The 136491-nt window shown below is 57.4% G+C and overlaps 7 protein-coding genes across 7 annotated transcripts; 5 read left to right on the top strand and 2 right to left on the bottom strand.

Annotated features, from left to right (window-relative positions):
• The first annotated feature begins 13585 nt into the window (after positions 1–13585).
• KCNG4 (potassium voltage-gated channel modifier subfamily G member 4) lies at positions 13586–25658 on the top strand. The gene is made up of 2 exons (XM_075536747.1): positions 13586–14311; positions 24882–25658. Exons 1-2 carry the CDS (start codon positions 13586–13588, stop codon positions 25656–25658), a joined length of 1503 nt encoding a protein of 500 aa, XP_075392862.1.
• Positions 25659–36424: 10766 nt separating this feature from the next.
• On the bottom strand, positions 36425–42205 carry ADAD2 (adenosine deaminase domain containing 2). The gene is made up of 11 exons (XM_075536746.1): positions 41953–42205; positions 41728–41871; positions 38850–38990; positions 38486–38533; positions 38278–38403; positions 38025–38175; positions 37698–37865; positions 37306–37535; positions 36971–37214; positions 36609–36729; positions 36425–36529 (listed from the first exon to the last, which is right to left on the bottom strand). The coding sequence occupies exons 1-11, from the start codon at positions 42203–42205 to the stop codon at positions 36425–36427; spliced, it is 1731 nt and encodes a 576-aa protein (XP_075392861.1).
• A 2012-nt stretch (positions 42206–44217) lies between these two features.
• TAF1C (TATA-box binding protein associated factor, RNA polymerase I subunit C) lies at positions 44218–52273 on the top strand. The gene is made up of 15 exons (XM_075537253.1): positions 44218–44368; positions 46153–46294; positions 47582–47666; positions 47816–47913; positions 48004–48093; positions 48179–48252; positions 48745–48983; positions 49093–49209; positions 49291–49408; positions 49490–49561; positions 49658–49793; positions 49948–50091; positions 50516–50690; positions 50778–50915; positions 50999–52273. Exons 2-15 carry the CDS (start codon positions 46154–46156, stop codon positions 51832–51834), a joined length of 2463 nt encoding a protein of 820 aa, XP_075393368.1. The 5' UTR covers positions 44218–44368; position 46153; the 3' UTR covers positions 51835–52273.
• DNAAF1 (dynein axonemal assembly factor 1) lies at positions 52273–65580 on the bottom strand. Its single transcript, XM_075536745.1, has 12 exons — positions 65393–65580; positions 62965–63106; positions 62411–62502; positions 61439–61660; positions 61131–61297; positions 60284–60405; positions 57407–57576; positions 56718–56960; positions 55037–55122; positions 53470–53665; positions 52820–53185; positions 52273–52549 (listed from the first exon to the last, which is right to left on the bottom strand). The coding sequence occupies exons 1-12, from the start codon at positions 65508–65510 to the stop codon at positions 52467–52469; spliced, it is 2007 nt and encodes a 668-aa protein (XP_075392860.1). The 5' UTR covers positions 65511–65580; the 3' UTR covers positions 52273–52466.
• Positions 65581–65736: 156 nt separating this feature from the next.
• On the top strand, positions 65737–78654 carry HSDL1 (hydroxysteroid dehydrogenase like 1). Its single transcript, XM_075536562.1, has 5 exons — positions 65737–65827; positions 71265–71496; positions 73534–73979; positions 74102–74329; positions 75153–78654. The coding sequence occupies exons 2-5, from the start codon at positions 71277–71279 to the stop codon at positions 75234–75236; spliced, it is 978 nt and encodes a 325-aa protein (XP_075392677.1). The 5' UTR covers positions 65737–65827; positions 71265–71276; the 3' UTR covers positions 75237–78654.
• Positions 78655–80721: 2067 nt separating this feature from the next.
• On the top strand, positions 80722–111405 carry MBTPS1 (membrane bound transcription factor peptidase, site 1). The gene is made up of 23 exons (XM_075537984.1): positions 80722–80890; positions 84125–84596; positions 84834–85091; positions 88827–89030; positions 90785–90895; positions 91066–91175; positions 91574–91690; positions 93036–93103; positions 94011–94113; positions 95765–95916; positions 97781–97942; positions 98351–98495; positions 100932–101120; positions 101611–101783; positions 102093–102208; positions 102663–102819; positions 103870–103994; positions 105835–105912; positions 106548–106688; positions 108056–108187; positions 108651–108777; positions 110507–110637; positions 110725–111405. The coding sequence occupies exons 2-23, from the start codon at positions 84431–84433 to the stop codon at positions 110919–110921; spliced, it is 3162 nt and encodes a 1053-aa protein (XP_075394099.1). The 5' UTR covers positions 80722–80890; positions 84125–84430; the 3' UTR covers positions 110922–111405.
• Positions 111406–115528: 4123 nt separating this feature from the next.
• On the top strand, positions 115529–132104 carry SLC38A8 (solute carrier family 38 member 8). Its single transcript, XM_075536744.1, has 10 exons — positions 115529–115732; positions 118572–118770; positions 122853–122994; positions 124180–124281; positions 124879–124936; positions 127639–127753; positions 128223–128370; positions 129686–129876; positions 130261–130312; positions 132011–132104. Exons 1-10 carry the CDS (start codon positions 115529–115531, stop codon positions 132102–132104), a joined length of 1305 nt encoding a protein of 434 aa, XP_075392859.1.
• Positions 132105–136491: the final 4387 nt, after the last annotated feature.

The following is a 136491-nucleotide window of genomic DNA, read 5'->3' as shown; positions in this document are numbered from 1 at the left end:
GCTGGGAGTTGCTCAACACCATAGCAATCTGCAGGCTGCCCTTGACAGGTGGGTGGTGGCTTCTCAGGGGGGCATACTGGTTGGAGATTGAACCTCTCAGAAGGTGAGAACTCTGCTGTGAAAACCCCCAGCCAGAAACGAAACCCACTGCCTTCACGCCAATCCTATGCACGGCTTCCCAGACAGCCTCCACTTTCTCCCATCAAGTCCCTGGTGGGTTTGACCCACCAGCCTTGCAATCACCAATCCAACTCCTGATCTACAGAGCCACCGGGGCCCCACTGCCCCATGTATCTTCAGGGTGACTTGACTCACTTGTTCGTCGGGGGAGAGCAGCTCAGTGGAGCAGGTGAGGACATGGACCGCAGAGTCCGAATCCAAGAGAGACTCACTACCATCAAGGGGATTCTGGCTCACAGCCGCCCTTCAGGACGGGGTGGAGCTGCCCTGCTGGGTTTCTGAAGCTGGAACGCTGTATGGGAGTAGAAAACCTCATTTTTTCAACTCTCTCTCTCAGGTGGCTGGTGGCTTCAAACAGCTGACCTTGAGATTAGCTTCCCAACACCACTGAGAGAGAGACTCACCGGATTCGTTATGCAGAACGAAGCGTCTGAGAGATGGGCGAAACAAAGCGTGCTCACTGCAGAAGATTTAGAAAGATGGCAAATTATGTGGCGCATGATACATCTTATTCTCTGTCACCTCGCCAGCACCATCTCCCCATGGGAAAAGCACACGTCATGCCTACATCGTCTTATGATTGGCCAGGCAAGCCCGACTTGGTATCCAGCACACTAAAATAAGATGAGAAAAAAAACTTCATAAATATTCCACCTGGGCCCTCCTCCTTTCAAGGCACCTACACCTACTAAGACTCTGGCCAGGTAGTGATCTTCCTTACTGCAGAAAGCGATCAACACAGGGTGCTTGGTTTCCATCCAAAGCTCATTACCTCAGTATTTGTGGAGAGCTGTCGTTTAGATGAAACCTGGGGGTCTGGTAGTCACACGCTGGGCTGCCCTCTGCATGGCTGGCAGGCATTCTGACTCCTAGACCCTGGCCGTGCTAGTTCAAAACCATTAGCATCTCCAGGGGAGAAAGACTGGGCTCTCCACGCCTCTGAACAGTTACAGCCCCAGAACCCGCAGAGAGTCACTGTGAGTCAGCATTGGTCTGTTAGATACACCCATCCATGTCTACATGCTTTCAACCGAAATGAGATCCACGATTGTACTGTATGCTCCGTCTAGGACTGCTGCCTTCTCATTGCAGTGGGGTATCCTCTCATCTAATCCCTCGGTCACATTCAAGTTACCCCAGTGGGCTCCCAAATGTCTCATCCCTGGTCTGTCTACCCTCAACTGACACCTGAGCAAATCTGGGAAGGCTCCTGACCACGTCACCAGCAGATCCAAGACTCCAGAGCCCCAGGCAATGTGGCATGGAAGGAAAGAAGACGGGATCCTCCGATGTATCTTCTGACTGTCTACCTGTTTTTGGATTGGTCCCCTAAAGAAGCAAAGCCAGTGACATATAATTATATATTGTATATCAAGAAAGTAGTTTATGTCAAGCAAATGGCTCACACAGCTGCAGAAGAGGACAAGCCTGGGTAAGTTCCAAGTCCGTAGGTCAAACATTAGGCTGAAGGCTTCTCCTGGCTTGGGTAGGGGTGAGGGCTGATGAACCCCAGATCAGGAGCAAGACCACAGCAGTGGAGGAACCCAAGGTCAACTGGCCAGGCTTATGTCTGTGGATGAGTGTCAGGACTGGCAGGCAACATGGCAGGTCATTAGCTCATGTCCAAAGAACCAAAGGCCAAAGAGTCAGATGCAGGATCCAGACCGAGCAAAAAGCAAGCAAGATTTTCCTCAGCATCCACTCTTATTGGAAGCAGACCACACTCCTGAGGAGAACACATCATGGTAGATCACTAGGTTTTAACTGTCAAAGCCCTGAGAATCCTGATCCAACAAAGTTGACACAAAACCTTAACTATGTCATACATTCATACATACATACATACATACATACATACATACATACATACATACATATACACATACAGCTATCCATCACTCATCCATGCCACCATCTATCCATCTGTCTATTCACCATCTACTCAATATCCATCCACAGTTCTATTCACCCATCTATCACCTAATATTCATTGTTCCATCCATCCCACCACCTAACCATTCATCTTCCCATTTATGCATTCACCCCTCTAGCCAATATCCATCTAGTGTTCTTTCCAACCATTTCCCCTTCCATTTGATGTTTTTGCTTGTTCGTTCCATGCCAGCCCATAGGCCAGGAGCATCAATGGTAAATGTCTAGTTCTGGTCCAAGTTTACCTTAGGAGTACAACCAGGTAGAGCCCAACCCTGCTTCAAAACACACCACCACCCAAGAGTCTCAGTTTTCCATTAAAAAGTTTAAGAAAAACATTTCAATGTAACTGGGCTACACCCCGCCTTCACCCCACTTCCCAGCTGTGGTGTGTTCATCCTGCTTTTCTCCCGGTACCTATGCAGTAGTCCTCTCTGCCCTTCCCAGTTCTTTCACAAGGGAGGGTGCTGGGTGCAAATGCCAAAAGTTCTGCTGACAGCAAAGTCAAGTCAAACAAAATATTTCCTCTTAGGATGAAAAACGGTGTGTGCCAGCGGGGAACAAAGCTTCCACATTAAAAAAAAAAAATCAGGTCAATTTCTTCTATTGCTTTTAGCTTCTCAGACCTGCCTGATGAAATGCTTGCTGTAGAGTAGTTGGGATCCAGAAGCAAATCATTCAGCACACTGTCCTGGTGACCATCTCTCTCCACTCTCAGGAAGACTGCCACCCAAGATCTTTAAAACCTTCACGAAGACAAACAGCTCTGCTGGAGCAAACAGCTCTTCAAGGGCTGAAGGGATGATGCAATTGTCCGTCAATAAATCTTCTTCTAATAAAACACACACCCACAGGTGCTGTTGTCAGAGCATTCGAAATTTCGACCCAGTGACATGTAAAATATGTCCTTAGCCTTTTATTTAAATTGTGAATGGGGTGAAGGTTTGGGGAACAGGTCACTTTTCAGCGGTTGAGACACGTTTCCGTTTGGTCTCATTGGCTTCGATTCCCACGATGCACCCTCACCACCCAGCTTCCTTCTCCCGGTGTCTCCTGTTTCCCTCCCTACTCCTTTCCCACCCCTTCTGAACTCTGTCCAAGGTTAAAGACTACCCTCATGGTCTCCAACACTTGACTGTTCCGAAGTGCACGTAGCAACCCAGGCCTCCCTTACAGGCCTCTCTGGCTTTAGGCTGAGACCCAGTTACCGACATGAAAGGTGACTGAGGAACCCCCATCCTCCTGGCGGTTCCACCAAGCTCTATCCAACCAGTCACCCTGGTCTTTTTTAAGCTTTTGAATTTGGTTCCACAATAAACTATCGTACCTCCCATTCTATGCAGAACCTTCTCATGGGACCCCTCTCAGGGCAGACAGCGGTGGTAGCCGGGCACTATCTAGTTGTTCTGGCCTCAGGGTCCTGGAGACTGAAGTCTGAGTGGTCCATTCTCAAACCCGCTGCCATGAAGTCAGTTCTAACTGCTTCTGTGGGCTTCCCAGACCGCACCTCTGTACAGGAGCAGGAGCTTCCTGTTTTTCTCCAAGGAGCAGTTGGCGCTCTCAAACTGCTGTCCTGGCAGTTAGCAGCCCAGTGAGTAACCCGCTGTCCCCCCGGCTCCTCTTGTGGCCCCTTGTGACTAGGCACTATCCAGTCAGCTCCATGCACAGCAGCCTCCTGTGCCACAGAACCAAGCATCACCCCGTGCTGAGCCGCCTGACCACCGCTGGCACTCTTGCAGCCACTGTGTCAGTCCATCTCCCCGAGGTCTTTGCTCTTTCCCCCGCCCTTCCAGAGGAATTCCTTTAAAAAGAGCAACGCCTCTCCTACACACGGAGAAGGAACACGTGTCGAAAATCCATCAGGCTCGCTGATGAGGGCGCCCGGTAGATGGTCCATCAGGCTGACCAGGAAGCACTGTGGACCCAGGCATAAGCAGGCCCCCCGAGCAGAACGTCCGGGTCAGACCACACATGGTAAATCCATGTGCTTCCGTGGAAACTGCATGTGCCAGACTTTCAGCAGCCAGGATCCTACACAAGTAGGTTGCCAGTCCTTTCTCCCGAGGTTAGATTCAAACCACTAACCTTGTGCTTCGTGGCTGAGAACAACACCGCCGGCACCAGGGGGCGGGCGGGAAATAACTATGCCTTTGGTGGGGGCGGGGTGGGGAGGGGGGTGGTTCCTTTCTAAGGGACAGGAGTCATTTTCATCTCTTCCAGACAAAAAACGTGTGGCTTCGCACGCACCTCCCAAGTCTGGGTGTCATCCACAGTGGACAAAGAGAAGCAGGTGTGACGCTAGAGCCTCAAACCCCAGTGCTCGTGGAAGAGGCTGTCCAGGGACCAGATGATTCGTTGCACTGGGCAATCGGCTGCACAAGACTCATTAAGGAATTGAAGAGTAAGGATGTCCACTTTGAGGACTCAGGGGCACCTGCCCCCAGCCACGGCCTGGTCAACAGCCTCATACTCCTGTGCAAGCTGACCGATGCACGAGGAAGAGACGGAAGGGGAATCGGTGTCTGTGAATCATGCTGTTGGCCACGAATATTGAAAGTACCACAGGCCATCAACAGAACAGACGGATCTGGTCGTCTCGGCAGGAGTGCAGCCAGAACACTCCCTGAAAGTGAGGATGGTGAGTGTCTGTCCAGTGTGACGGGTGGGGGTGGTGAACGAGCTCACCCGACACTGGAAATGAAACATCATTTGCAACTTGGTCTGATGAGAGTCACTTTGTTCCTACAGAATATTTTTATTTCGAATGCCAGAAGTGTCCTGTCTTGGCATGGCTCCAACAGCAGCCGCAGTAGCCCGCGGCCTGGCCTGTGAGCCAATGCCACAGTGGAACAGGAAAAGGACGTGTGGTCATTCATTGACGTCACCGCCAAATGATTCACGAGTCCTGGCAGCAGACGCTCTGACTGGGCTCTCTCTGGAGCTGAATGGGCCTGGGCCCTAACTGCTCTACTTCTAACACCCAATGCTTGGAAACTCCGGCCTTGACCATGGACATCTGCCTTCTACTCCCAGAAAGCGTTTCGGTCTCAGAAACCCATGGGAGAAGTTAAACCCTGACCCATGGTGTCTTCTGTGGCGGAATCGACTTGATGGCAGCATGTTTGTTTTTTTTTCCTTTCATGAAGGGGTCCTGGTGGTATTGCAGCTTGCATGTGGGGCTGCCAACCGCAAGGTCAAGGTCAGCAGTTCAAACAAACCAGCTTCTCCGGGGAGAAAGATGAGTTCTTCCACTCCTGCAAACAGTCACACTCTTGGAAACCCACAGGGACCGCTCCACTCTGCCCGACAGGGTCGCTGTGAGTCAGAACTGACTCGGCGCAAGAGTCCGGATTGCAGTTTGGCTGTTGACCAGCACGACAGGAGAGAGGGGGCTGGGGCCACGCTGGGAGAATTCTCATCTAGGGCGCCAGACAAGATCGTGGTTTCATGGTTAGGTAGAAAGCGATCTTGATTTTTCTCCGGCTGTCTGTGCCAAAGAATTTAGGGATGAGTGATCAGGGTCCTGAATTGTACTTGAAGATGCTGCAGAAAACAAGTTATATCTGTAGATCGTTTTTGTGAAACGAAAATATATAAATCTTTTGAAACATGTTTCATATATCTATAAATTACATATTTTGTTTAAATATATGCATATATGTCTATAACTATATATGTATATATATATATATAAATCCGGAGAAACTCAATGAGTGTTCATTGACTCGATGGCCTTAGTGGCGGAGTGGGTCACATGGGCTGCTAACCCCAAGGTCAGCGGTTTGAAGCCACCAGCTGCTTCATGGGAAAAGATGAGGCTTTCTGCTCCCATAGGAGTTAACAGCCTCGAGGGGCATGGGTCTTTGCTGTGACTTGTTTGCTCGTTGGAGTTATGGGCTTCACAGAGTCGGTATGGGGACTCCACAAGCTTTTCTCATTTAGATCCACAGACGTCTTGAGGCCACGTGACTGACTCAGTGCGTCTGGAGTTCAGAGTCAGGTGGATGGACAGGGATAGTCCATCTGTTCTGCTGGTTGGGCCTCCACCTGGGTGGGAGGAGTGGGAACAGGAGCGGATATGCCAGCCCAGCTCCACCCAGCGGGCCATTCCTCACTCTGAATAGAAGGAACTGGATGCCTGGCCCCAAGAGAAGGGACACTGGCTGTGAGAGCCTTTGTCCCTAGGAAGCTCAGGGACATGTCCCTTTGTGGCAGAGTCTGGGCCCACAAGGCAAATTACATCCAGAGTCAGATTTCCAGAGAGAAAGCTTGGCCAACTGCACACGACTCTGTCAGCCGGGTCGACCCCCTGCGGAGAATTTGCATCCCTCTCCCACCCCCCACCCCCCACCTCAAACCAAACGCACTGTCATCCAGTCCATTCTGACTCACTGCAACCCCTGTGCGTTTCCCAGGCGGTGCTCTCAGGAGAGGAGCCCTGGTGGGGAGTGATCCATGTGGTTGGGAGTAGGAAACTTCCAGCAACTCTGAGGGCGGGAGACTGGGCTTTCCCCTCCCGTCAGCAGTGTCAGTCTGGGAAACCCACAGGGAGTTGCTAGGAGTCAGCATTGATGGGATGGCAGTGAGGTGTTGTTGTTGTTGTTTGTTTGTTTTTAACTTAGATGAATAGAAAGCCTCATCTTTCTCCCTCAGAGAGGCTGGTGGTTTCGAACTGCCGACCAAACCCATGACTGACCGTGACACCACAGGGCTTCCTGGTCTCTTCCTAAGATGTTCTAAATCAGTTTCACAGGATGCCCTGGGTGATTCTTGAGCACATAGGCAATCTTGATGAGTCTCGAAGCATCCGCTGGGATCATACTGCAGGTTTCCCAAGACTGGTTCGTTGGAGGTTGATCACCAGGCCTTTCTGCTGAGGTCCTCCAATGAGTTATAATAACCGTGTGTGATGCACGGGTGTGTTTGTGTTTTAAACCAAGCATGGATATAGAGGACCACATACAATCCCTCCCTGTGGGTGGGGAATGGAGGAGGAAGGCGCTGGGCCACCTAAGCTGTCCCTTCGGCACAGTTCCACAGTTCCACTGTGACACGCAGGGAGTGACCTCGAGGGGCGGTCCACATAACAGTGACGTACTGAAAGTGCACAGGTCATTCAGAGCAAAAGCAAGCGCACTTCCACGTGCTGATCCTGACTCATGTCGTCGTTATAGTTGTCTGTTGTCGGGTGGGTTCCGACCCATAGCCACCCCGTGCACAACAGAAGGAGACACTGCCTGGTCCTGCGCCATCCTCACCATCACTCCTGTGCCTGAGCCCATCGCGGCAGCCCCCGTGTCAGTCTGTCTCCTTGAAAACCTCGTGCATAGCTTCTGACTCACGGCAACCCAGGAGGATGTAAAAGAAATGTCCCTGTGGCTTTCTGAGGCTGTCGGTCTTTACGGGCACAGAGAGCCTCATCTATCCCCCGTGGAGCAGCAGGTGGTTTCGAACCGCTGACCTTGCAGTGAACAGCCCAACACGTGATCCACAACACCACCAGGGCCCCTTACAAGTCACACAGCAGGTGAATTTTCTCACAAGTTGAGCATGCCGTGAAACCAGACCCAGATTTTAAAAAATAATGATGGCCCCCCACCCTCCAGAAGCCTTGGTGGCCCCTCCCAGTAACTATACCCCCCACCTCCCAGGGATATGTGTCACCGAGGTCTGGGGTCCACAGGCGTGGAACCACGCCGGATGAACCCTCCTGCCTGTCTTCACGCATTAGACCTAACGGCTGGGAGGCAAATGCATTAGTGTGGGTAGACAAATGAAACAAATTCATAGAGACACTCAGGTGTATAAGAAAGAGCTTTATATACAAGAACAATTGAACATTGAGAAAACATCCCAGCCCAGTCCAGATCAAGTCCATAAGTCCAACATTAGCCCATATGTCAGATACCAATCTGTAAAGTCCTCTTTAGACTCATGGAACACATGCAATGACACTGAGTGCAGGAAGACCACAGGCCAGTGGGTGGGAAGTCTTGTGGATCCAGTGGCATTGTAAGCATCTCAGCACTGGCAGAGGTCTCCATGTGGCTCCTCCAGCTCCCAGGACTCTGGCTGCATCAGGGTAGCTCCATGGGGCTTCTCATCAGGAATGTCTAGCAGGAAGTGAGCGTCCCTGTGTCCCACCTCCAGCAAGCTATTTATCTCGTAGCGTCTCCAAGTGAGGTCATCACGTTGCAACCTGATTGACAGGCTAAACTCCACCCCTTTACTCCTAAGTCTCAAACTGACAACAGATGGTGTCACTACCACAGGCTACCTCTTGTCAATTTGACCCTTCCTCCCCACTCTTTAGCTGTGTATGATTTTCAAGCAAACAATAATAGAATCATATTTGTACCTACCAGGTTAAAACTAAGATGCATACAATTCAGTGTGTGCCAGCCACAGTGTTGCTGACACTGGGGCTTCGCTCCTTCTGGCTGCTGGTATTCCATCGTGAAGGGGTCCCTTCGTGCTTACCCCATCTCCTGTATCACATACCTACCTGCGGGTATTCATGTGTGGGGCCTTACAGACAGTGCCATGACCACCCTCCCAGTCCACTCCTGTTGGTGAGCCTCTGTGCCTGTCTGACGAGCATCTGCCTGAGAGCATTCTAGCTCATTCTAGAAGACACATGGGACCCTTGTGGAGAACCGGGTTATGCATTGAGCACTAAGGCGGTCAGCCTGACCCACCCCTGAGACCATAACTAGACGGTGCCTGACTGTGCCGCCAACAGCTCTGAACAGGATCCCAACAGGAAGTCCTGGATAGAGCGGGAGAAAACTGTGGGGCAAAATGCAAACCTGTTCAGAAAGCCAGGCTTAGTGGTCTGAGAGAACCTGGCAGAACATCCAAGACTATGTCTTCTCAACACCCTTTAGGCCTGGAAAGGAACTCACCCCCCATTTGCAGGCCTGTCAGATTATCAATCACTCTCAGTGAAGTGGAGGGAGAGTGAAAAAGAGGAAGGCTTTCGAAGAGATGGGTGGACTGCATGGTCGCATCGATGGGCTCCAATGTGCCAGCAATCGTGAGGAGGGTGCAGGACTGGGCAGTTTTGTTTATGCCTACTGTGTTAGACCAGGTTCTCTAGAGAGATAAAACCGGTTCTCTAGAGAGATAATTATATATATATATATAAAGATAGATATATAACACAAGAAATGAACAGTTATTAATAGATTGATATACAAGAAATGAACAGTTACATTATAAAGCAGTACAAATGGCTCAGTGCAACTCACTCCCATGAGAGAGTTGTGAGACACTAGCATTCCTTCAAGTCTTGAGGGCCATCCGGTAGTCCTCTGTAGAGAGAGCTAGGCTATCCCAGCACAGGCAGCAAACAACAAGGCAGGTCACCAACTGTCAGTCCTCAGCTCCAGAGATGTAAATTTCATTTGTGTGGTCTTAAAGGGACCTCAAGTTACAGCAACACAGTCTACAGGCTAGGCGTCCCACAGGTAGTGTGCCCTTTAAATTGAGGCACAGAACAAGCAAGGCAGCTGCACACTGGTCTGATGATTAAAGAGCGAGAGACAAGAAAGGCGAGGCTTGCCGAGCCACTTATCTCTCTGCCCTTCAATTAATCCCACTTGTGTTTATCGGCCAGGCTGGCACAATAAACTATCTCACCCACCAAGTACATCGATGAACAACAGCACCAGGCAGGTATACACCCCTGAGAACAATAAACATATGAGATCAAGCGAGCAGCCCTTGCCCCTGCAGAAAGCTCAGGGGGCAGGAAGGCCAGCCTTCTCTGCCCAACTCTGTCGTGGGCCTGCGAAACCACCAAAGTTTCTCCTGCAGCTTCAAAGCCCAGTCCCACACTAGCTCTCATGAACAGACCCCTCCCAGGAGCCTCCCAGGTGCCTGGGGGATGGGTCCCAGGTTGTCCTCAGGCCACATCCAAGTCAGACTCCTCCGTGGAGGGGGGGGAAGGAGGAGTACTCCCTGTGCCTCCCAGGCAGTTGGCAGGGTGGCTGCAGCTCCCGCCTGCTGCTGCTGCTGCAGCTGGCTGATGGAGAGATTATTTCTAAGCCCTTCCCTTCTCTCCACCCCGCCCCTCCTCCCTTGCAGGACCTCATTGACTGACTGGCCCTGTGGGACAGAGGAGCGAGGACACTGCCTGCTGCTGAAACAGGGACAGACTCCCAGCTCGCCCCAGAGGCTGGCTCCTTTTAGCAAGGGACACCCCAGACCCTGCCCCGGTGGCTCTCTGCAGCTGCTGGAGGGAGGGAGACACAGGATAAATGAACTTGGTCTTCCAGGAGGAGGCACGATAAGGAGGCTTGCAGAAGAACTCATTCAGAGACTGCTGGGGGGGCAGGGAGGGTTCTCTTGCCCTCCAGCTCCACTGGGAAGGGGAACCTCCTTCCAGGACCTCCTGAGCCATGGGCTCCCCCTGCCCGGCCAAGGAACGGCTGGAACCGAGTGCCCTGAGACTAGAGGGTGAGTTAAACTTTGGGGAAGTTGGTGTTTGCTGCAGGGGGCTCAGGTGTGCAGGAAAAGAGCCCTGTGTGGTGAAACACCCTTCTCCAGCGAGGGAGAGGATGGGTCTCTTTTACAGGCTCTGAGAGGAGTTTGGCTGGCTGCTGTTTAGGGGGGAGGGGAGGAGGGTCAAGGAGAGGGCAGGTGCTTGCTTGCAAAGGGGAGTATGCACCCCCATACAGAAAAGCATAGCCACGATAGCACCTGGGGGGAGGCATTCCGGTGGGTTGGGTTGGGGCTCACTATGTGACCTTGGACAAGTCACTGGCACTCTCCAGCCTTGGTTTTTGCACTGGGCAAATGAGAAGACTTGTGTGTGTGTTGGGGGCGGGGGCCAGGGCTCCCCAGATTTCAGAAGGCTCTGGCCTCTGGAGGGTACTCACCTTCTCTGGGCACCACGTGATGCCCAGGACAGTGCACGCCGGGTTCCAAAAGGTACATACAGACGCTGGCCAAACTCTTCCCTGGCTTCGGCGCCCTGTGAGACAGACAGGAGGGAACTTTTCTTTCCGTCAGCTGCCTGAGGTCTCCTGGAGATGCAGTTTTTCAGAAGCTCATATGGCTCCCTGGCTGGGAAGACTGACTCGCTGGGGGAGCGGTCGCCGGCTGAGCTCACCGGCTAAAAAGGTGTCACTTCCGAGCACCCAGGCTGAACCCGACGTCCTGGTAAGTCTGGAGGAAGAAGGTCCATTTAAAGGTGGCCTTCCTATTGCAGATCAAGGGAGTGAGGCCCAGAGAGGGAGAGTGACTGGTTCAAGGTCACACAGCAGGGGGCGGGGAGAGATAAGCACCCACCAAACCAGGAGGACTGCTGTCATGGGAGGCAGGAAAGGTCCCTCCCATCCCCCAGCCATGACCTCTGAGAGAGAATGCAGAGAAGAGGTGGAGGCTGGAGAGCCCGGTGCCCAGGCCTGCCTCACTGAGGGTCCAAGAACCAGTATTTCCTGAACTTCCTGGGACACCAGGCTGAACATGGGGCAGGGGACTGGGTCCTCCCTCACCTGGGACAGGAAGATGTTACTGTCAGCCTCGTGGGGCTGTGGAGACAGTGGGAGGGGCTGGTGAGAATACTGACTGACGTCAGGCTTCCTGTCTCCTGTGAGGTGGGCAGGGGCCGGCGGCCAGCTGTGCAGACCAAGTGGGGGGCTTGGCTGGTGTGGTGCTCCCACAGCAGCAGGCCGGGGGGGCTTGAGCTTCTGCCCTCTGAGGCCTTATTTTTACCCGCTGTATTTTGCAAGGAGCCCTGGTGGAATAGTGTTCACACGTTGGGCTGCCATTGGAGACGTCAGTAGTTCAAAACCAGCTGCCACTTATTGAGAGAAAGGTGGGGTTTTCTACTCTCCTAAAGAGTCGCAGTCTCAGAGACCCACAAGGGCAGCTCTCCCCTGTGCATGAGGGTCAGGTTGCTGTGAGTTGGCATCACCTTGGCGGCTGCAGCTGGGCAATGAGTGAATGTGTGAATGTGTTTCATGCAAGGGCGCCCTGGTGGCATCGTGGTTACGTGTTGGGCTGCTAACCAAAAGGTCAGTGGGTCAAAACCACCAGCGGCTCCTCGGGAGGAAGCTGGGGCTGGGAGGAAAACGAGGCTTTCTGCTCCCGTAAAGAGTTACAGTCTCAGACACCCACAGGGGCAGTTCTACCCTGTCCTACGGGCTCACTGTGAGTCAGCAACAGCTTGATGGCAGCGAGTTTGGTCTTTGGGTTAGTTAGTTTGTTTCGCTGGCTATCCCAAGGCTGGCCCAGAGCATGTCTGCGACCTGGAAGGTTAAGCCCCACACCCAAGACCACACAGCCCAAAGGGGCAGAGCTCCAACTCCTCCCTTGCTCAGGAACAAATTACTCAGCTCCCGAGCCCCATCGCGCTCACTCCTGGGCACTCTCCGGGGCCGGGTCTGTGCCCTCCAGGGGAAGGATGCCACGGCTCGCTGGTCTCCTGACAACACCCCAGCCATACAGGGGTGGCTGTCAGCAGCCACTTTGGTGTCCCCTGACACATATCGACCCCATGCCCGACTGAATGACACACCGCCCAGATCTGTGCCCTCCCCGTGGCCAGTTTCAGACAGGAAGGTTGTGAGCCATTGGCTTTTTTTTGGAAGTGGGTGCCAGGCCTTTCTTCCTCATCCCTCTTAGTCTATAAGCTCTACAAAACTGTGCTCAGCTGGTATCGTGAGGGTAGGGGGATGACCAGGGAAGGGAAAGAGGACAAAGGGGATCTCATCACATATAGCCCCCCCGCCAAGAGGATGAATAATAGAAATGTGGGGAAGGGAGACAATGGACAGTGTAAGATACAAAATAATAACAATGTATAATTGATCAAGGATTCATGAGGGTGGGAAGGTGGGGAAAAAGAGGAGGTGATCCCAAGGCCTGAAGTAGAAAAGGTTTTAGAGATGATGATGCCAACCTATGTACAGATATGCTCAATACCACTACTGTATGGAATGTTCTAAGATTGGTGAGAGCCCCCAATGAAATGATTTTCAATAAATAAATAATAAACAAGCTAGAATTACATATGAAAAGGAAAACAAAAAATAAACTGTACTTAGCATCTTAGCCCCTCGGTGGCCTCCACTGACAGATGGGGGTGGCGGGGCGTGAGCCCCGAGCACCCACCCCAACTGCCACCAAGTCCTTCCAAACTCACAGTGACCCCATAGGGCAGGGAAAGAGCTTGGGTTTTTCTGAGACTATCCACCTTGACGAAAGCAGACGGCCTCATCTTTCTCTCTCATGAGGGTTGGTGGGTTTGAACCGCCAACCTTGTGAGGAGCAGCCTGGCACCTGACCCTATGCGTCACCAAGGGTCCTTGTACACACTGAGGTTCCCAGAGGACACAGGCTGGGTGGGTGGTGTGTGCCTGGGCATCCTTTGTCATCAGACTGTTGCCTGCCTTCTCCTGCCCTTTCCTCTCTGCCTAACAGACAGGTAGACCCTCATCCCAGGCTGGGACAGTCAGGTGATGCCATGCCGTCCAGAGACCACCCCTTCGGTTCCTGCAGCCCCCTGAGCCCTCTCCTGTCCGGCCCCCGTGAGGAGCAGTCACCGGCCAAGGGCCTGTACTACCGCAGGGCCCGCAGGCTGGGTGGCCCTGATGCGTCCCTGGTGACCGACCTGCAGAAGGAGCTCCTGGTCAACGTCGGGGGCAGGCGGTACCTGCTGCCCTGGAGCTCGCTGGACGCCTTCCCCCAGAGCCGCCTGAGCAAACTCAAGGCCTGCCGGAGTCCTGAGGAGATCGCCCAGCTCTGCGACGACTACGACGCCGACAGCCAGGAGTTTTTCTTCGACCGGAGCCCCAGCGCCTTCGCGGCCATCGTCAGCTTCCTGGCGGCCGGGAAGCTGGTCCTGCTGCGGGAAATGTGCGCCCTGTCCTTCCGCGAGGAGCTGAGCTACTGGGGCATCGAAGAGGCCCGGCTGGAGCGCTGCTGCCTGCGCAAGCTGCTGCAGAGGCTGGAGGAGCTGGCTGAGCTGCACCGGGGCGAGGAGCTGCAGCGGGGCCGGGAAGTGGGCCGGCCAGCCCAAGCCCCCTCCCGCTGGGGGTTGCTCATGGACAGGCTGCGGGAGATGGTGGACAACCCGCAGTCCGGCCTGCCTGGCAAGGTCTTCGCGTGCCTCTCCATCCTGTTTGTGGCGACCACGGCTGTCAGCCTGTGCATCAGCACCATGCCAGACCTGAGGGTGGAGGAGGACAAGGTGAGTGGCCGCCGGTCAGGGCCAGGCTCCCATCCCCATCAGCCTCTGGGTCCCTGGAGATCTTTACCAATCAGATGGGGAGGGGCCAGGGATGAATATAACCTAGCATGGGCTATATTCCTGTATATGATACATTGTAATCATTTGGTTGGGGTAGGATGTCAAAGACCAAACTCAAAGCCATCCAGTAGATCCCAACTCATACAGACCCCACAGGACAGGGTCGAACTGCTCCCTTGGGTTTCTGAGACTGTCATGCTTTACGGGAGTAGAAAGCCCTGATGTCTCCCACGGAGCTGCTGGTGGTTTCAAACTGCTAACCTTGTGGGTGGCGACCCAGTGCATAACGACCCCTGCACCAGCAGGGATGACTGAGATCCAAAGCCAGGGGCACTTGGTGTTTCTGCGCCCATGAATTATTTCCCTCAAAACAACAAAAATATTACTAAAAATGGTCTCATCACCTCCTTAGTATAAAACAGATACAACCAGAGCTGCTTTACATTCTGTGATTAAAAACAACATTACAACATTTTCATGGGCTGCAGGCACTTTGGCTCCAAAAAAACCATTATTACATATTATCTTTCACGGATGTCACCCAAGCTAGGCTATCATCCTTTCTCCCCCTTTTGACTAAAAGAGAAAGAATGTGGAAATGTGGGGGGAGCCCCTGTTCCATCGAGAGGGCTGCCAGCCAAATGTCACAAAACAAGACATGTATGGATTATGGAATGGGAGACGAATGTGCCACAAAGGTGATGAAAACCAAAGCCTTGGGGCCAAACCCCACAACCTCCTCACCCCACTACTTAAAGTCCAAAAGAACCCCTGCCCCTCCAGGAGGTGGTCCCTCTCGGGACCTTCAAGAGAGAGGTGATGGAGGAGTCAGGTCTCCATCTTATCCAGGGACCGGAGCTTTGCAAAGCTGAGTGATCACAAGACCCAGCTGAACGTTGACGGGAGGCATCAGGTAGAGGTAAGGCAGAGGCCAACAGGACTGGGTGGGGGAGGAATTTGCATAGGCTCCCTGAGTCAGGGAACTGGGGAGCCATGGAGGAGTATGGAGCAGGAGAGAAGCAACACTTTAAAGGAGGAAACAACCCAGTTCTCAGCGTCTTTCTGCTTTCTCCCTAAAGACACTGAGTGTAGGCAGCCCCTGTCAGTCAGTTGGTCTCCCTGTTCTAATAGTTGGGAGCTGAGAGACCGAGGAGGGAGAAGAGGCCACAGGAGGGCAGGGCCTGAGTCCTCACATTGACAAAAGCGAGAAAGTTCTCTCGGCAGGCTCTGGATCTCCTACCTGCCTATCTGGGACATTATCTGAAGACAGTCTGGTTCTCAAGGCCAGATGCTAATGCCGCCCAGTGCCTGGGGGCAACTGGGCCAGGGAGGTCCAGGGCACATCTGTCCCAGAGGCACTGCCCCCTTCACGCAGACCAGTCAACGTCAGCATCTCAGCTAGCTCTCCGTGGGAGGGGAGGAACACCAGAGGTGTGGCCGGCAGGAAATCTTCGTAAAGGTGTCAAAGAGGTGATACTGGGGTGTGGGTTCTATCAGACACCAAGGAAAACAACTTCCTCCAATCTTTCCTCTAGTCTACAGCAACTTCCCTCAGACTCACCTTTCGAATGGGGGTGAGGGGGACCCTACTGTCTGCCATGGGCTATTTAGATATTGACAATGTCCTTCTCAAGCCATAGTGATCCAACATTTCCTTAACTCACCCCCAAGGAGCCGGCTGGAGTGGCCTCTCTTTGGCTGGGCGTGCGATGTTAGTTGGAATTGACGATGTCACCTGCCTTCTGTAGCCTGAGGGCCCACGGGCCCCAGCTGGCTCTCTGCAGATGTCTGCACCCCTGGCGTGGAGTTAAAGGTTATCTGCCCGAGATGGCACATCACAACCAAGGAGGGAGGACAGCAGAGCACCACACCAAGTGCTTCTCAGACATAGAACCTGACAGACTGGGCTCTCCCGGGAGGAGCTGGGGGTGGGGGGGCAGATGTTTATAAAGCGGCTCTCTTGAGGCCCGCACTTGAGACGGTGGGGTCACATTAGCCCTCGCCCACCGCACTCACAAGTGGAGGTCATGGTCACCCCACTTTACAGGTGAAGAAAGCAACTGAGCCACAGAGAGTCTGCGTTTTTGGTTTTGTTTTAAAGTTTTATCTTGTTTCCACTTTCTAACAAGCATAAGGAGCCCTGCTGGGCATCGTGGGCACACGTCGTCTGGCTTTTAACCATACAGTCAGTGGTTCGAACCTACTGGCCGCTCCGTGGGAGAAAGGTGAGGCTTCCTAGTCCCGTCAAGAGTTTCAGTCTCAGAAACCCACGGGGGCAGCTCTGCCCTGTCCTCCAGGGTCTGTGAGACAGACTCGACCCGGTGGCAGTGAGTGTGGGGTTTTGAGTTCTTAGAGTCACAGGTAGCAAGGGGCAGAGCCAGGATTTCATATCACCTCTGCTTGGTCCTTAGCCCTGACCCCTGACCACCACACCCATCATCTCTCAACTGCCCATCCTGCTTCCAGTGTTCCCAGGGCCACGCACCCCACTTTTACGGTGGCTCCTAGAGCTCTCAGGTTAAGGTGCGTTCACGCTGGGCTCCAGTCTTCTACCCATTGTTCTCTGTCCTGGGCAAGTCACTGAACCTCTCAGTGGCTCAGTTTCCTGTGTGAAGTGGGGGTGCTCCTGGCATGCCAAAGAGCCCTGGAGGTGTAGTGGGGTAGACACCGAGCTGCTGTGAGGTCAGGAGTTTGAACCTCCAGCTGCTCAGAAGGAGAAAAGTGAGGCAAAGTGGGGGGGGCTGTACACCCCATCCTCACTACCTCTAAGCCAGCCTCTGCTGCCTTAGGGTAGATTTTGCTCCACAGCCCTCCCTGCCAGGCCTCTCCCAGTGATGTTTCCACACGCTCTAGACCCTGGACTTGGAGGTCTCCTCCCCCTTCTCCTGACCCAGGGAGATATGCACATAGGAGTGGGCGTAGGGTTGGGGAAGAGGTGCCTGCTGAGACTGCCCGGAGTACAGAATGTTGGCAGAAGAGGGCTGGGATGGCACAGCCCCTCTCCCGCTCCAAGCATTTGGCAAGGGTGGAACCCAGAGAAGGAAGAGGGGGTGGGGTAGGGGGGATGGATGAGGTGGGAGTGGGGGGAGGTGTGAAGACCCTGTCAAGCAGTGCCCTCCTCAGGGGGTGCAGTCCCCACCCCTTCACCACAATACCCTTGCACAAGAAGCCCCTTGTGGCTCCTCCACTCCTCGGCCTCCCCACCACCAGCCCCCTCCAATCCCCAGCCCGACAGTACCTTTCTGAGATCATGACTCAGCTCCACAGAGAACCGGCCAGTTCTCTGTCACGTCACTCTGTTCACTGACATTTCATAATTGCTCCAGCAAAAAGCTTCTTCACCTGCTGGGCTTTTTCTCCCCAGCTGAGTGTCCCTGTGTCCTGACCAGAAAAAGCAACCCCATTTTCGGGGCCCACCTCTCCTGACTCTGCCAGGTGGCAGGGGCTCACGCTCTTCCCTCTGCCTGGTTAAACTCCCCAGCTGCCAAGGGTCAATTTCCTTCCCCATTTAAATATCACCTCCTGAGGATGGCACAGTGATTATGCATTAGGCTGCTCATCACAAGGTCTGCGGTTTGAAACCACCAGCTGCCCCCAGGAAGAAAGATGAGGCTCTCTGCTGCTGCGACTGTCACTGTTTTGGAAACCCATAGCGCCAATTCTACACTGTCCCAGAGGATCGCCATGAGTCAGAATAGACTGAACGGCAGTGAGTTTGGGTTTGGAAAGATGGCCCAGGGCTGGGCAAGGGCCCCTTTCTGTCACACGAGGGGGCTTCCAAAAATTGGTATTAGAAAAATAGCAGAATTTCTCCCAAACTCTCCGAAGGCCCCTCGTACATACAAACACAGGAATTAGAACTGGCTGGGTGGTAACGATAGGCTCCACTGTCACCACAGGGAGGCCCTGCATGCCGCTGCCCCCCACCCCCCTGGGAGCCAGGGCCTCTGAGGTTTCTCCTTCATTGAGGACAAGAGTGGATGAGTGTGTGAGCAGTCATCTCCAAATGGGAGACATACACCCGCCCCCCCGCCCCCCACGAGGTGGGAGTCAGTCTGTACAGATCAGAGACCAACTCTGCACCTGGCCCACAGTGTCCTGGTCCCAGGGGCTCCCTGTCACCCATTTTAGAGATAAGAGAGCCGAGGCTCCTTGAGGTGAGGTTTGGAGGCCACTGCTTTATAACCAGGACTTCCTGGCGGAGCGCAAGCCCAGCCAAGAACCACACCAGCCGGAGCCCGCAGGGCCCCCACGTGGTAAGAGCTGCCTCTCCCGTGACACAGAAGGAACAAATCGTGGAGTTGACACGGACACAGCAACATCCTGGGAAGGAGAGGCAGGGCAGGTGGTGGGAGGGGGCAGAGGGAGAACCCTGAGCTGGGGCTGACACTGGGTGGGGGCAGACTTGGGGAAGAGGAGCCAGGCTGAGGAAGAGGCTGAGCCAGTTCCCAGGGGACCTCAGACAGAAGCCAGAGCTGCCTTAGGGACCCCTGGAACCAGCATTGGGCGAGGGGGCATGCAGTTATGTGACAACAGGCCAGTCCAGTGTTCTCCAGAGGGGGAGATGGCAGGAATGGAGTGGAGGAATGCTTTAAGGTCAAGATCAACCAAAAACCCAAATTCATGGCCATGGAATTGATGCCGACAACTCACCGTGACCTTGTAGTTCAGGGCAGAAACTCCAGTGTGGGTCCCCGAGACTGTCACTCTTCACAGGAGCAAAAGTCTGAATCTTTTCTCCAAGGAATGGCTCGTGGGCTCGAACTACTGACCTTGGGGCTTGCAGCCCAGCAATCAACCAACTATACCACCGGGCTCCTGGGTCAAAACCAGATGCTCTGACCTTGAGTCAATTCCAACTCAAAACGGACCCTGCAGGACAGGGTGGAAGGGCCCCTGTGAGTTTCTGAGACTGCCACTCTTGAGGGGAGCCGACCACCTCATCTTTCTCCCTCGGAGCAGCTGGTGGTTTCAAACTGCTGCCTTTGTGGTTAGCGGCCTACCAAGTAACCCAGGACTTCCAGCGCCCTCGGGTCCACATTCTATCTCTTCGGCTTGACCTCTTCTTGACTCACGCAGTCTGTGGCCGGCCGGCCATGGCCGATCCTTTCACTCAGGAGGATTCCAAGGCTCACCCATGCGGGGACCTGGGTCCCAACTTCCATGTCTTCTGATGGCATGGGGGGGCGGCGCACCTCAAAAAGCCCCCAGGAAAAAAATCCACTGGCTCCTTTTGTACTCTCAGAAGCCCACTGAGGTTGACTGCCTTGTCTTCCTGCTGAGGTGCATCACATGGGTTTGAACTCCTGACATTTGGGTCATCGGCCCAGTGTTTTCACCACTATGCTGTCCATCCCTAGCAGCCTCCAGGCATCCCCGGCACTCCATCTGTCTCTCTCACTGCGGGACCTTACTTCACCCTCTCCCCACCTGCTGAGCACAAAGTGGGTCCAGGAAGCACATATATGTTGGGTGAATGAAAGACAATGGCAGATAAAGAAGTTACAAAATAGTGCATAATTGTATATAAAGTTACAAAATAGTATATAAAGTATATAATCGTATATAAAATTGCAAAGTAGCATATAAAGTGTATAATCATATATAAAGTTACAAAATAGTATATAATGGCTGGATTAGAGTCTGAACTCTTATTGCTGTGGGTCCGTATAAAGGCCCTGCCGACCAGTGAGATGGGTTACAACTGGACTTCTACTGCAAGGTCAGCAGGTCCTCAGGAGAAAAACCAGGCTTTCTCCTCCCCTAAAGAGTTACAGCCTCGGACACCACAGGGGCAGCTCCCCTGTCCTGTAGGGTCGCCGTGATTCGGAGCCAACTCGATGGCAGTGAGAGTGATTGATAAGGGGAACGATAACTCGGGAGGTGTGCGTGCTTTAGAACACCAACATCTGATATCAAAAGGGACAAAGTTGAGAAGGACTAGAGAAGATGGAGGGGAGACCAGGTGGCACAGCGGGTTAAGTCTTGGACTTCTAAAACCACCAACCCCTCCGCAGGAGGAAGATGAAGCTTTCTACTCCCACAGTGAAGAGCTGCAGCCTGAGAAATTTCTGGGGACAGTTCTGCTCTGCCCCAGAGGGTCCCTGTGAGTCAGGACTGAGTGGGTGGCAGTGAGTTTCCTTTGGTTAGGGAAAAAGCGGGGGGTGAGGGGGTGACCTCCATGTATTGAAGGGTTCTGAGAATGAGATGGAACAATGGAACAAGAGTGCGTGAACGGAATTGTTGGGTACACAGCTGATGGTGTGCTCCGAGAGCCGTCATCCGGTTTCCATGAGAAGTTTTGTAAGCATCCCCGCCTCCCGCTGCAGATGGCTCTGTGGCTGTGCCCGGGATGGGCGGCTGGTTTAAGGATGCAGCAGGGAGCAGCAATGCAGGTGGAGTGACGAGGCAGACACTTGCTGCAGTGCGGGGACATGGCCAGCGGGGCCAGGCCGCCAGCCCGGAGGTGGAGGGGGTGGTGTACATGCTCTGAATATCCAAATGAGAAAGGCAGAGGCGGGAAGGGCACCCGCAGACTCCTCAGCCTCAGGAGTCACCTTCGGGAGCTGTTGGGCCCGGCATTTCCACAAAGTAGTTCCTAATCAAATTCCTTCATGTTTCTCTTTGGTTTAAGATTCTTTAAGCCAAGGAAAAACACCCAGAATGGCACAGGAGAAAGAGCCCTCACAGGGCAAATCTGGAGAGGAGACTGAAAGATTTCATCACCCACTGGGGCGCTTCCCAGAATGCCAGTTCCTGGGCCCCACAGAAGGGTGTGTGTTGGGGGACGGTTTCTGATCCTAGGATCCAAGAATTTGCATTTTCCACAAGTACCTAGGGCAAGCTAACGGGGTGGGGTGGGAGGCTTCAGAGCCAACTTTCAGGAACCCATTATCTTCCAACTTCTTCATTGGAAAGGGAAGCGGGGACAAAGAGAGCTAATGGCAGGTCACACAGGAAGTGAGTGGTGAGACTGGGAGGCAGGATCCCCCACACCTGAGCCCTCCCCCCCCCCATAGCATTTCGAATCCCTGGAAGGGGGAAACAAGGCGGGGGTGGGGGGTGGGGGGGGCTTTGCTAAGAGCTCTCCTTGTTGGAGAATTTCTTCAGCTTCCTGTGAAAGCCAGGGCGAAAGAGACAACATTGCTGCCCTGTAGCAACCAGGAAGCCGATTGCCTCAGATCAATGTATCATTCCAATGATAGCTACAATGTATTCATGGTGTGCCTGCAGGTCCCACCCGGCTTAGTGCTTTAGATACCTTATTTCCATTGTCACAACCGCCCTTTAGTGGGAGCCAGTTGCCTGTGGCATCTCACGCTTGAGATGGACTTCACTCCATGGAGTTTTCCACAGCAGGCTTGGGCAATTCATCACCAGGCATTTCTTCCGAATCTCCTCTGAATGGTCTTGAACTTTCATCCTTGCCATGAGCAAGCCCAGTGCCTTGACCACTGCCCCTATCCAGGGACAATGGTGCTACTGAGAGATGAAAGTCCACACCCACCACTATTAGTGTGGGCTCACAGGGACTCTCAGGACAGAGGCAAACTGCTATGTTGGGTTCCCAAGACTGAGGGTTTCCACTGAAGCAGACAGCAGCAGACAGGTTTGAACCGCCTGTCTCTCAGACGACCAAAGAATTAAAGGGCTGGGGTTTAGCACTGGGCCTGGGGCTCTGGGCTCGGTTTCCTCAATGGCACAGCCCCTGCCTCCCATCCTTGTGACCATCTGACCAAGGACAAGCACACAGAGACTGAAATGGGCCATCTGCATTCTTTCTCTTTCTCCTGGCCAGCTACAAAGGAGCTGCTCCGTGTAGCCTCTGGGAGCTGGAGAGAATCTTTCTTTCCACTTCAGAGCATTTTAATTCAAAGGAAACTGGCTGTCAACATCTTGCTTTACATTCAGGCAATTGGCTCAAATACGTAGATAATATTTACTGCCGGTCTCAGCCCTGGCGGCACCTTAGAATTATCTATGCAGCTTTGCCATGAAATTAGACAACTCCTGTCCTAAGGTAAGGCCCGTAGAATAACTAGGATTCCAGCCTGGACAGCAGCCCCCCCCCAACCCCCTGACCCCCAAAGCTCTCCAGGTGACCAGACTGGGTCTCAAGGCTGAGAAACACTACCTACACCCATCTCCAGCCCCAGACAGGTGCTTCCCAAATATTCCTGTGCCTGGACAGGACCTGTAGATCTTGTTGGAAATGGGGATTCTGGGTCCTTCAAGATGGAGGAGGGGCTGGCCTGAGAGTCTGTGTTTTTAACACACTCCCAGGGAAGGAAGTTGGCACGGTACTAATGAAGTGCTCAGCCACAAGCAACCGAAATGTCAGAAGTTTGAAGTCTCCCCAGGAGAGAGACAAGGCTGCTGCCTTAAAGGTTTACAGCCTGGGAAGCCCCATGGGCTGTTCTGCTCAGTCCTGTAGTCACATCGCTGTGAGTTGGAATGGAATCGTTGGCAATAGGTTTGGTTGGTTTGGTTTGATTTGGTCTGGTTAGGTTTGGTTTGGTTAGGTTGGTCTGGTCTGGTTTGGTTAGGTTAGACTAAGTTAGGTTAGGTTAGGTTAGGTTTGGTTTGGTTAGGTTGGTCTGGTCTGGTTTGGTTAGGTTTGGCTAAGTTAAGTTAGGTTAGGTTTGGTTTGGTTTGGCTACTTCTAGCTGTTAGCCTAGGAAGCACATGTTGGTGACCCCAGAGACTACAGCGAGACCCTCAAACACAATGCCGTCAAGTCGATGGTGACTCACAGTGACCCTGTAGGAAAGGGTAGACCTGCCCCTGTGGGTTTCTGAGACTACTCCTTACGGGAGCAGAAAGCCTCCTGTTTCTCCCACGGAGCAGCTAAAGGTTTCCTTCCAACTGCTGACCTGGCAGTGAGGAGGCCAACATTCGACCACTAGGGCTCCTCCTGGAGCTGCCAGCTTAGAAGCGAGGTCCCGGGGAGTGAAGGACTGAAGGACAGACAGATCAACTGGCGCCCAGTTGGGCACCCGTGAGAGAAACACTCCCTGCATGAGTGATCCGTCAAACCCTCCGTCCATCCCAGCACCCCCAGGCATCTCCAGAACTCCGTCAGCTTCTCTCAGGGCTGTATGCCACTCCTGCCCACCCACCTCCACCCCCAAGCTGAGCACAGACAGCACAAAATGGTCCCAGGAAACCCGTGTTTGTAAGATGAAAGAAAGAGGATGGCGGCTAAGGAAGTTACAGAGTAGTACATATACCGGGGCTGGGTGAGAGTCTGAACTCATCACTGTCAGTCGATACAGAGGCTCTGCACGACAGTCAGGAGCTTGGGTGGCCACGTTGAGCTTCTAAGTCAGCAGTTCGAAACTGCCGGTTGCTCTACTGGTGAGAAAGATGAGGCTACAGCTTCAGAAACCCATGGGGGAGGGGGAGGGAAGAGGGGGGAGGGGCAGTTCTACCCTGTCCTACAGGGTTGTTGTGGGTCGGCCTGGGCGCGCTGGCAGCGGGGGTGGGTTTGGGGTTCTGGGGGCAGAGTAGAGCTGCCCCCCACCCCCAGGGTTTCCAAGGCTGCATTCTGGACGGAAACCGATGGCTTTGCCTTGGAACCAGTGACTTTTAGGTGGAGTCCGTTCCAGCACACAGGGGCCCTGCAGGGCAGAGCATGTCGTGGCGAGAACAGACTGGTATACCTCTCACACCCCTGACTCTTTGGTTAGCGGTGGAGCACTTAACAGCTGCACCACCAGGCCTCCCTGTGGCCTCTCCCACCTACTCCATCAGTGAACTCACCAAACCAAACCACACTCACCATCGATTCGATGCCGACTCACAGCGACTTTAGAGGGCAGGGTAGGACTGCACACTGAGTTTCTAAGACTAACTGCTTCCAGCAGTAGAAAGCCTCCCAGAGAGCAGGTGGTGATTTCGAACTGCTGACCTTGCCGTTTGGAGCCCAACATAACCCCTATGCTACCAGGGCTCCTATGCCAGTGGCATAGCTGCCAGCATCTTAGCCACCTGTGGAGTGGAGGAGCTTGCATCAGGGAAGGTGAGCAGTCATATCAAGAGTCCCCAGGCCAGGCTGGCTTCGGACAAGATAGGAGCTGAGCACTCTGATGTCAGAGGAAAGTGAGGGGTGGAGGGGGAGTGGGAGGCTCTCATGCTGAGGCTCCAATGTGCTCCCCCAGGATCCCCATCCTGGGTCCCCCTGGGTCCATGGCCTGCTTTGCTTGTCCCTACCTTGAGAAGCAGGCCTATCTGCGGGGTCCCAGCTCCCAGGAAGGAGGTTGGAGACGAGTCATGGGGTCCTGCGTAGCTACAAGGGAGGCTGGGAAGATTGCTTCCACCCCAACCCCCCAAAGCGCTGTGTGCCCCCTGCAGTGTAACCAGGAACTATGTGGAGGGATGTGGTGAATAACTCAGTCCACCCCCAGGGCCGGGTGGGCAGCCACCAGCTGACCTTAGGGCTTGGCGTTTGGCCGCATTTCTGCCCCCGCAGCAGATCTGCCTCCTGTGGCCCCTCCTCCTCCCCCTGCAGGGTGAATGCTCTCAAAAGTGCTACTCCATCTTCGTTGTGGAGACCATCTGTGTGGCCTGGTTCTCCCTGGAGTTCTGCCTGCGCTTCGTGCAAGCCCCCAACAAGTGCCGGTTCTTCCGGGGCCCCCTGAACATCATCGACATCCTGGCCATCTCCCCATACTATGTGTCCCTGGCCGTGTCCGACGACGACGAGCTGCAGGAGGACGGCGACCGGCCTGGCGGGGGCTCCTACCTGGAGAAGGTGGGGCTGGTGCTGCGGGTGCTGCGGGCGCTGCGCATCCTGTACGTGATGCGCCTGGCCCGCCACTCGCTGGGGCTACAGACGCTGGGGCTGACGGTGCGGCGCTGCGCCCGTGAGTTCGGCCTGCTCCTCCTCTTCCTTTGCGTGGCCGTCACGCTCTTCTCCCCGCTGGTCTACGTGGCTGAGAACGAGTCTGGGCGCGTGCTGGAGTTCACCAGCATCCCTGCTTCCTACTGGTGGGCCATCATCTCCATGACCACCGTGGGCTACGGAGACATGGTGCCCTGCAGCGTGCCGGGCCAGATGGTGGCCCTGAGCAGCATCCTCAGCGGGATCCTCATCATGGCCTTCCCGGCCACGTCCATCTTCCACACCTTCTCCCACTCCTATCTGGAGCTCAAGAAGGAGCAGGAGCAGGCCCAAGCGCGCCTGCGCCGCCTGCGGGCCGCCGACATGGGCAGCGAGCGCGAGCTGCTCCAAGACGTGGATGACCCCCTCCCAGCCGAGCCCCCGGAGCCCACCAAGGACCCTTAGCCCCAGCTGCTTCGTGGCCCCCAGCAAGTACCACACCAAAGCCAGCGTCACGGCAGCAAGCCACGGATCGTGGGGTCGAGTTCTCCCAACGCTAGGGGTGGGATGTGAGCAAGGCCTGGCTATCGTGGACCCCCGTCCCCAGGGACGGGTGGTGCAGGCTGAAGTCACCCAGGGCCTGCACTTTCCTCTCTCCCCCAGTTCCTTCCCACAGCAGACTAGGTGCCCCTGGTGAGAGTTGCTTCCTCCCCAGCTGAGCCTCTAGCATTTGGGATGCTTCCAGAATCGGTCATCATCAACGTCTGAACATCAAGCCTATGGAAATCCCACCCTTCCTGGGTCTCGTTGCCACCCACATTACAAAGTCTAATCAGCTCTCCCTGCTTCCTCAAAACACACACACACACACACACATGCACACGCACATGCACATACGCATGCACCCCCGGGTCTCAGCCTTTTTATGGCTCCCACCGAGAATCGAGACCATCTCTGTGTTCCTCGTCGCCAAAGGCATTGTCCTGATGCAGCTGCCTTCCCCCAACTCGATGCTCTCGGCCACAAAGGCAGTGCTGAACTCTTGCGTCAAAAGCCACACTGGTAAGCCTGCCCCCCTCTAAAGCCCCCCACCCAGAAGTCCCTCTCTCCAGCAGAGCAGGACCTCCTCAATGGAGTGGACTCCTGGTGGGACCTTCTCTAGAAGCCAATGCTGGGCCTGGACAGGGCTCCAGAGGGCCTCTGTGGAGACCTGTTCGTACTCTGGTGGGGGACGTTGCCTTTAAGTCCTTTAGCTAAGTCTGGGTGCAGCAGCCTGGGTGGAACCAGGGGCGAGGCTGAACTGAGCCCCTTGCTGGGTCTCTAGATCAGGCTCTTCAGTGCACTGGCATCCCATTTGCATTTATTTTAATAATTGTCTCTCTCACTCACTCTTCCAGCAATGACTGTGCTTCCCTTCGGCTCCTCGTGGAGGAGGCAGGCACAGGACGGCATGTACTGAAACCAGAGAGGGATCCTGGGTGGCTACAGTTGGCTCCCCGGAGGGGGGAGGGGGGCTGCATCCAGGAGATGAAGCTGGGAAGGTGGGTTGGGATGGGAGCGGTGTGAGCCTTGGAGGCTTGGAGAGAGAATCTCGCTCTTTTGGTAGAGGACAGAGGGAGGCACAGAGAGGTTTGCGGGAAGGAGTGAGTTGAGCAGGCTTGTGGGTGCAGAGGAGGGTGAAGGTTGGGTAAGGTGGTGGGAAGCTGGGTGGGATGGGCAACGCTGGAGTGGCCTGGGGCCTTCCTCTCTCGAGTCACCACTGGAGATGTGCTACATCCTGGCTACCCAGTGTTTTACTCCCCACTAGACTGCCAGCAGGACATGTCTCCACGACACGTCCTGAGAGTGACGTGGTCACTCTGCAAAAGAAAGCTGTGGGTTCCCTCAAAGAGGCCCGGAAGGATGCAGACAGGTGACAGGAAGTGGTGGAGACAGCGCACACCTGATGCCATGTAGGTGGGAGAGCACCCAGCACGTAGGCACTATCGAGATATGGCCTGCTACCAATCCAGTCAGCTCGTGAGCACCTACCCTGTCTGGCCCACGTCTCTGTCTCAGGGGGCCACCCCACCCCCTATACCAGCATGCACTTCAGTCTGCCGAGGCCCCACAGGAGCCCTCCTTTCCTCTGGCCCTCTCGAAGGCCCTCCCCGCCGATGTGGACACACTTCTCCATCCTGTTGACCCTAAGAGTCCGCAAGGCAACGTGCCCCCTTGCCCATCTTGAGGTACCTACCATGCCAGCACCTAAGCTCATTGCCATAGTGGCAAGTAGACCAGTCACCGAGGAGGTGCATCCCACCTAGACGTGCCACCCTGCCCCAAGAAGTGACAGGCAGAGTCTCCTGAGCACAGGCAGGGACCCTGCTTCACCGAGCATCATAGACAGCCTGTCTTTTGTTCCAGCCTGACTTTGTGCAGCTACACAGACCACCTCCACTCAGTTGTGGGCGAGAGGTCCAGGGTGACACTGAGGTAGCCTCTCCCCTCTCTGGACAGCGGGCCCTCATCTGTCAGTGAACAGGCTCATGGTTGGTTTTGCTTATTCGATGTCCAACTTGCATCATGCCTGGGAGACCACAAATGTGGGTGCCTCGTCTGGCGGCAACCTGGGCTCTGTCAATATGGTCTGAACCTGCCTTCCCCCTGCTCCCTGTACAGCCCTCGGGGTTGTACTGGCTGCTCATTGGGAGCAGTGCCCAAGCCTCGGCAACAATGAATTAAGACAAGCGGCATGCACCACTATGCCAGCCTCTTCTCAGCCAGGAACAAGAGCCATCTGTTGGGTGGAGTAGGCTCTGCAGAGGTCAGGAGTTCAACTCCACCAGCCTCTCCAAGAAAGAAAGATGAGGCTTTTTTCCTCCTATAAAGAGTGCAAAGCCCAAAACAAAACTCATTGCCATCTGATCGATGCTCTCTCACGACAGCCCTAGTGGCCCAGTGGTTATGTATTGGACTGCTCACCATAAGGTCAGAAGTTCAAAACCACCAGCTTCTCTTTGGGGAAAAGATGAGGCTTTCTACTCCCGTAAAGAGTTACAGTCTCAAAACTACCCACAGGGGCAGTTCTGCCCTGTCCTGTAGGGTCACTATGAGTTGAGATGGACTCAATAGCAGTGAGTTTGAGTTGGGGGCCTTGGTTTTTGGCTAGCCAGGGCAGCAGGCCACAGCAGGAAGTGTCCAGGTAGGTGGGGGCTCCAACCTAGGACCTCCCCAGGAACCCAGGGTTGGGGAGATATTAGTACCACCAAGGGGAAGCTGGCAGGCCCCCCTGGGGCCATGAGTGATCTACTGACTGACTGACCTACTCAGTCAGTCACCCACAGCTGTATCTCTGAAGGCAGGACCACACAGGCCCCTGGCCGGCTGTTCCCACAGCCATATGGGGTGTCTTGGGGTCACAGGTCAGCTGTGACTATGGCTTTCTGTGGGGCCCCTCTGGAGCAGATGGGGGCACCCTGGGTCATAATCCGCCAATCTTGCAGCTTCTAAAGGCTTCTACTGCCCCTCAGCCAATGTATAGTCTGGAATAAGACTCCTGAAGAAGCTCAGCTCTTTCCCTTTTCCCCTCCCCTCCCTCTCTTCACTCCAGGACTCTCCCCCCACCCCACCCCCGCCCATGCAACACTGAGAGAAGCATTAAACAGTGTTAAAAAGCAATGTGCCACTGTCTCTGGTGCCTGGGATGGGGGCTGACCTTCTGGGCACAGATCTGCTGGGGTTGGCCTGGAGGGGGGTGAGGGGTGGGGGGTGGGAGGAAGTGGAAGATCCCTCTGTGGGCTGGGGGAGGGAAGGAGTGTGCAGGGCCAGGGTGCACTCACATCCCTGCACCGCCTCCCAAGCCTTCAGCAGACCTAAAGCGGGACAATAGTTACTGTCTCAAGCGGTATTTGTTAGTCTTTTATATTTTATTTATTTTTTACTGTTTATTTTAGAATTTTACTATATATTTTAAAAATCATTTTATTAGAGACTCATACAACTTATCATAATCCATACATACATCAATTGTGTAAAGCACATTTGTACATTCATTACTCTCATCATTCTCAAAACATTTGCTCTCCACTTAAGCCCCTGGCATCTGCTCCTCATTTTTCCCCCTCCCTCCCCACTTCTCCTCCCTCATGAGCCCTTGATAATTTATAAATTATTATTTTGTCATATTTTGTACTGTCAAACGTCTCCCTTCACCCACTTTTCTGTTGTCCGTCCCCCAGGGAGGAGGTTATATGTAGATCCTTGTAATCAGTTCCCCGTTTCCACCCCATCCTCCCTCCACACTCCCAATATCACCACTCTCACCACTGGTCCTGAAGGGATTATCCGTCCTGGATTCCCTGTGTTTCCAGTTCCTATCTGTACCATTGTACATCTTCTGGTCTAGCCGGATTTGTAAGGTAGAATTGGGAGCATGAAAGTGGCTGAGGATGAAGCATTTAGGAACTAGAGGAAAGTTGTAAGTTTCATTGTTGCTATACTGCACCCTGAATGGCTCATCTCCTCCCCACGACCCTTCCGTAAGGGGGTATACAGTTGTCTACAGATGGGCTTTGGGTCTCCACTCTGCACTCCCCCTCATACACAATGATATGATTTTTTGTTCTGATGATGCCTGATACCTGATCACTTCGACACCTCGTGATGGCACAGGCTGGTGTGCTTCTTCCATGTGGGCTTTGTTGCTTCTCAGCTAGATGGCCGCTTGTTTACCTTCAAACCTTTAAGACCCCAGACACTATATCTTTTGATAGCCGGGCACCAACAGTTTTCTTTACCACGTTTGCTTATGCACAATCAGCGATTGTGTCGGGAAGGTGAGCATCAAGGAATGCCAGTTTAATAGAACAATGTATTCTTGCATCGAGGGAGTACTTGAGTGGAGGCCCAATGTCCTTCTGCTACCTTAATACTAAACCTAGAGATATATGCACATAAATCTATTTCCCTGTCCTCATATATATTTACATATATCCAGGCCTTTATTTAGACCTATAAATGCCCTTTGCCTCCTAGCTCTTTCCTCTATTTCCTTTGACATTCCTCTTGTCCCACTATCATGTTCAGTCTTCATTCGGGTTTTAGTAATTCCTCTCGGTTACATTCTCCTTGGTCATACCCTACCAAAAACAAAAACAAAAAACAAAACCATCCACACTCAATTTAAGGAGCCTTGGTGGCACAGTGGTCACATGCTGGACTGCTAGCCAAAATGTCAGCAGTTCAAATCCACCAGCTGCTCTTCAGGAGAAAGATGAGGCTGTGTGCCCCTGTCAGGATTTCTAACCTCAGAAACCCACAGGGGCAGTTCTACTCTGCCCTGTAGGCCTGCTTTGGGCCAAAGTGGATTCAATGGCCGGGAGTTCTTTTGACAGTTGATTTTCAAACAGAGGAGCCGTTCTCACAGAGAAGCAGGGCTGAGAAGGCTGGAGAGGCTCGCTTAGCAGGACCCAACTTAGCTTTCTGACCCCATTGTCTTTGCGGCTCGATAGCTAGGAGAATGGAGTGGCCCTGATGCTGCACCGTGCAGTGACACTCCCTCCTGGTGGAGATGCTGGGAAGAAGCAAGAAGCCGGTGGAATATTGATGGGAAGCGGTTCCCGTGATGCAGACACCATGGGAGTCAGACGGACGCTCCCATGGTCCGTGGAGAAGGCAGAAGCAGAGACCTAAAACATGAAATTAATAAGAGAAATTAATAAGACCCGCCTGGCTTCTGGGGAGTCCTGGGGAGAGGGGACACAGGATGGCCCTGGGGAGGTGACTCAACTGGTTACATGTTCCTCTGTTAACCTTAGGTTGAAGGTTCAAATCCACTCAGAGGTGTCTTGGAAGAAAGGCCTGGTGGTCCTTGGAGCACATTTCTCCTCAGGCACACACAGGGTCGCCCTGAGTCGACACTGACTTGGCAGCAATGACCCTGGGCAGCAGGTGACCCTTGTCTTGCCCCGCCCCACCCCCCATCTTGGGTTCCCTCAGAAGGAGCTTACTTCATAGATTCCCCTCAGCAAACCCTGGAAGAGGAGCTGAGAAAGGGATGGGCAGCAGCCAGTAGAGGGCATGCTATGCTCCCTGACCACTGTGGGCACTTGGAGTGCAGGCCCCTGGGGTGGGCTCTGGGAGACGGCGGACTCAGGGGAGCTCAGTAAATGAAAAATGCATCTCATTCTTACACCTGACTCCTGCTCCAATATTCTTACCAGACAGAAAGCAAACCAACCGACTCCCTGCCAGGGGGGTTGGTGCTGATTCATAGCAACCCTGCAGGACAGGGTTCCCAAGACTATAGCTCTTCACGGGGGTCAGAAGCCCCATCTTTCTCCCATGGAGCAGCTGGTGGTTTCAAACTGCTGACCCTGTGGTTAGCAGCCCAGCCCGGAACCACTCTACTCCCAGGGTTCTTCCTTTCCAGATACATACCCATAGATAAAAGACGTTCTGGTGGTAGAGTGAATATGAGTTGGATTGCTAGCCACCGGGTCTGCAGTTCAAAACCATCAGCCGCTCCTTGGGAGAAAGGCAGGACTTTCTACTCCCATAGGAGTTGCCGTCTCAGAAACCCACAGGGGTACGCCTACCCTGTCTGAGAAGGTCGCTGAGGGTTTGCATCGACTGGAGGGCAGGGATCCTTGCGTGCCCGTAAATATCAGAAGGCACCTGGTCAGACTCCACTAAAAAAGTAAACAAACAAACAAATGGCGAACCCTTGGCTCTCAGAACTGGAAACCCAGAGTGTGAGGTGTGTCCCGGAAACTGAACCAACGTCTCTGGTGTCCAGTAAATGAGCTCAGAGACTGCACAGCTTTTTCAGCGTCTCTGGCAGAGTCAGTATCCCCCTCAGCCTCTCCTTGTGGTCACAAGATGGTTTCAGGAGACCTGGCCCTCACACCCTGACCCCAGGCCAAGCCTGCCGGAGCAGAGCAAGCCTCTCTCCCCAGGTGAATCCCAGGAGCATGTGTTTTCCATGGGTCCTGCCGGTGCCCTGAAACAATCCAGGGACTGGCTCCGAGTCAGCTTGCTGCAACTCAGAGTGGGCTCAATCCCACCCACATGCTGAGGATGAGGAGGGTGCAGTTCCCCACAGGGAGGCCTGGGAACTGTTCCTAAAGATGGGGCACAGGTGCTGGTGAGAAATGCATACCTCTTGGGGACTGGCTGCACCCAGGAGCTGCATATGCATGGGCTCCCTGTCCTCCCACCTCTGCTGTCCCCCTTTTATTGATGCACAAACGGAGGCTCTGGAAGGGTCAGGGGCTGCCGAGGTCCCCCGACTGCACGCTCTGAGCCTGTGCCAGACACTGCCTTCTGCATCATGTTCTGTGGCCCCCATGCCAACACCCTCAGGCCCTACAACTTTGGACTTAAATCAACCATGGACTGAAAATATTCCAGGAGGGTGGGGGTGGCATGATAAAACCAATGAAGGCGTCCAAGAAACCCCTCAGAGGCTGAGGGGGTGTCCAATACTGCTGACATTGTATCGTAAGTCATCGGCAGGGGATTCACGGTGTACAGAGAACGAGCACGAGTTACATATGAATACTCGGTGTCAGGCAGTTGAGCCTTGGTAGATTTCCAGCTCTTTGTGGGGAAGGGGTCCTGGAACCAATCCCCTCCATCCCCAGGGCTGTGTGAGTTCTCCCTCTCAGCATGGAAACGGTGTGATGTCCCTTCTCTGTGTGCAGTCACCGTCAAGACACCCATGTGCTATTTCAGCCACCTGCGGAGGGTGGGGGGAGACCCTGCTGGCCCCATGGAACAAAGACAGTCAAGATGCTGCAAGCTTCCCAGGGGTACGCGGGGCAGAGTCAGGGTCCAGACTGGGGCGTGCTGCCCCCGATGTGTGTCATCTGATTAGGGAAACACAGTCATGCACCACAAGGCCACTACAGTGGCTTCTTTCACTCTGCGCCCCCCCCCCCATGGGTCCACATCCCCAGCCTCTCTGTGGTCAGTGGAATGCAGCAGGAGAGATGGCCACCCCTGCTGGGTCTGTCTGCCACAAACCAGCATGATCCTCCCTTAGCACAAGCCCATAGCCCATGGCAAAGTGCTCACTCATGGCAGAAGCTTCCCAGGAGCCCTGGTGGCCTAGGCACTGGGCTGCTAGCCACAAGGTTAGCAGTTTGAAACCCTCAGCTCCTCCTCAAGAGAAAGACGAGGCATCCTACTCTTGCAAAGAGCTAGTCTCGGACAGAAACCCACAGGGCAGAACCTGTGGGGTCTCTACCACTGGATGGCAGGGAGTTTGGTGGACGATTCTAGTGGTGTCCTAGAACCCAGAACCCAAACCTAATGAAAACGTAGATCCGTTGTAGGCAGGGGTTCGGCTTCCCACGGTCTAGCCTGGCCTGACTGTCTAGTGGCCAAGCACTCGGCTGGTAACTGGAAGCACAGGAGGGTCACACCCACCAGCTACTCTGCAGGAGAGAGATGGAGTACATCTCCGTCAAGATCGCAGCCGTGGAAACCCTGGGGGGGGGGGGAGTTCTACTCTGTCTTGTAGGGCCCTGGGGGGTCTGCATTGACAGTGGTGGGGAGGCCTAGAGCAGGGTTCCCCAAAGTGGCTGATACCACCCCCTAGGGGAGGGCACTAAAGCAATGGGGGGAGGGGTGGTGCCACTGCAAAAGCAGATAGCTACACACTTTACCCGAAGACCAAAGACGCATCAATGTTATTTAAATCCTGGTACTTGTGAAAAAAATATTGACAGTACCACAGACCGCAAACAACAAACAGCTCTGTCTTGGAGGAAATATGGCCAGAGTGCTCCTCAGAGGCCAGGAGGACGAGGCTTGGTCTCAAGTACTTTGGATGTGTTGTGAGGAGAGACCAGTCCCTGGAGAACGACATCATGCTTGGTCAAGTGGAGGGACAGCGAAAAAGAGGAAGGGCCTCCCTGAGATGGACGGGCACGGGGGCTGCAGCCGCGGGCTCACGGTGAGACAGGGCAGGGCTGGGCGGTGTTGCCTTCTGCTGTACATCGGGTCACTGTGGGTCAGAACCAACTGAAGGGCACCTCATGGCATCAATACACTTTATCCTGGAATAGGGGATATGATACAAATGTTTTTTATTGCCAGGGAGCATTGAGGATTTTTTTTTCTTTTCTTTTTTTGTCTAATAAGAGCATGATAGTCTGGGAGCCTAGGGTCAGATCAGACCTGGGCAATCGTTTTTCTGCCCGGGAGCATTTGGATGTTTACAACATCATTTTCATGCACAATTATCAACCTCAAGATCAGCCTGCGGTATTTGGCCTAACATTTCGTGAAACCCCCAGCCCCACCCTCATGGATGGCAGAGACGGCTTTTCTTTGGCGAGGCATGGCACGTTAGCTGGTATTGGTGAGTTCTCGGGCTGTAGAAGGCTGGACACTCCCACCCCTGGTCTAGATGATGGAAGTGGGGACCCTGGAGGAAACAATGTTGGGGTCCTGCCAAGCTAGGAGACCTCGCACTCCAATTTAAATACACTCTCACTGGCAAAAATGTTTGGCAGGGGTGCCGGCCAAGGAGACAGTAACAGGCTCTGGGATCTCAAGGGCACGTTCATCGTGCAGCTGTGGGGCAGAGTCAGCTGCATCGGAGGAGCTGGGCGGATACTGCGAAAGGCTTCCCAGGGCGGGGCTGGGCGGGGAGGGGAGGGGGCTCTGCAGAGGCACGTCTGCGGGATGGGGACAGATGTTGCTTATTTGGCAGAACACAGCGGAGTTCGTGTCACTTTGAATAACTTGTTTACCCAGTAATTGCGTGATTAATGAAGACCCCAGGGCCTGCGACAGTCGCAGTTTGAAAGCGCCCCGCTAGGTTTTTGGATCCACTTGTAGTCATCGTGTCGGGGCCAAGAGTAAATCAACTCAAGGCCCCACCAGTGGAGAGAGAGATGCAGCCAGCAGGCTGGTTAATAGGCTCAGCCTTTTAAGAAGCCCCCAGCCCTTAAAAAAGAAAGAACCGGGAGAAATACTGCTTTCAACGTTGCTCTGGCAACGCTGTATTTCCAGAGCAGTTGGAATCCATGTCCCTGGCAGGGCTTTCTCACACCACGCATCTGCCCATCGCAGTGCCTGGTGGCACAGTGGGTTGTGTTGTGCCAACACATGGGCCCACCTGCGCCCCGAGAGAGAAAGATGGGGCTGTCTGCTCCCATAAAGATGGACAGCCTCGGAAACCCACGGGGCAGTTCTACTCCGTCCTGCAGGGTCGCTAGTTGCCACCATTGATTCGATGGCTGTGAGTTTGGGGTTTGGGGACCGGGATGAGGGAGGAGCACATGTGGCCGGCGCATACCACCCTCGCAGCCCTGACGCCAGCCCAGCAAGAATGAGCTGGAAGCCCTCCCGCCGACCAAGGTGAGTCGGTCACCGCAGGACAGACACTGGGGACTCAGATGCACAACTCTACAGACACCAGACTCCAGCTGCCCTGCAGGCGGTGGGTTACCAGCCGGGCGGCGAGCTGCAAGGGCAGTGTATGAAACCACCAGCTGCTCCTCGGGAGGACAAGGCTTTTTACCCACGCATAAAGTTAGTCTCAGAAACGCACGGGGGCCCTGCTGCCCTATTCTATGGGGTCGGCGTGAGTTGGCATCAACTGGAAGGCAGGCAGTTTTGAGATGGAAGCCAGTGGATTAGTGATTGCCTGTGTGATTCCTCTCCCGTGAGGCGTGGTGGGGTGGGGGTGGCCCCATGATCAAGGTGGCCCCACGACCAAGGCTGCCTCCTTCCAGGATGGCCATGAGCCAGAAGGGACTTGGTGGGAGGGGTCTGGATTTGGGTGGTGTGGAGAGGGCGTGGCTCCTGTTAGACTCCTCCCCTTCCAGGCAGGGGGCCTGGCTGCACTCCACCTGTGTGGCCAAGAAAGGACGCTGCCTAAGAAGGGCTGGTGGTCTCCTTCTAGTGAGAGCCTGTGACTGAGTGCTCTGATCTGTAACAGCCTGGGGTGAGTGTGCAGGATCGGGTACGGTGGGTTCTGCTGCGTGGGGTCACCGCGCATCCTAGAAGGTCTGGCTGTGAGGCCCTGTTGTATTTCACCAAAGGAGTTTGCCAGGGGCTCGGGCCCACCAACCACCACAGAGAAGGGATGGCTCCTCACAGAAGCAGCAGAAACGTAATTCTTTATTCCCACTCCCATGTGCTGCCCCTCACCCCCACCCCACCCCACCCACTCCAGCAGGGCACTCCTCCAGGCTGGGGTCCAGCTAGGCCTGGACCTGGCCTGGGTCCTGGTCTCAATTTCTGAACTTGCCCAGCAGGGGCTTGGAGGGCCATGCCCCGAGGCCCTGCTGGTCCAGGAGCACGGAGAGCAGCTGGCGAGCCTCCTGGTAGGGCCCCGCCTGAGGGGGAGACAGGGTGCTCAATGGGCAGGGCGGGGGGAGGCAGGGCAACTGGAGGCAGTGGTGGGGAGGCACTGACCTTGGCCTCCTCATAAGTCCTCATGGCCAAGAGTTGGGGCTTTCCCAGAGCTTGGGCGGCCTGGCGGAAGGCTCGCAGGAAGGCAGCTTTGCAGAGGCGGGAGGGGGGCCCTGGGGCATCACTGAGAGGAGGGGGGCAGCATCACAACCTGCATGTGGGTCCACCTAGCTTCCTCCACTTCCACCCCCGCCTCTATCCCCTCCACCCTGACCAGGCCCCCCTCTCAGGTGGGCATAGAAGGACTGGCTGGCCCTTGCAGCCCATTAGTGGCTGCAGGGTGAACCTGAGCCCAGAACTCCCTGAGGCCTCCGGGGAGGGGCCACCCCCACTCCCGCACCCGCCTGTGCCCAGCTCCCTCTCACTCTGCCTTCACCCGCCCGGTGTCCACATCCACGACCTCCACATCAGTGTCCCCCAGGCTCCAGTTGAGGCTGAGGCCCTGGCAGGTGCTGAGGATGGGGTCCGAAGGGGCCCCCGGGGGCCCTGAGAACAGATGCAGAGTGGTGCGTGCATAGGGCGAGGGCAGGCCCGGCTGTGCAGGCTCGTCCAGGCTGGGCCGGCCATGGATGACCCTGCTCAGGGTGGGGGGGTCGTGGCAGGGGTCCGCTGTGGGCAGAAGGCATGGGGGGGGGGCTCAGAATACTTCACACACACACCCAGACCCCACCTGCCACTCCACTGCCAGCCAGACCCTCACCCAGGACAAGGCTGGTGGCGTAGAGAGGGGGCAGGAAGTGGGCCAGCAGGGCACCACCCAGACCCAGCACAGCCCATCGAGCCAGCTTGTCACTGGCCGAGAGGCAGCCCACGTGGGTGTCTCGGAGTGCAGTGGCGATGTAGCCCACCGGCTTCAGCTCCCCCCGCACATGCGCCTGCAGGCGGAAGGGGCAGCTATGCAGGAAACTGCCTTCCAGGGAGGAGGGGAGGCTGAGGGTAGAGAGGGGGGCAGAGGCAGGGCAGTCAGTGCCGCCTGCCTCTCCCTCATCCCACAGGATCCCCCGTACTGGATGTTGTGGGGTCTGGGTCAATGCTGCTGTCTGCCCTCCCTTACCCCAGCACCCCCCACCCCCCTGCCGGGCTTCCCCATACTAGAAGTCCTGGGCTGCTCCCTTGGGGGTGTTGCTGACGTAGAGATGCAGGAAGATTCCGGGCTTGAGGGTGAAGGGGGGCCCAGGCCCAGGATGGGGGGCCAGCACTGACTGCTCCTTGCCCCTGGGCCCCCCCTGTGTCACCAAAAGAAGCTGCCGAAACAGAAACCTGGGGGCAACAGGCAGGGGCTGGGCTGAGCGCTGAGGGTGCCCTCTGCCCTTCGTCACAGATCTGCAACCAAGCGCCCAACACCCTCTTCTCAAGGGGCCCCACCAGTGCCCGCCACCCACCCTCAACAAGACATGGTGGTTGGCTGCCCATCCTCACCTCAGCAGGGCCCGGCGGGCGATCACCAACCCGTGGCAGTCATGCAATTGCCGGCCTGAGAACTCCTGTCGGCCGGTACAGCAGCCGCTGCCCGTGCCCAGCGCCACCAGCCCGTACATCTCCTTGGCCTGGCCCCTGGCACCAGGGACCTCTGCCAGGGAAGGAAGGTGGAGAGATCTCTCAGGCCAGGGCCAGGGGGGAGGGTGGGCCCTGGGGTGGCCCTGGGGTGGCGGGCCAGGAAAGTGGTCCCTACCCCTCTCCAGGATGACCGCAGCCACGGTCCCCTTGCAGGCCCAGTAGGCTGAGCTCCTGTCCACCAGGCGGTCAAAGCCAGCGTCCACCACGGCCGCGCAGCGCTGCTGATGAGTCACAATGTCCTCTGGATGGGAGGAGGGCAGAGGTGGGGGCAAGGCCCAGTGGCTGCCTGCATCACCAAGCAGGGCCAGCTGGGGCCCACCTACCTGCACTCAGGGTGGCCAGTGGAAGCCTGCCAGAAGTCCTAGTGGAGTCTAGAAGAGAAACGGCGAGATGGGTCCACCCTCCATCCTTCAGGAAGTGGCAGAAGCCCACAGGGAGAAGAGGAAGGCCTGTAGCTCTCAGAAGCCAGAAGGCTCCTGCTGCCCCTCCAGCAGGCCCTGTCCCCAGTGTGGACATGGCCTCAAAAGGGCATTAGAGCAGCTGGGGGTGTGCACACGGCCAGGTGGGGGCCTGACATCCAGAGGGGTCTTGCCACACCCCACCCGCCCACATGCATGCCCACCCGGGCACATGCACACAGCCACCTCCCTCCCATCCTGCTGGGGCACAGGACCTGGCCCCTGCTACCTGGTCCATCCAGATGGGCCCTGATGTACTGGAGGGTGGACAGGGCTGCCTGCTGCTTGGCCTCGGACTTGCTGTCGGCAGAGCCCTCCGAGCAGACCACACCATCCAGCTCCACGCTCACAGAGAAGGGGGTGCAGGGGCCTGGGGAGGGAGGGAGGGGCGGGGATGAGGCAGCCTTCCAGCCTCCTTGGTCTGCACCTGGCCCGCATGAAACACAGGTGGAAGCAGCTTGGTGGCCCCCGGCAGGCATCACCCTCACCAAGCAGCCTGGCTGGCAGTGCCAGCCGCAGCTCCAGCCACCGTGATTCTGAGAGGCGACACGGGTGGTGTGCCTTCCCATCCCTCAGGCAAGTCGAGGGCCTCACCCAAGGAAACAGACACATGCGAACCACAAGTCAGCCCACCAGGCATGAGGCCTTTCTCTTGAGGGCGCTGGTGCCCTAAGTGGAAGACAAGGACGGAGGAAGAACAAGTTCAGGAGGCAGGAGTCAAGCACTGGGGCCTTGTAACGGACACATGCAGAGCTGGGAAGACAGCGGGACAACTGTCCATCTGGAGAGGGGGACACCTGGTGGTGCTGCGGTTAAAACGCTCAGCTGCCTGGCCTGAAGGTCAAGATCGGCCGTTTGAAACTGTCAGCCGCTCTACTTACATACGGTCCCCAGCTCTGGACGCCCTGTGGGGCTGTTCCAAGCTGTCTCCATGGGGTCGTCATGAATCGTGGGTTTGGGGTTTCAGTTTTACAGTCCAGAGGCACCCTGGGGCGTGATGGTGAAGCACCTGGCAGCTAATTGGAGGGTTGGGGGTTCGATCCCACCAGCCCCTCTGCTGGAGGAAGATGTGGCCACCTGTTCCCATACAGCCGTGGAATGCTGATGGGGCAGGGTGGCTACAAGGTGGAACCAACTCCCGTTTCTGGGATCTGCGGAGTGAGCGGCAGTCGGTCAGGGAAGGGACCGTCCCTGCTCTGGTGGGAACACACACGGTGGGAGTGAGGGTTAAGGGGTGTGCGTGTGAGTGTGGTGTCAGCTTTCCGACAGACGGAACCAAGCCATTTACAATGACGGACATACATGGAGTGGGAGAGAGGCGCCGGCACTGCCTGCATGGCAACGTCACCTGGAGGGCCTGGGGGAGCACTTGACAGAGATTCTTCCCAGAACCCATTCAAGTCTCCCCAAGGGAGACAGGGTCTCCACTTGTGTTGGGTAAAGGAGAGGGGCAGTGAAAAAGGGAAGGCCCGCAGGGGGAGGGACAGACACCGTGGCTGCAGCAATGGGCTCTGCGCAGGGCCTGGCAGTGTTCCTTTCTGCTGTGCACGGGTCGCTGCGGGGCAGGGCGGGGCGGGGCGGACTTGACAGCACCTAACAGCACCACCACGGCAGCAGGAGAACCTGCGGACGGCAGGCAAGATCATCGCTGAACCCTACAGGAGCAGGCAGTGCCGCCCTCTGTGTCCAGTTAGCATTTTGAGTAACGACAGCAGAACACCTGGGGAGGGAACATGTGCAAGATCAAAAGGCAAAGGATGAGAAGCCAGGCTTTCCTGGCAGCTCGGGAGGAGGAACTGGCACAGGTGTGCCGTGCACCCCAGTGAGCCCTCTGGCCTCAGTCCCCCCACCTGTACAATGGAGGTGACAGAACCCTGCCTACAGAGCGGGGGCAGCATGAGACTGGGAGGGACAACATAACGGACCCCCTGCGGGCAGTCCCGGCAGAACATCACCTGGGCCACCGGGTGCTCAGTGGTATCGCCTCCTTCCATGCAGTTCTTCTTGGGTTCCCTTCCTCATGGGATACCGCGTGTGTCAGAGCGGAACTGTGTCTGCCCCGGTCTTCAGAAACAGGCCTTTCCTCCGAGGCACCTCAAAGTGGACTGGGGCCTCCAACTCCTCAGGTAGCACATGCAGCCGTGTGCACGGACCATGGGAACCTCCCCGGGACAATTTGAAGGAGCCCGACTGGCGCCATGGGGTAAGCATTGGGCTGCTAACCCCAAGGTCAGTGGTTCAAGCCCACCAGCCCTTCCATGGGAGAAAGATGAGGCAGTCTGCTCCTGTAAGACTTACAGTCCCGGAAAACCTTATACAGGGTTGCGTGCATCAGAACTGACTGGATAGCCACAGAAAGGAGCAACTTGGGGTTCTCTTAAAACTCCAAACCATCAACTGACCCTGATTCATAGCAACCCTATAGGACAGGGAAGGACTGGTCCCTGTGAGGTTCCGACACTGTAACAGGAGCAGATAGCCTCATCTTTCTCCCTGGGAGCAGCTGGTGGTTTCGAACTGCTGACCTTTCAGTTAACAGCCCAACATGTAACCCACTCCACCACACTAGGGCTCCTTCTGGAGTTCTCTTGGGTTCAAAAATGTTGCCAACAGCATCTGGAGTGGTTTCCTGACTATCACCTTAGAAACTGGCAAAGTGCTGGCTTAGGGTTGGGAGCCTGAATTTCCACCCTGGCGTACTGCTGCGTGTCTGTCTGAACTGGTGGGGCTGGGAGTGCCGCTGCCCTTGAGCACTGATTATACCTCCACAGTATCACTCTTTCAGGGACCTCCAATGCCTCTAATTAGCCTCTAATGTGCTAATTAAAGCAGGTCCTTCAATGGGTATGGTGATGACCGGGTCACTTGGAGCAAGGCCCTTAACTTCCCTGAGCTTCAGAATAGGGAATCTGAAGTGGAGTCCCTGAAACATACTGCTCCCAGGGGCAGGGCCCCAGGTTCTTTCACTGGTCCACCTCTCGCTTCATCTGGGGCCGCCTGGTCGCCAGCCGGTCTTCAGAGCACAGAGGCCAGTGGCCCCCTAGCTCCTCTTGTCTGGTGACTCGGTCCCTGACTCCGCCTCCCCCCCCCCCCCCAACACCAAATACCTGGTGTTGGGTCCTCTCGAAAGATGAGCGAGACTCCCAGGCTGGCTGCATATTGCGTGAGCAAGGCCACGGCCTGGCCAGGGGGCGGGTCCCTGAGCTGCAGCTGGAGCTGCCTGGCCGTTGTACAGAGGTCCCTAGCAGGCCCTGTGGGCAAGAGAGAAAAGCCTTAGGGTATGTCCTCCTCCATCCACCAGGGTTCATGGGCCTAGCTGCCTCACTCCCAACCTGGTGCTCGCCCGGGCCCACAGTCCCCCGCCGCTGCTGCAGCTGCCGCCTCCTCCGAAGACGTCTGAGGGCGTCCACCACCCCCTTCGACCTCCTCCACGCAGAGGGTGGGCGCGGATTCCCAGGGATCTCCGCCCAGACTGGCTGAGGGTCGCCACGGAGTAGGCCCAGGGTTGATCTTCAACGTCGCCGCCAAGCGGGGCTTCCTGCGGCCACTGTCGCCGCCCAGGGCCGCGAAAGCCGGAGAAGACATGGTCCGACTCAAGTCCAAGAGGACCTGGCCGACCTGGCTTTGCAGTACACGCCCGTTGATACGTGCCCGACGCCTCCAGCGTTCAAGCACGCGGCTGGTAGAGCATCACAAGCCCCGCCCCCTGGTCCAGCCAATGGAAATGCTAGTCTCTAGGGTAGAGTACCACAAGCTCCGCCTTCTTTCCCAGCCAATGGAAAGGCCGATCCCCAGGATAGGGCAACTTGAGCTCCACCCCTGCCTGCCCAGCCAATGGAAAAGTCTGTCTCTTCTCAACGCTTGGGTCTCACTCACTCACGACCATAGAGGTATTGGTCTCACCTGTGTGTCCATTAATTCTTTATGGGAGTAGAAAACCTCATCTTTCTCTTGCTGAGGGCTGGTGGTTTTGAACTGCTGACCTTGCAGATCGCAGCATAATGCGTAACAACTATGCCACCAGGACTCCTCTAACTCTTAGGGTAGTCTCAGGGAATCAAAGACCAGGAAGATAGTCTCAGTTTCTTGAACCAGGCCTTCGTTCCAAGGTGGCTTCCACTGTAAGACAATGCACACTCCCTCCAACACGACCCATCATACCAATCCCATGCAGCTGCTTAACTTCTCTGAGACTGAGGCCCTCACCTGATAAACGGAGTGGTCCCTGACTATAACAACCCCACAGAAGCATTACAGGCTAAACGTTTAAAACCAGTGGAGGTCTTCCTTAAGCCTGGAGTACCTGGATAATGCAAACCAGCAATGTGCTGCTGGCACCAGAAAGGCTGGAGATTCAAATCTACCCAGGAATCCCTCAAAAGTAAATCTTGGTGATGTAGTTACCCGCCCCCCCCCCCAAAAAAAATCAACACTGACAAGTCTATGAACCATAGTTCTACTCTGTAAGGAGTTAGAAACTACCTGCCGGCTGCTGGCCTGGTCCCTGGACAGGCGGTATTACGGTGTATTCCCTGGGACCTTGCAAAACCTCAAGCCCCACCTTACACCTACTGACTCAGAAACTCAACGAGTAGCCCTTAGACACCCTTTCACTGTTAACACCGACGCTCGGTCATAATCCCAGCTAGTGGTTAGTAACTACTGCCTAAAAGCTAGAGGTCCTGTTGGCACAGTGGGTTAAGCTAACAACAGCCTGCTCCTCGGGTACAGGATGAGGCTTTCTACTCCTGTAAAGAGTTACCATCTCAGAAAACCAAAGGGGAGGCTCTACTCTGTCCTATGGGTCACTACGAGTCAGCATCGACTGGAGGGCAGTGAGTTGGCCTTCTAGTCAAGCGTCCTTGATGGTGTCCACTTAGCACTTGGTTGCTGCTCAATGCTGACTGTTTGAACCCACTGATTATCCTGAAGAACAAAGATGCAACATTCTAAATCCAAATCTATGAAGATGTGCAGCCTTGGAAACCCACCCGGCCAGTTCAAACCTATTTTACCCAAAAGGGTTGCTGTGAGATGGAAACTGTCCTATATGGCAACACCTCCCTCACACCCCTGAGGAGCCATACATACTTCCTGGGATGCCCCTATATACCTATATGAAGGGCTTGCTTCTTTCCAATTCAAGGACAATCAGTAGGATTCTTCCCATAGTGCTCGTCTCATGTCACCAAGAAAACAAAATAAAAAACCACTGTTATCGAGTTGATTCCAGCAGGTAGCCTCAACTTTCTCCATGGGAGCTGCTGGTGGGTCTGAACCGCCGACGTTACAGTTAGCAGCCTGATGCTTACGCAACAGTGCTACCAGGGCTTTTTTGCTAGTGCAGGTGTATAGTTAATGTCTATGAGTTAATTAATTTAATACAACAACCTTATCAGGCACGAGGTTGATTAAGCAGAAGCGGAATTCCAACCTAAGTCTTTGTGGACTTCTCTGGGCCTTGAGGTTCGTCACCAACCACCTTCTCTCCTTTATTCCATCCACCCTCCGCCCAGCAGGTGGCGCTCGCGGACGCCTGAGAAGCCGAGCTGGAAGGCGGGACTTCCTGTCTCCCAGGGAGCACTTCCGGCCATACCCGGAAAACCGTAAATTCACATTGTGGTTTTCATCCCATCTAGTTTGCTGGCGTGAGGAGCTCCCGCCTTGGGACCCACTCGGAGACACTGGGATCAGGAGGTATTTGCGTGAGAGCCCATTTCCCAGACGAGCACGCCGAGACTTGGGCACGTAAGTGTGTGAGCTGCCGGACGGGAGGACAGAGCGCAGCCCCCGGGTGGCGGGAGATGGGGTCCCGGGTCCCAGAGACGAGCTCGGGGTTTTCCCGCCGTTCGGGCCCGCAGGCTTTGGAACCAGCCACTTAACTGTCTGCAGCCGCTAGCTCACGGAGTGGCGCGAGTTCTACACGTGGCTAACGTGGTGGGTAGCACATGGCTGACGCATAGTCCTGGGTGTGAGCCCCCCGCTGTGTTGTGGCTTGCCTAGGTGGGGCCTGCAAATGGAGTGGGAGGGGGAAGGACTAGCGAAATACTTGAGGACTTGGTCCCACTCGATCCTCTTCTTTACCCCTCCTCTGCAACCGTTTGCTGCCCTGCTTCTTGCCTGAAACCAGACCTGGCGATTTCTGCAGCCTTGGATGGTCGGAAGGGCTTGGAGGACTGGCAGCCTGGCAGGAGGCTGGTCTCAGGAGATCAAGGCTGCCTTGCTTTGGAGCTGGTCTGTCGTAGGGACTCCACCAGCGCCTATTCCACCTGTGTTTGTTGGAACTGTTTGATTCCTTTCTCTCTTTCCTTCTACCTGAGGAACCCTGGTGGCTTAGTGGTGATGTGTGGGGCTGCTAACCACAAGGTCAGCAGTTTGAAACCACCAGCTGCTCCACAGGAGACAGATGAGGCCTTCTACTCCAGTAAGGAATCGACAGTCTCTGAAACTTACAAGGGCAGCTCTCAGCTCTCAGTTGGGATCACTTGATGGCAGTGCCATCTTCCTACCTGAATTTGTTCCGACCACTCCTATGCACTGATAGCAAACACCAAGGCCCTGGGGCTCCAAGTCTGGTCCTAATCTCTCTCTCTCTCTCTCTCTCTCTCTCTCTCTCCCTCTCTCCCTCTCTCCCTCTCCCTCCCTCCCTCCCTCCTTCTGTCACATCTGTGACCAATCAGTATCAACAGCCTCCCACTTATGCACCAGAGAGAGGACTTCCAAATGAGCATGGAAAAATGGTAGGGGGTGGGCAGAAGCAAGGTGGCTACTTGTGGTTCCAGAGTGGTATCCCCATGAGCCTTTAAAAGGTGCACTTCTCAGCCAGCCTATCAGTTGGCATTTTGGGGAGGCGCTGTGGCCGGCCAATGGCAGGTTGACAGGTGGTCTAGACACAGCCTCTAGCTTGGAAGGATCATGAATTCGGCATTGTAAGTTGGGACTAGAAATGTGCACTCATAGTGATGTCGGCTGGAAACAGCCCTCTCCCCTTCCTCATGCTCCCCCACTCCTTGTTTCTCAGACAGGCCCGGCACTTTCCAGCCCCCGGGGGGGGGGTGCTCTTGCTGTTTGTTCTGCCCGCCACCCTCCCCCCAGTTGTCTGCCTCATTAGATGCCAGCTCTGCCCAGGTGGCACCTCCTTGGCCAAGCTGCTCCCTGGCTGTCCTCATTGCTTGCTGTCCCCTCCCTTGGGCTGGTTTTCATCTCGTGCCCATTGATGTCTGGCATTTGGCTACATCTTTGTTTTTGTTGTCCACCCGACCCCCACCCCCTGTGGCAGCACGGTTCTGTAAAGACAACAGCCTTGACAAAAATCAGGAGAAAGCTGTGGCAGTATGCTTCTGTAGAGACAGCAGCCGTTCCAGAAACCACATGGGCATTTGTACTCCGTCCTGCAGGACCTGCGAGTACCAGTCCGCTCCCTGGCAATGGGAGCACCTCAGCAGCTGCTCGTCGCTCTCCCGGGCGCACTGGACGCCATCACCAGAGTCTGTGTCAGGGAGGCCCACAGACCATGTGGTTCTGTCTTCCAGGATGGACTTCCCCAGTCCCCTGCGCCCCACGCTGTTTATGAGCGGCCCCCTGGGTCTGAGCAGTGGCCCTGACCTGTCCTTCATGTGCAGCTGGAGGGACGCGCTGACATTGCCTGAGTCCCTGCCCATGAGCAGAGCCAAGGTGAGAATGGTAGTGCCAGGGCAGGCCCCAGAACCTAGGCCCACTTTTCTGGCAGGGGAACACAGTCAGGAGCCATTGGCACACTGGCAAAGGCCCAGGCTGAGCCAGAGTCCCTCCATCCAGGTACGGGGGACACCCTCCCTGGCTGTCCTAGTGGGCTCACTCAGTGGAACCTGTCGGCTCGCCCCTTCCTGAGCCCCCTCCATAGGCTTTGTTCCCTCCTCCTCTCCCTTCAGCCCAGACTAGGGAGAATTTCTTGTCTGTGGCGGGGTACCTCGGCAGGCATTGGGGCATACACATATGCCAGTGATCATGATGATGATGCCAGAACTGGGCCAGACACACAGGCTGAGGGCATGGGGGAGGGGTGCGCTTTCCCGAGACTTCTGCTGCTGCCCTCAGGAAGGAAATTGGCACTTCCTTTGGACCCAGAAGCCGCCCTGCTGCCACTTGCAGAGGGCTCTGTGGAGTAAGCCAGGCGGGAGCGGGAGCGGGATGGGGAGAGGTCTAGCAGGGGTCAGAATGCTATTGCCACTTGCTTCCTTGGCAAGGAAGGCCTGGCACTCAGCTAATACCCTCACTGGCCAGGCCCCTGTCCCCCGAGGGTGTGAGCTGTGGGGGTACTGGCCAGCCCAGCCGATGGCAGGGTGTGTGATCCACCAGATCTCAGTCAGTGACCGGGAGGTCTCCAGAGGAAGTGAGATCAGGTGGGATCAGGGTGGACACCCAGCTCTGGAGGCCAGCCACCTGCTCTCAGAGCCCAGCTAGTCTCTGCCACCCTCCCTGTCCCCAGCACCCCCCTTCCCCCAATAAGACTGTAGATCTAGCCGCACCAGCTCTGCGGGGCTATTGTGAGGGGGCTGAGTTAACCTGTTATGACCCATGTTCACAGAGTCCTCAGGGGTCTAAGGGTAGCTGATTTCCCACTGGTGGGGCATGCCATGCAGCCGTCAGAAGGGACCTGAGCGGCTGAGACGGGAGAAGGAGCCTCGGGCCCCAGGTTACTGATTTCACAGGGCAGGGTATGAGGTGTCCACCAACCTGTAATAGTCTACGGGGCCAAAGGAACACGTGTGTCCCACCACTCCTGCCCAGTCCCCCAGACTACAGAGGGACATATGTGTCCTGTCAGTCGTACCCGAGGAACCCAGAAGGACACACACTCCATGCAGACATGCTCAGGGAGCATCTGTGTGTATTTGGTCCCATAAGGGCTGGGGGATGGGCGATGCTTGTATCCCAGCCTGCCAGGGGGCTTCCGCCTCATCGCCTCTGTGGCTCCCACAGAACACGGCAGCCGAGCCCTCAGCCCAGGACCTGTGGTGGGAGCCAGACACCCCGGGGCCCTTTCCCCTGCTGCCACCTGATCCTGGTAAGGATTTACCCAAGCCCTGCCCTCTGAGACTGTCCCTTCTTAGTGTTCAACAGACCCCCTCCCAAGCCCCTCCCCACGGAGCCCTGGGACCTCCCCGCTCCTTGGGCTGACAACACTCAGACCCCTTCCCCTACACCTCCTGGCAGAGCCCTGGGACCCGGGGCTGTCCGCGCAGGACCTGCTTTTCCGGGGAGGTCATCAGTTCTACAGTCGACCCTGTGCCATGCTGGATGTTACTGAGCAGGTGAGGGGTCCCACAAGGCCGTGCAGTGTGGCCCAGAGAGGTGTGTGTGGTGACCTGACAGGCTTATGACCTCAGTCCGCTCTCCCCTAGCTCAGCCACTTCTTGTGGGACCATGGAGATGTTGCCTTTGGGTCCCTAGGGAGCCTGATGCAGGAGAACTTCAAACTGGAGGGCACACGGGTGAGTGACCAGCAGGGGTGCCCGCCTTCGTGTGGCAGTGAGCCACTGGCTGTGTGCTCCTGCCTAACCGAGCCTTTCCACACAGAGCCACTCTAAGAAGAAAACTGTGGTCAGTGTGAAGAGGCTGCTTCAGGACCTTGGTGGACACCAGCCCTGGGGGCAAGTGAGCATGAGCAGGAGGGCAGCAGTGGAAGCAGTCGGAGAACAGGAACTGTTGATTCCTCAGCCCTGAGTAGTCAGCGGGCTATACTTCCTTGTATAGAGCACCCAGCCCCAGCTAGCTTAGGGAGAGAACAGAAATGTACAGGCTCATCTAAATGGTGGGTGTCAGGCATGGCTGCATCCAGGTGCTCACATGCTGTTATCAGGGCTAGGTCCCTTTTCATTTTCTGATCTGCCTGCCTCTGCCTGCCTCTGCCTGCCTTCACCCTCTGACAGGCTGCCTCCATGTGGCAGGACGGCTTTTGATCCCCAGGAAAGAGCCAGGGTCCTTGCTGCTTGCCAGGTGTCCCAGGAAAGATTCTGATTGGCTGTCTTGGGCCTCATGTCCATCTGCTAGCCGGGTCTTATGGTTGGGCCAGGTCGGTGTCAGTGAGAAACCAATCCCATCCACCACCACTGCCTGACCTTCCCATGATCCTCTTTCCCTAGGTGTCCCTGGGCATCCCTCAGCCGGCGGCAGCGCCGCTTCTCCATCCTTGGTGGTCCTGTCCTAGGCAGGTCGGTGGCCAGCCTCGTGGGGGAGCTGCTGCAGGAGGAGCTAGCAGGGCGCTGGGGACAGATACTCCTGGACGATGCTGTCACTGGGGGCGCCCTGGCCTGGCTGCCCGGGAGCACAGCCCTGACAGGGCAGCTGGTTTACCCAACCGGGGGCGCCCTGGATAAGCTGTGTATCCGCCTGCTGGGTGGGACCCTGCTGCCCCCTTGGGGAGGGATGGGTGGTAGCTGGGGGGTGGCAATGACCATCGCTCTCACACTGATCCTTAGCGGGAGGCCCAGGCTTCCAAAAGGTCAGTCTGACTTCAGATGGCCGCCCGAGGGTCCTTGGGGACCCTGGCCACATCCAGCTCCGAGGCTCTATCCGGCAGGTGGTGACCCGGACTGTCCAGGGAGAAGGTAAGGCCCACTGCCACCTCCCTCAGCCTTCCTGGTAGGTGGGTGGCCTGGTCCCTGACCCTCTGTCTCCTGTGCCCTCAGCTCTGCTGGCGGTCCGCTCTGACTACCACTGTGCCCTGTGGAAGGTGAGCAGGCAGGGCCAGCCCTCCCCACTGCAGGTACTGCAGGTGCAGAAGGGAAGCACTGGCATCAGCCTCAGGTGAGAGGGGAACGGGGGAGCTTGACCTGCAGGGCCTGGGGCAGGGGGCCATTTCCCTCAGACTCGTCTCTCCCCCTGCAGCCCGCACCTGCCTGGGGAGCTGGCTGTCTGCAGCCGTTCGGGCACCATCTGCCTGTGGACTCCCCAAAATGGGTAATGGCCTGCCCCACCCCAGCCAAACACACATACATGACACACACTTCCAAGCAGCCTCCACCCATCTCCCTACCTCCCTTCCCTCCTCCCCAGGCTGCAGCAGGTCTACAAGGACCCTGAGACCATGGTGTTCCGGGACCCCTCCACCTGGCGCTGGGCTGACTTCACGGCCCACCCCCGGGTGCTGACTGTTGGTGATCGCACAGGCGTGAGAATGATTGACACTCAGGTAGGGGTGGGATTGAAATGCCAGAGAGGGGGCCCACAGGTAGAGGGCACTGAGGCAGCCCAGCCCCAAAGTCCAGACTGACCCGGGTCGGTGGAGTTGGGGATGAGGTCACAGACAGGCTGAGGTTGGGGCTGACTCTGGCTTTGTCCTCCAGGGCCCCCCAGGCTGTGGCCTGCTGCTTTTCCGAGGGGGTGCCGAGGCTTCATGCCAGAAAGGAGAGCGCGTCCTGCTGACCCAGTACCTGGGGGAGTGCAGCCCGGCCTTTCTGAACCCCACTCTCCATCTCATCTGTACACAGGTGAGGACCCCTCCCCGGGCCAGCCAGGCACTGAGTTTGCTTGCCAGGCTGCACCAGACCAGGCTGGCCCCAGCTGCAGCGCTAGGTACAGGAGCACGCTGGCTGAGTCCTGAGAGGCTGGGAACATGGGGGTGGGCACTGAACTGCCAGACCAGGCACCCTGCTGTCGAGAGGTGGCAGGCAAGATGGGTAAGAGGAGGAAGGGCCTCCCACAGGGATGGCAGTTTGCAAGACAGGGGGTCTCCTAATGTTGAGGGGCTGCCAGTCAGCCTGGTGCTCTAGGGGCGTCTCTCAAGCTCAGGTTCCAGGACCAGGTGGGTTTGGAGAAAGCAGATAAAGTCAGGGTGGGCTTCTGGGTGACACGACTTCCAGCACCTTTCCCGAGGGTCACAGAGCCCACCTTGTCACTCTCCCTGAGGGGCAGTTCTCACTCTACATGTTGGATGAGCGCCTCCCCCTGGTGCCCCTGCTGAAGTGGGACCACGGCCTGCCCTCCGCGCCCCTGCTGGCCCAACTGCTGCCCGCGCCCCGCCCTGGCGCCCCTCGGCCCCTACTCCTGGGGGGCCAGGGAGGCCAGCTCCAGCTGCTGCACCTCTCAGGTGAGGTCCTAATGTAGGCAGGTGGAGGGGTGGGGGGCATGCCCCCAGCCAGGGTCAGGGTCTGAGCAATGTCTGTCTGGCCCCCAGGAGAGGGCTCTTCGACTCCCAGGCTGGCAGGGCACCCCCAGTCCCTCCCAGTGAGGACTGATGCCCTCTCAGGGTTCCCAGTGCTGGAACCCACGGGTCAGAGGCGGCTGCAGGAGCGACTGGAGGCACCCACCTTAGGTACACGCACGGGTGGCAGGCGAGCCCGGGGCTGAAGTAGGTGACCTGGCCAGCCCTGCTTGGTAATACTGCCCTGTCTGCAGGTCTGGCTGCCGCCATCCCGTCCACCGCCTCCACACCAGGCCTGACCCTCTTCCAGCTCTCAGCGGCAGGGGATGTGTTCTGCCAAAGCCTGCACCTCCGCGAGGGTGAGCCAGGTCCTGAGCCCCATGACCCCGCCACTTCCTGGAGCCCCCAGGCCACCACCTGCTGCCGCCGCTGGCTGAAGGCCATACTCAAGGTGGCTCGGCCCCGGCCCCTGTGGACAGCCCCTACCTTTTCCCACCGCCACCTTCTGGCCCACCCGGAGCAGCCTCAGGCGGAGGGGACAGTGGCTGCGGGGCTGCGGGCTGCCATGGCCCAGGGAAGGCTCCTTCTGCAACAGGACCTGGGCTCGCCCCTCACTGCGGAGTCACCCCCTGCCCCTGAGTCTGGCCTGGAGGATGAGCTCAGCGAGCGTCTGAGTGAGGCCTGGGCGGGACGTGGGGCAGCCTGGTGGGAGAGGCGGCGGTCTGGGGGCTCGGGCCTGGGTCTCAGGCCCAGCCGATGCAAGCGCCGCACCCAGCTCTCCAGCACTTTCTCTTCGCTTGGCAGTCGCCTGGACCTCTCCGAAGGCCCCACCCCCTCGGGCAGCCCTGACCATGCCTCCCCCGGGCTCTGCCCCTTGCCCCCGGTCACACCCCCCTCCCAGGAGCAGACCCAGGAGCTGTGGGCGCCAGGTGTCCCCACCGAGCGGCAACAGACCCTCCGGGACTACATGGCCAAACTGCCACCCTCTGGTCTCCAGGCTGCCTCCGCACCCCCCTCCCAGGTCTCCAGCATCCGCAGCACTCCGTCTAGGCAACAACCACCCCGGAAGAGGCCCCGTATGGGCTTCTGAGGATACCTGTCCCCTGCCCCCAGCCAGCCCCCCCCGACTGACTGAAGACCCAGTGGTGGCTGGAAGAGATGCAGGAGCCTCTGACGGGCTCTGAGTTGGAACGACGCCCCTCCGGGCGCAGTGTGACCGCAGTGTGACTGAGTGGTCAGCAGGACCCTGGCTGTGTGCTGGTGAAATGACTGAGTGCCTTACACAGCCTGGATCGCCATCTAGTGTCTGGCGCAGGCGGTGTTGTGGGCCAGTCTGAGGACCCACCTGTCCTCCAGACATACTTTCTCAGGCTGGACTCCACAAAATGCCCCTTCACCGCATGACCTTAGCTCCGCCCCACGGGGACATGCTCACGGGATAAGCCATGGGCCAGCGTTCAGAGAAGGGTCTCTTCTCAGGGTACCACAGAGTAATTGTGACTCACAGGTAATAAAGATACACCCACACATTCCCTCAGGTGGCTGTGAACACACTGATAACACTCAAGGGTGGCGCATGCCTCGGACATGGACGAGGGAGGGGAGGCGGCTGTACAGCCGCTGTGCCTGCTGGGTTTCCAGCCCCGGCCTGCTACCAGCTCGCCATCTGTCCCTCCTAGTGCAGGGATGGAGGAGACCCCCGTGGGGTGGGGTGGGGTGGGGTCAGTCCAGCCCAAATTCAATGTCCTCGTTGTCGGCTCCCTCACCAGGCTTGGCCTTTGCCGCCTCCTTGCCAGCACCATTTCCTAAAGAGGCCAAAGAGAAGGTGGCTCAGTTTCGCGGGGAGGGTCCAGGTCCCACACACATCTGGCTGCTGAGTAAGGCTACAGTCCGGGAAATAACCCCAAGGTGCATGGGCGCCTCCCCTTGGAGATTGTTTGATCTTGCTGGGGATCCCCAGGTACCTCCAATGACTAGCCAAGTTTGGCAAGCACTGGTCTAGGGTGAGCTGGGGTGGGGGGCTTCAGGCAAAGGCACAGCCCACCTGCAGAGGACTGTGAGTACAGCAGCATCACCTGGGAGGCAGGAAGAGGGTGTGGTGCTGTCCCTGTTGTGGGAGGCCTGGGGCCCCAGCAGCTGGTCTGAAGGTAGGTCCCCAAGTTCTTGGATCAGGGGCTGGAGGGATGGCCCTGGAGACTCCGTGTCTCCTCTTTGGACTTCCAAGCTCTGTTCTGCGCCCAGTTTAACGATGTCTGCAAAGGGGCCCTCAGCCTGCTTTGGGGGGCCTTTAGGAATGGCGAATATATTGGAAAGGCCTTCTGTGGAACCATACTCCCATCCAGAAAGTGGCATGGAGTCAGCTTCCGAGTCACTGTCGTCCTCTAAGCAGCTCGAGACGACTTCAACCATGGGAGGGCAGGTCTTCTGCAGAAAGCAGGCAGTAAGTCAGGCGGGTTCTGGTGTCACCATTGTTGGGGCCCTCTACCCTGCACTGGGCATCACCACGTTCTCCAGCCATTGAGGAGCCACACCCAAACCCACTAAGGTCGGGGTGATGGTGCCCCACAGGACAGGGACCACTGGCCTGTGGGTGTCTGAGGCTGTCCATCACTACAGGAGGGAAGAGCCTCATCTTTCTCCGCAGCCTGACGCTGTACACACCACAGCACTGGGACTTCTTGCTAACGGGTGCACGGTGGTGAGAGCCTGGTAAGACTCATGCTACAGTGGCCCCAGGGGATGGGCGACAGTCGCAGACAGCCACGTTCCCTTCCTCTGCCCGCCCCATGGGTCCGGCAGATGCACTTCGTAAATGAGGGGAGAAAGCAGACTGGCTGTGGGGAAACACGTGTCCTCGTCACCTGGTCCTCCTGGTGACCGAGGAGCTCGCTGTCATCCACGTCTTCCAAGTCAGGTAGGTCCTGGAAGAACAAGTGACAGCTTCAGTTCACGGAGAACACGCGTTCATGTGCAAGGGGTCATCCCACAGGCAGTGTGGCCATGAATGCCGGCAGAGGGGAGGGGGCTACACAGAACACAAATGAACCACTTCTGGACTGGAGTCCAGCCAGTAGGTTTGCACTATTGACACCCCCGCCCAACGTGAGGTGCTCCCAAATGTGACCTCACAGGTGTGGGTGATGTGTCTAGAAGGGGCCCAACCCAAAGGCACCTCCCCCTCTAAGTTTCTCAGGAGTCGGGGGGTACACAGGTGACATGTGTGGACCTCCATAAAGTCTGGGGGGGGGGGGTTTGACAATGTTGGGGAGGGGGAACATCTTCACCCACACCCAGATGTCTGGAGGTGGGCAGGGAGAGACAGGGCAGTTAGGCACTTGTACAAGTGACCTAACCCCTCTGTACCTCCTTATAGAATGGGAAGCCCTTGGGTGGTGCAGACGGTTAATGCGTTCACTACTAAACAGAAGATAGCCAGTTCAAATCCTCCCAGAGGCCTGGTCATCTACCTTCCAGTGAGGCAAGCTCCAGAGACCCCAGGTGGTGCTGCCTTGACAGATGGGGGCAGTTACTGAGCTGGGGACTGGACCTCACTGGAGGGCAGCCAGGTGGGCCTGCTTTTCCCAGGGTGGTGGTGGTGGGTAGGTAGGTAGGTAGGGGGTGAGTCCTGAACTCAAAACTTTTCACGCTTCCCTACTGTTTGGCTACAGTCAGTTCTTGGGTTTCAGATGGACCGTCCACTTGTTTTTCAGTGGACTTTGGTCCACAAGGCTGAGACCCTCCAGCCAGGCCTGGTCTTGCCGCTCTGGGCTTTTTGTTCCCCAAACTCAGAGAACACAGTCTGGTCCCTGAAGGATGGCCAAACTGGACTCTGAAAAGTATCCTCCTGGAGTACTAGCCACTGTCACCCAGCCCGGCTCCAGCTCTAGGGTTTCTGAGACTGTCAATCTTCACGGGGGCAGACAGCTTCCTCTTTTTCCCATGGAGCAGCCAGTGGGTTTGAACCACGCACCTGGAGGCAAACTGTCCAAAGGTTAATCTGACCAACCGCGCCACCAGGCGGTCTTTCCAGGAAGGGCGAGAAAGACTGGGAAGCAAGCTTCACACAGTGGTTGTGTTTCAGTACAAGTCTCCCTCGACTTACCCTCCTATTTCTGCCAGGGCAGCGCTCACAGAGCATCTGAGTCACCCAGACACAATTACTCCCCAGCAGATTCAGAGCAGAGGGCCTAGGGCCGGGCCTGCGATCCTCAACCCAGGGCCCACTCTTTGAAGGTCCAGTGCCCATGTCCCCAACTGGAGGACACACACTGCCCCCAGATCCCTGCACGTACCTCGATGAAGAGCCGCTCCTGGGCCACCAGCCTCTCTCTCTCTTCCACCCCATCGCTGGTGGCGGCCCCAGTGTGGGGAGACAGCTCTAAGGAGCAAGAACAAACGGTCGTAAGCAGCCGGGTTGGGCTTCCAGAAGGTGGTCAGAGGGACAAGGCTGAGATGGATCCAACAGGGAAGGGGAAGGCCACGACTCTGCTTGGGTGGGTCCAGCAGGGAGCAACTTCTCTGGCTGCCCCCAAATGGACTTTTCCTGGTGGGTCCGGGTGGAAGAAGGCAGAAGACACTGATAGGGTTCAGCTGTGAGTGCTTCTTCACAGGATACACCGTGATTGCCATCCTGCTGAGCAGAGAGTGAGCCCTCTCCGTAGCAAGGGGGAGGGGAGGGATCTCATGAATGGCAAGAGCCAGGGGTGGAGCACATCCTCTGGACCCAGAGATCCCTGGGCAGTGCAGTGACAGAGCCCTGGACTTCTCAGCCCACACAGCAAGTAAAACAGAGCACTTTGGAGCGGGACTGGCTTGTGGAGACATAACTGGGCAGGGTGGGGGGGGGGGGTGGCGCTCTGTGTGTTAACTCACAGGGCTGGAGCTGAGTACCTTTGGGTAGAGACGTATAGCAGAGTAGCATGCCCTTAGGGCCATTTATTAGCAGAACAGAAAGAACTTCATAGTCTATCCTGACTGAACAACTCTGTCCACTTCCTTACTAAACCCCCTCATCATGAGCATGGTGGATGACTTCTGTGTGGCCACCGAAGTGAACTTTGTGCTCTGTGACCCAGCCAGAAAGTAGAACATGCTGGGGGGAGAACAAGCCGAGAGAGAGAACTATTTGAGGAGGTGTGGTGCCCAGGGCTGCCCTGGGACAGAAGCCAAAGCACCCACAGTCTAGACTGGGCTGTGTCCTCCCCAGGGGAGGACACAGACAAGGCGCCTCCTTCCTCAGGTCTGGAGACAAGGCCCCAAAGACAGCAGGTCCAGCTTCAGAGTAGATGGTCACCATGAAACTGGGAGGTTGGTGAGTGAGAGATGAAGCTGTGGTGGACAAGGAGCCTGGGGGCCTGAGCAGTAGCTGGTTGGAGGGCAGACCCCTGGGCCGTGCCCAGAGGCCGTCCCCAGAGGGAGGGAGAGTGGGCCCCATACCTGGCCTCCCTGCCCCTCAGTCTATGTGTGTGGCTGCCTCAAAGGCCTGGGGCGAGGGCACCTGTCAGTAATTGCTGGTGGGCCTGTCGGAGGTGAAACAACCGGCTTGCTCATCCTGGAGTCCTGGTCCCTACTCTCCCTTCAGATCACTTGCCTCGGCCTGGACACCAGCAACCTGCCTATGCTGTGTCTGCCCAAGAGCCACATCTGAGAGCGAGGCAGAGGGCATGGGCAGCCTCAGGCCCCTCTGTGGCTCCAGTCCTTCCTGACCTCACTCCTACATGGCACCTCTTCCCTTAACCCACCTGGGGCCGCCGAGGGGATTCTGGCTCAAAGGGACCCCGAAGGTCAGACTTGCCAAAAGCTTGGGGATTTGTGTCCATCCAAAGGCGTCTCGGAAGAAAGGTCTGGAGATCTGTGCTTTTGTTTTTAAATCAGCCCTGGAAACCACCACCGGGCACAGCTCTCTCCACCAGCCACCCCATCCCACCAGTACCACCTAGCTGGACCCTGGAGGTCCCGCCACCCTGGGCTCACCTTCTTGGACAATCCCCAGAGCTGGAGGGCTCTGTGCCCCAGTGGGGAGTGCCTCTGCTGTCTCCTGATCCTCTATCTCTGGGTCCTGCTCCCCGGCAGGCAGCTCCTGGTCTTGGCCGGACTCTTCTGGGAAGAGCTCATCCTTGGCCTCGAAGCTTTCCCTAATGAACACCTCCATCTTCTGCCGAGTGCCAGGGTCCACACCCGGCGTCTCCTCTTCCCCCTCTTCCTCACTGGCCCGTCCTAAACCAGGCAAGTCTCAGGATCAGGACATCATGTGGGGGTGGGGCAGGAGGGGGGAAGGGGGGAGGACAAGGCCCACTTTGCAAGTCTGACCGCCTCAGCTCAGACGGTGAGCGTGGGCTGTGTCCACTATAAAGGTGTTTGTTATGGCGGCCTGAAAAAACAATTAGCGGGTGGGAGTGCTTCAAGTTCTTGGGAAAACAGAGGGGAGGACCAGGGGGGGTTCCCTCACTCAGTTCCGATGGGTCTAAGTGCCCTGAAGCTCCACCCAGTTGTGGCCTGCCAGGTGGGCGAGGCCAGCTGTAGGTGGACCCACAGGTAAACTAGGTGCAGGGTTCAGATGGAAAAAGACAAGAAACCCCCAAGGAGACTCCAGCTCAGCATTGTCCAACTCAGGGTGGGGGTGCCCCCCAGGAGCTGGAGTCTCCCTGGGATGGTGCACACACCTGCCTCGGGGGCGCTGTCTCTCTGTTTTCTCCTGGCCTCTGCCCGCCGCTTGATCCTGGCCAGCGCTTCCAGGCTGTCCGTGATCTTCCGTCGCTCCTGGCTCTCCCACAGCTCTCGCTCCTCCTTCTCAGCCGCGTACCCGCCCCGAGCCCAGGCCTCCGCGCAGGCTCTGTGTGCCAGGGCACAGACAGACACACAGAGACGGAAGGAGGGGTGACCCTTCAGACCTACAGCAGACTCCAAGCCAAGCTGGTTCCTTTTCGTCAAATTCAAACAAGGGCTGTGAGTACGTGGACACACACACATACACCCCCTCGTCAAAGGTGCCTTGGACAGGACACCCAAAGGCCCAGGTGATCGATGGGATAAAGGAGAGAGCTTGGACGTCATCGAGATGAAAGGGGACAGGGGGGCCGTGGGATGGGGAGATTTCCAGAAAACGCACTCTCAGGTCAGGGGCGCTTACCTACCATATAGAAAGAGCTCTCACGACTCAGCAACAAAGACAAACACAAGACACGGGCAGAGGTTGAGTGTGTGGAAAGACATGCCGCCAATGTGGGGTGGGGGTAGCGAGGGGGTGGGTATGTGGCAGACACCCATCTGACGAAAGGACAGAAAAGAAAACCAAAGAAGCGCAACACAACTCCGCCGAGGCCTCCAGGCCAGGACAGAGCTGCCCCGTGGGTTTCCCAGGCTGCGGCTCCACGCAGCTGCTGCTGGTTTCCAACTGCTGAATGCCCCAACGCGGAACCCCTGAACCCCTCAAAGCCAACTCGCAGAAAACAAAGTGCCCAGTTAAAAAGTGAGCAGACAAACAAGATGCACAGAAGCCAGAGACACGGAAAGCTACCCAGGACTCTGGGTCGTCTGGGAATTTTGAGCACAGCCACCCCAGAGGGCGGGAAAATCCAGAACACGGACTACAGCAAGGGCAGGTAAGGAGAATTCATCCAACAGGCCATGGGAACAAACCCACCCTGAGCCTAGACAGCCTAGGTGGTGCTCAGCTACCACTGCAAGTGGAAGGTGGGTGGGTGGGGATGTGGAGCAAAGCTCTGTCACCATAGGAACCCAGGCTTACAGGTCTGATGGAGACCGGGGCAGCCTCCTGAGACACACCCGGTAGGCCTGGCATTGAACTCACGCCCACGGCTCAACTCAGCCAGGCGGTAGACAGGCCTACGTGCAGGCGAGTCATGCCAGGGAGGTCTCACCGACTTAGACCACCACCCACCGGAGATGCCAGGGCAGCATGTGCCCCGGGAGAAAGCATAGACTTCAGGGAGAGACAGGAGTATGGACAAAGGGGAACGAGAAACCCAGGAAGGCAGGGGAGCCCACTTCCGCTGGGGCAATGGCGACCGTGTCGTGAAGCCAGAGGCCTGTATACTTGAATTCTTGGATGGCATGGTAGTTACATCATCTGTTGTCAATCTGAGACTTACGAGTGAAGGAATGGAGTTTACCAGGTAAATAAACTATGCCAGTCAGGTCGCGGCTTGATGACCTCATTGGGAGGCACTGAGGGGATAAATAGCTCACTGGCGGTGCGACATTCACACACTCCCTGTGAGACATCCCTGAGGAGAAGCCACCTGGACCTGCCCTGATGCAGCCAGAACCCTGGGAGATGGAGGAGCTACATGGAGACCTGTAAGCGCTGAATGCTTATACCGCCACTGGATCCACAAGACTTCCCACCCACTGGACTGTGAGACTGATCGTCCTGTATTTGGTGTCAGTGCATGTGTTATGTGAGCCTGAAGAGGAATTTATAGATTGGTATCTGACATATGGGCTAATATCAGACTTGCAGAGTTGATCTGGACTGGGCTGGGATGTTTTTACAATATTCAGTTGCTCTTGTGTATACAACTCTTTTCTTTTTTTAAAAATCATTTTATTTGGGGCTCATACAACTCTTAGCACAATCCATCCATCCATCTATTGTTCCAAGCACATTACTTGCCATCATCATTCTCAAAACGTTTTCTTTCTACTTGAGCCCTTGGTATCAGCTCCTTGTTTTTCCCTCCCTCCCCATAAAGCTCTTTCTGACACACGTATGAGTGTTTCCTTTTGTTTCTCTGGTCTACCCCGGACTAACACAGATGGGAAACCAATCTGCTTGTCACCCAAACCCCAATGAAATGTTTCAGTCAATCACTCTATTGATCATTGATCGATCGGTCACAGGCCAGCAGGCCACCTGTACTCAGGAGGCTCTATTCAAAGTCACAGTTCTCATAGCATTTACATGGAAGGGAAATGAAAAGCATGACAGTCTGGGGGCCATTGAGGGGACATGGGGTGAGGTGGGGAACCCCTGAGCAAGACCTTCCGCAAGGAGCAGACCTAAGGCCAACTGCTGGCCTTGCCAGCCACCTGGCACAGCGAGCGGGGCTCCCTCACCCGCCAGCTCTCAGCTGGACAGAGGTTACTCTGTGGACAGACAGAAAAGACGCCCTGAGAAACAAGAGAAGACAAGGACCTTCTCATAGACAACCGTCTAGCCATGGAGACCGCTCCCCAAGACCACCAATGTCAAAGAATACCAATCCCCCAAATCCCCTCCCCCCCAGTGAAGATGATAACACGGAGACCTGGTGGCTCCGTGGTTACATGTTGGGCTGCCAACCGCAAGGTCAGCAGTTGGAAACCACCAGCCGGCTGCTCCGAGGGAGAAAGAGGAGGCTGTCTACTCCCGAGGCCGAGCCCAGAACCCCACAGGGGCAGTGCTACCCTGTCCTCCAGGGTCACTGGGGGTCGGAATCCACTCGCTGGCAATGAGCTTTGAGGAGGTAGGTGTTCATCAGTTAGGAATATGCCAAGCTTTCATAGGAAGCATGGCTCCGAGGCTTTGCACTCCTTACCTGTCTTTGGGGAACACAGGCCTGTCATCCAGGTAGGTCAGCTGCTTCAGGTGGACAGTCAAGGTCCTCCGATAGTTGGGAATTTGCTTGACAACTGGATTTCCCATCAAGTTCAGCACCCGCTGGAAGCCAATCAGCAGTGCCTCATTAAAGACTGAATACTGGGCACAGGGTGGGCAGTTTAGGGCATAAGCCCTGGTGATGCCGTGGGCTAAACATCAGGCCCAACCCAAAGGTCCTAGGTTCAAGCCCACCAGACTGTCACTATTTTCTCCCGTCCAGGTTGTCATCCTCAGAAGCCTGAGGTGCCAGCTCTGCTCTGTCCTCTAGGGTCACTAGGAGTCGGAACGGACTCACTATTAGTGTTTGATATTTGGGTAGAATGCTCTCCGTGGAAATGAATAAAAGTTTTCCCCCGAGTCTTGTCTTTCTCCTGCGGTGCTAGCAGCAGGTGAGTTTGAACTGCTGACCTTGTGGTTAGTGGCTCAAAAGGGAACCCACCAAATCAGAAACCAAACGCATGCCATCGAGTTGATGGCAACTCACAGCGACCAGATAGGACAGGGTCGATCCGCCCCTGTGGGATTCAGAGACTGTATCTCTGTACCAGAGTGGACAGCCTCATCTTTCTCCCTCAGAGCAGCTGGTGGATTTGAACTGCTGACTGTGTGTTAACCCACTGCATCACCAGGGCTCCTTTCCTTTGGGACAATCCCACTAAAAACACCAAGAGGGGAAAAGCATGAAAGGAGAGCTTTGGATGGATGAAGGAGGGGGAGAGAGAGGGGGTGGGGGTTTGGGTATGTTAAGAACTCAGAACCAGCAATATTTCTTTTTCTGCTGTTACCAGATTGGGCATGCTCTCGAGGACGGCCAGGATCTCTGGGTCCCGCAGGTGGTTGTGGGAGAGGTCCAGGACACACAGCTGGGCACACCCCCGCAGGTGCTGGATGTCGTCCACGCTCTCTAAGTGGTTGTGGGCCATCTGGAGCGTGTTCAGGACCGGAAGGCAGTCTGGAAGAAGGTGCAGGCTGCAGAGGTCGGCTTTGCCCCGCCAGTGGGAGCCCTGCCCCGCCCCCCAACCCCCATACGTCCCTGGGGGGTAAGCAAGGGAAACAAACGAGGGCCCGGCCCCTGGTGGGTGGCCGGCCTTACCAAGGTTTTCTATGGTCTTGATGTAGTTGTTGCTGAGGTTCAGGGCATCCAGCTTCTGCAGGGGCTCCAGGTTTTCGATCTTGTGGATAAGGTTCACCTGCAGGAAGAGGCACCGCAGCTCCGTCTGGGCGCTCAGGTTCTCGATTCTCTGTATCCCGTTACATTCCAGCCAGAGACAGCGCAGCCCCGTGTATTCCTCCAGGTTCTCTATACGGTCGAAGCCTGGGGCAGGGAGGGGTCGTCAGGGCCATGCCGCCTGTGCATGCCCATGGGGGGGGGTGAGTGGGGGCCAATGCGTGCACCGGGGCTCGGCCAGAGGGGCCAAAGTGCTTGGCTAAGACCTGGAAGGTTCACATTCGAACCTACCAGCAGCTCTGTGACAGAATGGTGTAGACCTGGGTCTCAGGGCAGAATGTAACCTACTTATCCGGCTCCTCCAATAGTTTGCCCTACCCTTCACTTTGAGTCCTCATCTCTTGTATAATACCCTCTTCCCCTTTGGCCCAGTGCTTCATCTCCCCTCCCTCGATCAGTTACCCCACCCCGGGCCTGATCCTGCAACGTATTAACCTTCGGAGTCTGTTTTCCATTGATCTGAACACCCCGTCTTAAATTTTTTCCCCCTTCGTAAACTACTTGTCCTTTAGTGATTGACTACTTTGCCTTAGTCTAAAGGAGCCCTGGTGGCCTAGTGGTTGTGGCATTGGGCTGCTAGACAAGGGGTATGCAGTTCCAGAGTCACAGTCTTGGTGACGCACACGGGCAGTTCGACTGCCCTCTCCTACAGGGGCTCTGTGGGGCAGCACAGAGTTCCGTTTGCCTGTAACTTCATGCAGCACCAAATGCTCTATGTTCATCCCCGTTGGCAGGCGTTTGGAGGAGTCATCCTTGTTCCCAAATGTTGTGGCATCTGCCCCCACCCCACCCCACCCCAGCAGTCCTTTCCACGGCCCCGCCCCTCAGAGCCCTTGCCTTTGAAATGTAAATACAGCGTGTCGTTCAGGGCCGGCGTGATGTACAGCTTGTGCTGTTTGCAGAGTTTCTGCAGGAGGCTCTTGGTCATTCTGTCAACAGTGGAGAAGCCCACAGGGTCATCCTTCAGCTGTCGCCTCTCTTCCAAAAACATTCCTAGCCACATCCCCTTCACCCCGCCCCCAAATTCTCCAATCTTCCGCAGGCCCGGTAGTTACATAAACTCCTCCTCCCCTTTTATTTATCTATTTAGTTTAAATAGCTCTCAGATCCTCTTCAACATTGCCGCCTTCAGCATTTCTTAAAGCCTGCCACGTGTGGCCCGGTGAAAACCCTTCCACTGGTGTGACCGGCCACTCCCTTCCTGGTGCCAGAGCTTGTGGGCGGCTGCCAGCACAGGGCACTGCCCTCCTGGCTGGGCTCCCAAGAATGCGTAGGCATTGGGCAGCCTGTGCCTGAACCATCTCCATGCACCTCAGTGTGTTTGTCTGCAGAAGGGGTACGTGCGACCTCCCTCAGGATGCACCTGCTTTAACAGGTAGGCGGCCGCCTACCTGGTGCCGCTGTCATCCTGGTCAGCTCGGCCTGTGTGTGCCACCAGGCCACTGTCCGACCGGCTGTCGCCACTCGGTTTCTGTTCCCTGAGGCAGGACGTGTCCGAAGGGCTCACACATGTGTCCTTGGGCTCGTTAATGTCTGTAAAATAAGGCAGAGGTGACATAGTCACTCATGGCCACCGAGTCCACGCGGACTCCCAGCGACCCTCGAGGGCAGGGTGCAACCACTCCATTGGGTCTCTGAGGGTGTAAATCATGAGGGGAGTACAACATCTCATCTTTCACCTGTGGAGTGGCTGGTGGATTTGAACTGCTGACCTTAGCAATTCAATCAGTAGCCCGCTACACCACCAGGGCTCCTAGAGGATAAAAGATAGTGTGTGTATGTGTGTTGTGTGTATAATTCTACACATGCACACACACACACATTTCAATTTGATCAACAGCACTTTCCGCTTTCCGTAGGTGCTGTCCAGTAGGTTTTGACTCAGAAAGACCTCATGTGACAGGGTAAGAACTGCCCTCAAAAGGTTTCTGAGGCACTAATTTTTATGGTCCAGTGAGTTAGGCACTGGGTTGCTAACCACAAGGCCAGCAGTTCAAACTCACCAGCCCCTCTGCAGGAGAAAGATGAAGCTTTCTACTCCCATCAAGAGTTACAAGGTCAGAAACTCACAGAGGCAGTTCTACCCTGTCCTATGGGGTGGCTAAGAGTCAGAATCATCTGGCAGTGAATTTTTGTCTGGGGGGGGGAGTGGGGGAGAGCAGGGTAGGGGACTAAGAATCAAAGACAAGAATGCTAAGTATGGGCAATTTTTGTCTCTTTTATTAAAAAAGCCTTCAAGTCAACAGGAGAAATGACCAAATTGCTTTCCATTCTAGAGGGCACTATCGGGAATCTGGTTTTCTTGTGCATGGGTCTTTTTCCTTCTTCAGACATGCCTCCAAAGGAACTTCCCCTGCCCCTCTGCCCCCGACTGTAATCCCTGAGGGTACCCTCCATGCCCACAATGGACCCCATCCACATACCCATTTCAGCCAAACAATTGACCCCGCCTTCTAACACCAAGAGCAGCAGCCCTGGTGATGCAGTGGGTGACACACTGGACTAGCTACAAGGTCAGCTGTTTGAAACCACCAGCCACTCCAAGGTAGAAAGACAGGGCTTTCTACTCCCGTAAAGAGTTATCTGTGGTCTTGGAAACACCCAGGGGCAGGCCCACCCTGCCCTATAGGTTGGCTGTAGGTGGGAATAGACTCAGTGGCAGTGATTGTGCTTTCTGTTAAATCCCATCATCCAGGATAAAGTTTATTAATCTTTTTGTAGCGCAGACACCCCTCTCCACCCCTGGAATCCCAGTGGCACAGAGGTTATGCATTGGGCTGCAATCCAGAAGGCTAGTGGTTTGAAACCACTAGTTGGTCCATAGGAGAAAAACAGAACTTTGTACTCCTACAATGACTTACAGTCTGGGAAACTCACAAGGGGCAGTTCTGCCCTGTGCTCTAAGGTTGCTATGAGTTGGCATCTAGTGAATTTGGTTTGAGTTTCAGATCCTTCCAGTGTCCCCCAGGGAGCACCCACTCTGGGAACCACTGGACTGGCCTCTTTATCTGATCACTAAAACGTTTCCCTCATTGGGCCCTAAAGCAAGTGAGACTGGGTGCTGGGCCGAGCTCTCCCCGGAGCCCTGGTGAGGGTCCTACCCTGAGCCCAGATTTTCACCCAGGCTCTCGACCATGTGTCAGGTGTTGGACAGGGTAGAGGGCATTTGGTCCTGATGTTCTGCCCTCCCATAGCTGGTTTAACACGGTGACACTGACAAAGGGGTCAATTCAAGATAGAGTGTCATGGGGAGCAGGAGGGGAACTGGGGCCTGAGGTACAAATGCAAGGTCATGTTGTCCAGGAGTGAGTCTGCCCCGAGCTGGGTCTCACTCTCAGTGACCCCATCTGGCAGAAAGCTGCTCTGGTAAGATTTCATAGTGCCAGGTCTGTTTCTACAGGAGCCATTGGGTGGGCTTAAACTGCCAACCTTGGGTTAGCAGCCTCACAGAACGGCTGCACCACCGACCACTGGAGGGTAACCTGGAGCAAGTTCAGTAAACTCTCGAACTGGTCCGTTTACCCTTCCCCTGCAGAGAGCTGCTTTCCAAACCAGAACCCAAGCTCGAGCTCGCTGTCATCGAGTCCATGCTGACTCAGAGCCACCATATAGGACAGAGCAGAACTGCTCCTCTGGGCTTCCAAGGCTCTGACTCCTTACGGGAGTAGAAAGCCCCTCTTTCTCAGAAGGAGTCGCTAGTGGTTTCAAACTGCTGACCTTGCAGATAACAGCCCAGCCCCCAATCTCCCGCTGGGTCTGAAGAAGAGGTATGAGGTGCCGGTCCAGCGCCCCTTCTCCTTCCAGGGAAGCGGTCAGCACCTTCCTTGCGGGCCCCGAGGCCTGAGCTCCCGTGGTCCCCCGCAGACGCCTCCACACTGGGCTCCCCCACGCACTCCTGGTCCGCAAGCTCCGGGGCCTCCGGGGCCTCCGGGTGCATCTCGAAACACCTCGCCCTGCGGCGTCGGTGGCCCCAGTCTCGCCAGAGATGCTCCTCTCCTTCTCCACTGGCCGCTAGTGCCTGCGTCGTTGGCGGCGGCCCAACGCTCTCCTGGTCTCCACGGTAACGTGGGTTCGCGCACGCGCACTACTGGCCAGCGCCCTGAGGGCGCCGGGGGCGGGCCCCGCAACGGCTCCGCCCCCGGCGCGTGCTCGGGTCACGTGTGGGCGTGCGGGGCGGCAGCTGCGGCGGTGGTGACGGGGGCGGCGGCCGCGCGGGGTTGGCGGGACCGGGTCGAGACTGCGCCGCCTTTGCAGGTACCGCGCCCCCTGGGAACCCCTCCTGAGTCTCCCTGTGTCCCAGCCTCCGGGTTCTTGTGAGACCCTCCCTCTGCCCCCCCAGCCACGCCCCCGTCATTGTGGAGCCCTCGGCTTTGGGGACCTCCCCCCCCCCCGAACGTCATTCCCCTTCCTTCAGACCACTGCTCCCTAAATCCCCCTGGCGCCCGTCTCCTAGGTACCCCCCTTGGAGACGCTGCAATTCTGGGGTCTCCCCCCTCCCATCCCCTCACCCGCCCATCCCCGGGGTGTGGGGGTAAGCCGCCAAGCCACGCCCGTGTCAGCCTGTGTTTTTACCCTTCCAGACGAGTAGGAGTTTATTGTCTTTTTTTTCTGGGTAAAAAATAATTAAGAAAAATAGTGCTCATAAAGAAATTAGGGGAGGCCGCAGCAGCCCCTAGGGGTGTTTGGGTGCCTCCCAGTGCACCCTCTGCCAGGTGCCCGCCCCTTCCCCCCACACCAGGTATCGAGGGAGAAGGTCATTCTGAAGGGGTGTGTGGTCCCCACACAGCCCAGCATCCAGTCGGCTGTGGCTATTGTAGAGCCTCAGGTGTGAGAAATCCTGAGAGGCAGAATTCCTTCAGCTGCCCAGCTTTGGGGCCCTGGGTGCATCATTCTATCTCTGTGGGCCTCAGTTTCCCCATCTGTGTAGTGCCATGAGGCACATGAGTGCACAGAGTCCCGGAAAGGTGCAGCATGTAGTGGATTGTGTTGTGAAGACTTGTCTGGTTTCGATCTCTAGGCTGTCGGTAACACTGCTGTCCAGTTGCTGCCGATTGACTGACAGCGACCCCAGGTGCACCAAAGGAGACACTGCCGGGTCCTGTGCCGTCCTCATCCTCCAGGCTAGGTTTGCCCCTGTTGTGGCAGCCTCTGTCATTAACGGTCTTCCTCATTTTCTTATTTTATTTTTCTCTTCCTCTTATCCGACCACGGAATAGTAGCGGCTACTAGCTAATGTATTCTGGATATGTTGTAAAGAGAGACCAGTCACAGGAGAAGGGCATCCTGCTTGGTAAAGTAGGGGGGCAGCAAAAAAAGAGGAAGGCCCTTGCTTGACAAGATGGATGGACACAGTGGCTGCGGCCTGGGGTCCAAATATCAGGACGGCTGTGGGCATGGTGCAGGACGGGCAGTTTCTTGTCTTCTTGTACATCAGCTCCCTGTGAATCAGAACCAGCTCATTGGCAGCTAACAACTAGCGAATGCGCCCTGACCACTTACCGGTGCAGTCACTGAGCTAAGTGCTTTGTGGGTGTTGCCTGGTGTCATTCTCAAGATCGTAGGAGGCAGGAAATATCCCCGCTTCTCAGTTGGTTTCAGGGAAGCCCAGAGGTGAAGTAATTGCAGCTGCATCTCACTCTTGGAGAGCTTGGCTTATAATTGGTGCCTTTAAAAATTTTCTTTTTTTTTTTATTGTCCTCCCTCATCATTCTCAAAACATTCGCTCTCCACTTAAGCCCCTGGCCTCAGGTCCTCATTTTTCCCCCTCCCTCCCTGCTCACCCCTCCCTCATGAACCCTTGATAATTTATAAGTTATTATTTCATCATATCTTACACTGTCCGACGTCTCCCTTCACCCACTTTTCTGTTGCCCGTCCCCCAGGGAGGAGAGCACATGTAGATCCCTGTAATCAGTTCCCCCTTTCCAACTCACCCTCCCTTTACGTTCCAATGAAGGGATCATCTGCCCTGGATTCCCTGTGTTTCTGGTTCCTGTCTGCACCAGTGTACATCCTCTGGTCTGGCCAGACTTGCAAGGTAGAATTGGGATCATGACAGTGGGGCGGGGGGGTGGGGGGCAGGCAGAGGAAGCATTTAGGAACTAAAGAAAAGTTGTATTTTTCATCGTTGCTACATCGCACCCTGTCTGGCTCGTCTCCTCCCCGAGACCCATCTGCAAGGGGATTTCCAGTGGCCTACAAATGGGCTTTGGGTCTCCACTCCGCACTCCCCCCCTCATTCACTATGGTAAGATGTTTTGTTCTGATGATGCCTTATACCTGATCCCTTAGACACTTCGTGATCACACAGGCTGGTGTGCTTTTTCCATGTGGGCTTTGTTGCTTCTGAAGTAGATGGCCACTTGTTTACCTTCAAGCCTTTAAGACTCCAGATGCTATATCTTTTGATAGCTGGGCACCATCTGCTTTCTTCACCAATTGGTGCCTTCCCCTCCCCCCTCCCCTGTGTCTGGCACAACAGCTGTTCGAACCCACCAGCTGCTTCATAAAGATTCACTTTGTTCTGTAGGGCCTTCATCTGTCCGAACCCTGCCACCGCAGGGGGGTTCCGTTTTGGTGGTAGTTTTTGTGGTCTCTGCAGCCCCATGTCAGACCAGGGCTTTGAGCTTGTCCATTCTGGGCCCACCCCTGCTGAGAATTTTCATCCCCTCCTCCCCCCTTGCTGCCAATTATACTGAATCTAAAAGTGCATGCCAACAAGAGCCCCAAGAATCTATAAGAATCTGCACGGAGTTGCAGTTCTATATATAACAGTCAACCCTGCCCGGGTCTGCAGTCGGTTGCAGATTGGACTGCTGTGATCTGCAAGGATTGCATTAGCTGCCCTTGGGAAGTTTTAAGAAGACTTCTGGGGGTATTTTTTGCTGGCAGGTTTAAAGATTATGCCTGGGCAAGAGTTCCAGGGGCTCGTCCAGCCTCCATGGCCCCGAGAAGTCTGACTTCTGTGAGTGCCATGTGGGAATATGAAATTCTGTTCTGCATGCCCTCCCTTTTGGTCAGAATTCTTCCGTGGCATCTTTGAGGAAAATGTTGAGTCTTGGTAGCTGAGCCCAGCCCATCCTGGTCTCCTGTGTCACTCAGCCTCATCTTCCTCACTGCACCTTCCTGAGTGGCCCCTGGTGAACAGAGGCCAGCACATCCAGGTTGTGCACATCCTCCTGCATGTGAATAGGGTTTTTATTCACAAGGCTGGAGATCCTTGGATAACAAAGAAAACACAGCTCAGGGGGTAGGGTGGTCTCTTTGAACGGCTTTCATGGGTACAGGGCCATGCCTGGAGGGATGTTTCATTGTGTCTGGGCCCATGGAGTGGATCCTGACCCTGTGGGAGCCCTGGCTGCAGAGTGGGGTACTTGTTGAGCTGCCACTCGAGGTCAGCTATGCAAGTACAGAAGCCCACGTGTGTGGGGAAAACAGGAGGCTGTCTGCTTCCGTAAATAAAGAGTAACGGCCTCGGGGACCCACAGGGGCAGTTCTACCCTGTCCTGTAGGGTTCTTGGATTTGACGGCAGTGAGGTTTTGTTTTAGTGACCCACATGCCACAGTACAGGTGCCCCAGGGAATTTTCTAGGCTGTAACCCGTGTGTGTGGGGACCGATTGTCTGGTCGTTTCTCCTTAGGAGCCACTAGGTGGGTCCCCACTGCTGACTTTTTGGACAGCACTGGAGTGCTTTACTGTCTGCACCACCAGGGACTCCTGAGACCCCCTCGGGCAGATAGTTTGTCTTTGTTTCTTGTTCATCTCCTTTATATTTTCACAGCTCATAGGGTCCCCGAGGCGATACATCTCCAGGGGAAGAGACAGCCCCCTCTTTCTCCTGAGGCTGTGAGCCATGCGGTCAGAGGCCTGCCACAGGGTTCCCCCCGAGAAGCACGCTCCCACTTTTCAAAAGTCATTTTAGGAACGCTTGGGGTGGTTTAGGGGGGGGAGACGTGACTTCAAAGCCCTTTTCTTCTAAGAAGCCAGCGTTTTGATCGTTTCTCTGAGAGGCTGGCCATGGTGGCTGCCTGACCTTCTGTCACCTGGCTGGTCAGGGGTGAGGTCCAGGGGCACTGAGGTTCCTGAAGGAGAGGGCAGAATGTGGTGGCGGGAGGCCTGGTCTCCCGGTCACCAGAGGAGCATTCCCAACCAGCAGAGGGGGGCTCCAGGAACGACCCCTCAGTCTGGAGGTGGGATAGAGAAGGCATCCTGGATGAAAGGGGGTGAGAAGCCCGTACCACCTGTGCCATTCACGATCGCCTATGTGCTACCTGCTTGGAGAGAGCACGGTCTGTGACCGGAAGCCGGTGGCCTAGCCTTTCACTTGTAGGAGCTGACAGTCTCCCCTCGCCCCTCCAGTCACGTTCTGTCCTATTGTTTGAGAGGGGCATTCTTTAATGGATTAAGTTGCTGATCGCTTCCTGCCATGCTGCCGCTGAACTAGTTATAGAGCTAGGTTAAGTCCAGTCTGGCTTAAGTCAGGTTTCTCCTGACTCCAGGAGGCAGGATGACCGAGCAGAGGCAGCAGGGGGCACAGGCTGGTCTGGTGGACGGAGCGCTCCGAAGTTGGCCAAACAAATCCACCCTTGGTAGTCTGCTGATGACTCCTGGGATCAGCAGCCAACACAACAGGAGATTGAGGAACCAGACTCAAGATCTAGCCCCTGCAGAAGGTGAAGGGCCACAGAGAGGTGCGGCTCTCTTATACAAAAAGGCTTTTGACAGTAAGGAGGTCTTAGCAGGCTGTGATGGGGTTAAATTGAGCTCCACCCCTACCCCTGCCCCTGCCCAGGAGCACCTAGTTGACATCACCCATAACCATCAGACCCCTGTGTGTACTCCATGCCTTTCCCCACTCCTGAGGTGATTCCGGCACCCCAGCCCCCTGGGCAGGGTTGTCCCCACTGCATCCCCTGGGACACCGCACACTGTCAGCTTCACCGAGTGACAGAGTGGGACGGTGGCTCGCTCTCCCGGAAGATGAGACTCCTTTTTGCTGCTGCTGTAGAATGTTTTCTTAGTTAGGACTTGTGTTCCGTATCATCACATCACGTTTCTAGGAGGGGCCCCTCCCCCAAGTTTTGCATCCCCTCCCTTCTCCGCTCACACATCCTAATTGCTGTTCCCTCGTGTCTGTGTGTGCGCACGCAGGTTTTCTTCTCTGCGTCCCCACACACAAGCGGGGCTCTCTGCACCACCGGCCTGTGGGCGCCATTCAAGGCACTGGGATTGATTGGGGCCCGAGGCCACGCGGGCAGTCCAGGCCAGATCACAGGAGGCCCCGGTGTAGCTCCAGGTTGTTCCATTGATCCTGCTCCTTGGTGGCCAGTCCTCTCACGGCTGCAGCCGCTGTGGGGTCAGATGGCAATGAACCGCCTGGACTGCGGGGCTGAGGTGCTCTGGGGGCTCCATGGCTGCCAACGGAAAGGTCTGCGATTTGAACCCACCCCCTGCTGCCCTGGAGAAAGACGGGGAGGTCTGGCCACGGCAGGGGCAGCCCTTGTCCACCCCGCGGAGGTTCTCAGAGTGCGCTGGAAGCCAGCAGGTGTAGTCTTTCTCGTTGTTTAGTGTGTTTGCAGAGGTACTGCCAGTGGAATTCAGAAAGGAGCTGGAATGTCCTCAGAAGTCCTCCCTCGCTTGCTTGTTCCTCTTTCCCTGCTGAGCCCCTTGTGTCCCCTCCCTCCCCATCAGGTTGCTGTTGCCATGGCAGCGGTAGACAGCTTCTACCTGCTGTACAGGGAGATTGCCAGGTCCTGCAACTGCTACCTGGAGGCCCTGGCGCTGGTGGGCGCCTGGTACACGGCCCGCAAGAGCATCACCGTCGTCTGTGACTTCTACAGCCTGGTGCGCCTGCACTTTGTCCCCCGCCTGGTGCGCAGGGCAGACCTGGTCAAGCAGTATGGAAGATGGGCCGTCGTCAGCGGTAAGAGGGGCCTGACCCGGCTCCAGGGGCTGCTCAAGGGACCTTCTGGGGCGGGGGTGCTGTGCCCAGGACTTTTGAACCGGATTGTGGAATCCAGCCCACATCCGGATGGGTTGTAAGGGAGGGTTGTGTAATTGAAGAAATTAAGGGGCAGACAGAAGTTTGGGGGTGCACAACTCTTCTGTGGCATCAGGAACCAGAGAGAGAATGTATGTATTCTTTACACCAATTTATATAGTCTCAGAGAGTGCAAGCACCATCCCCAGCCACAGACACCTACCTACTCATAACAAGGTGGGCAGAATCTTATCCCTAGAGGTCCCTGGGTTCATTGGGGGACTAGCCTACCACCAGTGCTGGGGGCAGGTGTGACTGTCTCCTGAGCTGGGAGAACAATAGCTACATATCTGCTCCTGTAGATCAAGCTTCCGGCCAGATAGCCGTCAGCCAAGTGCTTGTAAGGGGTAAAACATTAAGGCAGCACTATAATGGGATGCTATTGTGGGATGATTTTTAATTATGAGAATGTGATTGGGACTCTTCTCCAATTGACAAATGTGAAGGCCTCCTCCACCCCGAATCCTGGCCTCCTGGGCTTCCTCATCATGAGAAATGCGAATTTGGCCTCACACTCACACTCTTCCCATGCCTCTGTGCCGCCCCCCCACCCCCTCACCCCCATCCCCACCCCCACCCCCCGGTGCTGCGCTTTCTGATGGGAAGATGGTGAGTGAACAATCAGAGTTCTGCCCTCACCCAAGGAAGAGGGTCCCGGGGCTGGCTCTCCCTCTGCCTCACTCCCCGGCTCCTCCTCTCAGGCTGACATGCCAGCTCCCTGGGCACCACCCCCATTCTCAGAAATGCCCCTGCTGCGTGATTCGTCACCCTCACTGATGGTTGGTCTCTGAAAAGCCCCTCCTGCCACACAGTCACACCAGACACAGGCCTGAGAATGACTACATGCTGCATCTCAGGTCCGCTCGGGAAAGTGCCAGACAGAGAGCACTTCACCTGTTGGCGTGCCAGGAGAGGGCTTATCCAGCACCTGTCAGCCTGGGGGAGGGCTTACCTAGTAGTTAACAGTGTGGGAGAGGGCTTACCTAGAACCTGTCGGACGGGGGGAGGGGTCATCTAGTCTGCCCACCCCTGGGAGGTCCACATAGTCCCCACGCTGGCTGCTGACCGAGAGGAGGATGGGGGTTCCCTTCACCCTGTGTGGCCTCAGGAGCCAGCCTGGTGATGTCCTGCTGGGGAACAGCCATTTGGCCCCGAGGAGCACTCCGGTCTAACACACAGGGTCACTGTAAGACAGTCACCGCCACGGCAGATGGCTTTTATCAGGCGCCCTCCTGATGGACACCTGGCTCAGTGAGCTTTGACTGTGCACCTGGCTCTGCTTGGCCGCAGCGACGGGCTGTGTCAAGGCAGCTTGTTCAGGCATTTACTGACACCCGGCAGTCAGCAGTCTGTGTGTGTGTAGCCCGATGACAGGGGCTCACCTCCTAGCGGGGTAGCAGGCTCACCCCCTCCTCCTCTGGTTGTTTCTCAGCCATTCTGTCCACTCCTGCCCCTGGACTCCCATCTAACCTGTCAGCTCGCCCTTGTTCATTTGACCCGGTGGGTGGATGCACAGCCTGGAGCTGGTACCAGTTCCTCATGTCCCCTTAGAGGACACGGGAATGGGCCATGGGTTTTTCCAAGACTGTCAGTCTGGATGGGAGCAGACAGTTTCATCTCTCTCCCTCAGGGCAGCTGGGGGTTTGAACCGCCGACCTTGTGGTTATAGCAGGCACACAACCCACGGCACCCCCAGGGCTCCATTTCATTCCTCGTGGGTGGACGTGAAAGGGCTCTGGGCACATGGCCTTCGCTGGCTCAACTGAATGAACGGTAGCGGTTGTAAGGAGACCCCGGAGTGGGGGTATTTTGGGGTTCTGGTTTCAGGGGAGTTCCATCCCCCAAGGCCCCTGAGAGCCTGGGTTCCATGAGAAGGTGGCGTTTCTGAGTCCGAGGTCCTTCCTCCCTGTGGCGTTGAAGGAGCTGCCGAAGGCATTGGGAAAGCATATGCCGAGGAGCTGGCGAGCCGTGGCCTGAGCGTCATGCTAATCAGCCGAGACCTGGAGCCGCTGCAGGCTGTCGCCAAGGGCATTGAGGACGCCTACGCCGTGGAGACCGCTGTCATCGCCGCAGACTTCCACAGCGGCCGAGAGATCTACGGCCCCATCCGAGAGGCGCTGAGAGACAAAGACGTGGGCATCCTGGTCAACAACGTCAGCGTGTCCTACCCGTGCCCGCAGTACTTCGCCCAGGTGCCCGAGGACACACTCTGGGACATCATTAACGTCAACATCGCCGCTGCCAGCCTGCTGGTCCACATTGTGTTACCGGGCATGGTGGCCAGGAAGAAGGGGGCCATCGTCACCATCTCCTCCGGCTCCTGCTGCAAGCCCACCCCCCACCTGGCTGCCTTCTCTGCTTCCAAGGTAGCGTCCCACCCACTCACTCAGCCTTCTTCCCTGGGTCCCTTCGGGACTGCAGTCTGGTCAGTGCGGGCTCGCTCTTCACTTCCTGGAAACTGATGTCAGCCCTCCCTCGGTTCTCCCAGGCCTACTTGGACCACCTGAGCCGAGCGCTGCAGTACGAGTATGCCTCCAAGGGCATCTTTGTGCAGAGCCTGATCCCCTTCTGCGTGGCCTCCGGCACCACCGCCCACCGCAGCTTCCTGCACCGCTGCTCCTGGCTGGTGCCGTCACCCCGGGTGTATGCACACCATGCGGTGTCCACCCTTGGGATCTCAAAAAGGACCACCGGGTACTGGTCCCACTCCATCCAGGTAACACCATGCTCGCAGCTCCCCAAGGGAGATGCGGTGCCTGCCTGTTGGAGCAGGCAGAGCTGAAGGAGGGGTGCTGAAACCTGATTCCTGAGGCTCTTGGTTAAGTCGCCAGTTGTCTTGTGTGGAATTGCGGTGTGATGACGATTCAAGTCCCCTCTCTGGGTGGCATCTCCACCCCCCAAAACCAATCCCACTGCCTTTGAGTCCATTCAGACTCAAAACAGCAGTCCCGTGGGGCCCCTTCCCCCTTTCGGGCCCTGAGGCTGTCAGTCTCTATGGGGACTCCCAGAGGCTTCTTCAATCTCCCTCCCACGTTGAACCTGGTGGGTTCCAATGGCCCAGCTTCAGGTTAGCAACGCAACACCATGTCCACAGCGCCACCTGCTCTGGTCATGTAGGTAGTAGCAGTGTGGAAACCGTATCGCTACATTCATGTTAACATTATGTATTTATACACTCACCTAAGCATTATTTTGGTGGCCAGCCGAGACCACCCCATTTCCTCATCCAGCACTAACCCTGCACACCCCTCTCTGCATCTGTCCACACCGCCAGCCTTCTATTCTGGAATGCTTTTGTAACAGGCGCGTGTTCCTCTCTATCCACACACTGCACTGTGCCCTACAGGTAGGTGTGCCACCAGCTGCTGAGTCTCCTGGAGAAGGGGCTGGGTGGTGCTCATGTTTCTACCCACCCCCACCCCAGGAGAACACGGTGCTCAGTCCTACAGCCCCCATGCACACCTGTCCCTTGATTGTGTGTTGCCCTGGTGCTGCCGGCGCTAGGCTCTAACTGTATCCTCTTTCTCTCTTGCCTTCAGTTCCTTTTTGCACAGTACATGCCCGAGTGGCTCTGGGTGTGGGGCGCGAACCTCCTCCACCGCTCACTGTGCACGGAAGCCTGAGCCGTGCCTGACCAGGGGAACCTGCAGCATCAGAAGGATACAGTGAGAGCCCCGGATGTCTTGTCTTTTTGGAGGGGCTGTTCAGCATACTGTCTGAGCAGGCTCGGGAGAGCCCCACAGAAGCCCTGAACCGCACAGGCCAGTGATGGCAGAGACCCCCAGGGCAGATCAGAGGAACCCATGTCCCCTCGCTGCTTTCCCAGGATGTGCGAAAACTGTAGCCCTCTGAAACAAGACGTCCCGGGACTGGCGGAAAACAGACGTGGCCTGTGGGCTCTCGCGCTTTCAGACAGCCGTGAGGATGGCGGTCTTTCAGGGAGAGTGACCGTTTCCTGAGCCCCGAGCAGCATCGGCTGCCAGTGTTCATCAGGAAAGGCTGCTCCCGAGTGCTGGTTCATAACCAGGCTGGCTGAGACTTGAGCAAGCGAGTGAGCGTGCGTGTGAGAGAGAGAGAGTCTTCATGTGTCATTGTATAGCTTTGGCCGTTTGTGTGTAAAAGTGCTGCTCCTCCCCGGAGGTTTCCTTGGGAGACATGCATGTCTATGGCCAAGCAGTTTGACTGACAGGCAGCCAGCTTCTACAAAGACATGCCAGGATGGCGGGACGTGGGACCTGATGGGGGCTGACGCTCGGAGGCGATGCCTCTGCATACTCAGCCGGCCGGTCCCATCCTGTGCTGTGGAGGGGCAGCGAGTACTGTCTCCGCCCCACTCCGAGCTTCCAGTCTTACCTCCGGTAGACACGGGGGACGCACAGGGAAGGTTCCCGAGGACCCATGACGACTTCCCAGCCTCGCGTCCTAAGCTCCTCCCCCTGGGTGAGGCCCTGCCTGTGGGAGTGGGCAGTGCCCCGTTTCCGTCCATGCTCCTGCGCCCTCCCATCCCGATCCAGTCAGTGTTCGGGTCAGAACCCCGTGTCTGCAGAGCATTTGTTAAATGGCGTCCTGCTGATGTCTGTGATGTGGTGTGTTGTCCCTGTGTGAAAGTGCCCACGAGGTGCCCGCCCTTGGCTTGGGCTGTGACTGCAGAGTGGCCAGTGCTCGTACTGATGTGGAGAGAGGCACCCTCGGTGCCCCTCGACACAGGCCACACCAACATCTGCTCAAAAACGTGTTGTCCAGGTGTCACTAAGGCCAAGCATTCGTAAGGACCACATCTTTAGGGCTCTGACAACTGTGAGTCACAATACAGATGTGACAGGTGGTGCAGATTCAAACCCACGCCAACCAGTGACCGACGCTGAAGCCAGTGCTTGGGTCAGAGGTCGAGAGCCTGCGCTGTAGATTGAGTAGCTCCTTGCCCGCTTCTACACCCTGCGCCCAGCTTGGTCCCCGACCTGGCCTGCAGCCCACACTCCCACCGGTGGCGTCCAGAGCTCGTCTACCAACCGACCGACCTTGCCCATCAAAACCACAAATGGGGGAGTCGATAATATTTGGTGTTTTGGTGGGCGCTCCCAAGGGGAGGCTGCATTGTGTGGCATGTGGTGTTTTATCTCCGCCCAGTGTTACTTTGTGGTTATGAGAACTAGAGACCATTCCCCCCTCCTCTTCCCTCGCCCTGAACTCTAAGGGGTTGGGCCGAAGCTCTAGCTGCCTCTCACATACGCTGTCAGCTCAGCTAACGTCTTGGGGGCCGAGAGGGCGGGGCTCAGGAGTGAGGCAGCCAAGCAGTGGCCGGGCCATTGGCCAGCCATGTTGGCACTGGTTTTGCCCCCTCCTCTCAGGACACAGGTGCACACACCAGCCCAGAGCAGGTGCAGGAGCTGTTCTAGCCCTCTGTGAGTGCCCCCTCCTAAGTGAAGCGCCCTTTCCCTTGCCTGCACCTTCCTATCACCCTCTCCCCTGATCATGGGAGAGTCTGTCTTGGGTGGGGTTTCGTATGGAGCAGGTGGGAAATGGGAAGCATTGGAACGTCAGGCAGGAGCAGAGAATTTACAAACGCACGCGGCTCCTGCTTCAGATGTCAATAGTGCTATTTCCTCATCCCCTACCTGCCAGAGGAACCGTGATCACATTTATGCTCCAAGTTCCTGCCTCCAGGACTCACTCGCAGAGGGGAAGGCGCAGTGTGGCTGGGCGTGAGCTTCTCAGCCCTGGTTCACCTTTCCCGACAGGCTGAGTCAGGCGAATACCCAGCTCGGCCAGGGAACTGGGCCCCGCTCAGGGAGACTCACAGCAGGTGGAGTCTTTTTATGTTTCCCTCCACCCGCCCCCCCAAGCTCCCTTATTAAAATCCGTGGGAACAGAAGTTGGGGAGTCTGCTTCGAGTCCCAGTGCTGTGGCTCATCCGCTTTAAAAGAGGGTTTCCTTGTGAACAAAGACGGACCCTGCCGGCAAAACATGGACAGCTGGAGATCCGTGAAGCAGTGCGGTCTTAACCATGGTACTCGGTCACGATTCGGGTGGAAGCTTACAGAACAAGTCTCCCGTGCAGGGGGTCATGCCCGTGTTTGATGTGTGATGCTGACAGCAGTCCCCACACAGGAACAGCCCTCCTCCCACTTCCTCCCTGAGTTCACTGCTCACTTCCATCCTTCTTGCCCCTCCTCCTCCTGCTTGTATTCTTTCTGAGCTCCGTCCTTGTGCAAATGCAGCCCTTCCCATCACCTCTGCAGGGTTGAGTGCCCACATCCCTGGTGCCTGGGATTTGTGCAGGAGGGAGGGGAGAGGAGGGGTGAAGGGTGAGCTCAGGCCTCGGCCTGAGTGGGACTGAGACCCGCAGCCCTGCGGAGTCCATCAGTCTCTAGCAGACTTTTTAATGATTTTTTATTTTCACGTTTTCCTCCTCTTCTATCCAAGACCCCCCCTATTGCAATGGCTTTCCAAGTGGTAGCCGGGCACCATCTAGTTCTTCTGGTCTCAGGTTCTCAGAGGCTGGGGTTCCTGTGGTTCACAAGTCCTTTGGACTAATTGTGTCTCTGCTCTTGACTGAGCTAAGAGCGGTGGGAAGCCGGTAGCCTAAGTTCTTCTACTTAACGTAGTTAGAAAAAGTCCCCCTTACTACACGCACTCTCTGGGCAGGCTTTATAACTTGACAGGTCGCTCAAAGACAAACAGGTTGGATGCAGGCTCCACCTACAAGGGGCAGGAGAGCCTTCTCTTATTTACCCGTTAGTGATTAAAAGCTTGATCCTACCTTCTAGTTAGTCCACAAAGACATCCTGCAACTGGCCTAAGACTAGAAGAACCGGATTGTTCTGTTTGCTTGCTTGTGGTCAACACTTGTTTCCCGTGATTGTGCTGAAAATTGAGTTATTGTAAAACGTCTCTCCTTGACTCCCCAGGAAAAGGCAAATATATTCTCCATGAATTCTGATCTCAAACAGGATGCCACTAAGACCTGGCTGTCAGTCTCCTCGCTGGTGGCACCTTCTAATAAAAGTTCTATTTCTTCCCCGAACTTGGAGTGACGGAATTGGCTGCGACGTTCCAGGGTAAATGTCTGCATTTCAGGAGGCACGGGAGGTTCCTGTCTTGCTGGGCAGAACTCCCTTGAACTCACTAGGTGAAGCCCGCCCCCTTGGATTTAAGGAGTTGTGGGAGCTGCCAGCAGCTTCAGCTGCCCTGCTGTGGGGCTTCACATTCCTTGGCAACTGTTCGCAATCCATTGGCCCAGCTCAGTTCCTAACCCAAGTCATTCACTAGCACTCGATAACTATGCAACTCACTTGTTCTAACCTAGTTCCTAACCCTTGTCTATAGCACAGCGGTTCTCAACCTGTGGGTCTTCATCCCTTTGAGGGTCGAAGGACCCTTTCACAGGGGTCGCCCAATTCATAACAGTAGCAAAATGAGTTATGAAGTTATGGTGGGGGGTGGTCACCACAACATGAACAGTACTAAAGGGTCCCCGCATTAGGAAGGTTGAGAACCACTGCTCCATCACTTGGTGACTGTTTGCAACATATTGGCCTAACCCAGTTCTAACCCTCCTCACTATCACTTGGCAACTATCTAACACATTGGCCTAATCCAATTCTGAACTGTCTGTGCATTTAAAGGCTTACCAAACCCACTGCTACTGGTGGATTCCGACTCAGACTCACCATGACAGAGTAGCACTGCTTCAAAGGGTTTTCAAGGGTGTAAATCTACAGGTGCAGAATATCTTAAACGTTCTTTTTCAGAGGGTCTGGTGGAACCAAACTGCCCATCTTTTGGTTCCCTACTGTGCCACTTGCACAGTGACCAAGAGCTGTTAAAAGATGACCAGGATTCAGGGGAAGGACCCTGAGCCTGATTTTGGAGCCAGACCTAGAGAGGAAAGCACAGGGGTGCTAACTGAAAGGTTAGAGCTTGGAGCTCACCAGTCGCTCAGGACAAAGGACAGCCAGCCACTGGGTCAGTTCTCACAGCAACCCTATATAGGACTTCACAGACAGTACAGAGACAGGCTGTTGAAACTTTCTCCTGAGGAGCGACTGGTGGGTTTGAACCTCTGGCCTTGGGGTTAGTGGTCCAGCTCATCTGACAGTGATACCAGGGCTCGGAGACCCAGGAAGCATGCTATAGGGTAGCCAGGAGTCAGTTGGCTGGGCAGTGGGTTGGGTTTGTATTAGAGGGGCCAGCAGAAAGCGTTTGCAGTATTGACCCTCCATGCAGACATGTCAGGAGAGACCAGTCCCTGGAGAAGGACACTGTGCTTGGTAGAAAGGAAGTGCAGCAAAGAAGAGGAAGGCCCTCCACCAGATTGGGTTGACACAGTGGCTGTAACAATGAGCTCAAACACAAGAAACAATTATGAGGATGAGCAGCAGTCCCTTTTTTTGTACACAAAGTTGCTTTAAGTAAGAACCAACTCAGTGGCAGCTCACAGTAATGTCTGTTCAGAGCCTGGTGGTGTAATGGGTTGAGTTGGGTGCTAACGGAAAGGTCGGCAGTTTGAAACCCTTGCAAGATTTATAGTCTGGGAAACCTGCAGGGGCAGTTCTACTCTGTCTTCCAGGGTTCCTATGAATCAGAATAGATTTAAAAAAATTAGTAAATCATATATCAGGGAGGGCTTACAGGTCTTATAACAATCCATACATCAATTGTATCAAACACATTTGTACATGCGTTGCCATCATTTCCAAGACATTTCCTTGAGCCCTTGGTATCAGCTCTTCTTTTTACCCTGGAATTGATTTGATGGCATTGAGTTTGGTCCTTTTTCATGATTATTCAGCATTCAAGGCTAACAGACCTCCCCAAAGGGACATTTCACCAGGGTCACCCTTGGTAAAATCTCACCCAACTGGCCCGCTTTCTGGCTTCAAATTCCAGCGAGGACGTTCGAATACTTCGACTCTCACCAACTTCACCCACACCTATAGGGTTGACCACGCCTCCATCTTCCGGCCCCCAACCCCAAGCCCCGCGTCGTAAACATCGCGAGAGTTTCGTTCGGTCCCTGGGCTCCGGGAGCGCGCACGCAGGCCCGGAGCACGCTGAGCATGCGGGGGCGGCGCTCCCGGCTGCTGGTCTCGCCGCTCAGGTTACGCGGTCTCGCGAGAGTTGCGAGTAAACAGCCCCGAATGGAGACCTGAGGCGTGCTAGCCGCCGCGGCTCCGTTATCCCGAGCCCTCTGGACCGCAGCCTGAAGCGGCTGCAAGTCCGTCTGCCGCCTGCTCGCCGCGCAGGTGTGGCGGCCGGCCGCCCCCGAGGCCCTGAGGTGAGGTGCGGTCCAGGACCCCCCGCGCGGACGCCCCCGGGCCTGTACTGCGGCGCCGCGGGGACTGGCAGCCGCGCGTCTGGGACGAGGGGGGCGTGGGCGCCGAGACCTCCCCGAGCGCGCCCTGGTCCGGAACCCGACGGCCCGGCCCGCCCCGGGGGTGTCCGCCGGCCCTCCCGGGCGCATGCTGTCCTGTGGCCTTCGGCCCCCAGCCTTCCCGGAGGTCCAGATTCCCCGGACGCCGCTCTGCCCGCGGCCAGAAGGGTGGGCGTGTGCTCCGGGGACCCCAGAACCGGCCTCCCGAGGCGCCCTCGGGACATCCCGCCGCCTGGCGAGCACCCTTGATTCGGGCGGAGACTCCGGGGAATCTTGACTTCCTCGTCTACCCAAGTCAAGGCAAATATTTGCATTTCCTTGACTCTTCGAAGGACGCTTCTCAAGGCGGTGGGTGGAATAAGACCTCAGGTGAATTCTGCAGCTGGCTTCTTCCGTCCCAGGAAGCCCAGCCCTGGGCTCCCACTTCCCGGGCTCCGGTTGCATGCAGGGCTTGGGGAGGAGCTTTACTGCCCCCGTATGATTGTTAATAAATCTGCAGAATCATTTTTTTAAGATTACATTTATTTATTTCATGGTAAGCACTTTTCAGTACCATCCTTGGCATTGGGCTGCTAACCTCGTCCATCAGCGAGTTCAAACCCAGCCCCTCAGTGGGAGTAAAGATTCAGCTTTCTCTTCCCATAAAGGCTGACAGCCTTTGAAACACAAGGACAACGTTCCCCTCTGTCCTCTTAAGTTTCCTGAGCTGGAATGGACTCCATGGCGGCTGTGGGGGTGGGTTGTTTGGTGGTCTCTGGATTTAGAGAGTTGTGTAGCCGTCGTCCCCACCATCCACTTTTAGAACGTTTCCCCCATCCCTGAAAGATCCCTTGTGCTTATTTGCACTCACTACCAAGCCCCAAAGGAGCCCCGGAGGTTGAGTGGGTTACATTCAGGGCTGCTAACTGCAAGGCCAGCAGTTCCAATCCCCCAGCCCCTTGACCTGAGAAGGATGAGGCTTTTCACTCACAGAATTATAGCCTTGGAAACCCTATAGGGCATTTTTACTTTCCACCCTGAACCAAACGCACTGTGACTGGGCAGTTCCAACCCTGTAGGACAGGGTAAAACTGCTCCCTGTGGGTTTCCCAGACGGAGTCTTTTTTTTTTTTTAATCATTGTACTGGGGGCTCATACATACACCCATTGTGTCAAGCACATTTTTACACTTGTTGCCATCATTCTCAAAACATTTGCTTTCTACTCAAGCCCTTGGTATCAGCTCCTCATTTTCCCTCCCTCCCTCATGAACCTTGATAATTTATAAATTATTATTTTTTTCAAGCCTTACACTGACCGATGTCTCCCTTCACCCATTTTTCTGTTGTGTGTCCCTAGGGAGGGGTTTATATGTAGATCATTGTGATCAGTCTCCCCCTGCCCCTTCCCTTACCCTCCTGGTATCACTACTCTCATTATAGGTCCTGAGGGGTTTATCTGTCCTGGATTCCTTGCTCTTATCTGTACCAGTGTCCATGCCCCAGACGGACTCTTATGGGAACAGAAAGCCTCCTCTTTCTCCCTCAGAGTGGCTGGTGGGCTTGAACTGCTGACTTTGCAGTAAGCACCCCAACACATAACCTGTTACTGCACCAGGGCTCAAGTACCCTGTTCTGTGAGGTCCCTGTGAACCAGAACCAACTCGATGGCAGTGAGTTTGGTTTGGGACTTGGCCCCAGGCAACCACTGAGCTACTTTCTGTCCCTCAGTTTGCTTTCTCTGAGAATCTCATGGGGGCCTCTCTGGCTGCTTTCACGGGTCACACCTCCACTCCCCTGTATCGGTACAGCGCCCTGCTTTATGGAGCGTTCACTACAAATAGAAACATTACTACGCGCCTACCGCTATGTGCTGCAGCAGGAGCCCAGTGTTGGGGTGCTCACCCCACAGGTTGGGGTTCCAAGTGAAAGCAGTAACAGTTTTCACCCGGAAAGCTTTCCAGCCTCAGAAACACTGGGGGCGGGGGGGGGGAGGTGTTCTGCTGCAGATGATGGCAGGGTGGCTTGTTGACAATGGGAGGAAGTCCTAGCTGGCCTCCGTCACCCTGGCTGGGTCTCTCCATCACTCTGCCCAGGCATTCCTGATCAGGAGGAAGGAGGTGGTGGGATAGGAGGCAAAGGAGGAATTCTAATCCTGGGCTTGTGGAGTCTTTAAGCACCTCGCAGCGGTGTCTCTGTGGGTTTCAGAATCTGGGATTTTGGTGGTAGAGTATGGGGGTGGGGTGAGGGGTGGGGCCTGTGTGAGCTAGACCTTGACTCCTGAGTCTTTCTGCATCTGGAAAATTCTTCCCCTTGACCAGTGCTGTCTAATCATTTCTCTGCCGCTCATTTTAAGTGATGCGTGAGCTCCTTCCCCTCTGGTGGGCGCTCCGCCTTCGCCATGTTCAGGCTTGGTGAATGCTCTCCTCTCCTGCTAGAGGCTCACTCACTGCCTTCAAGTCCATCCCAAAGCACAGCAACCCAATAGGGCAGGCACCTCAGGAGGGAGGGAGACCGGAGGGAGAGTCCCAGCTTTCACTGGACACATGATGGCATTTTGGGGGAATTGAAGTGGAACTGGGGATCTGTGCTTGAGGGAGACCTTGGAAGGTAAAAAGACAGCAACATGGGAGCCCATGCTGTAGGTCTTCAGGTCCTGGTCCCTCGTCTCTTCAGCTGCTGGGATGCCCAGGGCCACCATGCGGACTGTGCCTGCTAATCACTTAGTTATCCTTAACTCCCCTCAATCACCTCCACCATTTCCCTCATTTACTAGAGCCTTTTTACCATTGAAGCTGCCTTATCTCTGCCGCCGTGCCCCCCCTAGTGAGCCAGGTGCAGTATAGTGAAGTCAATGTGGAAAGATAAGCCGCTTCTTGGCAGTGTGAACTGGGACTCAGAAGGCAGCCCTAGGTGATCACATGGTCAGTGTGTGTTGTCCCTCACTGAGGGGTTGAAGGATCAGGTCCACCTCAAGGGTCCCCAGGAGAAAGACCTGGCGGGGGATCCACTTCTGAGAAGCTAGCTGATGGCTGCAGACCTCTGGAACAGTTCTGCCCCGGCCCACCTAACGTCATTGTGGAGCAGGGTTACCTCTGGGCCCCTGGGACCCAACCATACCCCAGGTCCACTGACGCCCGGATGGTGTTCTGTCCCGTAGGTTGGCGTACAAGTGATCCACCTCCGCCCTTGGACCTTGACTCCACACTGCAAATGGCGCCCAGGACTCTGTAGTCTTGCCGGAGCGGGAGGCGCCTGGAGCCCACCATGGAGAAGAAGCGGAGAAAGAAATGAACGCCTCTTCTCTGGCCAGGCCGCACCAGGCCACGCCGCTCCCCGGGGCTCCGCGGCAGACTGGACCGCGAGGCGGCTGAGCAGTGATGCGTGCGCCCCTGGCCGGGACTGTACGGACCTTGTAGTCAAGCTTTGGGTTTCCTGGACTGGGGGGCTGCCTCCTCGCACCACCATGCCACGTGCGCTCTCCTGGCTGCTGCTGCTGGTGGTAGCCCTGCTCCGTGGGAAGCAGCCTCTGGGTGGCCGGCTGGAGAAGAGGCCTTTGGAGAAGGCCCCGTGCCCCGGCTGCCCACACCTGACACTGAAGGTAGAGTTCTCCTCGACTGTGGTGGAATACGGTAAGCGCTGGTCCCGATGGCCTCCCCAAGCTCAACCCAGGCACATTCTCTCCCCTCCCTGGCAGGGGGGCAAGGGCCCAGCAGGCACCCGAGGACAAGCCGGTCTGGAGTCTACTGAGGCACCATTGCCGGGACAGGAACCTGCCCTGTAGCGGGTGGGAGGGAGGGAGAGTCTGCGAGAGCTGCTGGGGCGTGGGGTGAGCAGCCTGCCGTAGTGCCGGGGCTCCTTGGTTTCAGAGTACATCGTGGCCTTCAACGGGTACTTCACCGCCAAGGCCCGCAGCTCCTTTATCTCAAGTGCCCTGAGGAGCAGCGACGTGGACAACTGGCAGATCCTCCCCCGTGACAACCCATCTAGTGACTACCCCAGCGACTTCGAGGTCATTCAGATCAAAGAGAAGCAGAGGGCGGGGCTGCTCACCTTGGAAGGCCACCCCAACATCAAGCGTGTCACCCCCCAGCGGAAGGTCTTCCGATCCCTCAAGTACGCGGAGTGTGAGTATGGGGCCTCGGGGTCACCTCCCTGCCGTCATGTGCACACCAGGTAGTCAGTCGGTCAGTCAGTCTCTGTCTGTGTGTGTGTGTGTGTCTCTCTCTCTCAACCTCCTGCCATGTGCACACCAGGTAGTTTGTGTATGTGTGTGTGTGTTGTGTGTGTCGGTCACACACACAACACACAACGTTGTTGACAATGATCAGGAGGCCACAGAGTTAGGGAGGGAACAGTGAGCATCTACACCCCTTGTTGTCCTTTCTCTGACAGTGGAGGAGATTACAGGACGTTTCTTTGTTAAAGCAAGCCCCCCAGCTGTCGCTGCTCGGGAAAGATGAGGCGTTCCACTCTGTAAAGATTTGCATCCTCAGAACCCGCTAGGGCAGGCCTCCCCTGTTCTCTGGGACCGCCTGTCTGAGTCTGGACTGACTTGGTGTCCGTGGACGTGGTGGGACTGGAAATGACCTTTCCCCAAGGTCAACCCAGAGCCATCCCACCTCTCGGGAACAGCCCTCTCACCCCGGGAACCCTTTGCTCTCCTCTCCTCACTCCTTCCTGCTGTTGGGCTTCTCCCTTTCCTGCTGTGGCTGGCCCTCTGCTGTGTGTCCTCCTGGGTCTCACTCTGTCACTCAGCGCCACACGGCCACACACAGTGCGACTCTGCTGGGCCTGCGAGGTCCCCTCAGCAGGTATTGCTGCAGGCTGTAGGAAGCTTTGTTCAGGAAAGTCCCAGACTGGAGTGGCCGCGTCTCAGCAAGCCCTCCCTGCAGGCGCATACACTCTGAGAAACAGCGTCCCCTCCCCCTCGCCTTCCCGAGAGTCCATGCTCTTCCCTGGGCACCAAGGCAGAACAGTAGTTGGGCATCCTTCAGGGTCTCACCTGTGTGCGTTTCACTGTGGTTTGAGTTTAGGGATCGACAACAAAAGTCTGAGGAGGCAAGAGCTCAGGGCATGGGGTAGCTGGGGGAAGGTCTCCCAGCACAACTGTGTCCCCTCCAAGAGTGAGCCAGCACCTGCACCCTTGTGATGGCCAATGGGGTCCAGTAGAGGCTTCCTGCCCCTTTTCTCACCCACGCAGGTTCCCATTTCCTGACAACTTCTTCCTAAGGAGCTCCCGAGATGGGTCTGTGTCCTTGGAGAATCTGCGTCAAAACTGTAATCCGTTGCCATTGAGTTGGCCCCTCATAGCAAGCTTGTGGGTCAGGTTTGAACTCCCCCTGCGGGTGTCTGAGGGTCTCATTCTTTCCTGGAGCAGGAAGCCGCCTCTTTCTCCCGGCACGGCTGCTGGTTCCCACGGTGGGCTCACAGCCGCCACACCACCAAGGCCCCTCCCACCCCCCCCCCAGCAAGGCCGGTCTGAACTGGCCTCTGCCTGCAGCTAAACAGGCCCAGCAGCTCCCCGTGGGAGCCACGATTTGGGCGGGACCTTTTATTTCAAAGATCCTGTGGAGACTTTCCACAGGCGCCTTCTGAGAGAGCTTGTCTGCAGCAGGAGGACCAGGGAACCCTCCCAGCAGTGCTTTGTGCCTGATCTGTTTCCTCCGTGTCTCCTGTTGGTGCCGGCACTGTGAGCAGAGAGGGGTAGCCTGGTCTGGCTCCTCTTGTCCTGTGCGTCTGCTCACGGTGCCTCTGAGCCTCTGAGGCCGGGCAGCCGCACAGAAACTGAAACACAAGGAGACGGCAAAGTAATCTGCCTACCAGAAGGATATAGGAACTGTGTGTGTGTGTGTGTCCGTCTCCTCTCCCAGAAGAACCCTGGTGGCATGATAGGTGATGTGTTGGGTGCCGCCCACCAGGTTGACAGTTGAAACCACCAGCAGCTCCATGCACAGGAGAAAGGCGGGTGTTCTCCCATTAACGGGGTTGCTGTGAGTTGGCACCGACTTGAAGACATCGAGTCATGTTGTATTCTGAAAGCCCATGAGGGGCCCTGGGGGCACAGTGGGTTACATGCGCCACCCGCTCCTCAGGAGACAGGTGAAGATTTCTACTCCCGTAAGCAGTTGCGGCCTTGGAGACTCACAGGGGCTGTTCTGCCCAGTCCTGGACTCCTAGAGCCAGCGTGGACGCAGTAGCAGCGAGTGAGTCTGTTTGTTGGGATCTTTCTTAGTTATATTGTTTCTCCTTGTAAAGTCACCTTTTTGAGGCAAAGCAGGAAGATACAAAGGAATGAAAGTGATACACGGTGCTGCTCTCTTTCCGCCACCATACATGCTCTTCAGCGCAGGAGGAAATACCACAGGGCCGGCCCACTGAGCACCTGGCAGTCAGTCTCCTCTTCCCTGTCTGTGAGGTGGACCGCCCCCACCCCCACCCCCAACCCCCAACCCCCAGGAAGCCGGCGCCTCTAGCCTCGAGCCACTCTCCTGTAAGCTTCCATGTCCTCACCCCGAGGAGCCCTGGTGGCACGGTGGGTTCCACGTCGCCCTGTTAACCACAAGATTGGCAGTTCAAAACCACCAGCTGCTCCTTGGGAGAACATGAGGCTTCTCCTCCCATAAAGAGTTAAGAGTCTCAGAGACACCAAGGGGCAGTGTGTTTGGGTTTGTGTTTCCTCAGACATACAGTGGTGCCTCTTCCTGTCCCACAGAGTCCCCTTGCAGCTAGGGTGACGTGCTGCCCAGGAGGAGGTGGCAAGCGGCGTTGAAGACACTCAAAGCTGATGATGGTGTCTGCCTCTCTTGGGGTTGAAACCTGTCATGTTCTGGGTCCCGGCCATTGCCTTGGCCAGCGGGCAGGAGACAGCCCACCTGTGTCCCACAGGACGACGCTCACAAATACTTGGAAGCAGGCGTGTGCACACCCACTGGCCCTCAGGCGCGCTCTCTCGTGTTTCGTGTTTCAGGATCTCTGTGGGGGTCCCTCTCCCCAGCTACTCGCGTGTCAGGGTTTCAAGTCTCCTCACATTCTCCACTCTCTGTCACCCATTCTAAAGGCGGAAGGCCAGCTCTGAGGAGACTGGGAGGGAAGCCAGACAGGGCTGCCCTCGCCCTGAACAGGGTGCCTGGTCAGTGCCTCCAGTACAGCTCCAGGCTGTTGACATGGGTGACAGGAGCCAGCTGCTCCTTTACAGCCGGATCTCGGGTGCGGTTTTCCAGGGCCTTCGCTCTGGGGAGTAGGGCTTGGGATGCTGGAGTCAGGGAGAGAAATCGGCCCTGGGAACGACGTCAGGGGTTGCTGCTGGTGGTTTGAGCTCCTTTGAAATCTTGGTTCCTGCACATGCTCTGGAAGGAGGTTTAAGATCTAATTGACAGACGGGAAAATCCACCCTCTGTAGTGTCCGTTTGGGCAAGTTTTGATGTATGTGCGCCCCCCTCCCCCTTTCCCTCAGTGTTTGTCCACGCTACTTTTTCACCCTTTAGAGCAACACTCGCTGAGAGGGAAAGACACGTGCGCATGTTAGGAACACCACAGGAGGGAAATGCTCCCGATTCCCAGCTTCCTACGTTAGTTCTTGGCCCTTCCCTCCCCCTTCCTTCTCAGCAGGGAGGAGTTGCACGTGGAAACCGAATTTTGCTTCCATTTTAAGGCCACACTTGGGTCTGCTTCTCTGCAAATGAATGTGAGCCCCCGTGTGCCTTGAATGGTGAGAATACTGCAGGCCACTCAGGACCAGACTCTGTCCTTAGCTGGGAAAACCCTGCTCTCCTGGAGGCCCACCTTCCCAGGCATCCCTGCCCCCATCTGTCAATGTGTGTGACCACCTCTCCTCTCTCTCCTCCCCCTCTTGGGACCAGCTGACCCCACCGGGCCCTGCAATGACACCCGCTGGAGCCAGAAGTGGCCGTCGTCCCGCCCCCTGCGCAGGGCCAGCCTCTCCCTGGGCTCTGGGTTCTGGCACGCCACCGGACGCCACTCCAGCCGACGGCTTCTCAGGGCCATCCCCCGGCAGGTGGCGCAGACCCTGCAGGCCGACGTGCTGTGGCAGATGGGCTACACAGGTGCGTCCTGCAGGCAGGTGAAGGGCGGGAGGAACCCCGGGTGGGAGTACTGGACACCATGGCCGGGTGCCTGCTTCTCTGCCGGCAGCACTTGCTGTGCTCAGAGGGTGGGTGGTGGCCACTGCTCCCCCGCCAGCACAGGCACACAGCTCGAGGGAAGGAGGGAAAGTCAGCCTGGCAGTTACCAGTCTCACTGGTGGGCCCCGAGGCTACTTTCACCCCCTTCAGGTCTTAAACAGAACTCGACACCCCTCACCCCCATCCTCGCCTCCATCTGCATTGCCAACCAAGTGACAGGCCTACGGGCAAGCAGAATCCCAGGGAGGCACGCAGGCCTAAGACAGACAGACTGACCAGCTCAAGGGCCCCAGGGTGAAGCTCAGAGGGCCAGGAGGGAGAGGCAAGAGGAGGTGGGGGGGGGGGGGTTGGTCCATGGTGGGGACACCGAGCAGTACCCCACAGCCGCTGCTGAATGGGAAGCCAGTTTCACTGTCAGGCTGTGGTTCTAACAGCAGCCAGCACGGGCTCTGCTTGCGTCCGTCCATCTGGCAATGCAGTGAGCATTCGCTCTCTGCGCCCGTGTGGGCCCTGCATGCCGAGTGACAGAGGAGTTGACCGTCTGACCAGCCGGTGTGGGTTTCAGCCTAGGACAGTTAGCAACACTGCTTCCCTCCAGAAAGTGCCTGTGGTAGCCGAGGGGAAGGTCTGTACCCACGTCAGCCGGTGTCTCCTGATGAGCAGACCCTCCTTCTTGCCTCCCTCGTCTCCCCTGAAAAGTCCCCTACACAAACTCCCCTTCCCTGTGGGCGAGTGTTTCTGGGGCTGGATATCTGGGAGCACTGTGTGCCTATCAGTGAGTGACACGTGTGACCCTCCAGCCAATGAAGCACTCGCCCAGATCGGGAGTGAAACTCACGTGGGCTGGAACTCCTAGATCCCAGGGGCTGATGGTGTCTCGGGGTGGAGCAGATGGCTCTCGGCTGCTTTCAGAAACAGATGCATCAGTGTTGATGGGAGAGGAGCCCCATGACCCGCTTCCAACGGGGGTAGGGTGGGCTTCAAATGTTTGTAGAGAATCTGCTTTTTAATTCCATTTCACCACCAACTCTTTGAGGTCCCCTTGTAAGAGCATATTGTTGGGGCTGGCCACAGAAGGAAGGTGCCTTGGGGTTTCTCATCAGTTTGCTCACCGCTAGGTTGGTAGTTCGAATTCACCAGCTGCTCTGAGGGAGAAAGATGAGGCTGGCTGCTCTGAAGATTTAGAGCCATGGAAACCCTTCATAGGGTCGCTATCAGATTCAACTCCATAGCTGTGGGTCTGTTTTTTTTATGTAACAGGGGGGGGGTGGGCTACTTCCTTCGTGTGGTCTGCCCCTCTATCCATAGCTCATTCAAGAAAGCGTCACGTGCTTGCAGCTGTTAATAAGCGGCATCAATAAGCTGCAGCCCAGGGCGGGGCAGGGGCAGGCACAAAGCCTGCTCCTTAGCTTTGCGGTTGGCGAGTGCTCATGGCCCTCTGAGGAGATGAGAGTGGGAGGCCTGGTGTGCATTCCCAGGGCATCTACCAGTGGCAATTGTCGGTGGGAGACCTGTCCAGAAGGACTTTCTTTGGTCTTGCCTGCTGCTGGGCAGCCACAGCAGGGCCTCTCCCATAGTCCTAAACCCCCCAGCCCCCAGCTGTGCACATAGAGTTCCCGTGGCCGGGAGGGAGCCCGGTGTGGTTTCTGACTGGCGCATTGTCCCCGTGGAATCAGGAGCCAGCGTCCGAGTGGCTGTCTTTGACACGGGGCTCAGTGAGAAGCACCCCCACTTCAAGAACGTGAAGGAGAGGACCAACTGGACCAATGAGCGGACGCTGGATGATGGTGAGCCCCCTCCCCCCGCTAATCTCACAGCCCTTGGCACAGCATCTGAGAGGGAATGGGGTGGCCAGGGAAGGAGGCGGGAGGGAGTGGACTCGAGGTGGAGGCCTCCAAAGGCCCTGAGGCTGCCGGGTGCTGTCCATCCTCAGTCGTGGCCCCTCTCTCTGCTGCAGGGCTGGGCCACGGCACCTTCGTGGCAGGGGTGATTGCCAGCATGAGGGAGTGCCAGGGCTTTGCCCCTGATGCTGAACTCCACATCTTCAGAGTCTTCACCAATAACCAGGTAGGCACCTCCCTGAAACACTGCGGGTGGGCGGGGGTTACAGGACACACACCCACCATGACACTCTGAGGAGACACCAGTCTCCTATGCGAGGCTGCCTTCTGCCCCGCCCTGCTCACCAGCTCAGCTCGCCCCAGCGCCCTGGCACACGTGCTGGCCTGCGCGCATCCTCTTATACAGGGGACATTTCCAAAAGGGTGTAGATTTCTTTCACCCTTCAACTCTATGTCAACTCTATGTTTCCTTGGACTTTCGGAAGTCCCCTTGTGTATGCTCAAGAACAGCAAATTATCCTTGAGAAAATAGAGGCGCTGCCGCATCTGCCTTTCCCTGGGCAGCTCGTGGTGGGGCTCGGTGAGCGACTTGCTGTGGCACTGAAGGGACTCTGACCTGCTCAGGTGTCGTACACGTCCTGGTTCCTGGACGCCTTCAACTACGCCATCCTAAAGAAGATCGATGTGTTGAACCTGAGCATCGGCGGCCCTGACTTCATGGACCACCCCTTTGTCGACAAGGTGGGTGCCCAGCTGCCCAGGCCTGCCCCCCTCCGTGTGCAGACCCAGAGGGCTTTGCTTCTGGGGCCCTTCGCCGTAACTGCAGTGGCATTGGGGGTCAGGTGGTTGGCTCAGCCAGACACCTGCTTCGGGGCCATGCACACAGTTGGCCTCGTGCACAACCGGGCTCCCAGTGGTTTTCTTGAGCATGGGCACTCCTCCTGTGGTGAGGCTCCACACTCCTGGGCACCTGGCAGTGGATGGACAGCACCACTGTCCCAGCAGCAGGGACTGCCTCGAGTCTCGGCTCTGAGTGGCTCATTCTCACGGGAACCTCGCATTGGTTCTCTGGGCTGTGCTTGCTCCCTGGGACCCTGGGAGGAAGCAGGCAGTCTGTGCAGCCCACGGCTGTGTTGCAGGGGGCTGTCGCCCACCTCCAGCCCTTGCTCCATCTCCGGGGCACACCTGTGGCATGTCACTGTGTTTCCAGTGAAAGCTGACTCAGCCAGTTAGGCCTCTGTGTGGCGGTGTGCGTACAGGTGTGTTCAGGGCCCCCACATAGGTGTTTCGTGCTTCGTTACCATGCTCTTATGAGGCTGTATTCTCCCCGCCCCTATCTCCTCATTTTTGTTGTCAGAGGTCAGGGTCTCAAATAGATGTTTCCAGGTTCTTTGTAACAGAGCTCCCCACTCACGGGTAACATTTTTAGGTTGTAGACTAATTTAACGTGACCGGGGTCAGCTCCAGACTTTCTGAGACTCTGGCTTCCAGTCTCTGTTTTCCTCCCATCCTCCACAGTCCATCTTGGTCGGCGGCTGGCCGTAGTAGCTGGGCACCATCTAGTTCTGGTTTCAGAGAAGACGAGGCATGGCTCATGCAGACCGTGTCCTTCTGGTCTCAGTAGACGAGGCATGGCTAATGCAGACCGAGTTCTTCTGGTCTCAGAGAAGACAAGGCATGGCTCATGCAGACCGTGTCCTTCTGGTCTCAGTAGACGAGGCATGGCTCATGCAGACCGTGTCCTTCTGGTCTCAGTAGACGAGGCATGGCTAATGCAGACCGAGTTCTTCTGGTCTCAGAGAAGACAAGGCATGGCTCATGCAGACCGTGTCCTTCTGGTCTCAGTAGACGAGGCATGGCTCATGCAGACCGAGTTCTTCTGGTCTCAGTAGACGAGGCATGGCTCATGCAGACCGTGTCTTTCTGGTCTCAGTAGACGAGACATGACTCATGCAGACTGTTGCTCCTCTCTTCCTACTTACATTTTCAGAGTTACATGTTGCGAAGTTGTGGTGTTTGGGGACCGTGGCGTATTGATTGTTGGCGGTTATGTATTTCCATTAATAAGCACCTGCCCGTTTTGTAGGTGTGGGAGCTGACAGCCAACAACGTGATCATGGTGTCTGCGATTGGCAACGATGGGCCTCTCTATGGGTGAGTAGCCCCAGCACGGCAGATGCCTGTAAAGACCTTTTTCCTGGAAAAACTGTAGAGTGACCGCTGTCTGTTTCTGGGTCTGGGCAGCCATGGTGGCGCAGTGGCTACACGCTGGGCTGCTGGGAATGCCGGGGGCTTCTATGCACCCCTGCCGGGGCGCTCCCTAGAGAGCACAGCCCGTGGGGCACTAGTTTGTGCTTGGGAGTTGCTGGGAGTGGCAATTTTGCTTGACGGCTGTGAGCTCAGCTTGGGATCTTCGTGAGACTCTCCGTTAGTCGGGAGAGTGTCCGGAGAATCTGTCCGTCCCCATCCTTCAGCTTCCCCAGGTACCCATGCAAGGCTGCTGTTTCTGTGGGCCCTGCCCACCTTGCTGTGATAGTCACGTAGCTCCTCACGGCTTCTATTGCGGCCCCCCTGCACATGTCGGTGACTGCTAAGTGGGGTCGGTGTGCCGGAGCCCCCTGGTGCGCAGCAGGCATGGCCCTCTAGAGATACTGGTCGCCTGATCTCTTAGGACGGAGGCTCACAGACTGGCAAGGGAAGGTGGGAGGGGCTTTTGTGTGTCACCTTCATGGGACAGGTCTTCATGCTCTGCCAATAAAAGAGTGATGGATGCCCGGCAGAGCCAGAGCTTGGCCACCTTGTCTGGGAGGCATCCCGCACTGAGCAGGCTGTGGTGCTACCAGTCTCAGCTGCTGACTTTCTGTGTGTCTGTGCGCATCTGCGTCTGTGTGTGTGTTATAAAACATCTACAACACAACACCTGCCTGTTCAGCAGAGTTGACACGGACAACTCCGTGACGTCCACACAGTCTTCATGTCTCCATGCTCTTCTTCCAGTACGGCACTCTGCCCCAAACAGAGAGATCCTGTTCTTACATAGTAACTCTGTCTGTGCCCCCAGCACTCTGAACAACCCTGCCGACCAGATGGATGTGGTTGGCGTCGGCGGCATTGACTTTGAGGACAACATTGCCCGTTTCTCTTCCCGGGGCATGACCACCTGGGTAAGCCGGGCTCCTCCCGCCCTGGGGTCCTGGAAGCGGGGGAGTGTGGAGTCTGTCCCAGTAGCTGGGCAGTGAGGGCCCAGACACGAGAGAGAGAGAGAGAGAGAGAGAGAGAGAGAGAGAGAGAGAGAGAGAGAGAGAGCGCGAGCGAGCGAGCAGGGCCCGGAGAGCTGGCCCCCTCAGCTCACATCTTCTTAGAATGTGTCTGAGTCGCCGCCTTTGGGGGTGAGTGGGTCCTGATGGATGGCCACTGAGCACCTCCTCTGGGCTGGCCAGGGCCTCCCTTTGCCCACACCTGAAGAGTGAGGGGAGCTCCCAGCAGCTCAGCCCGGATGGACAGTCGCCCCAGCTCCATTGTCTCTGCCCATCACAACCGACCTAGTTCAAGACCCGGTGTCCTGGGCAGCATACAGGTTGGGTGGTTTCTTGGCAGACACATGTCCAGGTCTCAGCAAAGCCCCAGACGGCTGCCAAGCTCCACATCACACTGCAGCCTGCTGGGCAGCTCTCAGCCTCGGGACCCTTGGTGTCTCGGGAGAGGCTGGTTCCCACGGCACTGGCCCACAGGCCCCTCTGAGACTGGGGGCCTGTCCCCCCTGTGGCATTTGTTTCCGGTCTGCAGGACCCCTGGTGAAGATTCGTCTCAGGGCCCTGTTGACTCCGGGCAACTCGTTTTTGCCCTCCAGTCACCTGATTGTGCCTCCCTCTCTCCGTCAGACAGCTCCTCCCAAAGCCCACAGGCACCCACAGCTCCCTGTGTGGGTGCTCTTGCCCAAGGGGCCTACCAGAAAGGTCCTGAAGCAGCTGAAGCATTGCCTCCATGTTGTCTTCCCTGTGGGCCCCCGACAACCCCCTGTGGGCCCCTCCAGATGTTATTCCAGAGGAGGCCTCTGAGATCGCTCAGGTTGACACTGGCTCGTGTCTGGTAGCCTAGGAAAGGCTCAGAGGGGAAGAGCTAATTGTAACTCTCCTGTTGGCCTTACTTTCCAGGAAGCTTGGGAGCAGTCCCTCTCCCCCCCCCAAGGCTCACCTGTGATGCCTTCATCCATCCCCCTCCCTCCAGGGGGTCCCTCTGTCCTGCTGGGGCAGCGGGGCCTGTCCTTCGTTCCTTTGTGAAGAAACTATTTCCTTTCTGGTTTTCAGTGTTTGTCCCCTTCCGTTCCTAATGTGTCAAGGTTTTCATTTACTTAGAGATAAGTTGGAGAAAAATACTTTTCACTTGTCTTCAGGACTTGCTGTTACATATGCCATGGAAAACCCACCCAAACCCCACTGCTCTCAAGCTGATCCGATTTCATACTAACCCTAAGGGACAGAGTAGAACTGCTGACTGCTCCGTGGGGCTTTTGAGGCTGCAAATCCATGCAGGAGCAACCAGCCTCCCTTTCCTCCCTGGAGCGGTTGGGGGCCTTGAACTGCTGGTCGTGCAGGTACAGCCCTGCTTACCCACCGTGAAACCAGGTCTCCTTGGTTATTGTGAAACCCACCGAAAAGGACAAGTTCCTGGACATCATCCGTAAATGTGTTCTGAGTCACAGTGGCTCTCGGGGCCAGCCCAGTGGCCCTCTGGGAGCAGACCACTGGCTGAGCTGTACCGCACCACATCACACTGCGGCGCAGCGTGCCGTCACCAGACTGTTCTCTTTCATAGGAACTCCCAGGCGGTTACGGTCGAGTGAAGCCTGACATTGTCACCTACGGTGCTGGCGTGCGGGGCTCCGGTGTGAAAGGGGGCTGCCGGGCCCTGTCGGGGACAAGCGTGGCTTCTCCGGTGGTGGCGGGAGCTGTCACTCTACTGGTCAGGTGGGTGCTGCCGGCGAGTGGACCCCCATCAGAGGCGGGACCCCAGGCTGGATGTTTGCCCGGTGCGTCCCTGCCGTGGCTTGTCTTGGAGACGTGAGCAGGCCTAGTCCCCTCTGAGGAACTGGCTGTGCCTCTGTCTCTCTTCCTGTGTCTCACGAGGGGAACGAGGCCGGCCAACAGCCAGCCTTGCACTGCAGTCTCCCTAACATGACAGCTTGGGGCGGGGCTCATGGCTCAACCCCCGGGTCAGCGTATGTCCCAGTCTCAGGTCTGTGCTTGGCTGATGTGCGGTGGAACGTTTTAAAGTCACTGTTCCCCGTCCTGAGTTCAAGGTCACATGGAAGGGGACCCACGGATTTGGACAGTGGACAGAGACTCTCCACCTAAAAGCCAGTGAAGTTAACACTCGCTTTCACGATTTTGGGGGCCTGAGCTCCCATCCTCAGTAGCTGCCTTGATAAAGCCCTCCTGTCCATCCCCAACACTGTGGCCCTGGCCCAACCAGGTGGCTTAGAAAGTTGGTCTCCCTCTTCCTCCACTTGTTCTCCTTGGCCCATGGGGGAGAGCGGCGTGCACTGTGCACAGGCCAGCTGGAGAGAAGCAAGGCTTCATGTTGGAGACGGGACATGCAAGTCCCCTTCTCAGGACCATGCTTGTGGGCAGGTGAGGCCTGACCCCCTCTGGCCGGTGTCCCTAGCACCAAGGAGCAGTACCTGTGGCCATCTGTAGACATGTTCTGTGGGGAGGGCGCACTTCCTCAGCACCTGCCTGAGCAGGCCAGTCAGGAAGCTAAGGCTGACCTTTGACCTGATTTATGAGCCCAGAGGGGCAGGTCGCAACTCCTGAGCTGAGCTTTGATCGGTTCTTGAACCGCCCATGAAGAGCCAACTCCAGTAGAAAACTTACTGCAAAATTCAAAAGGAAACTTGTAAGAGATTGGTGGGACCCCAGGACTCTGGCCTGGGCCACCCTAAAAGCACTCCAAGGCTTGTCACCGAGTAGCCAAGCAACACACCTGCCTAGTGCGTGAGGTGCAGGCTCCTGGGGCAGCCAGCCACCAGCCCCAGGGGCAGCACTCAGCCCAGCCCTCCGGAGGCGGCCCAGGAAGGAAGTGAGGAGAGGGCTGCTATGATGAGGGGGTTGTACCCAGTGTCACAAACCAATGAATTTTTAACGTTGACAGGAAAATGCATTTGCTCTGTGAACTTTGCCCCAAGCTGTACACACACACAGAGAAGACAACTCTCCCTCCTTGGCCCCTCTCAGCTTCCCTGACATCAGCCACTGCTCCAGACCCTCTGGATACTGCCCCGGCCCCCACTCCCAGGTGCCATGTTGCAAGGACGGGGAAAGAGTTCCCTTGTGTGCCCAGTGAGGGGTTCTCTCTGCGTCTGGGGAGTAGCACTGACGGAGTTATTGATCTGCCCAGGATGCTGTGTTTCTGAAAAACACACACACACACACACACACACACACACACACGGGGTTATTGATCTGCCCATGATGCTGTGTTTCTGAAACACACACACACACACACACACACCCACCCCCACCCCACCCCCCATAACACCTAGAGACTCCCTGGTGGCTCAGCCCTGCCAGTGACAGGCCCACTCATCCATTAACACTGTGTCCACTAGGGGGCTCCTCACGCCCAGGCCTCCACATCTGCCTTTGCCTTTGGAGGGAGCCTTTGGCTGGAGCCTGAGGGCAGACCCTCCTTGCCCCCATGGGCCCCCTGGGATTCCCTCTGGGCCCGACTTGGACACCCTGGCCTCACATCGCTCCTTGCAGGCTAGGGAACAGCAGCCTCATGTTAAGCACCGTGCTCAGACACGATTAGCAACTGTACTCTGCTCCCCAGCACGGTCCAGAAGCGGGAGCTGGTGAACCCGGCCAGTGTGAAGCAGGCCCTGATCGCCTCTGCCCGGCGGCTCCCCGGCGTCAACATGTTTGAGCAAGGCCACGGCAAGCTGGACCTGCTGCGAGCGTACCAGATCCTCAACAGCTACCGGCCCCAGGCCAGGTAGGGCCGCCCCCGCCCCCCACTCGCCTGCCCGCCTGTCCACCCTCCCTCCTTTTCTCCCTCCTTCTGAGGGCCCTCGATCCCAGGATACATGGAGAAGGGATCACACCTGCCACTTCTCTGTTCACATGGCTGAGCTCACAGAAGTGTCCCACCCTAGTGCAGAGAGTAGTATTCCTGCCTCCCTCTCCCCTCCCCCCAAGCAGGCTGCTCAGTGCAGGCGGGTGGTTCCTGGAGCAGTCCAGTTGTGAGGTGGCTCGTCAGCAGTCGGGGAAGTGATGTGTTCCAAAGCTACATGCACAGCCACCAGCCAAGGGCAGCCGGAGGCGGGCCCACATGTGGCCGGTCAGCTGGGTGAGGCCTCCATGCGTGTGGTCTCCCGGCTCTGACATGGCTGCTCTCCTTCAGCCTGAGTCCCAGCTACATCGACCTGACCGAGTGCCCCTACATGTGGCCCTACTGCTCACAGCCCATCTACTACGGAGGCATGCCGACGATTGTCAATGTCACCATCCTCAACGGCATGGGGGTCACCGGCAGGGTCGTGGACAAGGTGAGTGGCTGCTCTGCTCCTCCCATGAGGGCCAGGCCATGAGTCCTGTCCGTGGGGCCAAGGGGCACCAAGGGCTACCTGTCCTGCCCTTGGGGCCGGCTTCCTTCTCGGCACTGTGGTTTCCTCACGAAGACTTGTGTATTTGGATGGAGATTCTGGTCTCTAAAGCCCACATCTGTCTTTTCTTGAGCTCACGGCCTGAGCATTAGCATGAGGAAGGATCGAACAAAGAACCGCTCTAAGCCCTGGTCTCTTCACCTGTCCCTCCCACCTGCCTGCCAAGGCCCGAGCTCGCTGTTTTAGTTACCCTGCACCGTCCGTTGTGAAAATTCATTCCTGGCCACACCAAGCCCTGTAAACATTTACCCTTGAAGCATTCGGTGCTCCTGTAGATACACTGCCCACCAAGTCCCGGGATCAGGTCCTCAGGCGGGCGGAGCGCTAGGACGGAGCCCGGCACAGCCTGGTGGCCAGGCAGGAGGCACGCCCTGAACCCGCTTTGTTTTTACACTGATGGCTTCGTCTCCTTTTGAGTTGGGTAGAATCTCACAGCCTCGAGACTCTGAAAGCTGAATAGCCTTTCTCTCGCAGAGCCTGATTTCAGAGATTGGTGCTTAACCCTCCAAGAGCCCCCACGCCCCCCTTCCCCGCCCAGGCCCTGGCTGCCGTGCCTGGAGGGGCGTCTCCACTGAGCATGCTGGGTTCGGGGTTACGGGAGGGTGGTCTTTGTGCCCTGTTTCTTCAACCTCCAGACCTGTGTCCCACAGTCTCCCAAATCGCATGCAACAGAGAGGGATGTAGGTGGGACCCACCAGCCCGAGGGGCAGAGACCCGGCGGCTGCACCTGTTGGGTGGCAGCCGGGCAGTTCTGGGGGGCAGTTCTGTCCCACAGGGGTGCCCTGAGCGACATCGGTTCCACAGCTCATGATAACCACAGGACTAAGAGGCCTACTACCATATACACGCTAGGGGCTGCACCCGGTGGCCCTGGGTGCAGCTCCTTTGGTTAGATGTACGTGTCCCCAAGGGGTCTGTCCGTGGCTGCTAATCAGGTGGTGGGGTGGTAGTGCAGGGGCTTCTCCACAGGAGAGGAAGAGGCATTTGGCTTCTGGAAGGGTGACAGCCTTCTTTAGAAACCCAGTGGGGCAGCTCTCCCTCCTGTTGTCCTGCAGTCACCCTGAGTCGGAATGGACTCGAGCCATGGGTAACCCTTGCTGGGCGCATGCCTCACCCAACTTGTATCTGGTGGTGAGCATTCTGGTACATTGCTCACCATGAAGCGTCAATGGCTTTCTTGCTTCATTTACATCTCTGCGTGAGAGAGAGAGAGAGAGATCCTTTGGGCTTGTTCACCACTGTGTGGTCTGGTATGGATTTTCTCCTCTCCCTGGAGTGGGGCTCCCCTGCCAGGGCAATCAGGCCCCTAGATCTCCCGTTTGCTCCTCCTGGTTCTGAGCCTCCCGCCCCTTCTGGATCAGCTTTTGGAGGGTCACAGACTTCTTGGTATGAGAGTTTGACATTTTCATAAGCTGTGTGTCTCCTCTCCTTTCCTCTCTTGATCTGTTGCTTCAAACATTGGAAACCAGTCCCTCCGGCAACGAAGCACAGGCTCAGTTCCGTCTCCTGAGTCTTCCTCGGCAGGCTTGTTACACAGTTCACTCTGCCGCTGCCGTCACCATTTGGGTCTGTGGGCTGAGGTGGAGGAGAGCTGCCTTGGGTCTCCACTGCTCACCGCTCGCCCCAGAGCATCTACGGGGCACCTTCCTTGCTCAATCCCTGCCCCCTGCCTCCTCCGAGTCTCCTCCTCCCTCTGCCAACGTGCTGACCAGCTTGGGAGGTCTGCTTCACGCATAGACAGGTTGAAATGCGGGCTCATGGCAACACCCACCTGTTTTCTTCCAGAAAGGTCTGTGCTTGGACGCTGCTGTCTGCTTTTCTCAGATGTGTGCCAGGCTGAGCGGGCATCAGTGGCCCTCCTTCTCTGGGCCCAGTGACCATGGCCTGCCCCGCCTCTGCCTTTGAAACTTGGCTGAGGACAGTTTGCATCCAGGCCACCACTTTCCTCTCAGTTCACGTGGCTCTTCACGCTTTTCAACTGATGGGAACCTGGCGCCTGATCTGCTGTTTGTTCCTTTCCAGTCTCAGGCGAGTTCTCAAACCAGAATTTCTGCACTCGTCAGTCTGTCTGCCTGCCCCGACCAACAGACAGCCCTCCTGCTTGCTGTTGTGACTTTGTAATTTGGACTGGTCTTACTGCACAGCTCGTTTGTTAATTGAGGGGAGTGGGCTCCATGGAGCCTACCGGAATAGAGTTGTCAGAGTCCGTGGTTGGCAGCAGTTCCCAGAGGAGCACAGCTCCAATTCCAGGGCTGCCCCCAAGGACCCTGGCCGTGGGTGCTCCCCCTCAGTCTGCCCACTCTCTTCCCGCCCCCGCAGCCCGACTGGCAGCCCTACCTGCCGCAGAATGGGGACAACATGGAGGTGGCTTTCTCGTACTCCTCGGTCCTCTGGCCCTGGTCAGGCTATCTGGCCATCTCCATTTCTGTCACCAAGAAGGCTGCTTCCTGGGAGGGCATCGCCCAGGGCCACGTCATGATCACCGTGTCCTCCCCGGCAGATGTAGAGGTAAGCTAGGCTCCCCGCCAGGTCTGCCGGCCCTGGGAGTGCCCTTTCCTGGCTGCTGCCCGGGAGCTAGGGCAGGTTGTCGGCTTTCTGGCAGGCAGCCGGCTCCGGGTGCTGGTCCCCGAGCACGCGACCTCCGGGAGGAGACGGGAAGGAGCTAGCGCTAGGGCTGCAGGCGGAGACGGAGCAGCCCTGGTGCGCAGTGGTTACGTGCTGGGCTGCTGACTGCAAAAGATGGGGAAAGACGGAGCTCTCTGCTCCCGTGAAGAGTGACAGTGTGGGAAGCCTGTGAGCAGTTCTTCCCTGTCCCATCGACCTAGATGGCCGGGGGTGGGGTGGGGGGGGGGACAGGGAGGGCCTGCTGTAAGTGCTCCAGCCTGAGTGGCAGGGTTTGGGGTTGCTAATCCCAGCTGACCCTTCCACCCCAGAAGCCTGAACGCCCCTTCTGCCCTGGGTGGGGGCGGGGCCACTGCTGTCAACATCTCTTCTCCAGTCTAAGAGCAGTGCCGAGCAGACGTCCACAGTCAAGCTGCCCATCAAGGTGAAGATCATCCCCACGCCGCCGCGGAGCAAGCGTGTGCTCTGGGACCAGTACCACAACCTGCGCTACCCTCCCGGCTACTTCCCCAGGGACAACCTGCGCATGAAGAACGACCCCTTGGACTGGTGCGGCCCTGGGGCTCTAGCAGGCGGGCAGCTGGGGCGGGCAGCGGAGGCACTGATCCCTGCTGAACGTGGCTGGCACGTGAGGACAAACCTGATCTGGAGGAGGAAGGAGGCTTGTGGGTAGCTGGGGGAGGTGGTCAGCCAAGGGCTTCACTGGGCGGTTTTGGGTGGGCGGTTCCTGGCAGCGGGCAGGAGAGCTCTGCATCCGCGCTGGACACAGTCCCGGCCATTGCTCATCGCACACGTGTGACCCAGAGACAGCCGGCTGGCGAGGGCTTGTCATGCCACCCCCGGCCTGTTGCCCTGCAGGAACGGCGACCACATCCACACCAACTTCAGGGACATGTACCAGCACCTGCGCAGCATGGGCTACTTTGTGGAAGTCCTGGGCTCACCCTTCACCTGCTTCGACGCCAGTCAGTACGGTGAGCTGGGTGCCGGATGCTCCTCCCTCCCTCGCTGGGTCTGCTGGCCTCCCAGGCTGGGCACAGGCCAATGGGAGCTTCCTCCCTGTGGAGGCTGACCAAGGCTTCATGTCCAACTGTGCCCATCTCCACGGGGCAGTATGGTTGTCAGGGCCACTGAAGTAGACCAGACTCATGAGACTGACAGACAGTGGCCCTCCAGACCAGGCGTGTGAGACTGACCGATGGGGGGACCCTGAGACTGACCCTTCAACATCCTCTAAGCATGAAGCTTCACCGGGCCCCTTTGGCTCAGCTCTTTGAGGGGAAACCACCGTGAACAGTTGGAAAGGAGGGAAGTGCACAGCCCCCCAGTGCTCCTCTTCTCCTCGAGGAAATGAGGACTCTCCCCTTGCAGCGGCCCGTGTCCCCGGGACCCCCTGCCCCGGTGCACACTGACCGCACGGCTCCGCAGGGACGCTGCTGATGGTGGACAGCGAGGAGGAGTACTTCCCCGAGGAGATCGCCAAGCTGCGCAGGGACGTGGACAACGGCCTCTCACTTGTCATCTTCAGTGACTGGTACAACACGTCCGTCATGAGGAAAGTCAAGTTCTACGATGAAAACACAAGGTACTGGGGCCTGGGCGTTTGGGGCAGAAGCCTGACGCGGGCGGTGCCTGCCTCCCCAGCGAACCCACTCCCTGTGAGGTCGTCGGGGAGCTCAGGCAGGGCGCTCTCCATGCCTGGCGCAGGTCCTGAGAGGCATGTGGTCAGGGGAGCGCACAGTGCTCTGGGGTCCCCGGCCCTCCCTGGAGGTCCCTGTCTGTTGGTTTTGGGACTTGAGCTGGAGCTCCCTTCTGTCTGTGCCCCCTGCTCCCTCAGGGCACAGTGGGTTTCCAGGGTGTTCACAGGCAGTCCCTGACTGACTGCAGGCATCCAGCGTAGGCCCCTCGGTAGGCTTCCCGCCGGCTGTCAGAGCCACACAGCGCAGGCTCGACTGACGGGGTCCGTCACTGAGCAGCGGTGGATGTGATGCGCCCTTTGGAAGCCTGGAGTGGGAGATGGGATGATGGGCGGACCAGGGAAAGCTCAGGAGCCCTGGGGCACAGTGGTTCAGTGCCCTGCTGCCAACCACGAGGTCGGTGTTTCCAACCCACCAGCAGCTCTCCCATGAGGGTGATGAGGCCATGGGCTTCTGTTGGAACCCCCACAGAGTACTTCATTCCGATGTGTCCTGGGGGGCCCCTGTGACTTGGAATCCACTCACTGTCCGTGGGTGTGGTGAAAGCCGTGCCTTGTTAAGGGGCGAGGCTGGCTGCTGTCTCTGAGCGCGGCTTCGGGGATGTATGGATTTGTCCTGACTCTGAGTGGCACACTCTTCATCACCAGCACCTTCCCTTGCTGCTCACACGGCTCCTCTGGCTCTGAGCCTTTTCCACAGGAAAGTGAGGAAGTACGAGGTGCCACCTCCCACTGGTCTGCAGGACACACAAGGAAGCTCTCGTTCATGCCCGGGCTGTCTCAGACATGACAGCACTGTGGAGGGAGGCTCTGACGTGAGCCTTTGGTCCCTCTGCCGGCCTCCCGGCGGGCGTTCACTAACTGCCGAAGCTACTTTCTCGGAAACAACATGGTCTGGCTCGGGTTCCTTGTACTGAGCCAGCCTGCTCTCGCCCTCAGGCAGTGGTGGATGCCAGACACGGGGGGTGCCAACGTCCCTGCTCTCAACGAGCTGCTGTCCGTCTGGAACATGGCCTTCAGCGATGGCCTCTATGAAGGGGACTTCACCCTGGCCAACCACGACAGTGAGTCTCCCTGTGACGCCCTGACACCCCTGTGCGCTGCTCTGTGTCAGGGAGGACAGCCTGGGCTCCCTGCCCCTGAGGTCACAGAGTCCCCGCTCTCATGACTGTTGACCAGACGTCAGTCCATCTGTAAGGTTTAACAGCCGCAAAACCTGTTCGACGCAGGCATGCTGGGGTCTGTGATAGGGCCCTTCTCAACTCTGTGCTCCACAGTCACGTTCCCCTTACGGGGTGTCCTGGGTCTCTGCGAGGCTGGCCCCTGACTGGGGTGCCCTGGGTATACGAGGGGGCTGGCCCCTGACTGGGGTGCCCTGGGTATACGAGGGGGCTGGCCCCTGACTGGGGTGCCCTGGGTATACGAGGGGGCTGGCCCCTGACTGGGGTGCCCTGGGTATACGAGGGGGCTGGTCCCCTGACTGGGGTGCCCTGGGTATACGAGGGGGCTGGCCCCTGACTGGGGTGCCCTTGGTATACGAGGGGCTGGCCCCTGACTGGGGTGCCCTGGGTATACGAGGGGGCTGGCCCCTGACTGGGGTGCCCTTGGTATACGAGGGGCTGGCCCCTGACTGGGGTGCCCTTGGTATACAAGGGGCTGGTCCCTGACTGGGGTGCCCTTGGTATACGAGGGGCTGGTCCCTGACTGGGGTGCCCTTGGTATACGAGGGGCTGGTCCCTGACTGGGGTGCCCTGGGTATACGAGGGGCTGGTCCCTGACTGGGGTGCCCTTGGTATACGAGGGGCTGGTCCCTGACTGGGGTGCCCTGGGTATACGAGGGGCTGGTCCCTGACTGGGGTGCCCTGGGTATACGAGGGGGCTGGCCCCTGACTGGGGTGCCCTGGGTATACGAGGGGCTGGTCCCTGACTGGGGTGCCCTTGGAATACGAGGGGCTGGTCCCTGACTGGGGTGCCCTTGGAATACGAGGGGCTGGTCCCTGACTGGGGTGCCCTGGGTATACGAGGGGCTGGTCCCTGACTGGGGTGCCCTGGGTATACGAGGGGGCTGGCCCCTGACTGGGGTGCCCTGGGTATACGAGGGGCTGGTCCCTGACTGGGGTGCCCTTGGAATACGAGGGGCTGGTCCCTGACTGGGGTGCCCTTGGAATACGAGGGGCTGGTCCCTGACTGGGGTGCCCTTGGTATACGAGGGGCTGGCCCCTGACTGGGGTGCCCTGGGTATACGAGGGGCTGGTCCCTGACTGGGGTGCCCTGGGTATACGAGGGGCTGGTCCCTGACTGGGGTGCCCTTGGTATACGAGGGGCTGGTCCCTGACTGGGGTGCCCTTGGTATACGAGGGGCTGGTCCCTGACTGGGGTGCCCTGGGTATACGAGGGGCTGGCCCCTGACTGGGGTGCCCTGGGTATACGAGGGGCTGGTCCCTGACTGGGGTGCCCTGGGTATACGAGGGGCTGGTCCCTGACTGGGGTGCCCTGGGTATACGAGGGGGCTGGTCCCCTGACTGGGGTGCCCTGGGTATACGAGGGGCTGGTCCCTGACTGGGGTGCCCTGGGTATACGAGGGGCTGGTCCCTGACTGGGGTGCCCTGGGTATACGAGGGGCTGGTCCCTGACTGGGGTGCCCTGGGTCTCCGAGGGACGAGCCCTTTTGGTGGTTTTCATTTTCACGTGGGTTGTGAGGTGGGAATGTCCCAAGGATGCTCCAGCAGTGGCCGCCCTGACAAAGACCACGGTCAGATCCCTACCCTTGGGGCAGAAAGCATTTGGGGGCATGTCAGCTCTGGCAGAAGGTGCTGAGCGTGTGTGGGCCCGCCCTGTCATCTGTGTGTCGGTGTGTGTGTGTCCATCCATCCATCCGTGTGTGCACGTGTCTCCTGTCCCCAGTGTACTACGCCTCCGGCTGCAGCATCGCTAAGTTTCCGGAAGACGGCATTGTGATCACACAGACGTTCAAGGACCAAGGTAAACGCAGCCTCTGGCCTCCTCTGCACCATGACACCTTCTTGGGTGTAACCCGCCCATCAGTGGGACCCTCTCCTGTCAGAGGGGCCAGTGTGTGGTGGTTAGTGGCCTTGCTGTGGGCAGCCTCCACCCCAGCCCATCAGAGAGAGAGAGAGAGACCCCAGGCCCGTTAGCTGCCCCTCACACAAGCTGGTCCCTTGGGTTCCCTTGGGTGGGCCTGTCTTGTGTCAGTGGCTCCGTGAGGAGCCGGGTCCCTCACTGGCCTGCCCAGCCCTAGAGACAGGAATCTGCTGGAGTCTCCTGTCAGGCTGCCCTAAAGGGTCATCCTTTCACCAGGGAGACCTGACCGGGCAGGGCCACATTGCCCCACCCTCATGAACTCTGGATCCTTCCTGAGACCAGCCTGTCTGTCACAGGTCTGCGCACGCCCCCTCACACACACCCCCTCCCCCAAGCACAGGGCTCTCCTTATGTCTCAGGGTCATAGCACGCTGTTTTGGGAATGGAGGTCAAGGTTTAATTCCAGGGCCCCTAAAAGCTGATCCTGGGAGCCCCAAGGGTCAGCAGTGGCATTAAACGTCCTGGCGTTCCCGCTGGGTGGGCACAGTGCTCACTGCCAGGCCGCACATCTGCAGGGCTGGAGGTCCTGAAGCAGGAGACGGTGGTGGTGGAGAACGTCCCCATCCTGGGCCTCTATCAGGTCCCTGCCGAGGGCGGTGGCCGCATCGTGCTCTATGGAGACTCCAACTGCCTGGACGACAGCCACCGGCAGAAAGGTGAGTCCATCTCAGGGACAGACCTCGCCCAGGCGCCAAGCACCACTGGCCGGCTGGGTCCCTGACATTGAGGAAGCAAACAACTGCTGGTCTGCAGCTCGGCCACACGGGGGCGGCAGCGCTCCTCCTCCCAGAGTCCGGCCTCTGTCCCTGGGGGTGGGTCACCAGGAGCTGCTGCCACCCCACCCTTGAGACAGCGCTGACCTGGGCTTCTGAGCTGAGAGAAACACTGCCCTGGTTCGTGTCTGGTCAGCAGGGCCAAGAGCTTGGGGCGGAAGATGTGCTTCCTGCTGGATTGGCAGACGAAATGGCTCAGGGTTGGACCTGGGCCAAAGGACCAGACCCTCCATCCCCTCCCGGCCTCCAACTGTTTCCTCCTTCTCTCTCCTCCCTCTCCCTGTTTACCTCCTTCCCCTCTGTGTCCTCCTCCATCTCTGGCTCACTCCCTCCTCCCCCCTTCCCTCCAGCTCTCTCTCCCTCTGCCCTCCTCCCTCCTCCTTTCCTCCTGCCCTCCCCCCCCTTTTGGCGGTTGAAGCTGACCAACTCCCCAGCCAGTGCTCCCTGTGAGCCCTCACCATGTGGCTGACATGCAGGATGGAGCGTGAGGGCTGCAGTGGCCGGTGAGAGGAGATTAGCGAGTTCTCGCTCAGGGTTTTCTTTAAGGACTCTAGGTCACTGGAAGAGTCTGTTAAAATTAAGACTCTGAGGGGCCCGTCCCCAGCTTTCAGAGGCAGCTAGAGAGGCTGGTGGCATGTGACCGCAGTGCCCTTAGTGAGGGTCAGCCACCAAGTGTGTTTCTCTAGAGAAGCCGGCCCTGGCCTCCAGGTGATCTGCAGGAAAGCTGTGGAGACCTGTCTGGGTGCCAGCCTTCTGTGGGCCCCATATGATCCCTGAGCCCGGCCCCTGCAGCAGCCTGGGAGCAGGCACTGGTTTCCATGGCTCCCAGCTGGACTCGAGGCAATGCCCCAGGTGTGCGGGCTCAGGGGACTGGAGCCACAGGTGACTGACAGCCCCAGGTCTCATACGCAATCCAAGTGTTCCCTGCAGGACAGCCTGGGGCTGCAGGCAGGGCCCTTCCCAGGGCCGCACTCCTCTGGGGCCTTGGGGCAGTCATGCTGTCCCTGAGCGGGATGGAGCCTGGGCGCTCAGGCAGTGTGGCCAGCACTGGGTACCGTCTTGATGCTGCCTTGAGCAGGGCCCTGGAGTGACACAGGCCCATGGCCGGGCTTCTGGTGCCAATCCCGTGACTGCGCCAGGCAGGCGACTCTGCTGTGACTGGGCCTCTCTGCTGCTGCCCAGGTCCCTCGGGGCTCTTGCACCCGCCTCTCCACAGGCCCCTGACTGTACGCTTGCTCCATCCCACACAGACTGCTTCTGGCTGCTGGATGCGCTCCTGCAGTACACCTCGTATGGGGTGACCCCTCCCAGCCTCAGCCACTCGGGGAACCGGCAGCGCCCGCCCAGCGGAGTGGGCACCATCACCCCCGAGAGGATGGAAGGTGAGTGGGTCCGCTGGCCGGACACGAGGCTGGAGTGGAGGGCTGCGGCCTGGCCAGCTGCATGGACGCTGGCGAGGCTGCTCTGCTCCGGGGGCTCGGCCACAGTCTGCTTTGGGGCAAAGCAGCTTATTAGTGCTCGGGAGTAGGCTGCTTTCCATAGGGACCCCTGAGGGCCCCATACAGCCACGGACTCCCAGGAGGCTGGCTCTGTGGGGACAGGCCCTCAGCAGCCTGAGGAGGGCGGGCAGCCCTTGGCCCAGGTGCTCTTGTCCCCACCCCCCCACCCACAGAGGCCTGCCAGACACACACGTGGCTTTAGGTGGTTCTCAGCCCCGGACGTCACAGGTGGTGTCCTTCCAGCCTGCACTGGCTGTGACTGCCAAGCTGGAGCATGACCAGGGGAGAAAGGTCTTCACAGGACGGCCCCTGGGAGAGCCCCCGTGACCCTGTCTCCTCTGCCCAGGGAACCACCTGCACCGCTACTCCAAGGTCCTGGAGTCCCACTTGGGGGACCCAAAGCCCCGGGCACTGCCTGCCTGCCCACACCTGTCCTGGGCCAAGCCGCAGCCCCTGAACGAGACGGCACCTAGGTGAGTGCTCGCGGTGGCTGATGAGAGAGGAGCCTAGGATGGGGTAGCCCAGGACAGTGGACCCTGATGGCTTGGGAATGGGGTATCCCCTTGGGGAGCCAGTGCTGTAACCCCAGAGAGCAGAGTGGAAGTTAGGGCCCCACCAGGCTGCCCTGAGACTGTCCGCTCAGCTTGGATCTCAGCGGGTAAGGTGGAGTGAGGAGGGACGTGGCTGCTCTCGTGGCCCTGCCCCCGGCTGCATGCAGACAGTGCTGAGGGCCAGCAGCACTTTGTTCCAATGTGCTCATTACTGCTCACCGCCCTCCCACCACCCGCCCCGTGACCCAGCATCTCTAGGAAGCGGTCACTCCCACAGCCCGGGTAGTTATAATCCATTGTCCGGCTCGTGGACAGCCGCAGTCAGCAGTTCCGAAGCCGGGGACAGGCGGTGCCGTGCATACTCCAGAAACTCAGTTATTCTCCACAAGGGGTGTCGGGAGTCTGAGAAGCAGCCAGCAGACCCTGGGTCTCTCACGTGATCCACCGACCTGAGCCAGCCCAGGCACGCCATCTGCAAGGCCCCTCAGGACTCCTCCATCCATGTCCCCTTGGTGTGGCTCACCAAGTGTGGTGACCATGATCCGTCCGCAGAGACACACGGTCCCCACAGGAGCCTGAGGGCCCCCGGCCAAAGCTACAGGCGGGTGAGCAGCCAGGGCACTGAGGGGCTGCGACGAGTTCCCACCTGGCTGCTAGGTACCTGGAGGACACGGACCTGACAGGAAGCCCTGGCCAGGGGCGACCTTCCCCCCATGGGCATGTGGTAACCTCTGCTTGGTGCGGGAGGAGGGTTGGCATGACTGCGGACCAGAAAACGCCACTCAGTTCCGGCTCACTCAGGCACAGATTGTTCCGACCAAGGTGTTTGTGTTAATCTGGGTAGACTAGAGAAACGAGTTCAGGGAGATTCATGTACGTATAGGAAAGAGCTTTATATCAAAGAGTAATTGTGTACTGAGAAAACATCCCAGCCCAGTCTAGATCAAGTCCATAAATGCGATATTAGCCTGTACGCCTCATACCAGTCTGTAAAATCCTCTTCACACTCATGCAGCACACCCAATGGTGCCAAATGCAGGGATGTCATAGGCCAGTGGAAGCATCTCAGTGCTGGCAGGGGTCTCCACGGGTCTCCTCCAGCTCTCTGAGCATCTCAACAGCAGAAAGGGAAGGTAGAGAGTGGGTCTGGCCTCCAGTGAACTATATCTCTGTGGCCCTTCTGAATGAGGTCATCAGCTGCGATCTGATTGACAGGCCAGACTCCACCCTTCTCTCTAGTTGATAGGAGATGATGTCACTGCCACAGTGGTCCATTGGTCCATCATGTCCTGCCACCAGCAAGTGGCTGCAGACCAGCTCTCCGGGAGTTGGAGTTGACTCAGGCAGCAAGTGTGGTTTGGGCTTGGGTTTGACCTCTGCTGTTTGTGCCCTGGTGGCTCGGTGGTTCAGTGCTGAAGTCACTGAGAACATGGAGGTTCAGACCTCCCAGCCACTCTCGGAGATGATGAGGCTGCGAGAACCGTGTGCTAGAGGGTGGCTCTGATATGCGGGACTTGGCCATGGATTTGAGTTCCTCATCCGGCTCTGCCGGCACCCATGTGCCACAGGATCCCCGTGCCCCTCTCACAGGGCCTCTGCCCTACCCCGCCCCCGGTGCCCCTCTCACGAGCTCTGCCTCCATTGCTTGTAGCAACCTGTGGAAACACCAGAAGTTGCTCTCCATCGACCTGGACAAGGTGGCATTGCCCAACTTCAGATCCAACCGCCCTCAAGTGCGGCCCTTGTCTCCGGGGGAGAGCGGTGCCTGGGACATCCCTGGGGGTGAGTGCCTGCTCCCGCAGGGGCAGGGAGGTGGGTGTCTACGGCTCGGTGCTGTGGCTGCCTGCTCACCATGCTTCCCTCCTGCAGGGATCATGCCCGGCCGCTACAACCAGGAGGTGGGCCAGACCATCCCCGTCTTTGCCTTCCTGGGCGCCATGGTGGTCCTGGCATTTTTCGTGGTGCAGATCAACAAGGCCAAGGGCAGGCCTAAGCGGCGGAAGCCCAGGGTGAAACGGCCACAGCTTGTGCCACAGGCGCACCCCCCGAAGGCCCCATCCGTGTGAGCACCCTGGAGGCTCTGTGCAGGGTGGCCCACCCACCTGCCCACCCCCCCACCCTCAGCCTCAGGAGAGCGCCCCACAGCAGCACCAAAGCCAGGCGAGGACTGCAGCACCCGAACACCTGCCCGCCCACCTGAGCCTGCTTCCCGCGGAGCTCGCCCTATTTATTGTTGGAAAAGTCACTTTAGGGACGTGTGCTATTTGGAAGCAAAGCTGTTATTTTTGGTCACCGGAATGCGGTTTTTTACTATGTCCCCTCCCCCATTCCCACCTTCACCCTTACCCCCAGGACTCTCGCAGGGGCTGCCTTCTCCTTTCTGACCAGAGGCCTGGTCAGCAGAGCCCTGCAGGACACGGACCTGACTCTGAAACACAGCTCTGCGCTTTATTTTTCTAAGTCTCACTTGCCATCGTGTTTTGTAATTCGGGGTCTCAGTCTCACCGCCGTCGTCGGTCAAGAACGTTTTCAATAAATATGCATTGCCTACGTGGTGCCTGTGTATTGCCCACGGGAAGCAGAAAAGGCAAGTGTGCCTGGCTCTGCCCCAGGCAGCCACAGGGATGTCGTGATCTGACCCCAGACACAGAGGCTGTGCCCAAGGCTGTGGGCCCCTGACCAGGTCCCTCTGACCTGGCAGGCAACTCCTTGATCTGCAGAGGAGGGATGTCTGAGGTCCGGCTCTGGCTTAGCAGGCAACAAGGGATGGACGGCGGAGACACCAGCAGCACGTACCACACACCTGGGCGTCCACAGCCCCGTGCTCCCTGCAGGGGTAGGGGCAGGTTGAGCCCAGGCTTCGTCTCCCACCACGGTGGCCCCCTGCCTGTGTCAGGCAGCTCTGTAAGGTGCCATGTGTAGGTGAGGCCCCAAGGCTGACCTCAGTGGGGCACAGCCCCTCAGAGTTGGGCATCCTAAACTTGTTCCCTGCCGAATGGGGGTCCAAGACACAGGTTACCTGCTGGCACAGGGCGTGCCAGGTGAGGCAGTCTCTACCGAGAGTCGCCAAGCAGGCCCGCCCAAGGCTGCACCACACAGCACAGCCCCGCGGACACCCAGGTCTGCACTTCTACTCCAAAGCCGTGCAGCGGGAAGCCTGGGCTGCCTGGCATCTTGTGATGCTCACGGTGCAGCGGGCCAGTGGGAAGAAGCTCCGCCAGGGGACCGGCCGGCACAGTGGCTCAGCAGCAGTGAGTAGCGAGGGTGGCCCAGGGCAGGGCAGTGTTTGGTTCTCTGGCGCCTGGGTGGTACTTAACTCGCAGCCGTCACTAGCTCCAGAGCACACTCCGGAGACAGCCACCCTTCACACCGGGACCTGGCACTGGACCTGGCACGGCTCAGTGAGGTGACCGCTGCCTGCACATGGGGGCCCAGTGAGGTGCCTTCCCCCCGGCCCTGGGGAAAGGTCACCTAGCCAGGCTGCTGGCAGAGAGCAGCTATCAGAGGCTGCCAAAGCAGAGGGATTTCCCAGGCTGCTGCTTAATTCCCAAGTCATATACACTCCAGTGATCAGCTGGCATGGGGCCCACCCAGGGGCAGGTGATCCTGGCCACCGGGGAAGGCCTCTTGTTCTTTCTCACCATGGCCAGGTTTTGGAGATAGTCAATGAATGTGGTGGGGGGCTGTGTGCTGGGCTGTTACAGTGCCCACTCCCCTGTCACCAAGGGCTAGGGATGTCACTGCCCCTGCAAGCCACCAGGGGGAAGGTGGCCTCTGAAACCACTGCCCCAGCCTCTAGTCCAAGGACCTGGGACGGACACACACACACACACACACCTCTAACAGGCACCCACGATTCCCCCCATCCACCCAACCTCTAACCCAGGGACCCCAGACCACCCCACCCAGCCTCTAACGCAGGGGGCCCCAGGCCACCCAGCCCCGGTTTCTAGTCCAGGGCCTGGCATGTGTGCTATCTGTATGACCAAGTTGGTTCCAACTGATAGCTCTACCTGATGTACAACAGAAACACTGCTGGTCCCGCCCCATCCCCACACTGTTCTTAGGTTTGGACTCATTGCAGCCCCGGTGTTGGCCCATCTTGTGGAGGGCCTTCCTCTGGCTCACTGTGCCATGCATGAGGTCCTCCAGGGACGGGTCAAAGGACGTGAGGCAGAGGCAAGAGTGAGTGAGTGGGACGATGGCCTCCTCAGAGACATGCCCACCTGTGAGTGTGAGCTTGTTTAGGGAAAGGTGTTTTGCAGGTGCAGTTAGATCTCATGATGCAATCGCCCTAGAGCAGCGGTTCTCAACCTGAGGTCGAGACCCCTTTGGGGGTCGAACGACCCTTTCACAGGGATCTTGTAAGGTGACATTTCCGATGGTCTTAGGAACTGAGACACCACTCCTCTGTCGGTCTGCAGGCGGGTCCGCCCACATGCAGATACGCCACATACATACCGGTCACCACAACCTGAGGAGCTGTGTTAAAGGGTCGAGGCATTAGGAAGGTTGAGAACCACTGCCCTAGATCACCTGAGTGGGCTGTCCATTGAACACGGGCCCTTATAAGGAGAGGAGGGCGCACAGGGAGAAGGCTTCTGAAGACAGGCAGAGATTGAAGGGCTGTGACCACAGGCCCGGGAATGCCAGGAGAGGTAAGGAAGACCCTTCTCCAGAACCTCCGAGGGAGCAAGTCCAGAGGCCTATGTAGGAGACTCACTCTGGCTATAAGCCCCCACTTTGTTTCACAGCCATGGGAAGTGAGCACATGGTAGACCAGCACCCCTTTCCCTCCCTGCAATCTATGGCCCCCCAAACTTCCACCCAGTACTCACACACTCATCCATCCTCTCAGGTTTTGTCAGGGATGGGGTGTGGGTAGAGAGCAAAGCCAGCAGGCTTTGCAGTGAGGCCCTGTCACTCGCCAGCTCTGATGTCATCCCAGCTATGAGACCCTCCAGAGTCCCCTGTTTTCCGTGGGGATGATGGTGGGCCCCTGCTGGCGGGTGGACTTGAGGCAGGTCCTGCTCACAGGAACTTCCAGGAGAGCTGGTGGGTTCCCCACGGAGTCTGCTCCTGAGGTCACAGGACCAGGAGCTGAGGCTGGGGAAGCCACAGTGATCAGGCCTTCAGAGCTGGAGACGTAGTGGTAACAGAAGAGGCTGCTCGTGGCAAGGTCAGCAGTTCAAAACCACCAGCTGCTCCGAGGGAGGGAGATGAGGTCTTCTACGCCTGTAAAGAGTCAGTCTTGGACACCCACAGGGGCAGTGCTCCCCTGTCCTCAAGGGTCACCGTGAGTCAGAGAGGACCCGATGGCACGAGTTGGATTTGTTTCAGGCGGCTGAGCTCCAGCAGCATCGTGGGTACGTGTTGGGCTGGTAGCCAACCTTAAGGTCAGTGGTTCAATCCCTCCAGCCACTCCACAGGATGAAGATGAGGCAGGGTTTGTCCTCCAGCAGAGTGACAGTCTCAGAGACCCACTGGGTCAGTTCTGCCCTTTCGGCACCAACAACTCCATGGCTTGGAGTTTGGGTTTTGTGGCCTCAGATTGGGGCTGGTAGGGGCTCTGAGGTCCAGCTGCAAGTGGTCGGCCCCGGAGTGTCTCCTCACACAGTGTCAGCCTCCCAGGAACTCCCAGGCCCTACCTAGGCTGCAGGGCCACAGGTGCACTGCCCAAGCCCTGCCCCAGTGATCAGAGGGGCACTACAGGAGCTGGCGTCCTGGTGGCATGGTGGGTAAGCATTCGCCGGCTACCTGGAAGGTGTGTGTACTGAACCCACCAGCTCCTCCGGGGGAAAGATGGGGTAGCCGGCTGGCTTCCGTAGAGATGACAGCCTTGGGAGCCCGGGAAGTTGGGTGGTTCTCCCTGGTCCTGCCGAGTGGCCGTGCATCAGAAGGGACCCACCGGCCTGGCATTGGTTGGCACTGGGAGGAAGAGGGAGGTAGAAGCCAGACCTGGGGAGGCACTTTGGGAATGCTTCCATATGGGTGTCCACCCACACCCACCCCCAGACAAGGAAGCTGAGGCTTACCTTGTGACCAATGAGCACTCGTGGAGGTGGGAGCCTGCCCCTTTGATCTCTCCCAGCTGCAGCCCCCCCTTAAGGGAGATGAGGGGAGGGGAGCTTGAGAAAGCCCCTCCCTAGGGAGGGACCTGCCGGTGGCCCCCAGAGGGCCTCTTAATCCCCAGCAGCCCCGTGGAGCTGGAGCCTTCCAGCAGCTAGCTCTGGGGTCAGATCGCCCTGCCTCCACACATTGGAATGGGAGCCCCCTGCACGCTGCTGAGGCCCCTTAATTAACAACTCCCTGACCGACCTGGACACCCACCTCCCACACAACCCTGCACACCCGAGAGGCAGCTGACCTGCTGGGAGGGTGCCTGACGTGTCCCCCATGCCCACGACCATCTCTCTCACCCCAAAGTCAGCGTCTGGTGGTGAGAACAATCGGGTGGGATGGTGGCGGGTATTGGGACTCCATGGGTCGTGTGGGGTGGGGTGGAGTGGGGTGGAGCCGAGTGAGGATAGTAGGGTACAAAGAGGGGTGGGGACGTGGGGGGGAAGGCAGGGGGGCTCTGCACTGGGAGGAGGCCAGCCTTCGGCAGAGGCGGCCCTGCAGGGAGCTGTGTGCCTGGAACTGTGCCTTGCCTCGTTGCCCTGTGTCTGCAGCCATGGAGGAGTGGCCCCAGGAAAGTGGGGGCCTCGTGGGGAAAGAGGCCCCCATCGCCGTCGGCCCCGGCCACACCAGCCCCGGCCTGTCGTCGCTGGGCGCCATCTTCATCCTGATGAAGTCCGCCCTGGGGGCCGGCTTGCTCAACTTCCCCTGGGCCTTCCAGCAGGCTGGAGGGCTGGGCCCCGCCTTCCTGGTAGAGCTGGTGAGCCGGGTCTCTGAGGGCTGGGGGCCCGGTGGGGCCTGGCATTGCCAGGAGGGCAGCCTGGCCACTGGAGCCCCGGGCACAGAGGGTGCCAGTGACTGATGGCCCCGAGTGGCAGTGCCTGCTTATCTTGGTTCCGTACGAAACTTACTGCCCTCAAGTCAGTTCTTACGGTGGCCCTATAGGACGGGGTAGAACTGCCCCTGCGGGCCCCTGAGATGTCACTCTTTATGGAACAAACAGCCCCCTACAAGACACGCAAAGCCCATGTATAGCCGAGCACTGGGTGAACCTCTCCACAGACACGTGCGAGCACACAGGCACGCAGCACATGTGCCCAGCATGCACACGTGCAGATACATAGTGCATGTACACACATGTATCTAGCACCTAGCAGGCACACACACTACACACTCATATATTGCAACTATTAGAATGTGCGCCTACCACACGTGCTCAGCATACATGCGCACAAACCCACACTCGTGAACACTGTTTTTCCACTGCTGCCTGTGTGGGCTGGGTCTCTTGTAGCCAAGACCCACCGCCAGCCCAGTGTCACTTATCTGGGCTGGTCACAAGTTCGAGGTGCTCCTTGGAGATAAGAGGCACCCTGCCTACGCCAGCCAGCCAGCTTCTGCATCTTCACCTCGCCTCTTGTCAGCCCCTCTTGACGGCGCCCCTCGGCCCTGCCCGTCCCCACCTCCTCCTGCGTCTGGGTGTCCTCACCGGTTCCCATGCAGACTCGGCTGGGGCTGGGGCCCGGTCTGGTCTTCTCCAGGTCCTCAGCCACAAAGACACCAAGGCCACAGCTGGGAGCAGGAGTGGGGGGGTGCCATCTGCTCCAGCACAGAGAGACTGCACCCCAGGACAGCGTGGACACAGATGTGGCTAGCCTGGGGTGCCCTGTCAGAACCAGGTCCTGGGCTGTAGGAGACCCGTGTCCCAGGTGGAGGTGAGGAGGGTGTCCTGGGCTGGGAGGTGGGGGGGACATCAAGGTCTAGTGGCCAGAGGGAGCAGGGTCCCACAGAAGCTGCTCCCACTTGGCTTCCCGAGTAACAGAGTCAAGCTGCTTGTCTGGTGGCTGAGTGGCAGCCCCCGTAGGTGAGGAGGCTGCTCCTCGGGCCCAGAACCACTGTCCTCCACAGAAACGGTGGGTGAGGGGCCAGGAGCCTGCCCCTAGAGACCAGGTCGAGCCTCGCCCTGCCCTGCTACAGGCCAGCTGGACTCCAGGGCCAAACGGCACAGCCTCCCGGAACCACGCTTCTGCAGGCCCATTGACCAGGCAGCACCTGTCCATGTGCAGACCTCACCGTGGTGAAGGGAAGGGGCCCGTGTGCTCAAAGATACCTGCTCTGGATGCCCGCTCGTTCCTCAGTGCCTGAGACGCCACACCACCCAGATGGCCACCCTGGAGTGTGCCGGGCGACAGAACAGGAGTGGGCAGGAGAGGGCCCCGGCCGCCACCAATAAGCTAACCTGGTGTGACTGAGAAGCCTAGGAGTCGTGGTGCTGTGCACCAGGGGCCAGAGAGAGGGCACAGATGGCGACCAGGAAACCACGCTGCTGCCCGAGCGAGCAAGCAAGCGAGAGCTGGCTGGGCGTGGTGGCCCCTGGGAAGGGACCTGGGGAAGTTCAGGGGGCGGGGAGGCCACAGTTGTCCCCTCAGGTGGCACTTGCTCATCTGTTGCCATTGCTCCAGTGATGGCCAGCTGCTGCCGAGGGACTCCTGAGACATGACGCCCCCTCTCCCCCGGGGGGTTTCAGAACCGATGGCCAGGTCTTGCTCCCTCTGCACCTCCGGGTAGACAGAACCTTCCAGCCCTTTGGCCCGACCTCGCTTCAGACGATCTGCTGGAGACGTGTGCTGTGCGACCTCGCAGGAGAGAAGGGGATCCCAGACAGACGTCACGCCCTAAGGAATGTCCCCCGCACCAGGGCATGGATGGGGAAGTGCCCCGGTGTCTGCTTGTGATACTGAAATGCTTCCAGAGTGGACATGGCTGAGAGGGATGGACAGGTGGGGAGGAAACGTGTAGGGGGTCGCTCCCTGTGAGATCAAGAACCACTCATATGTCTTTAAGCCAAGAAGTGGTGTTTGTAGGTGAGCGGGAACAGGTGTGCACGGTTCTTATTTAGCCTCTCTTCCCTGTAAGAAAGCAGCCCAGGTGGCTTGTGGTTATGCAGTTCGAAATCACTAGCTGCTCCCAGGGAGACAACTAGGACTTTCTATTCCAGTAAAAAGTTATCGTATCAGAATCCCACAGGAGCATCTCCACCCTGTCCCATAGGGTCACTGTGAGTCAGAATCGACCGCAGTGAGTTTGGTTTGGCGGGGTGGGCTACACCTTAATCTACCAACCACAAGGTCAGTAGTTTGAACCTGCCAGCCCTCTGAGGGAGGAATTCAAGGAGGCCTGCTCTGTAAAGACCGACCGTCTCAAAACCCACGGGGGCGGTTCTCCTCTGTCTGGCAGGAGCAGCCGGAGTCAAAACCAACTCGAAGGCATTGGGTTTGGGTTCCGGGACCAAAGAGTTTCCTAAGGAGCTGTATGCAAATAGCTGGGCTGAGGAGTGTCCCCCAAAGGCCTCTGCAGAGCTGGGGTGGAGACACAGATGCTGGGTGTGCTGAGCCCAGGTGTGTCCTCTCCAGCTAACCATCAGGCCGCCCCGCCCACACATGTGAGGTTAACTCTCATCACGTTAGGCCAGTGGGGGCAGAATGGTTTGAAGCTCCAGGGCCCGGCCTCACAGCCTCCGCGGGCTTCTCTGGGGGCAGCAGCCTCGGCCTCTGCAGGCCCCTGAGCCTCCCCGGAGTGGCCGACCGTGTCCCGTGCAGGTCTCCTTGCTCTTCCTGCTCAGCGGGCTGCTGGTCCTGGGCTACGCGGCTTCCGTGAGTGGCCAGCCCAGTTACCAGGCTGCGGTCCATCGGCTGTGCGGCCCCGGCGTCGGGAAGCTGTGTGAGGCCTGCTTCATCGTCAACCTGCTCATGATCTCGGTGGCCTTCCTCAGGGTGATCGGGGACCAGCTGGAGAAATGTGAGTACCTCAGCCTCGCGTCCGTCCACGCTGGCAGGGGAGGCTGGGGGGAGACTGGGCCTCCCCGCAGAGGCGGAACAAGACCGCCCGCCATGTTCCTGCCAGTCCTTGTGCTCCATTAGCAGCTCTCAGGAGCCCGGGTGGCACAGTGAGCTATGCATTGAGGTGCCAGCCACCAAGGTCGATGGTTCAAACCTCCCAGCTGCTTCGAGGGAGAAAGAGGAAGCTGTTGGCTCCCATGAAGAGGTTCCATCTCAGAAACCCACAGGGGCAATTCTGCTCCGTCCTATCGGGTCTCTATTTAGTTAGGCGCCTCCACAGCAGGGAGTTGGATGTTGTTGTTTGCCAGTTTTCTCACACCTGTGTGCGCCATGACCCGTTAGAGGCCGCACGATTCCAAGTGCCCCCCCTCCCCCCCCCTCCCGGCCTGAGCGCCGCCTGGCCTGCCATTGGCCAAGTGCAAGCAGGCTGTGCTGGCCTTCCGGGAACTTCCTGCGGGCGGCCGTGGGTTACAGGGCCGCTGGCTGCAAGCTCCCCGCCATGGCTGAATCAGAGGCACAAGGCACTGAGGCAGGTGGGGGGAGAGGGGGTGGAGTGAGGGAAAAGTTCCGCTCCTAGCGTTCACATTTGTTCACACACACACAGGCTTGTTACCAGCACTGCCCGCTGGGTCCCAGCACACCACTGTGGTCATTGGGTGGGCGCCCACAGTGCCCTCCGTCCTACACTCATCTGTGTCTCATTAGGGCCCTTCCAAAACAAAAGCCCCATCCAAACAGCGGCTTCTGGGGGCATCTGCTGGGCCAGCTCCACTCCGGAGGTGATGAGGGCAGTGGTGGTGGGGTTCCCAAGGGGTTCCCTTGATTGATTTTCTCAAAGGACGCAGGATGATCACAAGGGCATATTAGGAAAAGGGGTGTGTGTGTCTGTCTGTTCATTTGCTTGAAGTAAGCTTGTTCTCCCCGAAAGACTCCAAGTCCCCCTCAGTTTCACTTTTCTTCCTTTTTCTGGCCACTTGGACCTTGATCTGGTGGGGGTGGGGTGTGTACGGCTGTGAGCTTTCACTTTGTTTGGGGGTTTTAAAAAATTGTTGGTTTTTTTTAAAGAAACCTAGTCTTATATCGTTGCACAACCTTGCTCGACAATTGAAACCAGTAATAATACCCCATTACACCCCCTACCCCTGTAAATGTGGCTCTTATTTTCCCCTCTGTGTTAGTCTGGGTACATTAGAGAAACCAATTCACAGAAACTTATGTATAAGAGAGTTTTATATAAAGGTTAAGTGCACATCAAGAAAACATTCCAGCCCAGTGCTGCCCATGCCCACCAGCCCAACATTAGCCCATATGTCTGACACCAATCCACAAAGTCCTCCTCCATCTCACAAAACACACACTATGACGCTGACTGCAGGAGAAAAGCCGAGTCAGTGAGCGTGTCAGCATCTCAGCGCTGGCAGGGGTCTCCACATGACTGCTCCAGCACCCAGGGCTACATCGGGGTAGGTCATTGCTGCTTCTCCTTGGGAATATCTTACAGGAAGTGAGCCTTGCAAGCTGAAGCAGGGAACTGGCTAAGGCAGCTGCACCCTGGTCCCACCATCACAAAGCAAGAGACCCGAGAACTAGAAAGGCGAGGCTCACCGAGTCATTTATCCCTCTGCCCTTCAATTAACCCCACATGTGTTTATCAGCCAAGTTGGCACAGTAAACTTTAACTTTCTTCCCCTTCCCCTTCTATTATTTCCTATGTTTCCCCCCCTCTCCGCCCGACCCCACTCCCGGGCTTGCTCTCGGCTTCAAAGTATTTGTTTTTGGTGTGCAAACCACTTTCCTTTGCCTTTCCTTGTAATCGTGGTGTCTCGAGACTTTCATAAGATCGGCTCACTTTCCCAAGCAGAGCGTGCTCCAACTTTGTCCTTGTCTTGCGATATTGGAGACTCCTGGTTCTTTTTTATTGTGTGTAACGTTTTTTATTGTGTGTTCCATTGGAAGAATGCAGAGAGAGAGAGAGAGAATGTGTGTGTGTGTGTGTGTGTGTGTGTGTGTGTGTGTACCCACTCCTCTGTCAGCGGAGTTGTTGGTTGTCTGCATGTGTTTGCTCCTGCGGAGGGAGATTGTGTGGCAAACACAGGTGTGCATGTGTCCGGTCAAGTTGGCTTCTTGATCTCTGTAGAGTACATACTCAGGACACAGATTGCGTGTGAGAGCATCAGGTACTCGTGTTTGCATCTGTTCAGGGAAGCGTCACACGGATTCCCGTGGTTGGTGGATGCTTCTCCCGGCCCGGCAGGGTGTCCGGGCACACCGGTCTCTCCCCATCCTCTCCAGCATGGATTCTCCTCTGAATTCTGCTGGAGGTGTTGGCCTGACGTGGGGCACCTGGTTGCTGAAGGCTGTGTTTCTCTTACCGCTAGCGCACAGGAACGCTGGATGCTGGTTTCCTGGATGCCGTCTTTGGGAAATTATCTATTCTCGCCTCCTGCCTGTGGGTCCACGGGGCTATTTGTGCTTTTTCCTGTTGAGATCTTGCCATTTGCTATGCATCTGGGTGAGGAACCCATTGTCCTGTATGCCGAGGGAGAAGTTTTAAGAACCTGGAAACCTTCCCTGGGGGACGAAGACCGGGAAGTTGCACGGAGGTCACTTTGGTCTTTGCTTTCCCACCACAGCCAGGCACCGGCTCCTCCTCCCTCCGGGGGCAGCCAGGGCCATCCTAGGACAATTTAGTAGGGAAACCTCACCCCCATCCGCCCGACAGCTACCATCTTGTGCCTTCAGGCTTCTTTGTGATCCCCAAACTCAAGGAACATTGAAAAAGGAACATGAGTGGAGTCCCTCCGGGAAGCCCCCACTGCTGTTTGTTTGAGTATTTTGCTCTCATGCTACAAATCAAAGGCCCATAGATTCGCTGGGGAAGGGCCGGAGAGATCCGTTGATCTGCTTCCATCTCGGCAAGCTTTGCTGTTTGTAGTGGAACGCAGGTTTCTGTGCGCCTGCTTAGCCTTTCTGATGCTCCGCTGTCGAATCTAATCCTCCGGTACTGACTGCTCCTTCCGACTCCCCGCACCCCGCACCGCCTGCTTTCCTCTCCCCCTCTGCCTCAGAGCCTGCTTGTGGCTGGGGAATTGGGAGGATGCACATCCTGTGGGCACCATATGGTCCTCTGAGTCCCCCTCGGGCAATCTCAGGCTCTTAATTGGGGATGATTGACGTGGTGGGGCGGAGGCCGGCCACTTCCCTGCGCCTGCGCTTTTATTCTGCCCCGTCTTCGCAAAGGAAGCAAGAAGGCCACTGGCTGCGCAGTGCTGAGACGGAAGGGTCTCTTGGGAAAGGATCCTGGTGGTGCGGTGGTTAGCGCTCCATGTTGAACCGATTGATGAGTGGGCCGTGGGAACTCCCCAGCCAGCTCTGCTGGAGAGAAATTTTTGACGGCTTCTGCTAAGATCTGCAGCTTTGGAGCCCCCCATGGGGTTGTCCTGCTCTGCCCTGTGGGGTCTCTGCGAGCCGGATAGACCCGTGGCAGCAGCATGTCTTACAGAGGAAGCCCTGAGTGGGTGGGTTCAAACCCCAAACCACACTCCCTGCTGTCGAGCCAACGCGGGCCCCACAGGACAGGATTGAGCTGCCCCCGGGGGTTTCTGAGGCTGAAACTTTACAGGAGCAGACAGCCTCATCTTTCTCCCTCGGAGCAGCTGGTGGTTCTGAACTGCGGATCATGTGAGCAGCCAGAAGCCCTTGCCGGCCAGTGGCCAGCTGAGGCGATCTCAGGCATCAGAGGCAGCTGGTCTTGCTGCGTGGAAAGGGGTGTAGACAGAGAAGCAGTGGGCCATCCAGGCCTGGGGAGGGGGGCCCCAGGGACAGGGGGAGCAATGCTTGCTTGTGTCAGGTTGGGTGCTTCTGTTGGGTGGGCTTTCCACAGGCAAGCCTAGATTCAGTGAGGGGTGTGTGTTGGGGGAGGGCAGATACAGGCTAGGAGGGGCCCCTCTGGGAGGGCACTCAGGTGGGGGGGGCCATTGGGTACAGTGGTTGCTGCTGACAACCCCCAGGCCCACCCTCCACCCTCCACTTGCCCCACAGTGCATGAGTTCCTGCTGCCCACTGTGCCCCCCGCCCCTCGGCCCTGGTATGCCGACCAGCGCTTCCTCCTGACTCTACTCTCCTGCCTGGTTATCCTGCCCCTGTCGGTCCCCCGGGAGATTGGCTTCCAGAAGTACACGAGGTGCGAGGGGACTCGGGCCCTTCCTGGCAGGTGTCCCGGTGGGGGTGGGGGGTGGGGGAGGCACAGAAAGGGCACAGTTGGCTGCTTGGCTAGAGGTCCAGCCATGTGTGGTGGAGCACGACTCTCCCGACATGGGCCCTCGCCATGGCAGCTGGTTTTTATCCTGTGTTTCCGTGGGCCCGGGGGGAGCTGCTGCCAGGGCTTGAACAGACCTGGACACGAGTAGTGGACAGAGGAGGCGGGACCGAGACGAGCGGCCTAGGCGTTTCCTGCTGGTCCTCGTGTGTCCCTTACTGACTTCTCAGTATGGAATTGTTGCAGACTTTTCCATGCATGGGCACGTCTTCCCCTTGGTCCGAGGTTCTTTGTGCAGTTTTGAGACCGTTAAATCCAAACTCACTGGCAGCAAGTCGATGGTGACACTTCCTGTGACCCCAGAGGACAGGCTGGAAGAGCCCCTGTGGGTTCCCGAGACCCCTCGGGTCGATTCTGACTCACAGCAACCCTGTAGGACAGGCTGGAACTGCCCCTGTGAGTTTCCAAGACTGGGACTCTTCCTGGGAGCAGACAGCCTCATCTTTCTCCCTCGGAGCAGCTGGTGGCTTCAAACTGCTGACTTTGAGGGCAGCATCCCAACTTGTAACCAAGGCACCACCTGGGCTCCTATGCAAAAGTGCAGCCTGGCAAACCTGCCCCACGCCTAGACCCTTTCCTCTCCTGTCTGAGAGTGTTCACCTTGATACAAGACCACACAGGCAGGGCAGGGTCCTGGGGGAACTGGGAGAGACCCTGCCCCCTTCCCTCTGTTATGGGCTGGAGCCAGTGTCCTGGGCTGGCCATGTGCTTGAGAGGTGGATGCACCGACAGCTGACACATGCTCACTGCCAGGCAGGAATGTGGCAGGTCTGCTCGCTTCCTCTGACTCGTGCTGTCTGTGCTGCACAGATGTGGGCATCAAGGCCCAGGATGCCAGGCTAGGGAGAGGTAGTACTGACACATGCAAACTGTAGTGGCCTGCTCCCTGGTCCTTCCTGGTAGTTGGGTCTCCACCCTCCAGGTAGTCCGGGTCTCCACCCTGTATGTTGGCTGTGTGTACCACCTGCTCCCTAACACCGTCTGCGCACACGCATGCACACATAAATGCACACATAAATGCACGTGTGTGCCTGTCTGTGTCTACATCAGCATCCTAGGCACCCTGGCCGCCTGCTACCTGACCCTGGTCATTGTGCTGCAGTACTACCTCTGGCCCGAGGGCTTGGCTCAGGAGCCCCGTTTTTCACAGAGGTGAGTCTAAGAGACTGGCTTTTTGGTGGCATCCTGGGGGAGCCCAGAAAGGCAGTGATGAGGTCCCTGCAGGAGCGAGTCCCTGAGGTTTGCAGAGATCTCTGGCTCCTCGCTGAGAAATTCTCCTCCTGGTGCCTGATTGGACTGGGGAGGGCCTCAGGGGTGGCTCTCTGGGTGTTAGCTAGGGCCAGTTCCACAGGTGGGGACCCTGAAAAGGCTTGTCCTGTGGATCTGTCCCTCACCACCCCACCTCCTGGGTGGTTTGGATGGAGATCAAACCATCCTTGCCCTCCTGGGCATCTACTGGTGGATCCAACTTGCACCTCTGTGCTTCACTTCTCCATAGAGGGCAGGGGAGCCAGGGGTTACTTCCAGCTCCCTGTGACCGCCTCTTGGCCATCAGGTGTCCATGTGGGTCTGGGTAAAACATGGTACATGTAGCAGCATTCTCATATCCAGAAGCCCGGAGTGGGTGTGGGGGCTGAAACACAGCCAGTCTCATTATGCTTCATCTCCTGGAAGACCCCTCCTTACAGGTGGCAGGTGGTGTGAGGGGGGCTTCTCTCGCTCACACACACCTCCCCTCCTCACCTCCAGCCCCTCTTCCTGGAGCTCCATGTTCAGCGTCTTCCCCACCATCTGCTTTGGGTTCCAGGTAATTGTAGGTCAGCTCTGTGAGTGAGTGCCGTCAGTCTGTGTGAGTCCACCTGCTCTCTGGGCTCTACCCCTGTCTGGCCCTCGGGGATATTGTTCAGAGACTCCCTCTGGGCCCTGGCAGGGCTGGGCAAGGGGGCGTGTGGGCTGAGCTGGGGGAGAGGCCTGGTTTGGGCTCAGGGCACAGGGAGGCATGAGTTGAACCAGGAGTGTGGCCCTGCTGACAGTCCATCCCCTGCACTTGGTCACGTGCGGGGGCCTGGGACCCACCCTTCCACCCCTCCCTGCAGGGCCCAGGACGTGGAGACTAGCCAGGCTCTTGGTCACACTCACACATGCTGTGCAGGTGGATTCTGCCCTCGGGGACACAGAAAGGAAACAGAACCCAGATCCTGCCTCAGGGAGGGACCGACCTGTGTGTGGTCCAGCTGTGGGGGCAGAGGAGCTGGGGCAGATCCACAGCATGTTGACAGCAGGCTGTGGGAGGGAGTGGGGTAAAGCAGAGAATCGCAGGGGAGAGTCGTCCCACTGGCCTGGAGGAACAGCTTCTGAGGGGGGCTTGTTGGGAGCACCAGGTGAAGGGCAGAGGGCAGCATGAAGCAGAGGGAGATCCAGCCTGTTTGGGGGGCGTGGCAGTATCCCACTCTGCAGTAGGGGTGCAGTGGGCAACTGGGTTTGGCCTTGCCTCCTGTGGACACAGATCCGCCCTTCCTTGTTTGTTTTAGGGCAGAGCTGCTGCCCGCGCCCTCCTCCCCTGGCCAATGGGCCAGCTGCGGGCTCCCCCATCCCTCTCTAACTCGGGAGGCCCTCCTGTCATGCCTCTCCCTCACTGAGGCTCCCTGGAGTCTCCTTTGTAGAAGGCTCCGATGATGTGGCTGTCAGCAGCTCGGGTTTCATTGGAGCAGCCCCCCTCCTACCCACCCGTCTGCCCTGCCCAAGCAGCAGGCAGTGCCATCTGGCAGGGCCAGCTTCACCCCTGGGGTCTGCGCTCAGTTTTAAAGGGGTGCCCCTCACTTCTCGCTCGGCCCCTCAGCCGACTCTCCTAACAACGGAGGCCTAGGCTGGGGTTTCAGATGCCGGCCTGAGGGAGAGCTTACCCAAACCTGGACCCCTGACCACCCGGGGGATGCATGGAGAGGAAGATGGCAGGGAGGAGGGGGAGTAGGGCCACAGCTGGAGGGGGTTGGCCTGTAACCATGAAGGGGGCCAGTGCCCACCTACCCCCAAACACAGAAGCAGGACCCTTCCTCCCCACCCTGTGGCCATGGTCAGATGCACCTGTGTTTTTATACTGCTGAGGGGCAACTTGCCTGCCCGCCAACAGGCCCTCTCCGAGTGTCTGAGGGGGTGACGGGTGGCGAGGGAGGGGCAGACCCCTATTGGGGCCAGGCTCCATGCTGCTGCCAGTCACAGAGAATTTTTATCAGAAAGAAACCCCCCCTCCCGCTCTGAGAGCTTGAGCCATGCCCCCTACTATCCCCCCCCCCCCACTGCCAGGGTCTACTGTGCGCATGTTCCCTTCTGGCTGTTGTCGCTCAGCGAGGTCACGTGGGTCTGTCCCTGGCAGCTGGGGAGCTCACAGGGCCCAGGGTCATAGTCTTGACCTGGTTCCTGGAATGGCAGCGGGCACCAGGACTTCACTGCCTGACGCCTGACCACGTTCTGTGTCTTCCTCCACTTACGGCTGGACATTGGTGCTCTTTCTGTCCCTTGGCTGTTACATGCTCTGTCCTATGTCCCAGCCACAGTGGGGAGTGATGTGGGGAGGAGCCTGGGGTCTTCATGAGAGAGGGGGGGTGTCAAGCTGCCCTCCCCAGGACCAGCCCTAGGTTCTTGGGGAACACTTGTGGTGCCAACCCGCCTGGACCCCAACATACAGCCCCCTTTGCGATCTGGGCTTGCTGCTGCGGGGACCAATCCTGACTCCGTGAGACCTTTTGATGCAGTGGGATAGCCCCCCGGGTGTCTGTAACCGTGCTCCTCACGGGGGTGGTTGACCAGGTGGTCTCCGGCAGAGCTTCTGGGTGGGTGGGACTCCCGACAGTCCCCTCAGTAGCCGAACACTTAACCACTGTGCCACCAGGACTCTTGGGCACGCCTGGGCTCTGGGCCCATGTGAGGCCCTGGGGGGACTTCACATTGCAGTGGCCTGTGTGACATCACCAGGTCAGGCAGCAGCTCCAGCAGTATTCTCCCCCGGACCCTTTTCCCCAGGGCGCCCACCCTGTTGTGTAACTAGGGTGGGGGCCACCACTGATGTGCAGTGGGAGGTTAGGAGTGCTACTCACCCCGCCTTCACCTGTGCATACAGTGGGCCACCAGTGCTGGGAAGTTCTTCTCTGGTCTCAAGGATCTCTGGTGGTGCCATGCTAAAGCCCTGGGCTGGTGGTTCAAACCCACCAGCTACTGGTCACTGGGTTGGGACCCATCCGTGGGAATGGGTTCTGTTTCAGGGGTCCCTAGACCTACAGGGGGAACGGAGTATCGATGCCACCGAAAGGGGCTGTGCCACATGTGTGAGTTGGCGTGTCCGAGTCCTGGATCACCCTGAACCTCTGTGACCGTCTGTGTGGCGTGGGTGTGCATGTCCGCCCCGTCCCTTCCTGTGCCGTCTACTCTAGCACCCTCGGGTGGTGGCCTTGGGATACAGTGTCCTCTGGCTGCAGCGTGGTGCTGAGCCCACACACCACCTTCTCCCGCCAGTGTCACGAAGCCGCTGTGTCCATCTACTGCAGCCTGGACGACCAGCGTCTCTCCCGCTGGGCCCTGGTCTCCACGCTGTCCCTGCTGGCCTGCTGCCTCGTCTACTCGCTGACGGGTGAGGGCGGGCCTGGCGGGCCATGTTCTTCTCCAGGTTCTAATCCACCGGCCGCTCTGAGGGAGAAAGAGGAGGCTGTCGGTAGAGATTTACAGCCTCCCTCCCTCCCTCCCTCCCTCCCCCACAGGGCAGTTCCATTCTGCCCTGCCGGGCTGTGAGTGCAGGGGACAGGACAGGGAACGGAGAGTATCACTTCAAAGCATGGCGTCTGACTTATGGTCACTCACTCTTTTAGTCAACCCCTGGTCACTGTATTGGGTAGCAGGCACCCCACAGGTAACCCTAGCTTTGTGGCTGAGAAGTGGTGGGGTAGCATCCACCTTACAGGGTGACACCACCTTCTGCGGATAAGTATCAGGGATTCAGTCCTAAGGACGGGTGCCTTGGGACCCCCAGGGTATACCAGGAGTCACGGTGTGTGGCCATGGCCTCTCCTTTTACTGACCAGACCCCACCTTCCACCTCTCAGGGGCTTACGGCTTCCTGACCTTTGGGGCCGACGTCTCAGCTGACATCCTGATGTCCTACCCAGGCGGGGACGTGGTCATCATCGTAGCCCGAGTCCTCTTCGCTGTCTCCATTGTCACTGTCTACCCCATTGTACTCTTCCTGGGCAGGTGAGACCCGCTGCCCGCACAGCCACACCTCGGGGTCACTCTCAGGATCTGAGGCCTGCCTGGACATAGGGGCACCTGTCAGTGCCCTGGGGCCCCCTGACAAATCTACACACCAATGGGTCCCTGACCAAGCTGGTGACAGGTCCATGTTACCCCCTTCCCAAGTGTCCAGGGAGCCTCTCTCCCCTGCCTGCCTCTAGGCTTCTGGTGTGGCAGGCCAGCCTGGGCTTATGGCAACATGGCTTCTATCTCTGCTACATCCTCCAGCCCTCTGCCCTTTCCCACCCCCAGCCTCTGCTTCAACTCCAGTCTCTCCTCCCACCCACTAGTCCTCTTCCCCGCCCCCCCAGCCTCTGTATGGGAGACCATGGAGACATTGTGGGTTGGGGTTCAGGCGATCACAGTCAGGCAAGTGTGGACATAGAACAAGCATGCCAACAAAGCAATTCACACGAGTAACCACAGGGCTGGCAGTTGGAAACCCCCAGCCGTTCCACAGGAGAAAGATGAGGCTTTCTACTCCCATAATGATTTACAGCCTCGGAAGCCCGCGGGGGCAGTTCTACCGTGTCCTAGAGGGTCGCTGTGAGTGAGCATGGGCTCGGGGGCAGTGGTTTTTTTGAGTATAAAAACTGATGTGTGTATGATGAAAATGTTTCCAGTAAGGCGAGAATGATCTAGATCCGCACAGACAGAGACATGCGGTGAGCACATGTTATCAGTAAACAGGCCAGGGCAGTCACAGACCTCCCGTCTGTAAAAGCACTCCTGGGAATCACAGGAAGTTGTGGGTCTGTCCACCAACCCCCGCCTGTGGCAAAGCTGCTTTAACATGTGTAGTGCAGCCAGGCATAGGGCCCTTCACAGGAGGAAGGCAAAGGGCAGGACAACAGCCCTGTGCCAGCTTGGGAAAGACCAGAAGTTGCCACCACTGAGCTCCCCAGCAGCTAAGGGGAAGAGGGAAACCTCAGTCACATGATCACTTTTGCAGGCCAACTGCTGGGGTGCATGGTTCTTCCTTGCCACCAGGGCAGAAGGTGCTTCAAGTCCTTCCTCCCCACATCCTTGGGGGCTTGGCCTGGCTGGCTGTACTCATGGGTGCCTGTTTTCTCTGCTGGCTCCTATGTCACATCCTTTTGTACTGGGATCCACCCAAGGCCCAAACCACCTGAGGTGTAGGGATTGCTGTGGGCTCTCATAGCTGAGGCGGGGTAGGGGGCGTGTCCCATAGTCACAGGGGCGTGGTTGGCTTCCTTGGCCTTCGAAGCTGGGAGGGGTGGGCGTGGCCTGCATCAGCGGTGGGCGTGGCCCGCAGGTCGGTGCTGCAGGATGTGTGGAGGCGGAGCTGCAGGGTACCAGCAGACCCCTCGGGGCCCCGGGTGCGCATGCCCCTGACTGCGGCATGGGTGGCTGTGACACTCACCTTGACCCTGCTCCTGCCCGACCTCAGCGAGGTTATCGGCATCATCGGCGGCATCAGCGCCTTCTTCATCTTCATTTTCCCAGGTGACACCCCTGCCTGCCCAGCCAGGCTCCGCGCGTTCACCGCTGGCCTGTATGCCCTCGCGCCTGCCACCCCCACCCCGTGCCCCGTCAGTTTACCAAGCACCTGCTTAGGAGAGTCAGGTCCGGGGCTGGTGCTCTCCGAGCGCCCCCCACCCCCAGTCTTCATTTGAACATCTTGGTAGCCCCGTGGGAGTGTTCCCTCATCCCCTGCCCACAGAGGGGAAAACCGAGGCCGGAGACCCTGGGGTTGCACAGCTAGAACACAGCCGAACCGAGGTCAAACCCCGCGCTGTTCCCCCCATTGCCTGCCCACCCACAGCTGTGCTCCCGCTCCTGCCCGCCCAACTTCCGGGGCTCAGGGTGCCCCTCCCCCGCCCCTCGCAGGTCTGTGCCTCATTGGTGCCATGAATACTGAGCCCCTGGGAACAAGACTCAAGTAAGTGTCCCCAGGAGGGGCGGCGGGCAGACAGGTGTGCCTGCATGTGGACCTGGTGCCCTCTCTGAGCCCCCTCTGTGGGTGTGGCGTCGAGGGCCACAAGGGGTGGGGTCTTGGGGTGGGGGGGCGGACCAATGCTGAACAGTATCTGCGCCTACCCTGCTAGGTCCACGCCCAGCTACCCAGGGTGACATACCTGTGTGCTGGCTGATAGGTCATGCGCAGGGGCTGTGGTCGGGGCTCCGTGTGGTCAGGGAGCTGCCCTCCGCCCGCCTCGCTAGACAGAGAGGAGCTGGGAAGAGCCTCTACGAGGCGTGTCCTCCCACCCAGGCTGAAGGAGGGCTGTATGTATGAGCAGGCACCTTTTGGGGTCCCCAGACCACACACCCCGGGGAACCCCTTCAGGGTCGGCACAGCGTTTCCTCCCATTTCCCATTGGATAAAGTGAGCCCACCAGTCGGGGACACTCCCTGTGAGGCCCCCAGGGCGCAGTAACAAGCCTCACAAGCTTGGGGGCAGCACTGCAGTGACAGCCCATCTGCCCAGAGCTCTGGGGCTGGGGTGGTCCCCTCCACTCGAGACCAGAGTCCAGAATCCAGGCTTGGGAAAGGTCACTCCCGCTGGGAGCCCTGGGGGAGGGTCCCTCCTGGCCATCCTCAGCCTATGGCATATGATCCCCCATCACAGTCACTACTTCCCTGGGTCTCCTTACAAGAACGCTGGTGGTTGCTCTCAGCGGGGCGGCCCAGCACACCCTCGCCTTGCCAAGTTGCAGGAACACGACTCTTGCTGGGCGGGTCACAGTTAAAGGCCGCATCCCTTGGGAGACCATGCTTGATCCGTTGCCCGGCCAGCCGTGGGTTTGGGCTGGTGTGTCCACATAGGACGCTGCCAACACCACCGGGTCCTCCAGCTTGGCTTTCCTGGAGTCACATTGGGCAGGGAGGTGTCTTCGGATTCAGAACTGGCCCCTCAGTTGCCTGTGAGGCCCTGAAGGGGGCTCCCTCCACAGCAGGCTCTGAAGGCTTGCTTTCGCCTTGTCCCTGGTCCAAGCTCAGGCCAGCCCTCACCCTGGCCTCTGGAGAAGCCTGCCTCCCTGGCAGCCCCTCGGGTGTGCAGGGGCGGTTCCTAGCAGCTGGCACATAGGCACGTCTCCCTGAGTCGCTAGGCGTGGACCTCCTGGGCAGCTGCCTGGCTGGAGCCAGCCTGCCATGACAACAGAGCCCCTGGTTGCTTTAATGGGGCTAGAAATATTGCCGCCGGCCAGGCCATTCTGTGGCAATCTCCGTGTGGCCCTCACCCCACTGTCTGCCTGTTGTCTCTTCTGGTTGCATTAAGAGCCTGAAATCATGACCTCAGCTGCCAAGGCTCCGACCACTTGCCCCCAGCCCCTGCCACCATGGAATCAGGCCTGACCCTCCCCTGCAGAGGTCTTAGAACCTTCTCCTCGCTTGGGGGAAGGGGTACTTCCCTACTTGGGCAGTGGATAGGAAGGGGCTGAACAGCGAGCATCCTGTCCTTGGAAGGCAATGTCGGGGGCCGGGGTGGGGGTGGGATGAGGCTTCGGAGTTACAGGTGGCATGCCAATTGCTTTGGTCCCTGCCACCTTTATTTCTCCATACCCTAAGAGCCTGTCCGCACAGGTGGAGGACGCTTGGGGTCTGTCCCAGACTAGCAAGTCGCCCCATGCTTTGGCAGGTGTTGCCTGGAACTCTGGGGCGTGGTCTCCGTGCTGGTGGGCACCTTCATCTTCGGCCAGAGCACAGTGGCGGCTGTCCTGGAGCTGTTCTGAGTAGGAGAGACCCCCACGCACCATAGTCCACCACCCGGCGGACGTCACTGCTGCCAGCATGCACACGGAGGGACGCAGACCTTCTCCGGCAGTTCCTCTTGGCTTTTGCCAGTGCAAGGGGCTCTTAGTGCCAGGGGAGCCCAGCTTGGGGGTGTTGGGTGCTGGGCCTTGGGAGGGAAGAGAACCCAGCTGTCTTTGTCCTCACTGGACGCTGACCAGTTGAGACTGCTTTTCCTGTGCCCTGAGGCTGGCAGCATTCAGCCTGGGAGAGGAGGGGAAGGCACTGGCCTTCAAGGCCATCTGCAATGACTGGACTCTGGATGTGCTGCGTGAGATCGACAGCCACATGTCCCCCCTCTGTACCATCCAGCCACCTGCATGGAGTGGTGTCAGTGTGTCCACAGGCTGGGCCACCAATCCTAGAGCCTTGGCATCATCTGGAGAGAAGCCCTACCCAGAAGCAGTCCCCCGGTCCCCATGCTGGGCAGCCATGAACCACCCTGTCTCGGGGTTGGCCTGGGCGGCTAACATAAATGGTCTCATGTAAGTGGCCTGTGTGACTGGCTTCCTTCACTGACGTGCCATTCAGTCCCTAAGGCGGCAGTTGACAGTGGGGGGCAGCTGAGATGTGGCCAGGTAAGGCCCCTCACCTTGTGAGGTACAGCTGGGGCCAGGTTTAACTGGGCGCTGGACTACATTGCCCCTTTTCTCTCTACTTCCCACTCCTCTGAGGGGTGGTCACACGATGGGGGCCCATGACCTGGGAGTAGGAGGGACCGCTGCCCCCCTCCCCCCGCTGGCCACATGGCCGATCTTGGAAGTGTAGGTGCTGACCAGTGGAGGTGACAGCCATTATGCAGCCATCTCTGACTGGCCTGCCCTTCTCCTCCATCTTCAGTGGCCACATGTCCTCCAGGACAAGGGCGTTGGGGACCTGGACATGCTGGACAGGGTTGTCCTAATGGACTGATAATGTCCCTGGAGCAGACAGCCAGTGCGGATGCTGGTCACCTATTAGTAACATCCTGTTGGCCTCTTGAAAGGCTGGCTGGCAACTTCCCAGGAAGGCTGAGCTATGGGGCGCCCCTCCTGCAAGGGTCCTTGGGAGATGATGTGGTGGGGGCAGGGCTGGGCCATAAAGAGCTGCTGGGGACCTGGGTTTGATCCCAGAATGGCCTCGGGCTCTTTCAGGATCTCAGGTGAGTTGATGAATTTCACCTTAGCATCCATTTTCCAGCCATCCAGATGGGGATGCTGGGCATGGTAGGGACAGGGTCACTTTGGAGGTTATAGGCCCAAGGCAGCTGCTGGGATACCTCACACCCCACAGGCTCTAGGACAAACGGCAGCCTCGATTCCAGAAAACCTAGGTCAAGATTGGCAGGTATGGGGCTGAGCTTCCTGGCAGCCAAGGGGAAAGGGAAAAGTGAGTAGAGCCCACCCACAGTTCAGAAAGGAGGGAAGTGGTCTGGCAGGAAATGCTAAGAACTGGGGGCGGGGCTTTTAGGAGTGACAGAATGTCTCCACGGGGGTGTGTGTGGGGGGGGGGACAGTGACTTCTACCTCCATCTGGCACAGGGTCTCAAGCCCAGAGAGCATGAGGCCAGGGCACAGGCTGATGAAGGATGAGGTCAGAGAAACACAGGCTGGGGTCACCCTCTGAGGTCTGGCAGGTGAGAATCCTCCCCTCCCCCACTCTTATCAGCATATGGCCTTTTGTGACTGGTATTTGTTAATTGGCACCTCAAGGTCCATCTGGCCTGCGGCCATTACTGAGCTTCACAGTGGAGCAAGATCCTGCTGTGTGCATGCACCCTATCTGGGCTGTTGGCCCCCATCGGCTATTGTGAATATGGCTGCAAATGTGTATGAGAGGGAGAAGCCCCGGTGGCGATGGCATAGTGGCTATGCCTTGGGCTGCGAGCCACAAAGCCAGCAGTTCTAAACCACTTGCAGCTCGAGAAAGGCTTTCTACTCCCAGAAAGTGTGACAGTCTCAGAAACCCATGGGGGCAGTTCTACCCTGTCCTGCATCCCCGCTGTTAAAACGTTTCCTCCCCGAGTCCCTCCAGGCTTCAATGTCATGTGACCATCTGCCTCGGGGAGGGCCATCGGCAGTTCCGCACTTCGAGTTTTCGTCCTCCCACGGGTTGATGCACAGCCCTGGTGGTATGGTGGGCTGCCCGTGGGACTGCCAATGGAAAGGTCGGCAGTTTGAACCCACCAGCTGCTCTGGAATAGACAGATTAGGCCGTTGTCATGATTTACAGCCGCAGAAACCGCCGAGTGGTTCCTCCCTGTCCTGTGGTCACTCTGAGTCGGAATGGGCGTCCAGGAAACGGGCTGGTCAGGTCACGTGATGATGCCTTGTAGCTCGATGGTGAGAGCATGGTTGGTGGGGGCTGGGGTTGGGGCTGGGGCTGTGCTGCTGGCTCACTCACTACATGACCACCAGGAAGGAACTTCCCTCCTCTGGTCTGCTGCCTGGGATGAAGCTGACCTGGGGTTGGGCTCCCATGTGGTTCTGGAGTGTAAGTGAAAGCTATCATTTACCTTTTAGGCCCGAGATGCATTCTGTCCCTGCCCACTCGCCCTGGGGAGGCACTGAGGCTCTGGGTGCAGTGGGCTGGTGACAGCCAGATGCTATGCCGAGGGTGGGGTGCAGGGAGCAGGCTGATGGACAGGGACGGACACGCCCAGCTGTGTGGGTTCCCCCTGCCACCATCCCCCACCATGGTCTCCGTGCACTCAGCCTGAGAGCGTTGTGACAATAGGCGAGCTGGCTGGAAAAGTACCAGCTCCCGAGGGAGAGGGAGTGGGGCTGGCCTGCTCTGGTGCCAGCTGATGCCAGGTGGCGGGGGGGGGGGGGCTTCAGAGTCGGTGTCATGTCCCCACTTTGCAGACAGGAAAGTGGAGGAGGCATACAGCAGGGTTGGGGGGAGCTGCATCTCCCTCTTCTGCAAGGCCAGCACCAAGCTGTAGAGGGAGGGGGCAGGGGCTTTATGGGTGGGGATGGCATTTGTAATAGCCCCTTAACAGGCGCAGGGGAGGTGGGGGGGGGCGCAAGTCCTGAGGTGAGGAGTCCCCTCTATGGACCTGTGCCCCTCCCCCTCCTGCCTTTAGAAGGCCTCCTCTTGGGGTCCTTGTGGCTTCTCGGGACAAATGTGTCTGAAGGTGTTTGTGTTCTGGAACCAGGACGGTAACCTTCACAGGGTCCTAAGGCCAGGGTCCAGGTCTCCTGCCTGTGGGAAGAGCCAGTTCCTGCTGGGAGCTTAGCACCTCTGTTCACTTTTGTTTTAAATTGTGGTCACGTACATACGTGAGGAGGCTTCCCGAAATCCGTGGAGAAAACCCATTCACTTTTTGATTGTCATTCCCCAAACCTTCCGAAGCCCCCATCGAGCACGCAGACCTCTTTGGACAGGCAACTCAATGAGCCTGGACGCAGCTACAGAGCTGCGTAACTGCACATGCCACCGGCTCGTCCCAGCTCTGCCTGCTTCCTGTCCAGTGCGCCTGCCTTGCCAATCTAGGGAGCAGTGTGTCTGTGCTCCCTCACTCAGCATACTGTGGGAATCCTAACTGTGTGTGTGTGTGTGTGTGTGTGCGCGCGCCCACCTTCTGCAGCATAAATACTGACACCCCCCGCCTCCCCCAATCTCTGCTCACTGCTTTGGGGCCGATGAGGGGGTTTCACAAACACCAGGAAAAGCTCCATTATCCTTTCGACCCATTGTTCCTGGGCCTTGTTGAATGAAGCCCTTGAGTTACTGTACTCCTAGGAATAGCTGGGGCATGTGGCCACTCCAGTGCACTATCTGAGGAACTGCCAAACCATTTTGTTTCACATTGAGCTACAACTGCAGGGTCAGCAGTTTGGGACCACCAGTGGCACCTAGGGAGAAAGATGAGGCTCTCTGCTCCCATGACGAGGTAGTGTCAGAAACCCATGGGGGCAGTTCTACCCTGTCCTGCATGGCTCCAGGCCCCTCCCTGCCCTCCCAGCACTGCTTCCTGGGGTGGTGGTCTTTGAGGGTACCTCTGCAGGGTTTCACGCTCTTTCCTGGGTGAATTCTTGGCTAGCAGCAATGCCAAGCTGCTTGCTGGGAAACTAACACTGAAGGAAATTGGACGGGGACTATATTCCCTAACTTAACACAGAGGGCAGCTGCAAGTCTGGTATTCCACATTGGAAAGCCTCCACTTTGGTAAGTTAGAGGTAAGCTCCAGGCACATTATCCTGCTTTAAAATCATTCCCCACAGATTCTCCCCTTAACAGTTACGTTGTCCTAAAAGTCGATTCTATCTCCCTATAGAAGCAGGCATTATCTTTTTGTTCTCTCTTCCCACTGTGGTACCCAACCCCCCTTTAGGCATTGGGTTTCCT

The sequence above is a fragment of the Tenrec ecaudatus genome, chromosome 18 (genome assembly GCF_050624435.1).
Source record: "Tenrec ecaudatus isolate mTenEca1 chromosome 18, mTenEca1.hap1, whole genome shotgun sequence".
Taxonomy (NCBI): Eukaryota; Metazoa; Chordata; class Mammalia; order Afrosoricida; family Tenrecidae; genus Tenrec; species Tenrec ecaudatus.
The sequence above is the reverse complement of the archived record's forward strand: the minus strand, read 5'-3'. Positions and strand labels throughout refer to the sequence as shown.

Bases quoted from the DNA above. Each gene is read 5' to 3' on its own strand.
- MBTPS1 (XM_075537984.1), top strand. From the start codon at position 84,431: ATGCCACGTGCGCTCTCCTGGCTGCTGCTGCTGGTGGTAGCCCTGCTC. The intron at 105,913-106,547 runs GTAAACGCAGCC...GCACATCTGCAG, and splicing joins ACAGACGTTCAAGGACCAAG to GGCTGGAGGTCCTGAAGCAG. The intron at 106,689-108,055 runs GTGAGTCCATCT...CATCCCACACAG, and splicing joins CGACAGCCACCGGCAGAAAG to ACTGCTTCTGGCTGCTGGAT.
- HSDL1 (XM_075536562.1), top strand. From the start codon at position 71,277: ATGGCAGCGGTAGACAGCTTCTACCTGCTGTACAGGGAGATTGCCAGG. The intron at 71,497-73,533 runs GTAAGAGGGGCC...GTGGCGTTGAAG, and splicing joins AAGATGGGCCGTCGTCAGCG to GAGCTGCCGAAGGCATTGGG. The intron at 73,980-74,101 runs GTAGCGTCCCAC...CGGTTCTCCCAG, and splicing joins CTGCCTTCTCTGCTTCCAAG to GCCTACTTGGACCACCTGAG.
- SLC38A8 (XM_075536744.1), top strand. From the start codon at position 115,529: ATGGAGGAGTGGCCCCAGGAAAGTGGGGGCCTCGTGGGGAAAGAGGCC. The intron at 122,995-124,179 runs GTGCGAGGGGAC...TGTCTACATCAG, and splicing joins GGCTTCCAGAAGTACACGAG to CATCCTAGGCACCCTGGCCG. The intron at 130,313-132,010 runs GTAAGTGTCCCC...ATGCTTTGGCAG, and splicing joins CCCCTGGGAACAAGACTCAA to GTGTTGCCTGGAACTCTGGG.
- DNAAF1 (XM_075536745.1), bottom strand. From the start codon at position 65,510: ATGCACCCGGAGGCCCCGGAGGCCCCGGAGCTTGCGGACCAGGAGTGC. The intron at 62,503-62,964 runs GTAGGCGGCCGC...CACTGTTGACAG, and splicing joins CAGGATGACAGCGGCACCAG to AATGACCAAGAGCCTCCTGC. The intron at 53,186-53,469 runs GTAGCATGAGTC...CCGCCTGACTTA, and splicing joins GCCCATCCCCTGGGGCCACT to CTGCCTGCTTTCTGCAGAAG.
- KCNG4 (XM_075536747.1), top strand. From the start codon at position 13,586: ATGCCGTCCAGAGACCACCCCTTCGGTTCCTGCAGCCCCCTGAGCCCT. The intron at 14,312-24,881 runs GTGAGTGGCCGC...CTCCCCCTGCAG, and splicing joins TGAGGGTGGAGGAGGACAAG to GGTGAATGCTCTCAAAAGTG.
- TAF1C (XM_075537253.1), top strand. From the start codon at position 46,154: ATGGACTTCCCCAGTCCCCTGCGCCCCACGCTGTTTATGAGCGGCCCC. The intron at 48,094-48,178 runs GTGAGTGACCAG...CTTTCCACACAG, and splicing joins TCAAACTGGAGGGCACACGG to AGCCACTCTAAGAAGAAAAC. The intron at 48,984-49,092 runs GTATCCGCCTGC...CGGGAGGCCCAG, and splicing joins GGGCGCCCTGGATAAGCTGT to GCTTCCAAAAGGTCAGTCTG.
- ADAD2 (XM_075536746.1), bottom strand. From the start codon at position 42,205: ATGTCTTCTCCGGCTTTCGCGGCCCTGGGCGGCGACAGTGGCCGCAGG. The intron at 38,991-41,727 runs GTATTTGGTGTT...CTCCCTCCCCAG, and splicing joins TCGAGAGGACCCAACACCAG to GCCCCTGCACCCCCTTCTCT. The intron at 36,530-36,608 runs GTCAGTGCCTCC...TCTCCCCCTCAG, and splicing joins GGACTTATGAGGAGGCCAAG to GCGGGGCCCTACCAGGAGGC.